This window comes from Corylus avellana, chromosome ca5 (genome assembly GCF_901000735.1).
Source record: "Corylus avellana chromosome ca5, CavTom2PMs-1.0".
In the NCBI taxonomy this organism is placed as follows: Eukaryota; Viridiplantae; Streptophyta; class Magnoliopsida; order Fagales; family Betulaceae; genus Corylus; species Corylus avellana.
The window spans coordinates 34,928,989-35,065,086 of NC_081545.1; the positions used below are offsets into that span (position 1 = coordinate 34,928,989).

The window sequence follows — 136,098 nt, forward strand, 5'->3', positions numbered from 1 at the left end:
AAAAGGTGGACGATAAGGCAATGATTTCCTGCACATAGTCTCAACACTGCAACTTTCTCAGTGTAACTTCCATCAATATTATACCTGAATGACCTCTCTATACCTAAACCAACCACTCTATTAAACTTCCCCATAGTTTCAATAGCAGAAAACAGCAATTGAAGTTCCTGTTTCAGCTCTGACTCATCGGTTACAACAGTTGTTTTGAGAATGAGCTCACGTAACCCTACGCTAAAACTTAAAGATTTTGACATCTTTTTTTCAAATGAAGAACAACACTACAAGAGGAAGTATTCATTCAAAGAAAGAAGAAAACTAGAAACGAGATTTTGTTGTTGTCGCAAAGACATGAGGGGCTAGCTATTTACATGCACCAAGCCAATATGTAGAATTTACAATTATCTCTGCCCCTTACTTTAATTTCTAGCTACGTTATCCGACCCAGAGAATTTGCTCTCTACTTTAGTTAAAAATAATCACGTTTTTTTTTTTAATAAAATAATAATAATATTAATTATATTAATTCCTCGTTCATCTAAAACTCTCTGTTTTAGCCCTATTTATTTTTATGATTTCAAAATAGCAATTTTAAAACATGCAATTTTTAAAATTGAAGTTAAACCTTTAAAATTATACAATTTAAAAAACACTCCCTTGCCTACAATTTGAAAAACTTGAATTTTTGTACATTTTCGATTTGCAATTTTTTAAAAATACCCTTCCAAACAATACACTTGCTGCAATTATATTCAAAATCACACTTTTGGTCTACAAAATTACGTGCCAAATGCACTCTAATTACAGAAAAAAAAAAAGAAAAAAAAAGAAAGAGAAGGTAAATCTACAATTTCTTTACGATTCTTTTATTGTCCCCCTGTTCATTGTTTGCTTAAAGAGAGGTTAGCCCCAGGAATAAAGCTAATTAAGGATACCTCACTTGCTCACAATGCCAAAGCACCAAATACCCACCTTTTGCTTTCCCCCATAGTCCCATACGCAACAAGGATTCATGCTCTTCCTGCGGATTCTCAATGAGATTGTAAAACCAATGAGAAAACAAAAGCAAAAAAGGACTCGTGCTTCAATTTATTCCACCATATAACCCATAAAGCAACCATCATGCCACTATCCTTTGAGGAACCACTGCCACAGCCACCTTTGCCAGTACCACCACCTCCTCCGCCCGTTCTCAATATATGTAGCTACTTAAATTGTACCAAATGATAAAGATGTCAGTCTAAGAGTGTTGATTCAACGAAGATATGGCTGATTATTTATAGGGAGGTAGCTATGGTCAACTAACTTTTAATGCCCACCTGAAAATGAGTAATGGGATTCTCGGAAAATTGGCAATGCATGGATAGCTCCCATGCATGTATCATTTAGTGTTAAGTAGTGGATAAAAGTGGACCATTTGTAAGCCACCACAGATGTCAGTACTGCACATATATACGATTCTGCTTATTTTTCTTTAATTACTCACTTAATACAAAACTCAAATTTCACATATAAACAAAACTCAAATTTCACATATAACCTACTCATGATATACTTTGGTTCATTGTGTCTCTAGTTGGAGCCATGTCAAGCAATTCCCACACAGGATACACGAATGAATAAATCTAGTTAAATCGAGGTTAAAACTAACCTATCTGTAGGTCTATGTAACAATTCCAGATTAATTTTACATTAAATTTAATAACGAAAAATCATATTCCCAATAAATACAAAAATAATGAACTCATGCATGTATGCTTCTACTTGTCATGAAGCCCTAGCTGTGTCTTGTATGCTTGCACATTCCGCAGGATTGTATCTCTATAAGCTGTAGTCCCATTTTTTACCACAGTATCCTTGTCCCAAATAGCGACTGAAGGAAGCTTCCAGGGTCTTGGCACCCCCATAGTTTCTTTTCCACGGTAGCTTTTAGAGACTCCCAAAAGTGCAGCTCGCATGCCTTATAAAAGAAAAGAACTTCTTAGCAAGTAAGAGCATTCCCAATGGAAGAGCCAAATGTTACTTTTATCTAGAATAGCTCTTCAAATGTTCAAAAAACCTCCCACATTAGATGAGCCAAAAATATATGTAAAATAGATATTTGATTAGAAGAACTAAAAAAAAAGTTAAATGTAGCAGCACTTTTTAAGGGAGCCATTTTACTTTTTAGTGTTTCTCTCTCCTGCTTTATCTTTTTCCCAAATCTTTTCCCACCTCTTTTTTAGAAATACAGCTAATCGGATGTGGAGACACTTAAAAATGGCTTAACTAAATTAGATAAAAGTGAGTTTTGAAAAGCCATTTTACATAAAAATATGGCTCTTCCATTGGAAATGCTCTAACAGAGTGCCTGAATAAAAATTTCCAACAAAACAGGTTAAATTATTTTCTACCGTAGTTCACTAATCCAAAGTTGACCAATTTTAGAGGATAACACAGGAAGTTAAAATTCACCATACATCATCTTCCATGCAATGTTTCATGATCTGACTGCTCAAAAATGAAAACTTGTTATCAAATTATTCGTCAGAATATCCTACCATGTCTAAATTCTTAGTCCATCCCAATCAATTGATGTATACAAGTAATGCAAATGAATTGGCATACAAATTTCACATGAATACCAAAAGGTATGACCACGAGTCTTGGGCATTATGACCTAACAACTGTCATGTCCTTTAAGAAAAAATATGTAGAGCACATACCTGACCACAGAAGCAGATTCACATTGTCGTAATCCCCTCATCCCCCAACTTCTTTCTTGCAATCAAAACTCTTTCTTCAGTTGAGGCGAGAGCATCAATCCTCGGCTCCACTTCTGATACCCAACCATCCCAGCTTAATGTAGTCAAAAACTTCCTAATATAGTTTATGACAGAGGGTTTGTCCCTAATGATGACAAACCCATCAGGCCGTAGTATTCGATCCATTTCAATGAGTAGATCCTCTGCACCACATCCATGCTCCGCAATCTCTGAGAACACTGTCCAGGCATGCAGAAGATCATATGTACGTGGATATGTAGAAAATGCTTCACACCTGTAAAAAGAGAATGCATGAAACTGACAGTCAAATCTGAAAAATAGGAAAAGTTGCTGCAACTAAGAAATACAATGTTATACTACTTGTACATATTATGATGGCTGGTTTAATGGGTACAAAGATAGTCTCAAGCATGAAGGGAGACTAAATACATACCAGTCATGAACAGTTCCAATTAAGCCTCGATCATATATAATCTTCAATCTGGCAGATGTGCTGACAGGAGCAACATTCATCACCCAGACATCTTTATCACTAAGGGCAGCAGCAAACCCCCCGAGATTTGAGTTCATATCCATGACATTTCTGATGGAATCTTTCTGTACAACAGATTTCATTTGCTTCCAGTATTCAACCACTCTAAAATGCCAAATGCTCTGCAAAATATAATTTTTTATTTCTATAAGGAAGAATATAACTTGTACAGATGCTAAACAGAAACACTGCAAGAAGAAGGAAGGGAGGGGGATACAACAGCAGCATGCACATAATCTTCAAAATTCTAGAAACATACAGTGTCCTCTTGGAATTCCTCAGGGCTCACACCAATTTCTTCCAGGCGAGGAGGTGCGGCAGTGAGCCTCTGTGGCCAAGGAACTAGTCCGCTCCCCTTTTCCTTGTGCATCTCTGTTTTATATAAAAGGTAGAAAGTATAAGAAAAAAGAAGAAATGAAAATTCAAAATCACTGCCACAAGAAAAATAAACTGTTAAAGCAGAACGACTGGGTAAAACAGTGTATCAACCAGCCTGCCTTAAAAAAAAAATTAAAACAATCAGCATGTTCAGCAAATGTAATTAAGTAAAAACCTGAGCATTCAGTCCTAAGTGATACGCTATTGATAAGCATGTGTGCATCTTGCTCAGTTTCGAATGGAAGGATCTCAACTATTGTGAATGCTATTGCAGGCACTCATGTAAAATTAAAACTAACATCTTTAAGGGAGAGTTGTTGTGTATCAAAAGAATGTCTCCCACGCAGTGACAGGGAGCTTTCTGGGTCACCAACCTCCAAAAGCTGCAATTTTTTTTTTTCTTTTTTCCTTTTTTTTTTCTTTTTTTCATATTTTCAACGCAAGATTGAGAACCTATCATATCACCGCCCTTTTGTGCAATCAATCAAGAACCAGATGGAAAAGGATTAAATCATGGCTGGTAACTGATATAAATCTCAACCTTTTTAGGATCCATTAAACTAAAGACTGCCACAGTCATTGCTCCTCTAGTCCTCACTTCAACAATGGAAATATGTTGTAATTACTGGGCCTCTCACTAATCCCCACACACACACACACCAAAAAAAAAAGAAAGAAAAAAATTATCCCAACTCCAAAAAATGGTCTGTAAACTGACAACCCTATAGTGTCTACTAAGTAAATTATCAGCATTTATTAGAAATTTCATATATATTCTCAGACGGAATTCAGGTGTAACGACAAGTAACTCTCATCAATGTAATCCTGTTTCTTAGAGTGGTGACGGAAATCCTTCAGGTCCTAATTTCTAATTCACAAAGTTAGGAACTACTTTCACTACATTGACCAAAGCAACAAGTGACTGAGCATTAAAATGTGATGCTTGCGTATACAAATGCCAGAATATGAGAATAAAAGACATCAATTCCACCAAACACCACAAAAATCAGTGCATTGGAAAGTTATCTGCTACATTCATTCTGAACATATGTATATATCAATGCTACTTACTTGCAGAGTACGGGGAGATGCACGCCTTCATGGGCACATTCCAAGTTGCATCTGGTTCATCCTCAGAACTGCACAAACGGGGCAATGTCCCAGGTTCTCTCTTTGAATAACAGCTATTTGTCAATGGCTTTGCCCATATAACAGTCTGGTCATGTTTTGCAACAACTTTCCAGCACATTCTTCTTAGAAGATTGGACATAGCATTCCAGATCCTTCGATTTTCTGGATCCTGTGCATATGCTTCAGGAGAAGAATACACAAAATACCCTCCTGGTCTTAGTAATCTGTCAAGTTCTAATAAGAGAATTCCATCTCTTTGAAGCCAATCAATTCGACATCGCGAACAATGAGCCAGTTCAAATGATCTGCTTGGATAAGGAAGTCTTTTTGTAGCCAAGACACCAAGGGTTGCTGGAACCCCCCTCTCCAGGGCAAATTGTATTTGATTCTCATGTACATCATTAGGTGCAAGAGACATGGCTATAATGCTATGGGAAAGAAGATAGGCTCCAAAACTTGCAACACCACAACCCACATCAAGAACATTTCGGATATTGCCACCATTGTAGAGTTTATCGCCAGGAGACTTAAGCATCTGTATCAATATATTGATAAAATTAACATAATAGTAGACTTAGAAAAACATGTTACTAATGTTACATAATGCTCCATTAACTTCTAACTTGAAAGAAAATGAAATTAGGATTTTGAGACAAGTTCGCTAATGGGACCCAATTAAGCAACCTCAAGAAGATCATATACCTTAGCAAGAGCAATGATGTACTTGTCAGCTCCGTCGTGGAAATGGGTACCCCCACCAGGAAAATTTATCTTCTCCCCATTAACAACCATCCAATTCTGATCTGATTTCTCTTGTGCAAGATGCGTGTGGGGTATATTCGCCTTCCACACTTCGTCCCTACTTGCAGGCCATCTTATAGGAATCTGAAATTCTAATACCAATTTTGTTAGAATCAAAACTAAATGAACCCAAATAAAGCAATTTTTTGCATGTGTAATGCCAGTCACCAACCTTATAACCAATTGGGGGCGGAATGAGGCAGTTATAACGGCGCTCCGGAGGTGGGCAGTGCCGTTCATAGTGCTCCATTAACACCAAATTGGGTTTCAATTTCAGTTGGTAGATAAGGTTCCTATCTAAACAAGGTATCAACTCCGAAAATCTCAAATCACAGATCTGTAAAAATCACCATTTTGACAAATATCAAAAACACAAGACAAAGAACAAAAAAGCTCAAAAACCACGTTTTATCAGTACCCTTTCAGCGTTTCAATTAATATAATTTGTTACTTGTACCTATTTCAAAAACATTACTACAAATCATTCACAGCGAGTTCAATTACTACAATTCGCTACAAAGACGCACGATTTTCCTCAACCAAACAAAGACGATATTATTTGCGAAAGCTACGATATTAACTAATTGAAAAAACAAAAACACAAATAATTAATTAACACAAATGCGTTACTCACAGGAATGCTCTTGGGGACCTCGGGATTGTGCTCTGGGTCCTCAAGAAAATCCTCGGGATCGAAGTTCGGGATGAACCCGCCGAATACCGCGTCGGTTCCGTCCTCGTCATCGGATCTACGGGAGCCAGGGGCGAAGTACGACCCGCAGTACAAACAGGCCAACCCGAGCAGCACAATGAGTCCGACCAGGACGTACTTGACCAGCGAGGTGGTGGAGCTGGGGTCGCTCCTGTGCCTCATTTTCCCAAACCGGACTCTGCTATATCCGACCCGGTTTCAACTCAGGCAGTGTAGAACCCTAGAGCTCCAGCGGCATATCCAGTTATAGACAGAATTATCTAAAAAGTATCCAGTTAATAGACACAGACTGAAAGCTGCGTTGGATTTTCGCGGGAGAGAGAGTGAGAGAGAAGGGGGGATTCGGTGTGTGCGTGTGTACGGACAGGTTTTGAAGGGACCACTGATTTGCCTTTGCGGTCACGGCGTCAAACACGGTCCCCCGGGTTGACCTTTGAACTTTTTACACCGGAGCGTCGATTTAGCGTGAGTAATAGAACTGCTAACTGACCCGCTAACGATTATAACCGCTAATTGTTTTGGTAGTCGGTTATTAAAAATTGTTAATCATTTAGGGTGGTTGCAGTTAGCGATTTTAGGGGTCAGGACAAGGTGGTTATAACCATTAACCGCCTTCATTTATATATATATATATATATATATATATTAATAAAAATTATAATAAAACATCCAAAACTTGTGACGGGGGATTTTGGTTGTATCCAGACTTGTTTTGTGCAGGAGGGATTGTCTTTTTTATTTTTTTTTATTTATATTTGGATTAATGGATTTGAGCTATTTATGACTGTATGTGAAATGTATTTTTTGATAGTTTGGGCCAATGTACAGCATGTTTGTTTTCATATTTTTTGGAACATTTTGGCCTTAAACTCTTAAAATAAGCTCAAAAATAGCCTATTAAAGGCCCAAAACACTTAAAAAGCCCAAAAATCTATTTAAAGAAAAGCAGTTATAACCGGCCGATTATTTAATAGAATAACCGCTAACCGCCGATTATAAAATAACTGCTAACTGCCTAGGCGGTTGCAATTGCGGTTATTAAAATCAATAATCGCCCAAGGCGGTTAGCAATTGCGGTTATAACTAATAACTACCGCTTATAACCGTTTGAACACCCCTAATGAGTATTGGCTTTTTTCCTGTCCAGTCTTCTTCTAGGTCCCCATTTGGCAAGAGTGTAAATTGATTCATGAGAGGCATTTTTAGGAAAATGGAAGTCATGGTTAATGCTTGTTGAGCTGGTACTTATTAACAATTCTATACGAGTGTAATATGAAATTATCGGATTATAATTGAAATATTTGATCAGTTTAATTATATTATTTAAATTATATTTGACTTATATAGTTATATATTCATCGTTCAACACGATTTGACATGCAATATTAGGATTGTCAATTTTTTACATAATTTGTGAATCCAACACAAAGTTAGCGAGTTAAGGTTTAAGGGGTATATTTGTTTAATTAAATAAGACAAATTCCTTACATCCATACTTTGACATTACTTGAATACGAATGGTTACCCCTCTTTGTTAATGTTTTTTAGCAAGCTTTTTCCTTTAAATTTTTTTTTTTTTTAAATGTTTTGAAGTAACCTGAAGGTGGAAATTGTTTTTATAGTTACGTTTGTGTTTTGAGTTATTTATTAATGTATTTGTGTTGAAAACAAAAAAAAAAAAACATTAACAAATGATCGAGATAAGATATTACGGAGAGTGCAATAGATTATTATTAAGGCAGATGGAGAATTATGATTCTCTCTAGCTCATTTGAATTTGATAACATATAGTCAATTATATTTTATGAGCATTTTTGTCCTCTAAAAAATGCTTATAAAAAATAAATAATTGAATGTTCTCTGGTTCAAATCAACTACAAAAATTCTAGATTCATAGATGATATGGTATTTTGTGGATATTTTAAGTCATAATGATCACTCCTACCTTGTAATATTCTGCCTAGTTACAGCCTTCTATTTTCCCATTAAATAATGCAAAGACAAAATTACTAAGATAGATCTTTATGCATCCTCGGATACCCACTCACCAAGAGTTGAATATTGGAAGGCAACTTTATGCGACAAATTTCCCAACTAGATGCTAGCTAGGTTGCCATCTCTACTCCATAGGGAGGAAAAACTTTGACATTCATATCACCTATAATCAATTAGTCAACCAAGGTGCTCAATGCTTCATGAAGTTGTTGGTTATTGGGGAATTCGGCATCATTCTTATTTCTTCATAAATAAATTAACATCGTGGTTGTTAGGGCATTAATTTCTGTACCTAATTTAAATTTAATTGCCCTAACATTTGTGTTAACTCTCAAAAAAAAAAAAAAAATCATCTTCATTTAAAATTCTTTCCATTTTCTCCCGTTAGTACATTTAAAAGGGCAAAATTGTCCAATTTTTTTGGAGGTTAAAATTTTTGTGGCGGAGGGGAGGGTTGTGGACATCTGAACTTTAAAATCCTTAAAATTTTTATCACATGATGTCCCTTCTAAATGCACTAACTAGAGGAAATAGAAGAGATTTGAAACGGAGATGATCATTTTCCAAAAAATAAAAAGAAAGTCAAATTATATATATATTTTGTGAGTATAGTTACAATTGAAGTATTTTATAATAATTTATAAAGTTCAGTTTCACCTAATAATTTATAAAGTATTTATGAGCTCATTTATAATCCACCCATTTAATTTAGATAATCTACTCATCCAAAGTAAAACTGACCAACTTTTTGGGATTCGGATGGATTCTTTAAATTTTTTTAAAATATGAGATTCTAAAAATTTAAAATCTAATAACTTCATTACATCTACGGTCCAAACAAATATACAGGTTTGTGCATTACTGAGGCAAGTGAGTTTGGCATGTTGAAAACTGAAATTACTTATCTCCATAACACACAAACCTCTAAATTTATTGGACCGTTAGATTTTAAAATTTGAGAATCTTATATTTTTTTTAAAAAAAATGAGGGAATCCCAATCTAACTAGTTGGGATATTGTAATAAGCTCAAGCTTGAAAGGAGTTTCATAAATTTGAGAGGAAAATATGATTGATCTTAAGCCTCAAACTTGGAGTGATTTTGGCAGCAACTTTGAGATGGCAGTCCCTCAAACTTTTAGCCGACATTAATATCATGGTGGGTTTATGAAGGGACTATTGCAAAAGTTTTGAGGCCATTACCCATCTTTAGGTTGTAGCTCAACTCAAGCTTGGAATATAATTGGTCCATTAAAAAGGAGAGGAAAGAAGAGAAAGGGACCCCCGACCCTTAGTGGCTATCCTATTGGGAACATGCAGAAGGTTCGTGGCTCATGGGCCAAAAGTGGGACAGAAAAGGGTTCTCTCTTTAGGATCTTCAACATGGGAAATCTGAATAAACAATCACATTAATTTGATGCAGTCGTGGGAATCAAGTAAAGAAATTTTCATGTTCTTGATAATTTATATTTAAGCATAAGATTCGCGATTTTAAGAGTAAAGTAATATTTTGGAGAAATTTTACTTTAGCCCCTTCAACTTGCATTCGATTTGACAAATTCTCCTAAATTTTTAAATCTCTCAATTTAAACCTCTGAATTTTCAATTGCTCTTAATGTGGACATCTTCGTCAATTTTAGTCGTTAAAAATACCAAACAAATCAAAATATTCCTAATTTTCATTTTTTTTTAAATAAAAAAAGGTTTTAGAATTAAGGGTAAAGTTGAAATTTTAAATTTTATACAAAAGTCAGGGGTATAAACGTCATGTAACATTTAAAATCTGACGGAAAGGTCTACATTGAGAGCAATTGAAGTTCAGAGGTCCAAAGTGAGAAATTTAAAAATTTAAAAATTTATCAAATCACGTGAAAGTTTAGGAATTAAACTGAAGTTTTCACTAATATTTTTACCATAGTCTAAGAAATTTCCTCTCTTTGTGCATAGAACATTTCAAACAAAGTTACCTTTCACTCAAAGCAAGAGTAAAATAATAGTGCTATTATGATTGTTTACTCCTCTGCATCTTCAAAGAAATAATATATCAGTGTACCTTGGCATGAAATTGTACTATTTAACGTGAAGGAGGCCGTAATGGCCGGCACATGTTTAAGGAAAAGTATTAGGTTTTTTTTTTTTTTTTTTTTTTTTTAGTATTGTTATTCAATACGTGAAGAAAAAAAAATTACAACATAATAAAATACAAAATAAGTGAACAACCCACAAATAACAGTTCTTAAACAACTCTAAAACAGTAGCGAACTAATCCGTGATAATTGGTCGAATAAATGATTTGGCTTATAAAAACATTAATTAAATATACACTGTCATTTCAAAAGAACTAGTTAAGTTATAATTGAAATTCTCTATAATTACTTATAAAAGTATTGTCACCTATGAATGTTATATACATTTCGAATGTGGGATTAGGGTGTTAAATCCTTCCCTAAATTTTTGACATTATCATACAATGCTCTAGTATTACATAGCGTTATTATGTTACTTTAATACAATTTGTAACGATATAGAAAAATGATTTATCGCTTTAAAATGATTAGTCAAATTTAATTTTGAGTTTATTTGGGTTTATGATTTGAAAACATGATTTCTTAAAACGCAGTTAAGCGCTTAGCAAAATCACGGTTTCACCTTAAAATCGTAGTTTGATAGTTAAATTTGTTGAAAAACCATCACTTTACCTGCAATTTGAAAAGTTTTCAAATAGTTATTTTTTTTTAAAAAAAAAAAGAAGAAGAAGAAAAATTCAGTCTCATTGAAGAAGGATCACGAGTATAACGCCCTTACATCATAGAGTAAAAAGCTTTGAAAAATCATAGTCAAAGCTACGAGGTTACAAATTATAAATGCTTACATAAAAATCAAACATTCAAGACATATCTATGACATCAATATCCGTTAACTTATAACTACTTTTCAGTTGTAACACCATATTTGTTCCAAATAGACAAAACTCAATCCATAGGTAGCTCATCTTCCTCGCTCTAAAAACAGATCACATCCACAATCTAAAGGTTTGGACAATCTTTGTTCAAACAAAAATAAGGACAACAAAAAATAGAGAAAACCCAACCTCAATAGAAAAACAGCCATAAAAGCACAAATCTGCTCACGAGAAAACTAGATCTACTCCTTATCGACCCAAAACTGTCGGAAAACTACATCATTTTCCTCGTAGATCGCTCACGAGAGCAGATCGAAAGAGAAAATTATTATTTAAGGCAAACAAAACAATCAACATAACCAGCAAATCAATAGTGACAGGAGTGGGGAAGATGATGAGCACTGGCCAGCGTTGGTACATGGTGGAGAGAATGAAGGAGAAGAGAGGCGCAGCACCATGGAGGGTGGGTGGTAGAGGCTGGAGTTGCTGATTTCTGGCCGAAAAACACTTAATTTTTATTAGCCTACATCCGTAATTTTTTAAAAACATAATTTCAAACAATCAATTTTTTACATGTTAATGTAAAATCACATTTTTTTATTTATAAAATTGCAGTGCCAAAATTACTTTTAGAGAATATCTATGGCCGTCGTAAATTTCAAATTACAATTACCCAAATAAAACTCCCGGAATCTAAATCGTAAATCCGTGAACAATGTCACGGACCGGGACGCATATCCACTTGTCACTCACTTCAGCGGGAACCACAAACAGCGGAAAAGAAGATAAAAAAACAATATCCAACAGCTATAATTGGAATATCGCGAAATTTCCATGTGCCATCATTTCTTGAGAGAATCGAGTGCGATTCAAAAGCGATTCAACTTTTCCAGGCTTGTTCAATTACTTTATTGAAATTCTCAGAAGAAGAAAAAAAAAAAAAAAGCATCAGATCGACTGTCGAACCTCTGTAACGTACAAGTTAACGTTGGGACTCTGCAACACTCTTTCCAGGACAATGCTTCAGGGGCTCTCTTCCTCTTCGCATTCAGGTAATTGTAAGAATTGCACCGAGAATGCTCGTTGATTTATGGTAACAGTGAATTTGGGGAAGCTAGGGTTTGTGGTAGATTTGGAGAGTCGTATTCATGTTTGGTACGAGTTTAGATCTCTAAACTATGTGGTTTAGTTCTTTCTCCCCACGCTAAGTCACCGGTAAATTCGGCAAAGAAGCGCCGGTAAATTTGGCGATTTCTTTTCTGTGTTTGGATGAAAGTGCTTTGCTAAGCTATGTGATCTCGTCGAAATACAGAGTCTCTAAGAGATTGTTATTGATTAAAATTGGTCAATTTTGTAGCATTTAATTAATTTTGAAGTAGAATTAAGTTTCATTTTTGGTAAAGTATAGGAAAGGGTAATAGTTGAAAAGTATATAAACTAACGTGCCGTGTTTTGATTGTTTCTCAAGCCATTTGGCAGTCAGCATTGTCTGCCAACTTGGGAGTTTTGCTCATTAAACTTAACGAAGAGGTTTATCTTATTGTCGGTGAAAAGGCGGTTACGTGAACAAGTTGTATGTTCAGGCTAAGAAGCCGCCATTTTTTGTTTGGTCGCTAAGAAAACTACGAATTCGCTTGGGAACTTCACGTGAGAAACAGTCACCGATTACGTGCCTGGTCCAGTCTATATTTTTCAAGGGGGTTTAAAGAAGGATTTCTTTGCTGGGTCTTCACGGTGGTTGCTTTTTACGTTTGAGTTTAGCCTCTTGCATTGTTAAGAATTTCGGGGTCTTGTTTTGTTTTATTTTTAGGTTTTGGTTTCGATTGGTTTGGTTGTTTTTGTGTCTTGCGTTGTTAAGATTTTTCGGGGAATTTCTTGTAGAGACTTGAGTAAATGGGAGGTAGGAATTCAAAGGAGGGGAGTTCGAGGCAGACTTCTGCTGTTCGTTCGAATTCTTCTTCGTTGAGTAGGTATCAACCACCATATGTTCAAGAAAATTACAACTATCCACCCGAAGAGTCATATTTTTCGCCGCAGTATTATCCTTCTTCCCAAGAGTATGTTTCACAAGAGGTTTCACAAGATTATGGCCGTGGGCAGACCTCTGATAGCAGAGTGAAGCTGGAGAGGAGGTATTCAAGAATCGCCGATGATTACAATTCCTTGGAGCAGGTACTATCACCATGAATTATGTAGTTCTTTTTTGGGAGTTGAGAGATTTGTTTTGGTGTAGTTATGCTATTCCATTTTATTTTATCCATGAATCTCTCTTTGTTTTTCAGGTCTGTTGTTCTTCTGTACTTTGCACCTCCAAAACAATATTATTGTTTGGTCCCATTAAAATTGATTTTATGGGTATTCGAGGCCATTACAATATACGCAATGGCAAAGAATGTGAATCTCTGTTTAAGTTGGTTTTAACATTTTGAAGTCGTGATATGTTGCCAAATGCCATTTTTAAGGAAGATATTGTTATACTTTTGACTGCACTGGGCAATTTACTTGAGAAAGCGTCTATTCACATATAGTTGGTCTTAGTGATTTTGGTATTTTACAAGCTTTTTTTATCTTTAAGATTTATATGGGTATTCGATGCTCATCCATTATGCATGAGACAACATAATGATGGTAGTCATATATGTCTTTGTAAGAATTACCTTTAAATGATGCCTCTTCAAATGATATTGACCCAGGAGAAATAAAATGTTTGTTCCTTGCAGGTGACACAAGCTCTTGCGCGTGCTGGCCTTGAATCCTCCAATCTTATTGTTGGTATTGATTTCACAAAGAGCAATGAGTGGACAGGTTAAGTCTTATTTCTAATCTTCTAATCTATCTATACACAGTGTCTTATGGTGGAACATGCTGAACTTTGTTTCTTGAATAGGCGCAAGGTCATTTAACAGAAGAAGTTTGCATCACATTGGAGATGGTCTAAATCCTTATCAACAAGCAATATCCATTATTGGGAAAACTATGATTGCATTTGATGAGGATAACTTGATACCCTGTTTTGGATTTGGAGATGGTATTTTCTTATGATTTAGTTAGTTAATTTGAATTATTATTATTTTTATTGTTGTTGTTATCGTCATCATTGAAATGTGGGAGTGATAGACATTACTTTCATGCCTTGGCAGCATCAACACATGATCAAGATGTCTTCAGTTTCTATCCGGATGAGAGATTTTGTAATGGATTTGAGGAAGTGTTGAGTCGCTACAGGGAAATTGTCCCACATTTACGACTTGCAGGTTTGAATTCTACTTTGCCATTGCCTCGTTCTCGTTTGAGATACTTTGTATATTTACATAGTTGGTTTTTTGTAGTTCATGCGATTGCTATTTTGTTGCAGGACCAACTTCATTTGCGCCTATAATTGAGATGGCCATTACCATTGTGGAGCAGAGTGCTGGGCAGTACCATGTTTTAGTAATAATTGCTGATGGACAGGTATTTTGCCTCCAGTATGGAATAATTCTAGTTGAGTAAGCTATAAGGGGTAGACATGTTACGAAAAGAAAATTGAATTATTTTGACATCAAAATTTATAACTTTTAAGTTGTCACCAAGCAAAAATACACGAGCTTAGAGCATCCCAACGGCTTATCTACATTTCTATGCAAAATGTCTAACTAAAATATACTTTTTCTAGTTTAGCTAACCATTTTTCAAAACCAGCATCCAACCGTTTATCTAAATTTCTCTCAATTTTATTAAAATAATCATTTTATTTATTATTATTATTATTATTTTGGTTAAAATCCCATCTCCACCAATCTGAGGTCTTCTTCGATAGAATTGGTTACATGAATTGGTTTCTCCCATCTTCGGCAACTTCAAATCCACAAATCAAAGCAAAAACAACTACCCAATCCACAAAAAGAATAACATTTCTATTAACAACAAACACAAAATCCAACCCTTCAGCAACACAACTAAACCACGGTGATACTACAAACCAGTATGAACCAAACTAAAAACCACTTAGGGTAACAACTAACAATAGTTACAATATGCAGAAACATTTTCTATAGAAGCACTACAGAAACTTAAAACCACTGAACAAAGCAAACTACAAACAATTTACGCAGAGGCACGACATAAACTTAAACAAACAACAAATCAAAGTCCCGACAAATAATCTACTCCCACAATTCAGAGTCTCAGCTCAAGAGTCAAACCTCAAAATCAAAATCACTAGAATTTAACAACTCAACACCAATCGTGACTCAATCACCACAAAGGGCCAAGCCAGCCCAAATGGAGGCTCTGTCACCCCGTCCTCCCTTTGTCTCTCGTCGAAAGCGCTGGCCCGTTAATGGGTTTAACAGCGGTGGTTCCTCTGTGGGGCGTGAGGCAAAGCATGAGAGTGGGAGATTGGTTCTCTCTCTCTAACATTGAATGCTACCTACGAAATACCTCATTCTACATGTCATCATTCTCACAATGCAAAAAGGATTTATTCGAGTATCTTTCTTTAATGCATTATTTCTGGAGGGTCATCTCACTTAAATTGATGGTTGCCTCAGGTAACTAGGAGTGTAGATACTGAAGGTGGCAAGCTTAGTCCGCAGGAGCAGAAAACTGTTGATGCCATTGTTGAAGCAAGGTGAATATTGGGTAATTATTTTACTCCAATAATTTTTGTTTTTCCTACTTTTTAATTTTTTTGTCTTATATGCTTATTTTGTTGCAGCAAGTTCCCTCTGTCAATTATATTAGTTGGTGTCGGAGATGGACCTTGGGACATGATGAAGGAATTTGATGACAATATCCCTCATAGGGACTTTGACAATTTTCAAGTAAGTTTTGGCAGGCATTTGAAGTTTTTCAATTTTTTAGTGTTTTTGCCTTTTTGTATGTTGTTATTGAGAAATGCTTGATTGAAAAGATTATTACCCCTTTTCTTTTCTTTTTTTCCTTGTTTAGTTCGTGAATTTTACAGAACTTATGTCAAAGAGTGTGCCTCCATCCCGAAAGGAGGCAGAATTTGCTCTTGCAGCCTTGATGGAAATTCCTTCTCAGTACAAGGCAACTATAGAGCTTAATTTGCTGGGGTAAATCAATGATTCTCTCTATATGTTAAGTTTTTGAGGCTTTTGAATTCCTTTTTTTTTTTTTTTGACATTCTGCCTTCCTTCTTGCTTGTGCAGTAGTGGTCGGAAAGGCAATTCTCCCCAAAGGGTTCCCCTCCCCCCGCCTATCTTTGTTGCAGCATCTACCAGCAGCTTGAAACCTTCTCGTCCTTCCAGTTTTGAACCAAGTGTTCCTCCTTATTATGGAGACAGCATGCCTGTCAGCACTGAACCAAGTGTTCCTCCTTACAGCAGGCCTGTCAGCACGGCTCCACCTGCTACTAGTTCCACTTATGATAACCAGGTATTTAGGCTTTTGAGCAGTATGATCTCTGTTTTATTCATCATAATTTTCCTATGACAAACTTATGTTGCTTGATAGTCTTGAGAGGTTATGAAAAGTGGGAGGAAGAATGCCATATCCTAAAGTGAAATAGGAATTGAGAAATCTCGGTGCCTTTTTCTTAAAAGGTTAATTTTGTTTAGCATATAGAAAATTACTGAAATTTTTTCCAAACTGAGTTAGAATTTTCTCCAACCCACTTTATAAAATTGCCGTGTGCTCATTCAAAATGTAAGAATCACATAGTTTTTTCACATGCTAATTAAACAATCATGTGCTTCTCACATGCTAATTAAAAAAACCTTGTGCTTTAAAAAAGAATTACGATTGACATTTTACATGGTTTTGGACAGCTTTGCGCCATTTGCTTCAGTAACCCCAAGGACATGGCCTTTGGTTGTGGGCATCAGGTAGATTTTCTTCTTTTTCTCAATTTCTTTTGAGGAGATGTGCGATGGAAAGTTATTCACTTTTTAAGAATTTTCCTCTCATAATGTCTTTATATGGCAGACGTGTTGTGCCTGTGGAGAAGACCTTGAGTTATGCCCAATATGTCGAAGAGCAATCCTGACCAGAATAAGACTCTACTAGCTCATTCTATCTCGTCTAAAATTTTCCGTTCTTTTCACCAAAATTCTTTGTTCTTTTCACCAAAATTCTTTGTAGTTCTACATGGAAGGTTATCCTCTGTAATTATTTTAATTGGATTTTACCATTTTTAATTTTTTAAGGATGCCTGTAAAAAATGTTTTGCGTATGCCAAAAACTATATTCTTCCTATGATCATGTGAAACGGAGAGTTAGTATATGAGGTTTTGGTGGTGAGACCTATAGTTTTGTTTGGGTATGAAGTTCCTTGGGTTCTCATCCAGTTGCCGTTTATTTATTCTTTTTTCCCCTCTCCATCCCAACAAATTTATTGAAATATGTTTGGATGCGGGCTTGGAATCATTGAACAAACGTCTCATGTATTTTTTTTATTCTTTATCTTGAAATTATCAGTGTTTAATGCGAAATAATATTTGGAGTAGTTCTTTACTTCAATTTTCTTATAAAATGACATTTATGTCACATCCATTATATTAAAATTTAATTATTTAATATTTGACTTGATAAATATCTCGTCAATTATCATGTCAATTGGTTAAAAATTATAGGGTAAAATTTACTTAATCATTCTCAAACTGTCACTCTAATGACAATTTACCTCTTAAATTATCAATTATGATAATTTATTTATCAAATTATCAAAACAATGACAATGTACCCTCTAATACTAGTAAAATGACGAAATTATTTTTTTAAAATTTTTAATAAGACAAAAATACTTTTAAAATTTGAAAATGAATAAATAAATTTTAGTATATTTGCTTTTATTTTAATAAGAATAATTTTGTTATTTTATTAAAATTTAGAGTATATTATCATTGTTTTAATAGTTTAAAGGATAAATTGAATTGAAAATATTAAATAAACTTTATCCAAAATTGTAATAGAAGTTACAGAAGCTGTGTCATTCATTTTAATTGCTGTCAGATTGGGACCCATGATAAAGGTGTCCACATATGTCTGCAATTTTAAGTCAGCAAATGGGGACAATCATAAATATGATAAATTTCCGTGGGTGCCTTGGTGGGGACGCTGAAATTCTCTCATGCCGTCGCCCATTTTCTTAATAAGATCGGTTTTGGGGTCACACGTGTATAGTAAGGTCCTTCTCGAACTACATAGCTTAAACAGGTGTTTTCATTTACCCCTTAAACAGATGTTCATTCCTGTATAGTCACTAAGCGGCTTGCCTTGTCACCACCACTTTCTAGAAATTGTGGATGGTGGGATCCCGAAAATTAGGGACTCTTTTTATTATTATTATTTTAATTAAAAAAATGTAAATCAATCCATATGATTATACCGATTCTCAACAGTAAATATAAATGAAAAAAAAAAAATTTATTATTATAAACTTACGTTGCCAATTTGGGGCGGACAAACCACCACTTTTTTTTTTTTTTTTTTTTCCAAAAAAAAAATTATTTTATAAAAAACACGAGTTGTATTGTTATTATTGTTAGTAGAGCATTTTGATGGTTTTCGGTTAAAATTTTAGATAGAAATTCAAAATAGATGGTTGGACCACTCTAAATTAGGCTGAGGGGATAGTTGATCCATCCCTAAGGATGTAGGACGAAAGTTCATAATGAAAAGTTATTTGTCGTAATAAGGACTGATTTTTTTTTTTTAATTTTTTAAACACAAGGGTATGTGACTCGATTAGGGGCTTCTTAACCTTCAAATCATTTTTGTTTGCCCCTCTTCTTTAGGCAAAAGAATGGAGGGAATCCAGATTGTATTCCCAATTTGCCACTAAATGATAGAAGTTGGCCGTGTGCTACATGTCTCAATTTGTAATGTCTAAGTAGTAAAGCAGGGGAATCAAACTTTTGCAGAAAAATGTAAAGGTCTGCAGACTGTGGGAAAAATTCAATGATCCGTAGAGAGGGTCTGCAGGTGTTTGGGTTCTTGGAACCTTGACCCTTATCAATTAATTATGATTCTGTTCACTGGTGAAGACTTGTCTAATTAAATTCTGTCTCTATTGACTTTATCTATCTAATCCAGCTTTACATATCTTTTTCTGCTTATCCCTTTAGCAAAACTATATACTAAATAATATAATGTTGGCCATTCATTTAACACTTTTATTTGTTAGCATATTTGATTGAATTCAGTTGAATTTTATAAGAATCAAAACTTAGGGGCATCCTTCCTTTACAGAGGACAGTGGACTACCCCTCAATGGTGGAAGCCGGGAGTGGTTAATCAACCCTCACTTCGTGAGAAGCATCCTCCCCTCATTAAGGGGTGATCGACGATTGATTGTGACATGAATTCACGTGCGCATGTGTGCATCTAACTCTTAGCTCATGATAAGTTTGGTATTTCTAATATCTCCTTTGATGCATTGAACTCCATGGCTTAGGTGCTCTTACAAAAGATGAGTCATTCATGAGCACCTTAAAAAGATTGGTGAAAGAGTAAATCAGTTGTTAGCTATAGCCTATTGACATAAGAGCATCTATGGGGAGTGTGGTGGCTTGTCAATTTACACTTTCCTTGTCGTTGAATAAAAAGTAGATAAAAGAATTTAATAACCACCAGTGCTCAACAGCTTCCTTGCTCGCATTTAATGCACTCAACAGTTCCTGCAAACCAACCACTTTCTTCCACAAAAATCAACCACAAGAAGTATTAGCTGCTCAGATTAATCCACATGCAGGCATATATTTGTATGTGTATATATATCTGGGTTGTCTTTATTTTTTGTTTTTCAAAACAGCCATGTCTGTGACTGAGATGGCCTCAATCCCCAAGTTTTCTTACCAAAGGCTTGGACATGAAGGTGGGTTTGATGATTACGATGAAGAAAGAGACGACAGAGATGGGGTTGTGAGATCGAGGAACAACTGGTACAGCAGGTCCAAAAGGGCGCCTTCTAGGAGGAGATTCAGGCTTAAGGTCCCAAGCTTGAGGAGATTCTTGAGGAGGAAAGTTAGGCTGCTCTCTGCAGTCAAAGTTTCATGGGGTAGGGTGTTGAAGAGATTGAAGGAGGGTCAGGCTCACTTCGGTGATCTTTTCGCTGGAAACTATCTGCTCATTCAGGTCAACCCTATCCCATTGAAGTCCCTCAAGAAGGATTATGACCTCAAGGCTCTGTCCTCAAGGCACTCTCTTCCAAGACTTGCTGCTTAATGGGTGCTCTCTCTATATATATGTGTGTGCTCCTGTAATGCAATTGTAAGAGTACTTTGGGTGTAATTCTTCTAAGAATACTTTCTCTGGCTTTTTTGGTTAATTACCTGTTTTCTTTTCCATGAACTTTGTTGGTAGAAGGGTTAGGGGATATGAACCTTCTTCAAGATTTGGAACAAAAAATAAATTTTATTAAGGAATGAATTTGTTAGGAAATTAACAAACCAAATGGAGAAACTTCTCGCAACTCACTTGAGCGATCACAAACAGAAACTTCGCTCGAGTATGCGCTACACTAGCTCGATTATGATGCGACGATAGTTCGAACAAACACGGAACATAAACTTTGCTTGAACCTCGCGCAATGGTGGCCGGAACAAGCCGACGACAATTACATTTGATTTAAATTCAGATCATCTACTTCTCAGCTCATATCCCCTAGATTCAAGTCTGCTCTAGTGCTCTGCATTTACAATTTCTATGAGATTTATTTTTTGTAACATATTCATTAATCTCTCCTTTTTAAATTCAAAATTCACTCGTAAATCTCACTAACTCTCTCAACAACTCTCTGTTTAGTTGTTTATAGCTATAGAAAGAAAGAAGTAATATGTCTACGTAGAGAAAGGATCTCATCGTTCATGTACTCGAACCGTATGTTATAACTCACATGGGTTTCATATGGGCCATGACATGATCAGTCCGTATGTGTGAACTACTCACATGGGTTTCATATGGATCAAACATGATAAATGGAGTGGATCTTGGAAAAGGACCGACAAACTTGGAGCATGTGATTCTTATATCAACTTTGCATACGTAAATTCTAAATATTCAACTTTTATATATCCAGCTTCCATACAACATTTTTTCAGAATCTTCTTAGTAGTACTCCACTCCCATTGATATATATGGACCTCCTTGCATAGGGTCATGACCAGGCAAGTTTCCACTTCCCAATGTTTTGATCTTGTCAGGGTATTATTATCACTTAACGCTTGTGCTAAGGTACACTTATTCAATATAAAATAAAATATACACGTAGGTAAATAATAAATATCCTATGGTACCTTTTTACAATAAATATGGCTAGGTAACTTAAGTAAGTAGGAAGGGGCTCTAGATTTGAGCTAATGTGGCAGTACCTATTATTTTTTATATATTTTTCTTTTTAATAGAATTTGTTCAAATAGTTTGTAAGCACTAACACATCAGCCAATTGTATAAGAGTAAGATTAGAGTTGAATATGTAACATTACTCATTTTGAATACATATCGGCTTAAAAGATTGAGTTAGAAGTTGTATGAATTTTAGTAAAAAGAATGAACAAAGTTTTTCTTTAAACTGGGTTGAATTTTTATTTTTATTTTTTAAAATTTTTTTTACTTTTACAATATAGTCTATTGAACATACATGTACATGCATTTTAAATACAAGTTTAATAAATTGAGCTGCAAATTTAACCCAATTTAAAAGAAAATTTTGGCAAAAAATAACCCAAGAAGTTGCACACACTACAAAATAATCATGTTTTAAGGACTTTTTTAATGGGGTCATTTAACAAAATGACCCCACTTAAAAAGGGAAACGGATCCTCTCCATTTCAAAATCCTTCAATTTTCTTTATTTAGTGCATTTTGAAAGGTAGTGTTGTCCAAAAAATTTTAATGATGATAGTGCATTAAATGCAATACCCTTCAAAATGCACTAAATAGAGGAAATGAAGGGATTTTGAAATGGAGATGATCATTTTCCCTTAAAAAGATGGGGCATTTTAAATAGTAACCATTTTACTGTAGCAATGTCCCTTCTTGATCTGCGAACCCACCCCCTCTCCATCAATCTCTCGCCCTCTCTCAGCTAGGGGTGACAAAATGGGTTGGCGGGTCAACACGATTACGACCCGTAATGACCCACCACCCGATTAACCAAAATACGAACATGACCCGTTTAGATAAACGGGTTGAATTTTCAAATACGAACACGACATGAAAAATAACCGGGTAACCCGACATGACTAGTTTAACCCATTTAAAATAATGGGTCGTATCAAGTTAAAACGATTCGACACAACTTGTTTACTTAAACGATAACATGATCCGACACGTTTGAATGAAAAATAGGAAAAATAATGTAATAATAATATCAATGTCATTGAGATTCAATAGAATTCACAAATTATAACATGATAAAAACATTATAATTGAAATTTTTTGAGTGGGTCTTGGTTTCTGGTGAAATGTGGGTTCGAGTTTCTTGCTTTGAATTCGAAAACTGAAGAAATAGGAGATGGATGCAAATCGCACATTTCATTGTTGTTTTTTGTTTTAAGTCTCTGGGTTTGTTCTGCGTTTTTTTTTTTCCCTGGATTTACACTTTACATGGTTAATTGTGTATTTTTGTTAAAAAAAAAAAAAAAAAAATTATAATTTTTTTTTAAAAGGGGACGATTCTACAGTGCACTTCTCTTCTAAAAAGGGACGTGCATGGTTCACATGTCCACTTTTAAAAAGCGATGTTTACTTCAAAATGTCCTTTTTTAGGGACATTTTTTTACTATTTAAACGTTCATAATTTTAATTCTAATCACTTTTGTTGAGACATTTGCAAAATGTCTTTATTTGGAGAAGTGTTAGGGAGTTAAACAAATAAACACAGAAAAAATTTCAAATTGATGTGACAAGGATTTTTAAATTAAAAAAATGTAATTCCCTCTCTCTTGTCTGCCACTTACGGTCTGTCATGTTAGTTTGAAATTTTTTTTAGGTTCATTTGTTTGGTTCCCTAGCATTTTCCTCTTATTTGAGTGTCCCAAATAGGAACCTTTTTTTTGGACATTCAAATGTCCCTAAACCATAGTTTTTTTAGTGACATAAGTGGTAAGCCCATCCATCCATTGGGCCTAATATGACGGGCCGAAACGGTGCTCTTAAGTCTTAACAACCGAAAGACCCAAAGCAAAGTGACGACTCACTGAGCAACAGTTGCGGAGCGCAAGGTTTTGCTGGGAGAGAAACCCCATAGACAAACATAGAGTGATCCAATGAAGCTTTTGCTCCAATCCCTCACTGGTTCATCCTCCTCCATTTCCCATTCCCAAGCTTCCCATTTTTTCAATTTTTCAATTTTTTTTATATTTAAATTATATATGTATATTTTTCAGGGCACTACAGGTCAGTGGCTCGAGTTCTGGGACGCCGGTACTTCGCGGCGTCCACCGAAGAATACGCCAAGCGAAACTACGCCAACAATGCCTCCGAGTACAACACTGTCGTCGGCGCCCTCACTGCCCAGAGAAGGTCACCGTTTTTTTTTTTGTTAACATCTTTTGCTGGGAACAAAAAGCTTCAATTGTTATAGTATATGACTCTGTGTGTGCGTGCCCCTCCTCTCTGTTTTTTTGTGTTGGGGTGTGTGTGTGTGATAGGCATTTCTTGTTGAGGGATGTGTACGATGACATGATGCTGGACGGGGTGCAGCCCACGAGGGACGTGTTCCACTCGCTGATAGTGGGGACATTGAAAGGCGCGCGCTTGGAGGATGGTTTCTACTTCAGGGACCAAATGAAAGCCATGGGTTTGCTTCCTGATGTATGTTTCTTTGTTCTTTACGATGGGTCGTGTGGTTTGTATGAATGATATTTACTTGAATTGGATGATTGAGGGTGTGTGGGATTTAGGTGGTGATAAAAAAAAATATGGTATTTGTAGATAACAAGTTGCTTAATTGTGATCCTTATTGAGGGATTGAAGAAACCCATTTGGTTTTTTTATGCGAATGTCGTGTTTGACTACTGATGTGAATGAGAAAATGAATTTGTAAGAGATTCGGAACCTTTTCTTTTTCTGTTTAGAATCTTGGAAGAAGGAGAACTTGCCAATTTGATGTTTGTTTTGTACTATAGTTTCTCCTATATGACCCAAAGAATACGGGTTTTGGTTTATTAACTTTTGAATAGTAGCGTGAATTAGGTTGTTCATATTTGTGCTTTATTGGATCTGCTAGACTTTTGAGGGCATTGTGTTTGAAAATGATGTAGTGAATTACAAATGAGCTTATATAGTCAGTGTTAGGGTTTTGCCTGTGCTTGTTCTCTCTCTCTCTCTCTCTCTGAATGTGTGTGGAAGCAGGTCCCTGCATTCGCTTGTGCCAAATCATAAATCCTGTCATTTTTCAAGTTTCTTTTTCATGCAGGTGGGAAGACTTATGTTTGTAATGTTGTATTTATGGTATGCTTAAATTTTAATTTTTTTCCAAGAACATATAATTTGTTTTAACTGCATGAAATCCCCCATTAATCCAGTAAATAAGTTGACCCATACTTTGTCTATGTGCTTTGTTTTCTCTCTCTTCGTGTCGCGGTTTCATATATGTGAGTCACACGTTATTAATCAATTTTTAATTTTAACAACTGTGAATGCATGTTCATTTACGTTACAGGTTAATTTATACAACATTTTGATATCATTATGCGGGAAATGCAAAAACTCGGACCATGCAATCCAGGTATGTTGCAGCATCAACTTGTACTGAAGGCCTTATTTCATTTTCTTTCCATTAGAAGTTTAATTAGGCCAATTTATTAATGAAGTTTGCTACTTGAATAATAGATGTTGGAGGAAATGAAGAAATCTGAAGTAAAGCCAAATGCGCAGACTTTTATCTGTTTACTCAATGCATGTGCAGCAGCAGGCCGATTAGATCGAGTGTATGCTACTTCTTGCTATGAGTTGTCTTATTAACCTATCTAGGTGCATTTTGACACAAAAATATTCTTAATTATAGTCTGCACTTTGGTGTGACAGGTATGCAATTGTCCGTGATATGACTGCTGCTGGTGTTGGGTTGAACAAGTTCTGCTATGCCGGACTTATAGCTGCACACAAGAACAAGACACCTGTAGCAGATGATTTCGCCACCAAAGTAGTTATCAAATATGTTTCTCTGCTCTAATTAGTTTATATTGTTCCATTTTTAGAGCTTCCTTAATAGTAAGCTTTTGTAGGTCATTGAGTTTGTTGAGCGGTCTAAGGCGTTTTTAGCAGTTGATAATACAAGCGTCACTGCTGAAAATTTGATGATGGGCATTTCAGAAGAGGAGTTGTATAATTTACCCACTGCTGAATTTGTTCATAGGCGTGGGAATTTTTTAGTTAGACAACTAACGGTTTATCATGTTGCACTTCATGCTTGTGCAGACCTCAGGAATGTAGAGGTACTAGCTCACATCTCTGATTATGTCTTGATTGCACATGTTAAGAAAGACGGAAACCTTCTAGCTCCTATATGTGTGTGTCTGTTCTTGCATATTTGGATACTGACAATCTGAATTTCGTTTGACAAGGTAGGTTCCATTGTTTGTGATGATGAACCAATGCAAGGTCATTGATTTCTAGTGAGAGTTGTTGCTTTACTTATGGTTATACAGAATCTTTACTTGGGAAAGTCCAGTTGTGGAATTAGCTGAAACTTCACAGTGACATGTTACTTACCTAGACCTAGTTCAAACATTTATTACCATCATCAGCTTAGTTGACATTCTTGATGCTCTAGTATATGTTGAGCTTCTCCCCCCACCCCCCGCTTTTCACATATATCTTTTATTAATCCATAAAACAAAAAAGAAGATTTTTACATCATTTTGATAGGTGTAGTCATCATGGCTGCAAATGAGTTGGCTTAATCCTTCCTTTTTACTGAACAATATATTTTCACGACTTTCTGTTGCATGTTGTGTTCTATAGTTTGTATCTATAATTATATACAGTGACAAACAGAAACCCAGACAAACATTGTAGAATTTTTTTTAATGATGAATAAACTTTGTAGATTTGAAATGCTAGCATGGAATTCCTTGCTTATCAATAATTAAATTTTCTGTATAATTCTGGGCTTTGTGATTTATGATAACATGAAACTATAATTTCTTAATTTCATTTTTTTCTGTTTTGTTGCTTTGGTATTGAAGTTTTTTAGATTTTTTTCTTTTCGTTGAATGCTATATAAAGTAATTTTCTGATCATACATGTGTGTAATGATCGTGGCAGGTGATGGAGACTCTGTTGGAAATGCTAAAGAATGATGGAAAAACTCCTGATGTCTTCATCGTGATGCAAGTTATGAGGTAATAAAGTAATTATTGCTAAAATGAGCTGTGGACTTCCATAGATGCTGAAATACTTGTGGTTAATACTTGCATGTTTAAGTGAGGAAAAAGCTTTCTCTCAGAGTCTCAGTTTAGTTGATCTGTTCATTTTTATGCATGCGCCTTTTCTATATTGTTGTATTATTACTTCTGTGCAACCCTGGCATAAAAGTGGAAAATATTTTTTTTGATAAGTAAGTCGCTGATTTTATTGAGTAAAAGTGAAAAATATAAGAGAAGAAAAACTTTGCATGTGAACTATTAGGAGATTCAGCTGTCCTAGATGCACAAACTCCAGCTAAAATGGTTTAGAATCTTAATTTGATCTGCTCAATATGGGTATCCTTGCCATGGAATATTTGGTGCAGAGCATTCTTCAATCTCTAACCCAATTCTGAGTTTACTGATATGATATTCTCTTGTTGGGTGCATTGGATGAATTTTGAAAAATGCAACAGTTCATATTCCTAAACTAGTCAATACATATAATGTGTGTGTGTGTGTGTGTGTGTGTCTTATTTGATTGTGTTAGGGTGTCCCTGATTCTTTTGAGTTAATTCAAATTGCTCAACATCTATGCTATGCTTCTAGGATGACAAAACTGGAGGAATATTAATTTTGGTCATTAATGTTAAAGAGTGGGTGGCTAGCTGCATACAGGTTGGTGGTTGCAGAAACTATGTGCTTTGGTCATCTTACCGCTTGCAACCAGCTATCTATACTACCCTTTATAGTTACGCTGTACTCCTAAAGTGACCAGTACATATAGTGTTAGTGTGTGTGTGTGTGAGCACATGTCACATTAAGCTAGGGTATCCTTTAATCCATCTGAGCTTGAGTTGATCTAGATTGGACAATATTTATGCTATGCTCCATGGTAACAAGACTGAGAAATTTAATTTTGGTTATCAATGTGAAAGTGGACTTACCTGTAAGCTAACTGCCCTTCTGATAGTCTGGTGAAATTGGCCTCGCCCCCCAGTATGGTCTGCATACCTGATGGGCTTAGAGCATTTCTTTGAATGTATATGTTTGGTTCTCAAGAGGCCACTTGCACAGGCCAATTCTAACTTGATGAGGTTCCTCAAGACCTGCAGCACAGCCAAGAAAAAGCTGCTCATGGCTAATCATTTGCAAATTTTTTTTTGATAAGTAAAAAAAAAAAAAAAAAAAAAAAAAAAATTTATCTATCGCTTTATAGGTCCTTTGGTGTGTAGCCAAAATCTTAGTTCAGGTTCTTGCGTAGCTAATCATTTGCAAATTAGCTATCGCTTTATAGGTCCTTTGGTGTGTAGCCAAAATCTTAGTTCAGGTTCTTGTGTATCTGTACTGGAATATTATCTCTATTATAGGACTTTGCTTTTGGTGTTATGCTCTATCCACTTTGTTATCTTTGTATTTTGTGCTTGTCTATGTGTTCTAGTGCTAGAATTTGTGTGGATGGTTTTTTTTTTTTTGGTGAGGGGAGTTGTGGGTTTCCCTGTGTGGGTGGTTGGGTCTAAGCACCAGAGGGTGCTCTTGATGTTGCTTTTATCATATGCTACTGTTCCTTTATTTTTGGCCATCTCATGGCAAATACATCTATATTGTCTTCAACTACCATTTATATGCAGGTGTTATCTACATTCTGGAGACATTGATCGTGGTCTTAAAACTTTTGAAGACTACATGAATTCAGGGAATCCTCCTTCGATAGAACTATATGTGGTAAGTTTTTTAACAAATTCAATTTCTGCTCTGTGCTATGACATATTCTTCTTTACATTTTTAAATGTTCTTGACAAAGATGAGGACACTGCTTGGTTTTAGACAACCTAACATCTAACATTTGATTGTTGATACTGCATTAAGTTGTCAGAGTTATTTGTGTGAAGACCACTTTTGTTTTCTAGATATAGAACACTACTTTTTAGAACATTGTCACCCTTTTGTAAATTTCCCCCATCCCCTGATTATTGGGTACAATGCGGAATTGTCTAGATGCCACAATGAATCTGCAATTGACCATTTCCTGGAGTAAATATATAATTTAGTAACTTAATATTTTAATCTACATTGCATTTTCCCCGTCTGTTGCGATAATTTGGTTACTTGCATGTGAAAAGCTGATTTTTTATATTTTATGTATTGTGCAAACAATTAGAGATGATCGTATGGAAGTTAAATCACTGTAACTTTTGTGGCTGTAGATACTTATCGAGGGAGCCATGGTTGGGTATACTCCCAAGGGACTGCAACTTGCTCAAGACACACTGGTTGGTTGAGTTAATGTTGCCTCTTAATTGAGTCCTGATTATGATCATTATCTTGGTCTTTATTATTCAATGTGTGTTTCCGTGCTCTGATGCAGGTAAATATGAATTCCAGGGGATTCTTCTTGAGCCAAAAAATGGGGAGTGATCTCCTCCTTGCAGCTTCTGGAGAAAAGGTTTGGAAATACTTTGTTAAATTATTTGATTAGATCCCGCGGTTGGTTGTTAGGGAGAAGGAGGGATTGCATTCTTTGTCCTGGTTCTACGTATTCTCTATCATTCTTCCTAGCGTATATAGTTTGGTTTATACTGTATATTCTCCACTTAAACTAGTAATATTTCCCTGCAGACTGGTGGATATACGATTGCCAACTATATATGGGATATGATGCAAGCTCACAAGATTCCCCTCTTATTTCCTGCTGTGGAAGCATATTACAAGGGCTTAAGAGTGAGTTTCTTGCATAACAAATTTTAGTTTCTCGTCAGTGGTTTTTTCTGAGAACAGCCTTTTTACCCCCAAGTTTCAAAGAAATCAGAATAAGCCAAAAGAAGGCATAGACATCATTTCCTGTCATGTGTGTCGAGTAACACAATACGGACATAGATTGTTTTCAGCACAGCATGATTAGAAGTTGAAATGCTTCATAGTAGAAAACCAAATTATGTGCCTTGGTCTTCTGAAGGCATCATCATATAAACTATGTACGATTTGAGTTATGTGCATATTAATAATTGTTTCCCATTCTTTGCTTTTGGAATTCAGGACCGTGAGATACCCGAAGACGATCCACGACTGATACTTGTTTCTCGGACTTACGACAACCTTCGCCCAAGAGCCGGACGGCCTTAGTTGGATGATAAGAAAAGATGTCTTTAGGATTATTTCAGATGGAATGCAAGGAAACATTTGTGCTGACCCAACCTCTGCTGTATTAAGGATCATGTTGAATACGTTGAAATGTGGCTCTTTGAAATTGTTCTTTAGCTTCATACACCGATTTGTTCAAATTTTTGTTAGAAGAGAGAGATGTTTCAATGACATGATCTCGATTTCTAATCTCTTATATTTAATAAGAAAACGTGTGCATAGAGCCCATATAAAGTTTTACTATGACCAGATTGTATTCATTGGCCAAATATGGGTTCCATTACCTTTTTTTTTTTTATTTGTAATTTTTTAATATATTTTTTAATCTAGTGCTCAATAGCTCTTAGAAGTTAGATCAACCCTTGTTAAGAAAATAAAAAAGGCTATGCTAAATCAACTTTGTAAGATATTTGTGGAATGTTTATGTGATATCATTCTTCTCTTAAGTTAGGTCTTTTAAAAAGGGAGTATTACTATTTACACTTATTTATCACTCTCATTTCATACTTACGAGTGTTTTAAGTGTTATCTCATGCTAGCTACTTATAAAAAATAAAAAATAGTAAAACGTTTGACAAGCTTGGTTGGGCTACTAGGAGTTGTGAAAGTTAGAAGTTACACAACATCAACATATGTGGAATGAGATAAATAGTTGTGAAAGTACTATTACTCATTAAAAAAATGTTGCTAAGGTACTATAACTTTAACTACAAGTTCCTCACAAAGTGATATGAGGTGACTTTTAGCACATTAACATGTCAATTGGACAATTAAATTTACCTGTCAAATTTTATTATTTAATTGCGCTATTTGTTTCATATTCTCTTATAAATTTAATAAGTTTTACATATTTGACCCATATTCTCTTATAAATTTAATAGCTCAATCATTAGATTTGTGAGATCTACCATTGACTTATATAGAGTCCACATAAGTCCACAAATTTTATGGTTGATTGTAAGAGAATATGGGTCAAATATTAAAAAAAATATTAACTACATGCAACTCATATGGAAGCCATGTAAATATGTAACGAGGATGTTGGGAAGCCACCTTTTTTTAAAAGAGATATTATGGGGCGTTTGTTAAACGGGTTTGTTCCAATATTACTTATTTCACTATTTCATTTTTTAAACATTTTTTTACTTTTTACATCACATCAATCACTTTTTATTACTATTTTTTTTTTAAAAAATCACTATAAAATAAAATTTTTTCTTTTTTTCATACCAAAAATTGCCTACTTTTGAATTTTTTTTTTTAAAAAAAAACATTTATTATTATTTTTTATATCAATTAATTTTTGCTATGGACGAAAACCCTTTAACAAACTCACCCAAGATAGTTCTACAACATTTGCCCTGTCCTTCGGGACATCCGATACAACATTTGCCCTACCTCTGCCCAATTTCACTCCTACGTGGCATTAAAAAAAAAAAAAAAAAAAACAGAAACCTAATTCTCTCTCCCTCTCCCGCTGCTCTCCCTCCCTCGCTCCTGTCTCTATCACTCCGGCGCAAGCCTTCGGGCCACCGGCGAAGAAGAAGGCTCTCTCTCCTCCACCGGCGAAGAAGAAGGCTTTTCATCCGAATCATTTGAGGTTTTCTTTTTATCTAATTTTGCTTTGCAAAATCTTGGGGTGTTCGAAGGATTTGGGTACTTCTTTAGTCTGCTAGCCTTGGTTTGTCTTTTGATTTGGGTATTTTATCCAAAAAGAAAATCACAAATCCCAGAACACAAAAACAGAGAGAGATTCTTTCAAGAGCAACTGAATCACATACTTGAACTCGGCATCAAAAGCTTGACACCCAGTTCGAATTTTGCTTTGCAAGTTATATAATGCTGCTTTTCAAAATCTAGGGCTGTTTAAGTACATCTCTTTCTATCCATTAATGTAATCTAGAGTTTCTTTTATGGTATTTCTCCATATGAATGTTTCCCAGTACATGCTTTCCTCGTTCTCAGTAACATATGAATGTCAACATGGTTTTTTTTTTTTTTGTCTTTTTCTCATAGGTCGGTCAGATAAAAAATCCCCAGTTTAGGGATCGATGGATGGGTGATTTGGGTTTTTTATTTTAGGGATCTTATTAGTTTAGTTTTGAAGGGAGATAAGATTGGTATTTTTGATTGGTTCATTTTTAGATTAATCCACAATATGTTCCACGTAATGTAGATGCCAATGATTCTGATGTGGAAGTAAAAAGTGATGATGAGAGGTTATTACTCTTGGCCGATACATCTAACTATAGTCTACTTTTGATCACTGAGTTGTTTCAAGTAATTAAGTTTGGATGTGCTAAGAAGGGAGGGGGAATGACATTGCAAAATTATTGGTTCCTACTTTCTTTGAGCAATACGTATAGTTTGAGAAAGTTCTTTTTAAAATTGTATTCATATGTTTTACTTCAATCGCAACCCGTTTTCCTATTGACTGAATTGCTCATTTGTGTTTTTAGCATATGCAATGATATACCCTTCGGATTCATCACTATTTTTTAATGTGTTTTATATGTGTTAGTGATGAAAGCGATGATGATGAGGATGACGAAGTAGCTCTGATACTTGAGCTTGAGCAAATAAGGAAGGAAAGAGCTGAGGAGAAGCTATGAATGGTGAGTTTCAGGGGTTTCTCTATTCTCGTTTGGGCTCTGCTTGTTGGAGCCCATGAACTAACCATGTATAATATGGTTGTGAGGATGTTATTTGCTGGCCGGTTAAAAGTCATTGCTGTTTTCTGGTGTCATACTCAAACTCCTTACATCACTAAGAGTATGGGAGTTATTTTGTTTAGAAAGGGATGAGTACACGTTGCAGTGGATTTCTTCTAAATTTTAAGGAAGCAGAGCTTCTTTGGGGAAACCCACTGATCAATAATCCAACATCTTTTAATGTGAAAAGAAGGTCAGTGGCTGGAAGATCGAATTTTGTGATCTAATGTAGGAACTTTCAGATTGGCTCATTTGGGATGTTGTTTTTACTTCCAAGCCTTCCTCTTTTCCCATCGTAACTTTTAGATAGAATAAACAAAGCCGACAAACCCAATTTTGCTTTGCTTGCCACCTGCTCGATCAATCGCCCCATTGTAAAAAAGAAGTTCCTTTGGACCTAGCTTATAAGCAAACACTTCAAGCTCAATTTGTTTGGTAGCACTAAGATCCTTTGTTGAAAACTGTTAGTATTGATTAATTTTTGGGGAAAATTACTCTAGGGTTGGCTTACTAGTCCTTATTTGTGGTGGGGGTGACCAAGATGCCTCACTTAATTGTCAAAGTAGAACAACCTCCCACAGAGCCTTCCTCTCTCTATCTTGTTGGGACCGCTCTTATCATTTTGATTAGACCATAGAGGGGACAGAGGTTTAGGAAGTAGCAATTCTCAACTCAAACTTCTCCTGTTTTCTTATAGAATCAATACTATTTTCTCTTGGATAATCTAAATTAAAGTATTTTCTTACTATGTTGTTTTCTAGAGCTGCACTTGGCATATGATGTTAGTAGCTTATATATTTTGTAGGCATAAAATGTGATGTACACTGTTCATTTTTCTCAGATTGATTTGAGTTGTGTTTTTTCTCTTCCTTTATAGGGTGGAGAAGTTGTGGGTTGAAATGAGAATTGGGGTTTTAAGCTTGTATTATTATTTTTTTCCCAAGGCAATTATTTCATGGTACTTAAATACATAAATACACACACAAACACATGTATAATATGTTCGTGTGTGTGTGTTTTCTGGTTGTGTTTTCATGTTACCTCTTTGAACAGTGATCATTTTATTCTGATTGTTTGTTTTGATTTTTTAGCTAGAATGGTTGAGGAAGAACATGAATTTAATAGTCCAAAATCCAACAAGAAAAGGCCAACGGAGCATAAAAAGGAAAAGAAGCGATTATTAGATGAAAAAGAAGAGGTTTTCAAAGAGGGGTCCCCAGTGGATGGGAATCCAAAATCCAATGATGCAAGCACAATAAAAGAAAAAAAGAAAAAGAAAAAATGTTTATTGGTAGAAGCTAGGAAGGTTGTGGATGCACAAGAAGTTAGCAGAGAGAGTCCTCATGAGGAAGAAGAACAAGAGGTTAATAGAATAGGAGTGGCGGTTGAGGAGAATTTAGAACTGAATGGTGAAATTGCAGATATTAGGAAAAATAAAAGGAAGAATAAGTTATCGAAGGAAGCCGTGGAGGCTGACAGGCGCGGCATTTGCTACTTGAGTCAGATTCCTCCTCACATGGATCCTTTGAAGCTTCGACAGATTCTCTCTCAGCATGGAGAAATACAACGGATTTATCTCACTCCTAAAAGTAAGCAATCAGTTGAATTTTTCAGATGGTTTATGTTTGTTTTTTAGTTTCCTTCAATGTTTTTTTATACATGTTTGATTTTTTATTTATATAACAGATTCTGCTACTCAAGTACATCGTAAGCGAGCCGGTAAGTTTCAACAGCAACTATATACAGAAGGGTATGTGTGATTGATATCTCTTCAATATCTCTCATTTTGGTTTAATAAAGTTTTTTTTTTGGATTGTTATTAGAAGCATCCAAATTTGTTAATTTTTTTTTGCACTGTGTAGGTGGGTTGAATTTAAAGATAAAAGGGTTGCTAAGATGGTCGCTAAAATGTTAAATGGTGAACAAATTGGTAGGTATTTCAACAGGAATGTTCCACTGCCCTTTCCTCTTCTTTCTGTTAAATTCTTTATATTTAAAGATTAGTTGTCCCTATTTTTCTCCATATATTTTGAACAGCGGATAAGCATTAGTTCTATTTTGAGAGCAACCTTCAAAGTGGGTTATAGAACACAAACCATCTTTCTGTGTGCCTTATAGAACACAGTTTAGAGAGTCTGTTTGTATGAGTTTGCTCGTGTATATTATTTAAACTTTATAGTAAGAGCATTTTCTCTTGTATTTGAAGATCAACTTTTTAATTGTTTTGATCTGTTTAGGCGGGAGGAAGAGATCATCCTTCTATTATGACCTTTGGAATATCAAGTATTTAAGTAAATTCAAGTGGGATGATCTTACTTCAGAGACTGGTACTCACCTCTATGAATTATGTTTTGATATGTATCATAGTGCTTAAGCAATTTATCTAACTTGAGATGTTCTTATTGCAGCTTACAAGAGTTCCATTCGGGAGCAGAAACTAGCTCTAGAGATTTCTGCTGCCAAAAAGGAACGGGATTTCTATCTCTCTAAAGTTGATCAAGCCCGTGCTTTGAGTGCTATAGAAGAACGATTAGAGAAGGTATAATTTCTTTTGTCCAAACTAATACGATCGCTTGATCATAATATTATCGATATGTTCACTTCCAAATTATTTTAACGGCCTAAAGTTCATGCTTTGGAAGCATCTGACCAGACTTTATTTGTTGATTGACATGGTTATTGTGAATATTCAGCTTTGGATGCTTTTTTTTGTTTCTGGATTTTATTTTTAAGTCTTCTACACTTGTTGTGCAGTATTACTTTTTTGTTTTTTTTTTTTCTTTCTAAAAAACTTGAATATAAAATAGAATATCCACAATGCGAAATTTGCTAGCAGGCATGGTCTTTGAATAGCTTTTGGCAGAATTTTGCATGTTTTAATAAACAAGGGGCGGAGAGTGAGGTCTCTAGTTCATATAAGAATTCTTATATGGAATTGCTCAATTATTTTGACTTGTACATTGTGCTTATTAATCACAGTATTTTTAGACATAAATTCAGCTTAAACTTGGGACATTCAGTTTATGCATTTTCTTGGTTTAAGAAATATTGGTTAAGCTCCACATGATCTTTGTTATCTGCTGCTATTCACAGAAGCGAAAGGTCCAACAGGAGTCGGGAATGAACTCTGAGCTCCCTGTTAGCCAGCAGCAGGTTCGGAAGGTGATTAGGCAATTTCCACAAAAACAACCAGTTGCAGATAATGCAGGACAAGCCAAACCTCGACTTTCTATGGACGTCCTTGCTGGGGTGAGTGTCTGTCTATTAACAATTTCATTTTTTTTTTTTTTTTTATATAAGCATATGATGCATCCTCTCGTTTATGTTTGCCCATTATTCTCTTTGCAGGCATTTGGTGGTTTTTAGTCTTATGTTCAAAAATCAAGTTAATGCAAGTCGAATGCCAAGTAGATGAATGTTATGACATTCTAGTGAATTATAAAGTCATTTTTGGTTTTTTAATGATGTTGGGCTTCAAATGATCGAGTTTAAATTGTAATTTTTTGAGCTTTTGAACTATTTTGAATACTAGGAGAACCCAACACCTTCCAAGAATTTAGGTCACCTGAAATTTCTTGCTTGAATTCTTCTCTGAGAGGAGGCGTGGGTCCCAGGATGCCCGAGTATGGCCTCCCTGACTAATGTTCCCAAGCCTATTGGAGGCTGATGTTGCTCTGAGATTAATTTCTAATCACGACACTAGATGATGCATAAAGAGCTCAATGTTCACAACATGGCAAGGAAGACGAGGAGAAACACCACCTTCGCTTACCGGTTAGGAACATTATTTAGCTCTAATCGATGGGAGGAATGTAGGCAAGAATAATCTCCAACCACCGTTTAATTATTGAGAAATTAAAAATTCAATTATGGGAATATCAAATAAGCATACTTTTTTTTCTCATATTTCCAAAATTCAAATATGAAAAAAATATTATAAAAAAAAAGTACATATAGCCCTTTAAATTAACACTCAATTTGTAATGTTTTCTTCAAACCGTCAAAAATTAGCAGTCTTAAAAAAAAATATATATATATATATATAACTTTATTTTAAACGCTTGAATTATCGCTCAATTTGAGAAGACTCCAAAATTTAAAAACTCTCAATTTATCTTTTTTAAGCTGTTAATTTCTAACATAAATGTCAAAAAGACCAAATTACCCTTTGATTTTTTGTTTTTATTTTTTATTTTAATTTTTAATTTGAAATTAAGGGTAAATTTTAAATTTTTTAAAAAGTCAGAGAATAAACATTATTTTATCACTTTTAATATTTTAAATCTGATAGAGGGAGTCAATTGAATCAAATTAAAAGTTCATAGAATTAAGTTGAGAGTTTTTGAAATTTATGGAGGTCTTCTCAAAACACGCAATAGTTCAGGGGTCTAAAATAAAGTTTTTCAAAAAAAATAAAATAAAATAAAATGGTTAATTTTTTATTTTTATTAAAAAAAAGTTGTGACAAATCCACCGTTACTGTGGGTCGATGCATCTTTTTCTTTTTGACTAAAAAATTTAAGGACATTTTGTCTTTCTTCGGAGAATAAAAAGTTTCTGATAGTTTGGAAGAGGCATCAATGCAATCTTTAGTTTGGGAAATATTGCAAATTTAGTGTTTCCAAATTGAGTGTTAGAGAGGGGTAGGTCTACTTTTCGCAAAATAATAACCAGATAGCAAACTTAAAAAAAAAAAAAAAAAAAAAACACACACACACACACATAGCATTGACCAATTTTGTAATGGTGCACTGAAAAGGAGTTGATTTACTAACAGAACCAAATCTGTCCCAAGAACAGTTGCAACCAAATCTATACATCTTAATTTTGTCCATAGTCGCATGACAGTTGCAAGTGTGTTTGTAACAGGAATGAAGAAACGAAGAAATTAATTGCACAGAAGGTCAAATAAAGAAGCAATCTCTTTCAATTAGCCACAACATCCACCTCTCTGAGCAACTGCTCCATCTCTCGCACCTGATGGACCTTGGGGGCGCCCATACCCAACCTTGATGCCAGATGACTGCAGTTATTAACAAAAGGATATCAATAACTTAGTCCACACAATCCAAATATGGGGAGGTTGTAAACTCTATTTTTTCTTTTTTATTTTTCCACTCAAACAATTAACCCGAACAGACAGCCCCAACCATCTAATCATATGTTTACAATTCTTAAAGTGCCTCTACCAACACAAAACCACTAGAGTACAAACATAAACAGCCTAGTTATCTTCGAAGTCAAATCTCCAACATTCATCATCTTTTCCATTATTTCTTTCAACAAGTGAAAGAACATTAATACTGTTATGGAAAATTCGAGCAAGAAGAAAAAGGATTCATAAATGTCCCAAATCCCAATTGCCTATCATTTCCCTCCAGCAAAAGGACATAAGAATTACCTCATTGGATACATCAAATACACCTTCCTGAATATTCTGAAGGATTTTTGCAGCAGTCCTTATGAAAGCCTGAAAGATATGCGCTATATTAGATTAAAGCTATTGAAAAAAGATGACAATTTAACTTGTCATGCTATAAACCATAGTATAACACCATGAAATAGACCCTTTTTTTTAAATATATATATATATATGGCCGAGTTATATCACCTCTTCAACATTTTGAGCTGTTCTTGCAGATGCCTCCAAGAATAGAAGTCCATTTTCCTTTGCAAATTGTTCCCCTTCCTCTTTGCTGACAGCCCTCCGATGGGCAAGATCACTCTTGTTCCCTATGAGCATGATTGTCATGTTGGGGTTTGCATGTTGCCGAGCATCCTCTAGCCAGCTTGCAAGATGATTAAATGTCTCTCTCCTGGGCAAGAGAACAAAAATATGGTTTTAGTTGAAGGTAATCAAAATTGCCAGAGAACAGGGGATTGGAGGCAGAGCAAATATAACCTCATGAGTTAACCCTCAGAACATTTGGCATGAGTGATTTCATATCTGGGGCATAGGATTAAATGCCAGGGGACAGAACCAAAAACTAAAGGTTGGTTCTGCCACTCTTCCCAATAAAGCTTTCCAAAGGAAATATCTAGTTTGAATCCGGAAAAATTTGAACTATTTGGACTTTGGACCCAGAGATTATACGCTGCAGCAGTTGCTATAGAAACTCAAAAGGCATAAAACTACAACAGCATGGATACCAAATATATCTCCAAGCCATCACTGTAACTCCAACAGCTTCCAAATAAATGCCACATTATTCTATGGCAACCCATTTCTTTTTTTTATTTTTTATTTTAAACAAATTTCCCAAAGCTTTTCACTGCTCACCAAAGACTATAATAGCAAGCATGCAGATGCTACAGTGCATTTCCTACTAAGGAAGCATATATGAATATAATTACCAAAAAAGTATACGTAATCTAAATTCTTCTTTTTTTTTTTTTTCAAAAATGTTTATGTCCTTGCTCTCACACACACCTGGTTATGTCATATACCAGAAGTGCTCCAGCTGCTCCTCTGTAGTAAGATCTAGTGATGGACCGGAAAGATTCTTGCCCAGCCTGAAAGAAAAACCACAAGTTCCTTGGTTTATGACAACAAACAGCATGCTACTAAAGCACAGTAATTAATTAAAAGAAATTATGTCCTTGATTAAATATACGGGCTTAAAACTTAACAATCTCATATACAAAATGGTGAAAAAGACATTCCACCAACAGACAACATACAGAAAAAAAAAAAAAAAAAAAAAAAATCTGCTAGAGTGTCTTAAATGTCCAAAAGGACAGCAATCTGGCCCTGATTCCTTTCATGATTACAATACCTTCAAGGCCACTACATACGGGCCAAGTAACATAATTCTCAAATCAAACCCACATAAAGTATCAATAAATTCCGAGATATTGCATTAAACTCATCTCCTTTTCAATCAAATGCTTGTTTAAATGTTTTTTTTTTAATCTCCCTAATTTGGGGTCTCTCTTCTATACTTTTTCGGTACTTGGTTGCCCCTCTGCACTTTTAACGAGGCTGATTTACTTATAAAACAAATGATTGTTTAAGATCCAACCAATTGAACCAATTAGGACGGAAAATAATGAAAGCAACACAATTTTGTGGAGAACACTTGCTCGGTGGTTAAGGAATGCAAAATAGAGACCAAATTAAACTCTAAAAATACTCTTTCCAATCAAATAACCACATGACTTCAACTTGATCGTAACAATTCAACAAAAACCCAAAAACCCACCTCGCAAAACAGAAACCCACAAAGCTTTACTTGCCCCTATTGTATGCCAAACCTTGTAAGATTTTCTAATTGCTGCTAAGTTAATTTCTCCTAGTATATTTTTTTCAACTTAAGAAATAAAATAAAAACTGAAAATTGAACTCTCTTTTTTTGGCACACAAAAAAAAAAAGAAAAAAAAAGCTTAAAACAAAGCTTAAAACAAAGGCTTACTGTGTCCCAAATCTGGAGCTTGATGGGACGGCCGTCGATGGTGACCATGCGAGCGCCGAATTCGACACCAATGGTGAGATCATGCACCGGCTGGAACCTCTTGTCGGTGAATTGCAAGAGCAGGCACGATTTCCCAACGCCTGCACCACACCCAATCACAGCCCTTATCACCCCCACCCAAAAAGAGAAAAAACATAAAGAGTTAGGTTTTGTAAGGAGTAGACCTCAGACCTGTATCGCCGATGATGATGTACTTGAAGAGGTAGTCGTAAGACATGGCTGCCGTCTGCCGAACTACTACACGACGTCGTGGCGATGAAGAGCTTGGCTTGGAGCTTTGGTTGAGAGAGAGCCCTGATTCCTGAAGAAGAAGAAGAAGAAGAGAGTTTGGAACGGAACGTAAAGGCTTGCGTTGCGTTGTGCTTGTAATTAATAAAGAGAGCTGCGGAAGACACGGTGGCGTTTTGGTTACATTGTTCGACACGCTAAGGTTTGCTTCAGGCTTCTGGAAAGGCGCATATGATAATGAGAGGGGAATTATTCGGCTATCGCTGGCCTTTATGTTTTCACGATTTTAAAAAGCGTGATTAAAAGATTAATTACAGATTTTTAAAAACACATTAATTTTTTTTTTACTTTACATTTAAAATTGTAATTTGATTATTAAAATTTCTCATTCTTGCTTGAATTACATGTAATTTGGACTAAATTTCAAGAAATTTCGATTTATCATGTGGCACTCCTCAATTAAGCTACTCGTAAGTCTTAATTTATTTTTTATTTTATCCATTGAATGTTCATGATAATTACTTTTTTTTAAAATTTTTTTTTTTTTTAAAATCAATGTTCATGATAAATACTTGGTGTTGAAGATTTGCGTCTTTTTATTTCTTATTAATTATCAATTGATATAAACTCTCTCTCGAGCAATCTGCTCTTGTTGTTTAGAGTTTTATGCTTTTAGTGATAACTCTCAGATTTATTTGAATAAGATCAGTCTTTATTAAAAAAAGTAAAGAAAAGAAAAAACAAGAGTCTCCTATTCTAAGTTGAGACAACCATTATATTTTATGAAATAACATTTTTTCTCATTTGATTAATAGAATGATTAACATAATAGATCTCTTGTAAACTCATTTAATTAATAGAATGATTATCATAATAGATCTCTTGTTTACTCATTTCATTAATAGAATGATTATCATAATAGATATCTATCTTGTTTACTCATTTAATTAGTAGTATCAGATCATGTACATACATGAGAAGGATTAGGATTCTCATTTCAAAAGCACATTGTCACCATGACCCTTTTTTTTCTTTATGTTTTTCTCTTTCTGCTTGCTTCAAACAGAGGCCTCGCATCGCTTTAAACCTTTTAGGACTCTGAATAAGACTTTAGGAGGTCAATATGTTATGGATACGCATACGTACGTTGATAGGGCTTCTTGAAGTTTGAGTGACTCAAAAGTTATCTTATCTTTATCTTTATCAGCACACTATGCTAGCTTTGGCAGCAAAAAGATATTCACACAAGGTCGTGAGATTTGAAACGATTAATTAAATTCATCATGTTCGTGTCCAGCCCATATAGTCATATCTTCATGACTCAGACACGAATCCGTCCTATGAACCTGAATTGCCACCCATAAGAACTCTAGTAATGCAGAAAATAATCATGTTGAAAGGTTATCATAGGAATCAGCCTGCACCATGTGCCCTAGACCTTCATAGTTGAATCTGCTTAACGCTGTTAATCAACAAAAATCATATTACCTTAAAAGGCACAATTTAAGTGACCAAGATCCAAGAACAAATCAGCTAAACACATCTCTGGCCAGGCTGCACGTGAGTTTGGAAAATTGAAATCCATGAGAAGTTCTAATGTCTGGACCTATTGAGATTTTGAAACTGGAAACTGATAACAATATCATTGTTCCACTTAATAAAAAGATTATAATGTGAGTTGGAAAAACAACTCAACCCCGTACTGCCGACTGTTTGATGATTTTCACTCTTCCATTGCATCTCCTCCTCCTTCAATCACTCCCACCTTCTCCTTCAATGGAGTAATCTTCGTTAAGAGAACTTCTGTAACAACACAGTAAACACAACATGACCAAATAATCAAAAGAGTAAGCATCATCTTTCTTAAAAAGGGGTAAATAAACATAATTTTGAAAAACTGTTACTTATATGCCATTACAAGTCAAATTATGCTAGTTTAATCATTCAATTTTAGCTGTCTGATAAGCAAGACCAATCAGTCATTAAATAGAGCAAATGATTTGTAAGCTAGGGATGTTGCCAAGTATTTGTATAACAAATAAAATTTTGGGAGTATGTCACTGACCAATCTTCTTAGGAAAAGTAAAGCCTTTAGGATTGACAAAGGTACGCGGATTTGGCAACAGATGGTTTCTAAGGTACTCCTTGTGCCCCTGTGCCAGAAGTTCATGATTAGGAGAAACTTACACCAAAATTAAATTAAAATACTTTTCCCAAGAAACAAAAAGAGTGGAGTAAACTTGTAAGGAACAAACCTTGGTTATCACACAGACATCAACATTGCTTCCACTTCCCAAATCATTAAATATACCAGAGCATATAGCTTCAACAACAATAGTTATTCCTTCATCCCTCTGTAAAAAAAAAAAAAAAAAAGGATTGTGAGAAAATGTACGCATTTTAGATTCAATGAAGAAGGTTGAAGCAGAAAGCAGGTCTTGATAAAACCATGTCTAACGGCTTCTTTTTGATGAGTAAAACCATGTCTAACTTCGATGAGTTATTAGTTGTTTGATATCCTTATTAACTATCTTGACAATTGTAATGGACACTCGACCATCTAAGTACATAAATCAAATTTGAAGATGGAAAGGTAACCACTCATTGTAATAGATGTACCGAAGTTGTCTATATCTTTATACTACTGCATTATACTGCTAGTCAACTTGTAACAAACTTTACACAGCAAAACACTTACAGTCAGGCCTTCTCTGTACTTGGACTCGAACACAGACATAGCAGCAAGTGAACCAGAGCCCATCGTTGCAAATGGCAGTGTGTCAGTTGATCCATGGGGGTATATCTGCAAATTTGAATGGTTGCAATCGTAAGAAATCAACAAATGATGCAAGCAAAATAAAGTTGATGCCAAATCTAAAGGCTTGAAACCATACTCACAGTATGTAGATGAGGTCCAGTAACATCGACTCCACCAAGAACCAAAGCAGCTTGGACATGGCCTTGGTAGCTGGAAAACATATTGAGCAGTTAGAATTGAACAATGATTGTTTAGAGAAAACTTTGAGAAGTTTTAGAAACAGATGAAACTTAACTTGAAAAGGTGTTTCTTAAGAAGGGTCAGAGCCGTAACAACCCTTGATTCTCGACCAGTATGGTAACGATGCAGTTGCAGCTGTGAGCTGACCATGTCTAAAGCAAACACCAAAGCAGCACATTAGCCATAGTCATACAAAGATGGTAAAACAATATTATTCTTCATGTTTCGAGCAGCCATGAGGTGATCAAGAACAAGAGCGCAACAATGTCACCACATTGAACTTCGGCCTAACAAATACCTGTTACTGCCTCTGTATCAGCAGCAGTTCCTGCTCCACAACAATATATGTTTGGTGCCATATAGTGAATCTTTTCACAGTTCTTATCACAAACTATGGGTCCTTCAGTGGCTCTTGTATCTGCTCCAAGAATGACGCCATCCTGAACAAATTGTTGAAAAAGAGCAAAATATAAGTATATAAATCCCAGGAAGAGTTTCTGCCAGAATACAATAGCTAAAACAAACAATTAACCATATGGTTCAGGCAAACTTGGAACACATTAACATGGATGATGTGTATCTACTAATTCCAAAAAATGACGCAATGGTCAAGAAGATCATACACATCCATAACAAAGTCTTCCAATACTTCTAATTTTTTTATTTTTTTTCTTTCTATTTTACCAGTTCCACCTAATGCCCTGCGATTGAAGAAAATAAACAAGCACAATCAACATCCAAATGGTTATAAGAAATGAATGTGTTCAAATGTACCAAAATTCCTATATGTCATATACATGCATTTGAATTTGTTCTCAATAATCTGACAAACAAAAAGTTATAAAAAAAAAATAAAAAAAAAAAAGTCTGACAAACAAAAAGATCTTTTCAATAGCAAATATTTCAAATTCTAGAACAAGATTACTGTAATTCTATATTCATTGTGAAACGCAAATTAGATAAAGTAAATTGTGAATGATGAAATATGCACTTAAATCCTTCCAGAAGCAAGATTCATTCTAGATCACTGCACACTATAGAAATCCATATCTTTGCATATTCTTATGATCAATATATTTGAAAATATAAACTTTATCTGCATTATCCACTTCTGCTTTTGTTCCTTGATCTACCTGCCAACTCACCAACCAATTAGTATCTATTCATAAACTTTTACTCTGTGAATCTAACATCAATATGGTTAGCTTGAAAGTCTGGAAATATTTTCCAGTGAATAATATGACTCAATCCCCCACCTCCCCCATCAGCACCCCTAAAAAAAAAAAACCCTCAATTGGCAAACCATTAACTAATTTTCAGCATCAATATTTCAATATTTAAATAAAAAATAGCTGATCAATTGTACATCAAACAGTCCTACCTGGAAAATTAAACCAACAATTGTAGTTCCCGTCTTCCGAAAAGAAGACGGTGGCTGAACTCCCTTCTTAGCAAGCATATCATTTCTTCTGCATAGGTCAAAACTAAATCCACCTTTGGGAGGAACATCTATACTGGAGTTAGACATGTTAAAACTTTGAACTTAACCTGCACATAGACAGCGAAAAGACTTATCACACTCTACAACACCATAAAAAGCTGATTACTACAACAAAAACAAATAAACAAAGAGAAAAGTTTACATCTTCTAAAAAAAACTCGGCCCAACTACAAAATAGTTGCATTTAGTTCCAACGAGTAAGATTCACCGGTCCAAAATAACTAAAACCCTAAAATCTACCTCAAAATCTCCTAAGCAACCAAATGGGTCATATCAGATTCTGATTTTCAGAAACCCCTATGCGCTTTAACAGACCCAAATCAACAACTTTCTATCAAGCTCACGCCTTCCGGCTTACCAGATCAAAACCCACGATTTTTTCTCCCCAGTCAGCTATAATTTCAAGTGCAAACTAAGTAATTAGCAGTTTCTATAAGTTCATAATCTAGAAGGAACAGGATCTGGGTTAACGATTTATAAGATTAATCTAATCGTAAATCAAACAAAAAGGGCAAAACTCACAGTAGAATTGGAAAAGATCGAAATTTCGAAGCCTAGGCTAACGAATAACAAGGGTGTTGAAGAAGAAGAATCGTATTACCTGCGGGTGAGATTTCCACGGAAATCCAATTTTACAGAGCAAAAGCTACGCCACTGAACAGAAGAAGAGAAGGAATGCCTTCAGCGTTTTGCCTTTACAGCTTTGCCTCCCTATTTTTATTTTTATTTTTTTTAATGCTCTCCGTGTCCCAAAAAATAAAAAATAAAACAAAATAAAACAAAATAAATAAATAAATAAATAAAATTTAACTTAACCTCCGGTATCTGATCATTTTTGCGATCATACCCTTAAAGTTTCAAAACGTCAAAATGTCATATTTTCATATTTCAAAATTTTGCAATGTCACATATTTGTTGAGTTTTTTTCTGTTAAATTCTAACGGAGGACACCAAAATACTCATTTCTTTTTTTATTAAAAAAAAAGTACTTCTCGACTATTCCACCACCGGTCGTGACTCAAGTTGTTCGGTGTTTTTTTTTTTTTAATTGCTTAATGAAGATAATTTTTATTTTTATAAGTTTTACAAGAAATAATATAAGAGACATTTTACTTATTAGTCATTTAATTTAATCCTAAATGCTCATAATATGGTGATACTGCAAACTTTTAAAATATAAAAACCTAATATTGCAACTTTTAAAACTTTAAAGAAATGATTGAAAAAGTGTGAAAATATCATCAGGCAAGTGAAGTTATATATATATATATATATATATATATATATATATAGAGAGAGAGAGAGAGAGAGAGAGATTTTCTTATTGTTGTCTCTTTCCACTGCTAAATAAAATATAAAAATAAGATTTTTTATTTATTATTTTTAAATGTTTATATCATATATTTCTCATAATTAATGAACTTTTGAAATTGTTTTTGACCCTGAAGTTTTTACTTTAAATTTTCTACAAATTGACACGATAATTTACAATTTATAAAAAATAATTGTCACATGAATTATTATACAATAATTTATATTATAGTGGCCAATATAATAAATATCATGTAAATCGTCATATTGTTTATAAAGATTATAAGTCTTATGTTGGTTTAGATTTGTATTTTTTATTTTCCAATAAGTTTAGAATATTCAAATATTTAGATAACTGCAGCCCGGTTGTTTAGATAACTTCTGCAACGCCTTTCTTAATTAGCATCGAAATCAAAAGGCGCCGTTGCAACTTCATGATACCGCCTGTTTAATTTTGTAAGGTCATCTAAAAAGGCGATAATGAAGCGCCGTAATAACTTTAACAAACGACTTTATGGATTTCTTGGATATTCACTTATTTTTCCTGCTTCTTTCCGATCCAAGAGTTAATTAGAGCTTCATTTGAATAAGGGAAGAGGAAAAGCACAAGCAGTGTTGTACGTTGGTTTCTTTTATTGCGTCATGGCTCATCAGGCTTTGCTTTCCAAAATGAAATATTCAAATCATATATATATATATATTCATCTATTATATTTTCATGTAAATAAGGGAAAAAAACTTTATAAAAAGAGAAATGCTATTTAGTAGATGGTTATATGATTACTATACAATTATGATAATGTGTCAATGAAAATCAACCCTTCTTTATTTTGTTTTACAAAAAGGCTATTTTTTACTGTAACGTCATTCCAATTATATGACAGTTGTATAGTAGTCTACTAAATAATATTACTCTTATTAAAAAAAAAAAAAAAAGGTTCAATTCAATATTGCCCAAAAGAATGTTAGAATACGAGTATAGATGCTAAGTAAATCAATAGATAATCTTGGTTATATTGAAAAAACCAGCGTAAGTGAAGACCCAATTAGTTTACAAATGATATAGATAAAAACATTCTTAGTTGAATCGACAATAAGAATTCTCAATGTGCTAGTCACTTAGATCAACAACAGAACTTGGCTCTCCTCGAGGCAGCTTTCATCTCTAGTGTGTGTCCACCCTAATGTTTATATAAAAGATTATGTACGTATGAGAATATTGAAACCGTCATTTCCAACAGTATTGTTGCTTTTGTTTTTGTGCTACTCTTGTTGTCGTTATTTATTAACCAAACATTCTTCTTAGAAAAATATTATATACTGCACTTTAACTCACTTTGTTGATGTGATACAATTAATTGGTCGTATGAGATAAAAAGTGTAGTGTATAGCATTAATCGTTTTCTTATGGCTATTTACATTATCTTTATCCTTACCGAAAGGAAAGAGACTTGAGATTATATATGCAGAGTTATACACTGGCATTGACATTTAGCTATATATATATATATATATATATATATATATATAAAAGATGATAATGATTTTTTTTTTTTGTTTTTTTCTAATACATGTGTTTTCGATCACCTAAAATAGAAGACTCTGGAAAGGCCAAAAGTTAGAAAATGTGGTACCACGTTTTCGTTCTTTTTGTTTCTCATGCCAAGCTGCCTAAACACTACTAAATAAATTAAAAAAATTTGGTCCAATCTCTGCAAGACAAGGTTCCTTTTGACAAGCCCACTTGTTTGGTGCCTGATGCTTATACGCTAAACCTTTGGTGTGAGTGCATTAAGGCCGTTGAAATCCAATTGCCAGGATCAATATCCGTGTAGGGCAGTCATCTCCAGTTGCAAGCCTCTCCGGAACAACACATAAGGGTGAGCAAGTGGGCAGTCATCTGCTTTTATTTTCCACCTGTTGCAACATTAACACATAAGATGATAAATATATATATATATATATATATATATACCAAAAAAAGTATCAAATCACACATAAAGTTTGAGTCCTAAAGAGCTGCTTTAATAATTAATTTTAGGATAAAGTTTTTATCCAACTTTGTTTAATAAAATGACATGTACACGTATTATAATGTATGTGATACTCACATGTATTTTCTAAACACATGTCGGTTTAATAGACCGAGAGTTGAAGGAAATTCTTCTAACATAATTTAATTAAAGAGATATGCTATAGTGTAATAAAAAAATTATTTTTTGCCCATAAAAATCTTAGGTGGCAAGAGGTCATAGATCTATCAGTGGGTGGGGTTACAGCAACTATGGATGAGCCTATGGTTTCTTGCCACATAAGACTTTTATGGACAAAAAATAATATTTTTATTGCAATATATCACTTATCTAATTTAAAAGAAAACTTTAAATTCTTTTAACCATGCTGGCAATCAACTCTTATATATATATAACAAGGATTGATTAACATTATAATTTTGAATGCCAAACTATGATTTTACCGAACATTTAACTGCTAAAATTTTGAAACCGGAAAATCAAACAGATCCTACATGATGTGATTGGAGTGCCATCTATATCCACAATCCATGCATATATGCCATCATTTGAGTGGGGCTGGTTAGTGAAATGTTACCTATAATTAAGGACAAAATGATGAAGAAAGTATGCAATCTCTACTTTTGCAAGTTCAGCACCAGGACAAAGCCTTGGTCCACCGCCAAAAGGTGCCAATTTCTTGCTCGTCGTTTCATCCTGCAAATGGGGACAAATATTGAAGAAAGGCCCATGTCTGTATATATATATATATATATATTAATGTCTTTTCAATTTAATTTTATCCTAATTATCTTATCCATCTACACCTTAGTTTATTAATCATGATTGTCTATATGAAATGCTTGTCTATATGTATATATATATATTGGGTGAGGAGCATGCATGTGAATTTATAAATAAAATAATCGATACTTGGCAAAAGATTGGGAAAGAATTAGAAAAACGTGGTTTCTGATTATTACCTTAATTAGGGAGCTAGGTGCATGGTTACCAAAAATGTAAAACATTTTAGTTTAAATTGATCAATTAATTGCTATAATGATCTCGGAGCTAGCTTTTATTATTCTATTCAAAGCTTAGTTGTTAAAGATTGGGAAAGAAGAAATTAATTAATTGTTGATTTTTACCATAAATTAAAGAGGTGGTTAATTACCAAAATTGTAAAACTTTTTAGTTTAATTATATTCTTAAATAATTACTAAAGGGAATGTTTGTTACCTTTTTCAAAGATTAGTATGAATTTTTGTCTATAAGTTATGCTATGAATGTTTAAAAAAAAAAAATAATAGTAAAGGTAAATGTTAGGGACTGGATTCCTTATTATTAGGCTGTTCGAGAGTGGAATTGTGGGCCCACCTACTCCGAACAATTGGATCCTACATCTTAGGTTGTCTAAGATAAGTAGCTCCATATATATCCCTCTCTTTTAAGCTTTTCAAATTTTACAGCAACATTGATGCTGAGCAATTGAGGTGGTTAGATTAATTTGGGTAGGTAGAGGGAAGAATTGATACGTACAAACCATCTCCAAGGATTAAATTCGAAGGGATTTTCATGAAGGGTTGCATCAAAATTTGGTGCACTAATGATGGGGAAAACCTTCCATCCTGCGGGTATGAGAAAACCTGCAACAGTGTGTAAATAATGATATCCATTAAGTATGTAAGAAGATGTCATCATGGGAGGCTGGCTATTAATTATATGCCAAAACAGTGAAGTAAATTAAGAACCTTTAAATTGAACATCTTGAAGAGCTTTCCGGTGCACAAATTTGACAACATTCCCACATCTGGAAGCTTCGGATATAACCTGCAGGGACAAGCACATTAATTAATGGTTAAATATATATTAGTTTAATTTAGAGTTTGTTTGAGATTACGTTTGAATGGCCTAAAAATACTTTTAATACTCAAAAAGCCCGTTTGAAAAAAAAAAAAAATTACTCGTTTAGTAAAAAAAATAAAAGCGCTTTTAAGGGTCCAAAAAGTTTAAAAATAGCCAAAACGCATTTTGGGCAAAAGCTTAAAAATGGAACTTTTGCTCAAAAGCTCTTTTTCACTTAAAAGCTCTATTTCTCAAACGTAATCCTAAACATGCTCTTAATAATTATTAATTAATATTACAAAGAGATTGTGTGTAAAAATTAGCTATATACGTACATGGGAAGTGAACTCCATTTTCTTGTAATCGTCCCAGTTCAAAGGCTCCCCAGCCTCTTTGCTTTTCCTTATCCCTCGGTGTTCCTCCTGCATATACATGTTACTATGTTAGGAAATGCTATATATTTAGAAGATTGTCGTGTTTTATTGTGCTGATGTGGGGGTGTTCCTTAATTAGCTCTTAAACGAGAGAGAGAGAGAACCTTGAGTTTTTGTAAAGCATTTGGTGAATGGGGAAGAAAGTAGACAATCAAGGACATAAGAGTTGCGGTTGTCTCGTAGCCTCCTAACATGAGGTCCACAACAAGGCTCACAATCTCGTCACGGTTTAATAGGCACTGCTTTGACAAAATCACATCCAAGAAATCTCCGGCTCCTTTATCATCTACATTAACCCCCTGGCCCTGGCCCTGGCTCACCTTCCTTTTTTCCCTCTCTTGTATGATTTCTTCAACGGTGGACGTAAGCCTTGCTCTAGCCTAAAAATAAGCCAAATAATTAATTAATTAAAGCAGAAAAATTAAAGATATAGATTTGACATATATGGATCATCAATATGATCAATATATATTATTATACCTTCACAGCGTTGGCGTATCCGGTCCCAGGGATATTTACTGGCAAAGAAACAAACCCTCTCATGAAGGTTTCGAAGTTTTGTAACATCTTTGAGGCTAGTGGCTCGTCTGGTTTAATGCTCAACAGCTGCTTCATCATAGTATTGAGTGCAAACTATATATATATATATATATATATATATATATGTGAATCACACACACAAAATTAAAATTAAAATTAATTAAAGATGGATGAAATATATATTATTAAAAGTAGAGCTAGCTAGCGCTAGACCAATTTTGATTTTGCAAGTACGTAGTAGTAGTACCGCTTTAGCTTCTTTGTAAAACGAAACTTGTTTGGAGTTTCTCCATGAACCAATCATGGAGAGTGAGAGCTTCTCGACAAAGTGAAGGAATTCCGGGGACGACTTTGAGGTGCCGATGAAGCTGACGGCAAAGCTTCTGAGCTTCTTGTGAAGGTCTCCGGACACCATAAGCAAATTATACTTGCCAAGAATGCCAAGCATGGCCTTGGGGTAACTGGCCTGGAATAGCTTCTCCTCGTTCTGAAGAACAAACATGTTGAACTCATGATCGCAGGAAACTATGGTTGGTGAACCCAATAGATGGGATTTGAATATCTTCCCATACCTGCATCCATCCAAATATATATCCATTAATAGAAAAAAAAAAGTCATATTATAGTTAAAAAGATTATTATTATATATATTATACGTACGTACCTAGAGCAATGTTCTTGCAGGAAGCTCCCTGTGCAGTTTGATTTATGGGGTTTGAGGAAGGCAATCGTCTCTCCGAAAGGAAACCATCCCATGTTCCCAGGAGGCAAATTTGGAGGCTCTCTTTTCGCAAACAAGTGCTGCAGGAGAAGAAAAGCCAAGCCGAGTACTCCTCCTAACCAGAGAGCTAACAAAATAGGCCAAAACACAACCATTTTTTTGTCTCGATCTCTCAAGTGCTGGCTTGTTTCTGTATGCATATATTCTTTGCTTGCACATTTAAATGGGCACTCGACCCCTATCGGCCCGTACGCAGTATTCTATATTTTGCCTTTACTTTTTTTTTTTTTCTTCCTAAAAACATAAAATACCTTTGTCAACGCGCGTTTTCCAGAAGGGTTATCTTGATTATTTCGTTTGAAAATGTATTTTAAGGTAATATTGAAACTGTATTGAGCTCGTGTTTTATATTTTTAGTTAATTTGTTAGCTAGCTCCTAGCTAGAGTATTGCTGTCTTGAAAAGATGAAACAAAGACAATAAGAAATAGTTTAAGTTATTTGTCAATGTTATTGTTTTAGAAACACAAAACAGAAATGAGATATTAAACTTATTTGACCGGACAAATATTTCGCTAGCTGTTGATCAGTGACAATTTAAGTGCTCGGAATTAACAATAAGAAATAGTTTAAGTTATTTGTCAATGCTTTTGTTTTATAAACACAACAGAAATGAAATATTAAACCTATTTGACCGGACAAATATTTCGCTAGCTGTTGATCATTGATAATTTAAGTGCTCGGAATTAACAATAAAAAATAGTTTAAGCTATTTGTCAATGTTTCTGTTTTAGAAACACAAAACAGAAATGAGATATTAAACCTATTTGACCGGACAAATATTTCGCTAGCTGTTGATCAGGGACAATTCAAGTGTTCGGAATTTACCTATGTGTTAACATAGTGCGTATAACCATGAGCTATATATACATATACATACATACATGTGTGTATGTATTTGAACCTCTAATGATTGGATATTTTTTAGTTTGGATGTACTGGGGCTGGCAAAACGGGTAATCGGGTAGACCCGATTAGGACCCGTTAAGACCAGCGACCCGATTACCCGAAACACAAAGACGACCCGTTTAGCAAAAAATATTCGGGTAACCCGGCACGACCCGCTTAGCATAACCAGGTCATAACGGGTAGACCCGACCCGACTCGTGCGCTAAATAGGTAACACGACCCGACCCGTTTTTTTTTTAAAAAAAAAATAAAAAAAATAAAAAAATAAAAAAACCTTAATCAAAATTGGAAAAAATAATTTAATAAAGGGATCTCTTAGGCCAAAGGACTAGTCAAATTTATCCTAACCATCCAAGAAGAATAAAAAGTTTTAAAAGATAATGTTTTAATATATAAATAATGATTTAAAAGATAATGTTTTAATATATAGACTCACATAGAAAAAGTAACGGAAAAACAAGGAATAGGCCAGTGAAGTGAAGACTGTGAAGTCGTGAAGTGAAGAGTGAAATGAAGCCGTGAGTGAGTCGATAAGTGTTAGGGTTAACTTAGTTAGAATTTAGACATAGGTTTTTTTTTTTTTTTTTAAAAAAAAAGGGTATGGCGGGTCACCCGAGACCCGCCAGACCCGATTGACCTACCAGATCCGATTGACCCGCCAGATTCGCCAGACCCATTTATTAAACGTATTTGGCGGGTCGACCCGTGGACCCGATTAAGACCTGAACCCGATAAGCCCAAACCCAATACCTGTTAACTTCGTGTCGTGTTCGTGTCGGGTTCGCAGGTCGTGTCAAAATTGTCAGCCCTAGATGTACATGTGCATGCCCTAGCTCTAGTTTATAACATCTAACTTCTAATTATATATGTATGCATGATACGTATTAATGTTGTTTAAAGTATGTATGGTATAAATGGAGTTAATAAATATCAAAAGTCCATAAAGGTGCAATCATAATCATCATAGTCTCCCCCAAAAATATTAATTAAATAGAAGAGCTAGAAGAGAACAATTGGAAGAAGGAGGCTCACCTAACCCTCCCAAGACCAAAAAGCCTTACTAATTTGCTTTCAATGTCAAACATTATTCTAGTGTGCCCTACCTTGACAACAAAAGCCCCCCCTTGATGCTGCCCTCCATCTCAAATATTTTTCAATGTTTATGTGCTCTTATTACAAACACTAGAGGAAGTTGTAGTGAGAGGCTTGAACACGTATAAGATAATGATAATATGTTCCCTAAAGGATAGCAAATAGGGAACATTACTCCGTGAAATTCAACCACCTTTGAAACCCATAAAGAACAAATTAATGTTTGAAAACCTTTGATAATTAGTTGCTGTCCCTTTGTGTGTGGTTTTGATTTAATTTGCAATATGTTTTGGACAAATTTTTTCTTCAAACTAGTTCATCAGTCTCTTTATAAACTGACATAAATACAAAACACTCGTAAAATTATTAAAATCATTTTCAGAAAAAAAAAGGTTAAATTAAATTAATTAAATGTCGGTCTAATTAGAACCAAGAGAAACATTTTCCATCAATTTTGCATGATGAAAGAGAGTATTTGGGCTTTATGTGAGATCTAAGAGAACAAAAAGCGAGGAGGCAAGGAAAGGGAAATTGGTTCACTTTGTCTGTTCTTTTAACACTGCATGGTGCACGTGCAATGGGGTTGGGACCCGGCCCCCATTGCCATTGGAGGCTAGCTTGCTTGGTATCTAGAAGTTTTAATTAGCTGGATATCAATTCATATTGCAATTATGACTTCCATGCCTTTCCAATATTCAATATTTTCTCACCTTGAGGGTGTATGAACAATGTTTTTTCTTTTTGGACTGAATGAACATGCACCTAGCTAGAAAAATCAAGTCAAACAAATTAATTGTATAAATAACATACATGATCAATCATAGTAGGAGTGCGTTTGGTCTCACAATTTTGTATGCCAAATACGTGTAGAAAAGTGTTCCGTTTAAGCGTGCTTTTGAAAAAATGACGATTTAAAAACACGTGAAAATTATGGTTTTATTTGTTAAAGCTCTTTCCTTCTCTATTTTGTTTTCTTTCTTCAAAGAAAAAAAAATATATTAACAAACAACCTTAACATTTTGAAAACTACTTTAAAAACTATAAGATTAGTGCCCTGCAAAACTAAAAAAATTAACATTCAATACTGTTTCTACCTTTATGTCACGTTATAATAATACTTAAAAAAAAAAAAATCACTATATATACAAAAACCATTAACAAACAAACATTTTCAAATTGTAGGCAATAAAATGTTTTTTTTTTTACATGTTCACACAAGAGGGGGGAGGAAGATTCGAACTAGTGACCTCCGCTTCAGTAGGCGTGATCTCAGTCGATTGAGCTACCTCTTGGAGATGGCAATAAAGTGTTTTTAAATACACATATTTATCAAACCCTTTAAAAATGCCTTGATCACCTTCTCAATTCCAACAACATCATCTTTGAAATTTATTCTTCTTTTAATAAAATGCAACATTGTCACCTATAATAGATAGATAGTCATATATATATTATCCTTGGCAAAGCTCCTTTTACATGCTTTAATATGCACGAACATGACATGATGTAGACATGCATGTACAAGTTTGTCGACCAAGATTTCGATCTGTACCACTCTCTCTCTTTCTCTTTCACACACATAATAATAATTAAAGACATCCTCTCAAAACTAAAACCCTTTCTTGAGAGTTTTCTATCCGACCACGTTGCACGTTTGAGCAGACAAATCATGATTAGTGTTGTCTTTTAGTTGGGGATTTGGTGTAATTAATTGAGCTACAATTCTATCCCTAGAGGGACAAAATGACTAATTGCCTTTGGTTAAAAGAAAAACCTATACATAGTGATCAAGCCATGGATTGATTTTGTCTTACCAAAGCCGAAAGAATGGCGGAGTGGGACTATTTAATTATATATATATTAAAAATCACAAAACAATATGTGCGGAAAGAAGGGCGGCTAAATATAATTAGGAAAACACTTGGAGCTGGAGTGTTACAACTTTTATTATAAACCGATGATTTGGTGGTTCACATGGCATTTATTATTCTCTGAAGAATATCCAATTAGTTATTTTTTATGAGTATTTTTGTCTCTTAAAAAAGTAAAAGAACAAAAATATCTTTCAAATTAATATAATTAGCTAGATAATTTTCAGTTTATTTTGAAACCTTGTTAACTTTAACGACTCCCAAAGTCAATGGGGGTGGACAAAACCTAATTAAGTGTAGGTTATTGCAATTCCTAGTTTTGCTTCTTTGTCATGATTTTCTAAAACAAAGGATCCTCGGCCTCAAGAGAACATGCATCTCCTTCACGTTTTCACTGTTTCTCCTTTGATTTCTCTCTTTTTCGTTTCGGCAAGCTTCAGACTTTCTTTTCTAAAAGGACAAATTTTCCTCTTTTTTTTTTTTTTGATAGAGCAAATTTTATCCTCTCGAGGCCTCACGTTTTCTGCAGGGTCTTTCAACTCTTTGTTTCTCTTACTTTCCCTGTTCTTGTTCATTATCTCCTGCACATGACACAGACAAAAGAGCAGCTCCTCTTGTTTTCTCTGCAACTGTTCAGGCGTTCACCACATGAAAAACCACTTCCTCAGTTTATAAAAAACTTATTAATACCCTAACAATCTTCATACAATTAAAGTGACCCATTAATGCTAGTTGGCCAAAGGGATATATGATTCTCTTCATTTCAACTATTTTATGGGCTATATCAAACATATCACATTATTTAAAAATTTTAAATAACGTGATAATGTAAGCAACGTATTCACCATTAAATGCCGTGAAGTTTAATCATAATTATAAAGTAGTTCCACTAGCTAAGAAGATCTTATCCCATCCTCTTGCCACTTTGAGGGACCTCTAGCTATAATTGAGCCCATGTATACATTGGATGAAACATGACAAGACCCACCAATGAACTCCTGTGGGTCAGAAGCCTAAGCCCAAGTACATACAGCCCAACAAGTAACTCCACCAACATATGATCCAACGAATTTAAGCATTAGGCTGCCAATAGGAAGCTACAATTTCTCACAACCATTAACAAGTTATCTCCTACAATACAATCATCTTCCAAACACACACACACACACACACTAAAGTCAATTTGATAAACTTTAAACATGCTCACCTTTCATCCAAACCCCAAGCCATGGCACCCATATGCTCCAACCAACAACACACAGACCTTCTCTTCTATGCCCAAAATTCTTCCATCCAAAATAGAGAACACTTTGAATGAAGAAGGCAAGCAAACTAAACAGTTCTCCTCAGCTGCAGGAAAAATCAAACGCCTTGTTCTCACCCAGGAAGGCAGAACAAAACTAAACACCTACCCTGACAGAGAATTCTATGCTTATCCGCGCTTTGTGACCCATGTTGATGATGGCTTTATATCCACATTGACTAATCTCTACAGAGAAAAGCTAAGCCCTGAGTGGGAAATTCTTGACCTCATGAGCTCATGGGTTAGCCACTTACCTGAGGAAGTAACATACAAAAGAGTGGTGGGACATGGTCTAAATGCACAAGAGCTTGCAAAGAACCCCCGGCTGGACTATTTCTTTGTGAAAGATCTGAATCAGGATCAACAGCTTGAATTGGAGAGCTGTAGCTTGGATGCAGTGATATGTACAGTGAGTGTTCAGTATCTTCAACACCCAGAGAAGGTCTGATTCTTTGATGGAGTCTTTTTCTCTAACAATTAGTTTAGCTTTTTAGTTACTATTATAATAGAGTTCCGAATCCAACAGATTAATCAACTTTTAGAATGAAATATTGGGTAATTATTTAAATTTTCGGTTTCTTGGTGTTTGAAACTGGTTTTCAAGTAGCTCAATCAACATCTTAAGCTACGTCCCGGCCTTTGGAAGCATTGCCTTCCTTTGAAAACTAATTGACTAACATCACATATATTACAGGTATTTGCAGAGGTGTTTCGGGTGCTAAGGCCAGGAGGGATGTTGATTGTGAGCTTTAGCAATCGATTGTTCTATGAGAAAGCCATAAGCACATGGAGAGAAGGAACTGCTTACAGCAGAGTGCAACTGGTAGTGCAATACTTCCAATGTGTGGAAGGATTCACACAACCAGAAACCATTAGAAAGTTACCAGCTCCTGCTGGTGCTCGAGAAGACAAATCACCACTCAGTTGGATCATGAGGCTGCTGGGATTGTTGTCTGGATCAGATCCCTTCTATGCAGTGATAGCTTACAAGAACTTCAAACCAACATATGAATGAATATGAGATTACCCTCTTTCTATGGAAGAACATGGAACTTAATTTGTGCCTTTATTCCCATTTACTTTCCATTTTTTATTTTTATTTTTTTGGCTCTTGGTTAACATATATATTGAGATTTCTTCTGCAATAAAAACATAAGAAATAGCTTTTATAATTCTAGATTAATTAAGTTTAAAAAACAATTACATAGAAATTGAGAAATCTATTTGAGATTTTTTTTTCTCGTATAAAACTTCTCAAGATCTAACCATAAGAAAGTAGAAATAAATGTTAAAAGTTAGAACAGTAGGAGTAGGAAGTAAAGTATATTAAGAACGTTCCAATATCTTGAAAGATCAATCTTTTATGTTCGATTGTTTTGTTTAAATTATTTTTCAAGACATTTTAAATCTGCGAAGATATAATTGTTGAATGTGACATTGGATCATCCTAAACTGACATTTCACCAATTTTTACCAAATGGGTCGGCCACATTAAATCCATGGGGATGGGAATAAGTAAGTTGTAATAAAAATTGTAATATCTTGAGATTTCAATATCGGATGAAGACAATGTTGGTAGTGATGGAAAGCTTATTCAAAGGGGTAACTTCATATTTTATGAATATTTTCTAATTTCAAAGCTTACTTGGTCAAAACGGGCTGTCCAAAGAAATACAAAAACTATTTCTGAGAGCCTTGGTTGGAGTCCCAATTGGCCTGCGTTCGAACGAGTGTTGTAGCGTCTTCAATACTTCTCTATGAGGCGTCTAGTCAAAGGCTCGATTGGAACTTGTCTGAACAAGAGTATTTGTAGGGTTCTAACTATATCGTATTTTTTATCGAATCAATAAAAAGAAGTAACACAAAATTGTGTTATTTTTTTGACTAATTGGTTAAGTTATTTTCAATAATAAATTTCTTGTCCTCTTCTCCCTTTGCTCGTAGTAACACTGTAGTTTGTAATACATTCACGTGTTTTATTTTGTTAAAGTATTAATTAAATAATTCAATTTATCTTTTTCTTGCAGTTTAAGCTTTTAAATGCTAATTTCTTTAAAGATTTTATTATTCACTTGAGCAAATTTGCTTTTATTTTAGCTAAAAAATTATTATTATTATTATTTTTATTTTAGCTAATAATTTTTTCAAAATACCTACCTCTCACTCTCTATTTTAACTATTCAATTTAAATATTATTTCTCAAAAATTACTTTATTCTTTATTAAGAGGAGAATGTTAGAGAATAATATATATATATATATATATATATACTAACATTTGATAAATGAATTTGGTGTAGTGACTCATCGAATATTTCTCTAAATTGTTAAACCCAATGCAACTTATTTTGTCTCATATTTTAACATTTGGCTAGCATAATAGAGAGAGAAAGAGAGAGAGAAAAAAAAGAAAAAAAAAAAAGAGAGTCATTTCTCTCTAATATGACGTAGGGCACTGATACAGGGCACGCGGCCTGCGTGGCACACCCGGGCAAAAATTTTTTTTTGCACGCGGCATGCCTCTTTTGTTTTACCCTATGACGTGATAAAAATGGTTTGTGGTCATGTTTGTTTGAGTTTTTGTTTTCTATTAGCAAAACAAATACATTAAAAACTCAAATCACTCTTGTGGAAGAGATTTTTATTCTTGGCGATCATCTTTCAATAGCTTTGACTCTGTTATCTGCAGTGTCTTCTTCGCAACAATCACTTAACGGTGGTTGTTGCGTCTACCGCATGGAACTTTTCACTGAATTCTTTTGCTGTTTGTCATCGCCTTGTGCGACCCTTAAAAAAGCTCGGCTTGTTTATAATTTTTTTGGGGTCATGAACGAAACCATTACCTATTGTCTGATTCTTTATCTATTTTTATACTACATGTTTTGCTTGGGTTTTATTGTTGGAGTCCCTACCCCTATATTGTTGTTTGATTTCTTATAACTCGCTGCGCTTATTTGACTAGAAGAAAAAAAAAAAAAAATCACTCTTATTCTTAAAATTACAAAAACAATTTCCATTTCTATTTCACATAGATAAAATAATAACAAATAATTACCTATGGACCGACCCATTTGCTACGACCGTACTAGTTTTTATAGTCCATCGATTGCATGTGATTGGCAACGAGTGTCCCCCTTTGCATTATCTAAACCCTAAATTCCGGAATTTGGAAAAAATTATCTCCATCTGCAAATCCTAAGCCAGACTTTGGACCATTCCAAGCTGTATGTGACATTGTCACCGAACAACCTCTTACCTTTTCTTTCCCACAACTCCTTATCTTCTCTCTCTCACTCTCCAGCCACCCCTCTCCTTAAGCCATTATCAATGGCTGAAAGCTGTTTAATCTCTGCACCAGCTCTCTTCACCACCAAAAAACAATACCCATTTCTTTCACTTCCCTCAAAATCCATCAAGCTCCCACACATCTCGCTCTTATCCTCACCATCTTTCTATTCATTGGTCTCCCTTAAATACAAGTCTTCACCTTTCCAGGTTGTCCCACTTGTGGCTCAGACCTCAGACTGGGCTCAACAAGAGGAAGAAGAAGGGGGGCAGAAACAAGTTGTAGAGGACGGAGAAGAGGGTTCGAGTTGGGAGACCAAAGGGTTGGGGGAGACAGTAGCTAGCGTTGCTACTGATGATGGCGGTGATGGTTGGGGAGGTGGAGAAGAGAGTTCTGGAAAAGGGGTTTTGGGTGGGACTGAAGAATTTTATCCTGAGCCACCTGAAGAGGCCAAACTCTTTGCGGGTAATTTGCCTTATGATATGGATAGTGAGAAATTAGCTGAGGTCTTTAATGAAGCTGGAGTTGTTGAGATTGCTGAGGTAAAGTATGCATTTTTGTTGGTTTTTGTGTGTGTGTGTGAGAGAGAGAGAGAGAGTAAAATTGGAAGATGGGGAATTTTCTGATATAGAATTATATTAATTTACTGATTTTGTTGTAGGTGATTTACAATAGGGAAACAGATCGGAGTAGAGGGTTTGGGTTTGTCACTATGAGTACTGTTGAAGAAGCTGAGAAGGCTGTGGAGATGTTCAACGGTTATGTGAGTTGCTCTTCTTTTGATGTTGAAAACTTAGTTTATTGCATGAACTTTGTCATCTTTGAACAATCAAATTCTAAGCTAGTAAATAGCAAATACTGGCATTTTGTTCTTCATTAGAATTCGCAAGCATGACCTTTATGAGTTCAAGGCACCTGGTCTAGCTTGATTTGATGTCTGTCACATTTCATGGGTTTCCTTCTGTGTCTTTGTGCCACCATTTCATTTATTAATCCTTCGCATTTATAGCCTCGATAGTATTATTACTATGCAAATCTTATTGAGGACGCTTGTTTAAATGGCTTATTCTGCGACTTTACATGCTCTTGCACGCTTGCTTTGGGGAGTGAGATACAATCAAGGGCAAAGTACATACCTGTGTCCCTAGTGGTGTAACCGCAATCTAATAGCACACCAGCACATCAAGAATAATATAAAACAGTGCTACTCTTTTCACTCAAATGGTCTAAATTAGTGTGTTGCTACCTGCTGAGATGCGTCTCCTAAAAGACGTCTGTGAGAGCCGTGTAATGGGTGCATGGAACGAATAGGAGAGTGGAAATGTGTCAGATTTCTCAAAATTGGAGGCTTATATTCTGAAACTGATATAGTTCTGTGAGTAGCCTGCAGATTTAGACGAGCTTCTCATTATGGCCATGCTTGCTGAATATCAAATGTTATAATTGTAATATCCAAGTACCTGAATTCTGCATGCATTGCTAAACAGGATATAAACGGAAGGATTTTAACTGTAAACAAGGCTGCTCCTAGAGGATCACGGCCAGAACGAGCTCGAGTGAATGAACCTTCTTTCAGAATCTATGTTGGTAATCTACCATGGCAAGTGGATGATGCTCGTCTGGAGCAGGTTTTTAGTGAACATGGAAAGGTGGTTAATGCCAGGGTAGTTAGCGACCAGGAAACAGGCCGTTCACGTGGGTTTGGCTTTGTTACAATGTCTAGTGAGACAGAATTGCAAGATGCCATTGCTGCTCTTGATGGACAGGTTACTTCTATACCCTGTTTCATTCTAAAGTTGAATTATATTTTCTGGTTGCAGCAAAATGAGAGCCACCAAGATTTGAGGTCAATAGTCATATGCTTGTTTCAAAATCTTTGTTTGTTATCCTAAAGCTATTATTTAGGTGATCGATCTAATGCTGCATTATTTTCATTTTTATGCACCATCTGAGCATCTTTGAGTAGTCATGGATAGTTATAGTCTACTTGAGTATAATTTTATTTGAGACATAGCTCTTGGTAATTTAACAATTTTGTGGACATTAATTTCAAATGGTAGGGAGATCTATCTATGGATGAGTTGTTTCTTTTTTTTTTTTTTTCTTTCTTTCTTGGGTAAGAGATGGATATTAGTATGTTCAAATTCAAGTGCATGGTACACACTGGCAGCATTTCTCTCTTTGAGTCAACAAAATATGTCTCTAAAAACCCTCTTTTAATTTAGAACTGTATGTTCCCACGCAAAGCTTTTGGTTTGTTTTGTTTGTTTTTTTAACCTAAAGCATGCCTTTTTCGCATCTGTGGCAAAAAGTTAGCTTCTTGCTAAAGGTTTTTCTTGATGACAAACAACCTGTGATATGTTTCATTGGGGGTGCAGACTTTGGATGGCAGAGCAATCAGGGTAAATGTTGCTGAAGAACGACCAAGGCGTCGATCATTTTCGATTTGAAAGGATTGCAAGTCAAGACTTCACCTTAACTCTTCAAGCTTAGTATAATACTTTTGGAAGATGGAATTCCATCATTTTTTTTTAGTTGTTTCCTTTTCAAGGAGAGTGAGGAAAGTTTTGTGTTAGAAGTTTGAAGTTTCTCCAGTCTGATTTCGTTTCCATTTGTCTGTTTGTTTTGTCTCTGAATTGATCTCCATATTCTCTTGGTAATTACATCTTATCAGTCCAGTAAGTATAATTGTCACTTTATCCTCATCTGGTCATTTTTCACTTGAGAAAATCGTAGTATTCCCGATCTAATGGGAACTGTGATAAGCTCTCTCATATGGGCTGTTCTGAAGCCGTGTGAAGAACAAAATAACTTCACTTTCATATCTTTTTCTCTGCTAGTATTTCGGATCATAGTTCCAAATGTTTGACACTGTTGCACAATCAATAAGGCAATGAAAAGACATCCCCAGAATGAAATGTGTTTATTTTATTTTTTTGCTGGCAAGGCAAACAGTAATATGCAAACAATGGTCACATTTGGACAAACTGCGCAGTCCAATGGTTATATTTTGGGTCGTGCTGAAGAGGATTACATTTTTTTTTTGTGACATGATAGCTAATTCATCATCATTGCATTTGTTGGGCTTGAATACGGATTTCGTGCAATAGAGGTATATAGAAATAAAGGTATATAGAGATCTCGTGCAATAAAGGCATTTTATAGCGCATGTGAGAGCCTGCCTGAGCCTCACCTGCCCGGATAGGCTCTTACATGGGCTGCCCTATTGCAATGCAACGAGATCAAAAGAGCGTCAATTTGTGTTCTCCTCTCCTCTATTCATCCAACTTTCTAAAAAAATCAGCCAGTTAGATCGAAAGAGAGTCGACGTTAATAATCAATGACAAAAAGCGTTACTTGAAAGGAGAGAGGGGCAGGAGAGGCAAAAATCGTTGGAGGGAAAGGAGAAAATATAAAAGAACGAGAGAGGGAGAGAGAAATAGTAAATAAATTACATGGATATGTGAACTCTAAAATGCAAAATGTATTTTAAATGGTTAATTTGATGTGGGGACACTTTCTCATTTACTTAGCCATTTTACATAAAAGTACAATATGACTAATCCAATTAGAATTTAAAGGGCTCTTAGCCCTTCACTAAAAGTCTCTACAAAAATAATTGTGATGAGTCATTATGACTGTAATACCTTTACACCTTTTTTCGGGGTAAGAAGAAAATCTGATCCTCTATTGACTAAGATTTTACAAACAGAATGTGGCCCTCACTGGGCCATTTCATCTCATAAAGGTACGACACCGCTTCATTGAGATTAAGCTACACTGTGCTGTGATCACATGGCAGACTTCCGAGACTATTGACACTAATGAGAAAGATTGAGCTACAACGCGAGCACTCTGGCCTTTTCAACTGCTTCAACGTAGTAGTACAGTCTCCAAAGTGTTCTATTATCCTGTACAACATTCTTTGAAGGATTAGAGATTCTAAATAAAATCCATATAAAATGTTCACGCATTTTATTTACCTCTTTTTCGAGGTCGACTAAAATTTCTTCACACGACTGTGCTTCTGTTGGCTTGCCACGTCGGATGATTTCTGCTATGCGGTCAAGATTTTTTGGTGGTAGCTTCTGGACCAGTTTACGGAGCTGCTGCTTCTCAGTAAGAGTCATAGGCCTGTAAATTCAAGTTGAAAGTTTGAGACAAGTATTACATATTGAAGTTACAACATTTGAATTGCATTTCATGGCAGCGCCCTTTGTTTATTCATTTCATAAGGTTATGCATTAGGTGGGGTTCGTTTGGGGGAGGATTCACATTCTGCAATTTCTTTCTTTCTTGAGAGAGGGAGAGAGAGAGAGAGAGAGTGCACATATGGCCTAAGCTGCAAAAAGCATTCACCCACAAAATACTTGGTGATATAAAGATAAAGGATAAAACTGTTAAAGCCCCAAAGCTATAATGTACAAACAATAGCATTTCTTTTTTCTGTTTTTCTTTTCAAACATAAGCCAGAAATAACAGAAGTTAACACTTCAGCTTATATAAGCATATATTTTGTAACATCTACTAGCATTATAACCAGCAAGAGATATTTCTACATTATTCTAGATCCCATCTATTACATTGTGAATGAAGAGAAAATTACAGTTATGTTTATAAAAGTGCATGGCTTTCAAGGTTGGAGGGAGACAGAAATCACCTCTAATCTATCAACTATCTTTTTTAGGATAAAAATATGGTCTTAATGCTTAACAGAAAGAAGGGAATTGAACATATACTTACTATTAAGCACCCACACACACACAACCATATGGGGTAAAGCTAGTGACTTAACCAGTCCGTGTAGGGAAACTTCTGAGGGTGCGGTGTACGGGACCGGGGTTTACTATACATGGGTGAGTCTGAAGGGCCCTGCCTTGGAGAGGTTCCCCGACATCATTAAAAAAAAAAAAAAAGTTAGTTCTACTGAATTCAACATTCCTCTAACATGAGGATTAGAGTGTGTTTTTACAAAACCATCCACAACCCAAAACAGTTCCCTAGTCTAATTGTCAACAATCAAAAATACATCATAACCCTTAGAGGCCTAACATTTTCAAAGAGTATTTAAGATGCAATCAAATGCGGCAGTAGCTGAGAGAGAGGAAAAAAAAAAGAGCAATAATTAACCAACCTTTTTTTCCTTAACCCATTAAATGGAGCACAACATACCTGCAACTGGACAGTACAGTATCAAGAAGCTCCTCAAGCTGCTGCTCCATGTGCCTTAACTAAAAAAAACACAACAACCTAAACTCAGCTATTATTGAACATAATTTGAATTCAATGCCACATCCCAATATAAAAGTGCTGGTTACATAACCATAGATGATTTCAAGAATATGCCATGCTTTGTACTCTAGAGAAGGATTTCAGAAAAATACTGTTTCAGATAGTTCATCAGAATATTTCTTCACTATCTCCTCAAACTCCAAGCTATCATTTTCTAGAAAGGACTGCAAAACATTATCCACCTGCAAAAATATGCATAAAAACTTAATAAAACATGAGACCATTTAATCAAGTTGCTGATGAACCTAAGACTATCCCCACCCCCACCCCTTACCATGTAAGCAAATCTTTTACTGTCTCTTATTCTTTCTTTTTTCTTAATATAAGTAAACTCTTGTTGCATTTTTACTTAAATACCTTAAAAATGATCTTTTTTAAGCAAAGAAGTCCAAGAAAAGAGTGAAAGTCAAATTTCACAAGATCCAATGATGTGTACCAACACGAAATAGAAGCATATTTTAAATTGCACAAAATAAGTTTGAACTAAGCAAGTAAACAAACATCAAGTTGAACTTAAAGTGTGTAAATGTTTATGCATGTGTATGAGTGCAGCGTCTGTGTGTGTTGTGGGGGGCAGAGAAAAGGGAGGAAGACATTGTGCAATTCCTATCCAATTCTCTTCTCAACCAGATGTAATATATCACTTTAATAGAACATAACAATACACAGCCAAGAAATTTCTCTAAAACTGGATATCAAAGTAAGTGTAGCCACCTCTCCATTGTCATCCTCAAAGCCTATGTTTGATTCCAAATGAGACTCCTTTCCCTGTTTATAAATGATGGTAAAGTCTTACACAGAGCACTAAAATTAATGTATATGGGTGTGAATGTCCGACTGTATAGAAGATAAAAGACTTAAAATGAGAATAATAGTCACCTTAGGCACCTCCAGACAAGCACTCTCCCTAGGGCTTTCTGTAACCTGGAAACGCCAATCAAGAATAAGCAATCTATATAACTAATTTTTCATGGGAAACAAAAATTATTAGAACATAGTAAAAAGAACAAGAAAAAATATTCCTAAAATAAAAGAAAGCATAGGCAACAAAAAAAGAAATCATGGATAAGTTTGTGATGAGGCATTATTTCCACAAACAACTCTTTTTATCTTAACTAATTTGAGTATTCAGCCTCTTTGATACTCTTGAAATACAGTGATTGACAGGACCAACATGCACAGAGATGCTGATCAAAGAGGAAGAAGAGAAAACCTTGAGTTTCTTATGCGGAACCTGCCCTGCATCACCATCATATGCTGCACCTGTATGACTCGATGGATACTTTCTCCCTCTTACTTGGGCATGTAACTGAACAAGAGATAGAATAGGATCCAGCATCTGCGTTTGCATTGCATAGTTATTACAAAGTTCTACAAAACAACATCTCTACTTGACAGGGCTTGGTGGTATCAAGGGTAGATTGATCCAGTGTGAGAAACAAATGGAATAAAAATAAATAAATAAATAAATAAAACTTTCAACATTCCAAGTACTACAGTATTACATGATCCACAGGAAATACAGAGCTCAATAGTTTTTATAAATACGTTGATGTCTCTTACATCTTAAGGAATGAAATCTTGCATGATAGGGGCCGTTATCATCTCAATGAATAATTGGAAGTTTGGACCTTCAAATACATAACACATTCTATCTTTCATTCAGATGCTTCCACTTAACTTTCTTTCAAATGAACAACAATAAAACTAAATTAGGATAATCATTAAGATTGATGGGGTCCTAACTCATTATCACAAAATAAAGTGAGACCTTTATGAAGCCAAACCATTAAATAAGCATACAAATTATAAAGGTGAACGTCTTCCCAATACTGCTTGAATAAGTGGAGTACAATGATTTATATGTTTACTTCTATGTGAATAGGTTTTGCATCAATGATCTAGAAAACAATGATCATTTCTTCTTTTCTTCCTCTTCTCCCTCTATCTTCTTTCTTTCTTTTTCTTTTTCTTTTTTTTTAATGAAAAGAAGCACTCAATTATACTTTTGACCTCATTATCTCTCCTACAAGAGGCCCAATCTATTAAAAAGCCTACATTGTTATAAATCCCCACCACTGTAATTTATGATGAGTGAGACTATCAATCTTAATAAGGTGCCACCCATCATAGGTTATCCCAACTAAATTATAACAACTTAAGAACCCAAGCAACACGACTTGGTGATTGTTCTCAGACATCATTGTACAAACTACAAAGTCCAAGTTTTTACATAATCATTTAGTTTGAAGTAGCTGGTCCGTTTCCATCTTCCATTTACACAAAATGGAGTAGGAAACCTAACATACCTCATCAACTTGTGGTGACAGAACAATCACCCCCTGCCGCAGCAATACCTTCAATCTTTCTTTTTTTAAGTCTGAAAGTCCAGTTCCTATGCTGTTACTAAATAAAGAACCAGAAACATTCTTGCTGGGCTCAGTTGTATCGTTCCCTATGACCTCCCCACTTTTTTTTGCAGATAAGTCGAATGATTGGGAAGCAAAAGGCAGAAAATCATCATCCTGTGATAAGAGCTCCACTACTTTACCTATATAGTAACCAAAGTAATCTGGTCCTACATTAGTGTGTTCAGCTCCAGTGAGCATCCCCCTTGAAGCTTCTGACATAACAAGAAAAGCCACTGCAGCACAAGACAACTAGAGTTTAAAGGAAAACTAAATGATGATTGGTCCGGGAAAGAGCTCAATGAAAGTCCCTTATACTTATGGGAAAAATAAAAATACATGAATATAAAAAATTTAAAGGAAAATTGCAACACCTTACAATTTATGTCACAGTAACACTCCTACTCAGAAAATCTTTTTCTCTACCAATAACAAACACATACGCATTTCTTACACCCTTTTACAGCACAGAATCTTATGTGTAATGATGCTCTGTCGAGCACCTGATATCTGCTTCAAAAATAACCATTGCTATTTAGTGACCTCATCACTGGTTAGTGCCAAAATTAATGACACACTAGAAGTAAACGGTTCACTAGTGATGCAGGAGGCAAAAATAGAAAATGAAACTCACACGCAACTTGTATGAGTCATTTCTATTGCCAAAAACATTCTTTTATATATATTTTTAAAATAAAAAACATTGTTTTTTTAATATATAATTCAATCTTATTAAAAGTGCAGAGAAGGGGAGTACACAATCTTATTGAAGGAGCCTTAACTTCCAGATGCTCTTCCAAGGAAGTGAGGAACCAACATGATAAGACAACACATGATAGAACGACCTTACTTCAAACTTTCACCTTTTGTATGGGATCCAACATATTATATCCTCACCACCCGGTCTTAACATTTCTTCAAAACATTTACAAATAGCAAGCCGAAATCACAATTCTCAACTCTAGACAGGCTATTTTGTGCAGAGAACTCCAGCCCCCCTCCGAGTTAGCTACAACCAATATTCTCAAATCTCACTTGCCCACACTCAAATCACCGAATCACTAGTACTCAAAAATCTAGCTCTGAAAATTCACATAACCCCCCATTACATCCATGTTCTTCTTGACCCTGTACTGTCATAGTAGAGTTCATACTTCAATTCTTCTCTAACAACAGCCGCTCCACACGCACAAAAAAAATAATCCAACAAATTGAGAAGAAAATGCAAAGATCGATAGAGCAAGCCCATATAACAAAACATTGCATGAAGTTAAACTCCAAATTAACTAGCGTTTCTAGGATTTGATAGTGCTCAAAAGACGCAAGCGAGCAAGAGATCAACCCGAAATTAGGGTTTATTGGATAACATATTTAATGCACTAATATACATAAATAATACGCTTCATAACCCCGTGAGCCCTAACTATCCGTTTGGTTGCTTAGAAAATGTAGGAAATATAATAGCCTAACAATTTGTTCAACGTGAGAAAATCAATTGCAAAAGTAAAAAAAAAATAATAATAATAAATAAAAAAAAGGAACCAGAAAGAAAACTGTTCTAAATTTTAGTACACTAGAAGCCAGTTCTCGTGTCCCGCACTTTCTCGGCAACACAGCAGAACTTAAACTGAGAAAAACAAAAAATCACCCAATCCAAACCAAAACATATAATTGAGAGACATAGAGAGAGAGAGAGAGAGAGAGAGTTTACGTGACCGGAAATGTAAACGGAGAGTTTGGCCAAAGGAGACACGAGCGAAGCTCTGGGTTAACGAAACGGGACGGAGTTCAGGTGCTTCTGTTCTGTCCCACAAAAGCGTACGGGATTTCAAATTTTCCCAGAAGGGAAATGAATTTAACTCGGTATGTATCATAGGACGACAGGCTGTATTGTATAAGTAGGAAATTAACCGACGTAACCGCTGCTCAGGGCAAAACTTTAAAAAACGACACTAACCACCGCAAAAAGATAAAATTTGAAAAGAAAAAGAAAAAGAAAAAGAAAACCTTTAAAAGTCCAAAAGAGATGGATGAAGAAATCCTTTTTTATTGGGATTATTAAATTTAAATGTATGGACTCTTATTAACCATTCATTCCAATGTGGAGACGTGTGTTTTAGTCCAAATTCCATCCATTCTACTGTTGACACGTACCCCTTTCACTGCCCTTGTGTTGCTCTTTAACCCTGGTCCCTGACACCAGCGCATGCATGTGATTGTGTGCAGTAGTAGGAACTGTAGGATATGATCCATGGAAAAACAGATCTCCCAAGATTCTCAGTTCAAATCTTTCAAACGATGGCTCCAAATCTCGATCCTTATCATCATAGTGAGTCTGCTGAGTTTGTTGGTCATTTTGTCTCTTCGACGCGACAAAATGAACACTTGAAAATGTTTAGTAAACCTTTGCTCCGTTGTCGACTCAATCAATACGATAAAAACAAGAGTCACGTGAAATCCGTATCTTTGCCAGGTACCTTACTGAGAGTATTTGTTTTAGAAACAAATTTTTATAAATTAACGTGACATAATATGATTAAATTTTTTAAAATTTAAACTTATCTTATATTAAATTATGTTGTGTCACATTAATTTATAAATAAATTTTACAAAAATTTATTTATAAGCTTAGCATGTCTTATTTTTAAGAGTCACATTATTTATAAGTCTAATATTCCTCAATCTGGGTATTATAGATCGCACCAAAATCTTGTCATGGTTCGAGTTTGCTAGATTGCTGAGGCCGCATGGATTAGTGTGATGTAGAAAGACATGGGCTGGGTTTTAGTTCGATAGGAATGGGCTAGTCGGGCTTTAGTTAGTTAATTCTGTTGTTACCCAATAAAATTATGTTTGTTCAATTGTAATTCATTGTATGTAATCTATATAAACCAATGGCTTCAAATGAAATTTTTTTTTTTTTTTTTCTTGGGGTGGCCGACCACGCCTAGGATGTACTTTACTTTATATATATATATATATATATATATATATGATGTGGAAGGTATTTTTGGTTATCGGGTAACATTAACAAATTTTAGAAGTTTGAAAGAATATTAACTCGAGAAATGCTACTCAGCTTTGGATGCAATAAGCATTAAGCATGCTTTAACGATGAAATATGTTGAATCCTAAAAGAGAAATGCCATCTCTGTCTAGTCTCTAGGCCACCTCTGATGCGGTGTATTTTTTGCACAATAATTTTTATTTTGAATTTGTTGTTAGAGAGTTCATACTTTTTTTTACGGTGTTTTAATTTTATGTTAAATTATTATTTTTTTCTATTTGGTTTTAAAAAATTAACATTTCTCCCGAATTCCAACAAATAAAATTTTAGTAGTTTCTAAAAGTGTGAAAATAAATAAAAGGAAAAACTCTACGTACTCATGAATTATAATAATGCCTTCTTCAATGTTATCCTTGCATATCTTCCGTAATAATTTTTTATTAAATCATAACATAATGAGCTAAAAAAACCAAAATAGTAAAAAAAATAAAAAAATAATAAAAAAACAGAACCCACGATGACACCGTGGGTCTTACAGCAAAATGGCCGGGAGCAAGATGGGCTGGACATGAAAGTTGAGCCCCTTCAGCTTTCTAATTGCTCTGTATCACCTGTTGATGCGATTTGTTTTTGTTTTTTTTTTCCTTCTTCTTCCAAGGATTTGCTAGGCACCACTTTTTCTTTCGTGGTTGAGCTATGAGAGGACTTTATGTATGGCAAAGATGTTCTTACAAAACAAGGTGTTTTCAGTTGAGGCCAAAAACTCTATAATGCTTAAGTTGACATTTTATATGTGGATAAAACATATAATAGTAATTTGCCTATAATGTCTATGAATGGGTGTATTGAGTGAGGTCCTCAAGAAATGAGGAGAGAGGGTTGTCAAAGTGAGATAGAGAGAGAGAGAGAGAGAGAGAGATATGAGTCTCTGGGAGGGATAGAGACGTGAGTGATATGTAGAGAATCAAGTCGATGGGAAGAAAGAAGGATCAAAAAAACAAAGTCCCTCTTTCTCCTTTTATTCCTAGGTGCAAAAAATGGTATGCACACGTGTCACATGGTGAGTAGATGATAGCATATTATAAATAAGTGTAAAAAAACGGAGCCCACGGGAAAAATTTCTTCCAAACCACCGATCTCTACTAGAAGCAATAGAGGCCTATTAAGGATTGGGGGAACTAAAAGAAAATTTCCAGTAAATTCATAATTTGAATCATTAAATCAACACATTATTTTTTAGTTTTTCTTTTCTTTTTTTAGACTTTTTAAATTTTAATTTTTTAATTAAGAGTATATTTGTATTTTTATAAAATTTGACATGAATATAAGAGACATTTTACTTTTTAGTAAATATCCCTAACAATTGGAGGAAAAGGATATATATATATATATACTCGAACATTTACGTATATATTAAAAGGAATAAAGAGAAAAAAAAAATTATGAAGAAAAAGAAAAAGGAAAAAATAAATCTGTACTACTGGACTAAATTTGCTTTAACATACGTAAGAAACAAAAATCATGGAATCAAATCCTTCTTTCGCTTTCACGTTGTGTCTCTCTCTCACGCGACAAAAATTCTCAGCTACCACTACAAGCAAAAGAAAGTATCAAGTAAGGAAGCAAAACACTTACTGACTTACAGCATCAGGCATCAACATGTTTCTCACTGGTTCCGATTGACGGCCGTGATGATCTGAACCCAGTGATACTGTATATTCTACCGAGCTTTAGGGACCCATAACATGGAAAACAAATGGGCCAAACCCGACCCACTTCAGACAACCCGCATCATAAAGTGACCGAGGAATTGAAGACGCAAACGGCAGATCGTACTACTACTACTACTACTAGTCTACCAGTGCTTCAGGATCCAGGACAAAGAGGATGCCTTGAGACAGGAGGCCCACAAAAAGCCAGCGAGGCTTCCCGTTAACGTTCAATGGGTTTAACACTTTAACTACGTACAACTGAAGCAAGGAAGTTGATGCAGCTGGCAATGCCGACTTTATTCCCTTTCTCTTTCTCAATTCTCATGGTTATCTATAAATAGGCTACCCACATTGAAGACCATGCAACCCATCTTCTCCTCAACCTCGAGTACTGCTTTCTTTCTAGTTAACCTTCATTTCCTACTCCATGGATACCAAGTTGGGAGCCTCAGCCGCCGGAAATTTGCAGCAACCCAATGTTACCAGCTCTGCTCAGCAACCCTCCCGTGGCACCAATGCTTTGCAGCAACCAACAGGCCAGGTAGGTGCTCTGCAGCAAGCTTCCCAACTGGGCCAACTGGGTGCTCTGCCGCAACCATCGAGCCAGCTGGGTTCTAATTACCAGCCATCGAGCCAGCTGGGTGCGAATTACCAGCCATCGAGCCAACTGGGTTCTAATTACCAGCCATCGAGCCAACTGGGTTCTTACCAGCAATCAAGCCAGCCGGTCTCCCTGCAGCAACAACCCACCCAGCTGGGTTCTTACCAGCCATCGAGCCAGCTGGGTTCTCTGCAGCAACCCACCGGCCAACTGGTTTCTTACCAGCAACCAATTAGCCAGCAGCTGGGTGCTTTGCAGATGGGTTCTTTCCAGCAACCCGGAAAAATGTCTCCGTTTTCTATGCAGCAACTGATCAAAAGTGACCGGGGAAACATGCTAACATTGTCCGACGACAACTGGATGGTGAAGCAAATTCAGGCCGCCCACACTCCAGATGGCCGAGTAGTTGAGATCGGACCCCTTCTCTCTCTTGTTGAGGACATTCTTAATCGTGCCACTCTTCCTGCTGCCCTCATTACAACGGTATTAATTAATTAACACTAATCCTTGTAATATTAATAAATATAATTTTGTATCGTCGTTGTTTTCATTCTAATTATTACTGCTTAATTGTGTTTTACAGCAGGGTGCCCAATCACAAATTGATAGCTTGGAGCAAAAGACCTACCAAACTAACTTCCTTGCCTTGCTGGATGCACTCTCATTTACAATTGACCGAATTTCCCGCGAGGTTATGATTAATGATGATTACAAAATCTTCATACCGCATATGATATATAACTCATAATATTCTTCTAAAAAATATATAATATTCTCATTTATGATATATACCACTCATGCTATATATATACCACACTTTTGTCACTCCTTTTATCTCACTTGGTCAATATAACATGCATTACCAATTGGTACTTGATTCTGTTGTTCAGTAATGTAGTAATGTTATGTTTTACATTTTTATTCCACAATCAACTCATAAAATTATTATTATTATTATAATAAAGACTGATGTAAGAGTTAGTTTGACGGGTATGTTGAATACAACCGATATGATATAGATATGATAAATGGGTAACATAAATGTGATTTCTTGCATTCCTCTTTTGATACATGACCTAGCTAGATAATACTTTCCCACATATTATTAGTACATTAACGCATTCAAATAATGTACGAATTGCAGATATCATACAGGACCATGGGTGGCACGGATGCACATCAAACAACACTTTCAATATTTCAACAGCTATCACTTTATGATTGGGATGCTAAGTTGGTGTTGACCTTAGCTGCTTTTGCTTTGCATTATGGAGAATTTTGGCTCCTTGCCCAGATTTACACAACAAACCAGCTTGCCAAATCAATGGCGCTCTTGAGGCAGGTGCCTGGCCTAATTGAGCGCGCAAACTCTCTGAAACCTCGCTTCGATGCACTTAACGATCTAATCAAGGCGATATTGGAAGTGACCCACTGTGTTGTTAAGTTTAAAGAACTACCATCCATGTATATCACACCTGATGTTCCTGCACTAGCCACCGGCATAGCCCATATTCCAACAGCTGTTTATTGGACTATCAGGAGCATCGTCGCTTGCGCAACTCAGATTACTAGCTTCACTAGCATGGGTTACGAGTAAGTTTTTCTCTCTATCCCAATACGCTATCTTGAATTAAATATTTTATGTGTTAGCATAAATAATCATTTAATATGGTATTAAAATAATTGAGACAGTTTAGTCCCATTCCAATTAAATATTTTATATGTTGGCATAATTTTAACAGCTTTTGCGGTTTTGCCATTGGTGGTTCCTGCAGGTTTGCGATATCCGCCACAGAAGCACATTGGGAGTTATCCACCCTGGCTCACAATCTCAGAAACATGCGTGACCATCTTAATACGCAGCTGGAAAAGTGCCACCAACACATAAGTAAGTGATTTTTATGCTCTATATGTGTTACAAACCATGCAGTGCCATACATAAGAAGCCTTCATTGAACATATATATGCCTTTTGAGCAGATGAGAAGCTGGACGGTGAATCTTATGACATGCTTGTGAAACTCTTCGAGATGATTCACCTTGACAATATGAAGGTTCTCAAGGCCCTGATTTGCCCTAGGGATGATGTGCAGCCACTGGTTGATGGTTCCACCAAGAGAAGGGTTGGTTTTTCGGAGCATATGATCATCACTATCTTTACTTTTGCTTGAACATATACAAAGTTTCTAATTTTCTATAATTTTTTTTTTTTTTGTACAAACCAGGTTAACATAGACGTTCTAAGGAGGAAGAACGTGTTATTGCTCATTTCAGGCCTGAACATCTCCCAAGACGAGCTTTCAATTCTGGAACAGATTTACAACGAGTCCAGGCTCCACCCAACGAGGCTAGAAAGTCAATATGAGCTTGTGTGGATACCGATTGTGGACCCTTCGAGCCAGTTGACTGACCCCATACAAAACAAATTTGAGAGCCTGCAATCTTCAATGCCATGGTACACGGTGCAACACCCTTCCTTGATAGGAAAGGCAGCGGTCAGATTCATCAAGGAGAAGTGGCACTTGAGGAATAAGCCTATCCTTGTGGTGCTAGACCCTCTAGGAAAGGTGGTGTCCCCCAATGCAATTCACATGATGTGGATTTGGGTCAGCAATGCCTTTCCTTTCACTAGCACCAGAGAAGAAGCGCTCTGGAGGGAGGAGACTTGGAGGCTTGAGCTGCTGGTGGATAGCCTTGACCAGACAATACTGAATTGGGTAAGTAGTATGCATATATATAAACTTGCACTTAATTGTAGACAAACGCTCAAAGCTATTAATCAAACATTAATTGGGGATTTGTGTGTTGTTTTGGTAATTAACAGATTAGAGAAGGAAAATACATTTTCTTGTATGGAGGGGACGACATTGAGTGGATTCGGAAATTTACAAACTCAGTACGCACAGTTGCAACGGCTGCAAACATACCCTTAGAGATGTTCTATGTGGGAAAGGGCAGCAAAAAGGAGCAAGTCCAGCGAGTTATAAGGACCATCGCTTTGGAGAAGCTGAGCTCCTACTGGCAAGACCCAACCCTCATATGGTTCTTCTGGACCCGCCTTGAGAGCATGCTCTTCTCAAAGATTCAACTAGACAAGGCTGACGACCATATGGACCCTGTGATGCAAGGGATCAAGAGGCTGCTTAGCTACGACAGAGAGGGTGGATGGGCTGTGCTGAGCAAAGGGTCTAGCATTGTGGTTAATGGGCATGGGAACACGGTTGCGACCACCTTGGTGGAGTATGAAATGTGGAAGGCGAATGTGCCGTTGCAGGGTTTTGATGTGGCTTTCAAGAACCACCATGACCTGCGTCATGGTGAGAAATACCCCTGCTGCCGCTTCGAGTTCTCACACAATGCCGGAAGGATCCCTTTGAGCATGAGGTGCCCTCAGTGTCACCACAACATGGAGGAATTTACCACTTTCCTTTGCTGCCATGAGGAAGACGTTCCAGCCATAATGTACTAAACCACGTCCTACATTTCCTTCTAGCTATAGCTTAGCTAGCAGCCATTTGAATGGGTACGATGCTAGCTAATTCAAAATAAAAGTTGTGTGTATTTTTCTTTTTCTTTTTCTTCTTTTTTATGTAATGAGAGGCTCGAGTGTGAGATGTGAGCTGATGATCAGCTGCCACTTTATGGCCGCTTATGTTTGCCATTTGATGATGCTATAAATAAAAGTAATATTATATATATGATATGATGTATAATCGATCATCCCTTGATAATATATATATATATATCAATGGAATTTTACTATATATGAATGATATTATGATTATATAAAAGGCTGTTCAACACCATTCGATCGATATTTAACTTGGAACGTTGCTCGTAGTGCCTATATACTACTTAATTGATAATTAGTTGGATTGATTAATTACTACTTCAAATACTAACTATAGAGTAATAATACAACGGGAATCATAAAAGAATGATCTCAGACAAAGAAATAAAATATCTTCCAATATCTTTATTAATTTGTCATCAAACGTAAACTCACAGCTTCCAAATGAATATTAGTACTGCAAAATCACAACTGTTATTTATATGTACGAATTTGACAATGCGAGTCATTCGCTTAATTGGTATCTTTCCAACAAAAATACTCGCTCCAAATCTTGACAACCTGCTAATTTATAATTAGTAAAGTAATCAAGTAATGTAAAAAGTTTCAAAAAAGCCCATGCCTGGAATTAATACGCTCATAGAGCAAGGGAAATCACAAATGACGTCGCCTTGGAATCTCACCCTCATTTCCACGAAGAAAGGTAAGAAAGAGAGAGAAGCAAAGTTAGAAGATAACTAACAAGCTTAAGCTTGAACTTGGAAAAATCACGCCAAGTCTTAGGCAAAAAGAGTCGTAAATACTAAATCCAACATATATATATACTCTAGTCTCTATAGATGCATTTCAAAAAGGAAGACTTTTCATTTATATACACATTACATTTTACAAAATGGGCAAAAAGATACACATACAAAAGGCGCGCAGCTAGCCTATATACAGTTGAAAAATGATATCCTTACAAAATATTTTACTACAAGCAACATATATATACTCAATAGCCCATTCCCTTTCTTATATATATTAAAATAAAAAATCTAAAAAAAAAAAAAAAAAAACCACAAAAAATATCATGTAATAGGTTTTCTAATGCTTCCCAAAGCATTGGGAATACTACCATGCGTGCTTCCTTATAGCGTTTTTATGAGATGTGTTGTACATCCTCGATCCATCGGTTCTTCTCCTATTCTACCACTTTTTAGAATTACCATTAGATCTTTTAGGGTCCATATGTGGAACCCATATGGCCCGCAGATCCGATGATAATTTTAAATTGTGGGAGGATGTGAGAAGAACTAGGGGAGGAAATGCAGCATATTCCCTTTTTTTTAAAAAAAAAAAATTTCAACACAAATATGTTTCTCTCATTCCTCATCTTTTTGCCTTTTACTAGAATTTTGTTAAAAAAAAAATTAAGGTAGATAAGGAATTTGTATTTTATAAAGAATAATATTTTAATAGTATACGCAAAAAATAAGGTCCTTTAGCATACAAATTGATTAAATTGGTTAATAATGAGTGCATTTTGTGAGTTGGAATATTGGAGCAGAGTGCTCTCCTTATGTTTTCTACTCTTAATTTGTTGTCATTGCAACCAACTCTATGTTGGGGTTCGGCGGAGGAGCAGCATCAGTGGGGTTTAGTTGCCGGTGTGGGGTGCGCGGCAGTGGTGGTAGGTTCAGCCAGCGGCAGTAAAATTTGAAAGAGAATCATCTAAGAATAAGAGAAAAAAGAGAGGGAAGGAAACATGCGTGAGGTGAGATTTTAATTTTTCAGTGGATTTGGGTGTTATTGGGTGTTTTTGTTTTATTTTCTTAAGGTGCAGTAGGCTGAGGTGTCGATGTTTAAATGGAGGGCACAAAAAATGAGTTTTGTGTCACAACCTCATTGAAATTCAATTCACTGTATGTAATCTGGATGTATGAGAATGTGCCACGTAGATAAGAATGTTAAGAGATAAATAGTTGAGAATGCTAAGCGTCATTTTTCTTGACTTAACCAATAGTTAAGGGGATGAGACATTAGGATAACACCTTGTGGGTAAGATGATTTAAAGGTTTGGAATATGTAAAGTCTGGTTATGGGTAGTTGGGTCGTTGTAGACCATTCTGCTGTAATTGTAGTTCACTTTCTTGTCTATTTCTTTTGTAAATTTACCATTAAATCGGTAAGATCGAACCACACATGGATCCCACATATTTAATAATGGATTTGTCAATCTCATTTCTTGTACGGAGATGGACAAAAAAATGAAAGCCAAAAATTTCTCATTGTTTGGTTAGTTTGAGTAGTTATACCCATTTTAATAGTTAAGTAGTTAAGCCCATTGGACTTTGAATTGTATACATCTCAAGAAGTGTATGGTATGAGCTATCACGAGAGAATAATGTTAAATCACAACTTTTACAATGGAATAGTCAAATGGTACTTTTATTTAAAATGACTAATTAGATTAGTAAAAAACTTTCAACATTAGAATAGCCATAAAAAAAAAAAAAAAAAAAAAATGCAAAATGGATATTTGATTGGATTAGCCAAAAAAAAAAAAAAAATGCTACATGTAGCAGCATTTTTCAATGGAGTCATTTTATTTTTTATTGTTTCTCTTCTTTGTTTTTTCTTTTTTCCAAAACTTTTACCACTTTTCAAGGGATCGTTATAAAAATATTCTTTCACAATTTTGAATAAAAAAATATTTCATAAATATGATTGACATTATTATGAGAATATGGTTTTCATACTTAACGCTGGCAAATACGATAACCGTTGAAAAATATAATTATTATAAAATACAACGGTTTCAAAAATATTATAGTTACAAAAATGATTATTTGAAAAATAATAATCGTTGAAAAATTATTGTGCTAAACGAATTACCATTGAAAAAATAAAGAGTGAAATACGAATTTGAGAAAAGAAATAAAGATAGAATCAATAAAGAGTATATATATATATATATATATAGATAAAAATATAACTAATCGGATGTAAAAGATCTTTAAAAATTTGTTAGCTAAACTAGATAAAGTGATTTTTGAGGAGCTATTTTGTATAAAAATTTGGCTACTCCATTGTAAATGCCCTTATCCTAAAAGGTTAAGTTAATAGGAAAAATTAATATAAATTTAATAAATTAATTAACGCTTAAACAAATAATACAAAGTTTGTCTTCTTTCTTTATCTTTCTTCTTCTTAAAGAGTGACTCTATATATTGAATCAGTCAATTACATTCCCAACAAAGCCATTATCACAATTCCAAAGTCGAACTACAGAGTACAATCACAGATTCACAAATCAGACAGGTTTTATTGCAGGGTACGACCAAAAAAGCGTAGGACTATCCATAATCCTGGCCGGGGGACCAGGTAGTGTACGTTAAAGGGTCAATTAATCTCTGTAATCTTGCTTTATTGCTAAACTAAATCTCCATTTGTACACGCACAAGACAGAAGCAAGGAATCAAATCCTTCTTTTCCACCCTTTTTTCACGTTTTGGCTTAATTAGGGACAAAAATTCTCAACTGGCATTACAAGCAAAAGTAGGAATCAAGCAAGGAAGCCAATTAACCCACAGCATTGGCCTTCAACATGTTTCTCATTGGTTAAAAATGACGGCCATGATCATTTGAATCTATTGATACTATATATTCGTTTCCTAATTTGATAAATACATTAATTAATCCTCCAAGAAAATAAAATCCAAAGCAACTTTATTCTTTATTAATTTTCTAATTCAATTTATAGACCGATGGTAACATGCATCATGCTGAATAGAGGATCCTGCAGCAAGTTACTCTACTGCTTCAGGATGCTGGACAAAGAAGCCATGAGGCATGAGACAGGCTTCTACTTAACGTTCAATGGTTTTACACTGCAATTGAAGCAAGGAATTAAGTTGATGCCCGCACTTTATTCCCTTTCTGATGATTATATAAATACTCCACCCAAATCGCAATCAAAAACCACAACTCATCTTCTTCTCCTCTATACCCTCTCAACCTTGACTACTTTCTAGCCTTCAACTCCAATGGATACCAAGTTGGGAGCCACCGGTACTTTGCAGCAACCCAATGTTACCAGCTCTGCTCAGCAACCCTCCCGGGGCACCAATGCGTTGCAGCCACCAACAGGCCAGGTAGGTGCTCTGCAGCAAGCTTCCCAACTGGGTGCTCTGCAGCAACCCACCCAAATGGGTTCTTTGCAATCAAGCCAGCTGGGTTCTTACCAGCCATCAAGCCAGCTGGGTTCTAATTACCAGCCATCGAGCCAACTGGGTTCTTACCAGCAATCAAGCCAGCCGGGTTCCCTGCAGCAACCCACCCAGCTGGGTTCTTACCAGCAACCTGGCCAGCTGGGTTCTCTGCAGCAACCGACCCAACCGGGTTCTCTGCAGCAACCGACTCAACTGGGTTCTTACCAGCAACCGAGCCAGCTGGGTTCTCTGCAGCAACCGACCCAATTGGGTTCTTACCAGCAACCGAGCCAGCTGGGTTCTCTGCAGCAACCCACCCAACTGGTTTCTTACCAGCAACCCAGCAACGTATTACAGCAGCCAAGCCAGCAGTTGGGTCCTTTGCAGATGGGTTCTTTCCAGCAACCCGGAAAAGTGGCTCCGTTTTCTATGCAGCAACTGCTCAAAAGTGACCGAGGCAACATGCTAACATTGTCCGATGACAACTGGATGGTGAAGCAAATTCAGGCCACCCACGCTCCAGATGGTCGAGTAGTTGATACCAAACCCGTTCTCTATCTTGTTGAGGACATTCTTAAACGTGCCACTCTGAATCCTAGTACCCTCATTACAACGGTATAATACTAATCCTTTTTTAAATGATATACATATATCTTGCGTAGCTACCATTTTGTATTAATTATTTCTATTTACCATAGTTTCAATTCTCTATAAATAGTAAATCCTCACCCGTAAAATCTAAAATGTGTCAATTTATGATCAGTTTTCTTTCCTAGGTGGTGTTTCCTAATTAATTATTACTGTTGGTGTTGTTTTACTGCAGGGTACCGAAGCACAAATTGAAAGCTTTGAAGAAAGGACCCACCAAGCTGGTTTCCTTGCCATGCTTGATGCACTGTCATTTACAATTGATCGAATTTCCTGCGAGGTTAAAACAAATTAATGATGATTATAAAATTTTCAAGGCGCATGTGCTAATTAAAGAACGTACATTAATTAACGCTTTCAAATAATGTATATATATGAATTGCAGATATCATACAAGGCTCTGAGTGGCGCGGATGCACATCAAACAACACTGTCAATATTTCACCAGCTATCACTCTTTGATTGGGATGCTAAGTTGGTGTTGACCTTAGCTGCTTTTGCTTTGCATTATGGAGAATTTTTTCTCCTTGCCCAGATTTACTCAACAAACCAGCTTGCTAAAGCAATGGCGCTCCTGAGGCAGGTGCCTGGCCTAATTGAACGCGCAAGTGCGTTGAAACCCCGGTTCGATGCACTTAACAATCTAATCGATGCCATATTGGAAGTGACCCGTTGTATTGTTCAGTTTAAAGAACTACCCTCCGCGTATATCGCGCCAGAGGTATCTGCATTAACCACAGCCATAGCCCTTATTCCAACAGCTGTCTATTGGACTGTCAGGAGCATTGTGGCCTGCGCAACTCAGATTACTAGCTTCAATAGCATGGGTTACGAGTATGTTTTTCCCTCCATCCTCAAATCCTAAAAATTACATACAAGAATTTTAACAGCTTTCTTTTACCGTTGCTACGCGATTCCTGCAGGTTTGCGATGTCCACCACAGAAGCACATTGGGAGTTATCCACCCTGGCTCACAAGCTCAAAAACATGCGTGACCATCTTCAGGAGCAGCTGGAAAAGTGCTACCAATACATAGGTACGTAAGTGATTTTTATAAACCATGAATGCAATGCAATGCCATAATTCCAAATGCTTGTCAATCTCTTTTGATGCAGAGGGGAAGAGGGACGATGAATATTTTCAAATGCTTGTCAATCTCTTTGACATAATTCACATTGATAACTTGAGGGTTCTCAGGGCCTTGATTAACCCTAGGGATGATCCGCAGCCACTTGTTGATGGCCCCACCAAGAAAAGGGTCGGCTCTTCTGAACACATGACCACTGTTGGTTGAAGTTTTAATTTATACTTATAAGTTTGTAATTAATTAATTTTCTGTAATTGTTTGGAAAAACCAGGTTAACATAGATGTTCTTAGGAGGAAGAACGTGTTATTGCTCATTTCAGGGCTGAACATCTCTCAAGATGAGCTTTCTATTCTTGAACAAATTTATAATGAGTCCAGGCTCCACCCAACGAGGCTAGAGAGTCAGTATGAGCTTGTGTGGATACCGGTTGTGGACAGTTCGACCACAGGGGTTGACTCCATTGAAAAACAATTTCAGAACATGCAGTCTACAATGCCATGGTACACTGTGCACCCCTCCTTGATAGGAAAGCCAGTGGTCAAGTTCATCAAGGAGAAGTGGCACTTGAAGAAGAAGCCTATCCTTGTGGTATTGGACCCTCAAGGAAAGGTGGTTTCCCCCAATGCAATTCACATGATGTGGATTTGGGTAAGCAATGCCTTTCCTTTCACTAGCTCAAGAGAAGAAGCGCTGTGGAGGGAAGAGACTTGGAGGCTTGAGCTGCTGGTGGATGGCATTGACCAGACAATACTGAATTGGGTAAGTATATATGCAAAATTAACTTAATTGCACTTAATTAATGTAGACAAATGCTCAAATAATAATTAACATTTGGGATTTTGGTAATTATAACAGATTAAAGATGGAAAATACATTTTCATGTATGGAGGGGACGACATTGAGTGGATTCGGAAGTTTACAAGCTCAGCACGCTCAGTTGCATCGGCGGAACGCCTACCCTTAGAGATGTTCTATGTGGGAAAGGGGAGCAAAAGGGAGCAAGTGAAGCGAATCATAAAGACCATCACATTGGAGAAGCTGAGTTCCTGCTGGCAAGACCCAGCCATGGTGTGGTTCTTTTGGACCCGACTTGAGAGCATGCTGTTCTCCAAGATTCAGCTAGACAAGGCTGACGACCACTTGGACCCGGTGATGCACGGGATAAAGAGGCTGCTTAGCTACGACAGAGAGGGTGGATGGGCTGTGCTGAGCAAAGGGTCTAGCATTGTGGTGAATGGGCATGGGAACACAGTTTTGACCACCTTGGTAGATTATGAAACGTGGAAGGCGAATGTGGCGTTGCAGGGTTTTGATGTGGCTTTCAAGAACCACCATGACCTGCGTCATGGTGAGAAATACCCCTGCAGCCGCTTCGAGTTCTCCCGCAACGCTGGAAGGATTCCGGTGAGCATGAAGTGCCCTCAGTGTCACCACAACATGGAGGAGTATACCACTTTCCTCTGCTGCCACGAGGAAGACATTCCGGCCATACTATACTAAACCCCGGCCACTTGCAAAAAATCCTTCTAGCTAATTAAGTTGGCAGCTAGCATTTGCTTGAGTACAATGCTAGCTAGCTTGTTCTAAATAAAAATTGTGTGTATTTTTCTTTTTCTTCTTTTTTTTTTTTATGTAACGAGATTCGAGTGAGAGATGTGATCTGATTAGCAGCCACTTCCTGGCTGCTAATGTTTGCCATTCAATGTCGACGTTATAAATAAAAGTAATATTGTACGTATTGATGATGATTATATCAAAGGCATTTTACTATATATATATATATATATATATATGAAGATATATATTATGATTATATAAAAGGTTGTATACTTTGAATGTTACAGCATGAACACCTTTCGATAGCTATTGGTACCGATCAAGGCAAAAGCTCTCTACAAATGTTCTTAGCAAATAGCAAGTCGCCGGTTTGATTAATTTTGGATTTTTGTTTGTTGAAATAGGTTGAAGGCTCATTGGACATTTAATTGACTTCACTATTACGCGTCTTGACTCTTGATATTGCTTTCTATTCATATTCTAAGTCAATATATGGATCAACTTCACTAGGCACACCTTCGCGCAACCTATCAGGTTCTTCATGACCTCAAATCTGCTCCTGGTCAATGACTTTTTTATCCTCCTATTTCTGATTTTTAGCTCAAAGCATTTTGTGATAGTGAATGGGCATGATGTGCGGATACACACTACTAGTTTTTTGTGTTTTTATTGGAGACTCTCTCATTTCTTAGAAGTACTCTAAGAAGCGGCAGCTCGATCCTTTGCTGAGGCTGAATATTGCTCCATGGGAAATATTTGAATCCCCTCAAATTTCTTCTAAATTTGAGATTCTCTTATTATTAAATCCTAACCATGCATTACATCTAACATTCACAATGTGCCAGCTATTACACAAAATAAATGCTAGAGTTAATGAAAATTTATTTTGTCTATCTCTCTCTCTTCTCTTCTACAACCGTAAAGCAAAACTTTATCTTATTGTCAATCATGTGTTTGACAAACACACCAAACACTGAAAAATCAAGTGTACGCTTTTATAATTGTAGGGACCTTTTTTTTTTTTAAAAAAAAAAGAAAATTATTAATTGTTTGGAAAAAATTTACTTTAAACCTTTGAACTACTGTACGTTTTAAGAAAACCTCTCAAATTTAAAAAACTCTCAATTTAACCCTCTGAACTTTCAATTTGATTCAATTGACCCACTCCGTCAGATTTTAAAGGTTAAAAGTGATAAAATGACCTTATACCCTTGAATTTTTTTTTTTTTTTTTTATAAAATTTTAAATTTACTCTTAATTTCAAATTAAAAATTAAAAAATTAAAAATTAAGGGTTTCTAATAGTACCTTATAGCTTCCGTATAGGAAATCTGATACCTTGCTTTGGGTAGCTAGGACTTGAAATTGAAAGCTTTTAGTAAAGGAGAGAAGGAGCTTTAATTATGGAAATCTGATACCTTCCGTACGCGTGCTATATATTATTGCTTTGCTAGGACTTGAATTTGAAGGTATTAACTAATATTCTCCCAACAATATATCCACCCTGAAATTTCATTGGGTGGATTGATCATGAGCATCACACGTTAAGTATTCGGGAAGAAATGCAAAATTGCATTTCTCAGGGTATTTATAAGACTTGATCAACTCCCAGATGACCAACATTTGGGAGTTAAGATTTACTTAACAAATCAACTAATTGCCAAACCAATGCCGCATGTGCCTAAGTGAGCATATATATATATATGCAAGCGCATTGAAACCCTGCTTCGATGCACTTAATGATCGATCTAATCAAAACGATATTGGAAGTGACCCACTGTGCTGTTATTACACCTGAGTTTCCTGCACTATCCACTGCCATATAGCCCATATTACAACAGCTGCTTATTTGACAATAAGAAGCATCGTGGCCTGCACGTACAACTCAAATTACTAGCTTCACTGCTAGCACGGGTTACAAGTAAGTTTTTCCCTCTGTCCCAATACGCCATCTTGAATTAAATATTTGATACTAATACACTAATACGAAAGGGTTTCTAATAGTAGCTTCCGTATACGGAATCGATCTGATACCTTGCTTTGGGTACGTAGCTAGGACTTGAAATTTATTTTCTCTCTCTCTTCTCTTCTACAACACTAAAGCAACACTTTATATTATTGCCAATCATACGTTCGAAAAACACACCAAATACCGAGAAACGGAGTGTACGCTTTTATAACTGTGGGGACATTTTTTTTTTTTTTTTTTTTTTAATTATTAATTGTTTGGAGAAAATTTACTTTAGACCCTTGAACTACCGCGCATTTTAAGAAGACTCCCCAAATTTCAAAAACTCTAAATTTAACCCCTTAAACTTTCAATTTGATTCAATTGACCTCTCCATCGGATTTTAAAGTTTAAAAGTTATATCCCTTATTTATTTATTTATTATTATTATTATTATTATTATTATAAAATTTCAAATTTACACTTAATTTCAAATTAAAAATTAAAAATTTGACCCACGCTGGGTCATCAGGCGGGTCTCTGGCCGAGACCCAACGCAAGTCACGGTGTGGGTCTGACTTGACCCAACGTGGGTCACGGCCTAACCCACGAGTCACAAGGTGACCCACGTTAGGGTTACCTTGGACCCATTTTTTTTTTAATGAAAATTGAAGGGTAATTTGATTTTTTTAGTAATTTCTGTTAGGGATTAACGGCTGAATACGAAGGAGGAGGGTCAATTGAATGAAATTGAAAGTTTATGAGGTTAAATTGAGAGTTTTTAAAATTTGTGAGTCTTCTCAAAAGACGCGGTAGTTCAGGGGTCTAAAGTGAAGTTTCTCCTAATTGTTTTCAAAATACAAATAAAAATGAAAAATAAAAAAAATTAATATGAAAAACAAGAATTACTTTTGGTTGCATTTACCAATTAAAATTTGATATATACTAATACGAAAGGGTTTCTAATACCTTCCGTATTAGTATTGCCTTCGAAAGAAGAGATCGACTTGCAATTGTTCAAAAAAAAGAAAAGAAAAGAAAAGAAGAAGAGACTTACAAAATCTGATACCTTGCTATGGGTAGCTAGGACTTGAAATTGAAGGCTTTTATTAATTAAAGGAGGGAATTAAGGAGCTTCAATTATGGAAATCTGATACCTTCCGTGCTATATATTATTGCTTTGCTAGCTAGGACTTGAATTTGAAGGCACTAACTAATATTCTCCCAACAATATTCCACCCTGAAACTTCATCTGGTGGATGGAGCATGACACGTTAGGTACTCGACTATTTGGGAAGAAATGTTGAAGAAATGCAAAATAGCATTTCTCATGGTATTTATAAGACTTGATCAACTCCCAGTTGAGACCATAATGATCAATTGCTCTCTCGTTCTCTCTCTCCCTGACTCGCAGTTTATATATTCGTCAGAGTTGTTGATTTCCTCTCCCTAGGGTTATCAATTCCCTTTTCTCGATGCAGATTTGCTGCATGTTGTTATAAACCCATTGGTGGTATGGTGGATATATAAGTGGGTACGTAAGTTCTCGACACAAGTACTTATCTTTCTTCTTTCTTTGATCTTTTTAATATGTATATTATATATAGTTATAACGTCTAACTTATATATATATAATGCTCATCTTTTTCAGCCTACAATAGAATATCGAGAAAAATGTCGATCACAACTTACGAAAAACGTGCAAACCAACCGGTGGGGCAACTGCAAACCTACCGGATGCAATTCCTTCACCAACACCCTCTAACCCTAGAGCCAAACCACGACTTTGGATGTTATGTTTGTGATTCAAAGCAACAGCGACGCGAGGGGTTTGTCTTCCGCTGCCACGAGTGCGGCTTCAACATTCATCTTGAATGCACTTTTATAAGCAAGGACGAGCAACTTCTCACGGTTTGTACCCACCAGCATCCATTGATGCGCTTCATTAACGTGCCTAAAGATTGCATTCTCTGCCACTTTTGTGGAAAATACTGCTCGGCACCAACCTACGCTTGCTTCCCATGCAACTTTTTTCTGCATCCATGGTGTAATAACCCAGGGTTTCCGCAAGAGATCAAACAGTACATCTATCATACATGCCCTCTCTCCTTGTACACTTATAACCCAGATAAATATTATCGTTGTATTTGCAGAGCTTGTTACCAACCCTTGCAACCGAGAACCTTTTACTATGGCTGTGTTCGGTGCGGTTTTGAGATGCATCTTGATTGTACTTTGTTGGCCACTACCACCGACAAATCATCTACAGAAGAAGAGATTCAGCATTTCCTCCACAGACATTCATTGTCACAGATCAAGGATGTTATCGTTGGTGAGTCCAGTTGCTATGCATGTAGGAAACGATTTACAAATAATAGTCCTACCTATACATGTTTCCATCCTTCCTGCCGCAACAAGGTTTACATTTGCACAACATGTAAAGAGTTGCCGAAACAGATCTGCCATCCCTTTCATCCCTACCACCCTCTCACTCTGCTTCAGCAGTTCCACCCTGATCTCCAACAGATAGACTGGACAGCTCCTCTTCCTGGGATCATATGCAATGTCTGTCGCAAACATTCCAACATTGACGTCTACATTTGTCAGAGTGAAAAATGCAATTTCCGGTTGCACGTTGGATGCAGTGAGATAAGGGCTTCTATACAATACGAGGGTCGCAATCACCTTCTACGCGTCAAGCAGATTATAGATGCTCAAGTATTCAATTGCAGCGCTTGCAAGTCCACCACCCGCGATTCACATGCCTTCACTTGTCTCCATCTTAATTGTGATTTCAATCTCCATCTTATGTGTGGTCCATTACCGTGTACCATTAAACACAAATGCCACGTAGATCACCTTATGCTGACGCAACATTCTCTTGCTAAATTTGAAAACGAGGCAGACGATGAATTCTATTGTGATGCATGTGAGGAAGAAAGAGACCCGCTATTACCCATTTATCAGTGCACCGAATGTAAGTTCGCTGCTGAAGTTAAATGCGTCATCTCTGAGGTAATTATTAGCTGATCATCCATCGATATGTAGATTAATATTCTTGTATTTTAAAGATATATAACGTAGCTTGCTACTAACACCTTTTAATTTATTTCAGAATTTCAATCATCCATGCATCCTTATTTCATATTGCTTTACTCTTTTTGACTAAGACAAATAAACAAGGAAATAATAATAATACTGAATGTCATGTCGAAACAACTTAATATTGTAACTAACCTTAATTTTTGATTCAATCCACATGCAGCTAGCTAGCTTTGAATAAACAAACGCGCGCTTGTTGTCGTGTGTAGCGCTCATCTTTGGGAAAAGTTGCATATAACCATGCATATATCTATGTACTTCAACATAAGAAATTGTGTGTCTAGCTAGGTGGTGGAAATTAGTAATCTTTACAAAATATTATCGCGTGCATGTTCCATCAAGGTAGAACTCCAGAAACTACTAATTTTCAACTAGATTATATATATATGGCTTCTTGAATGAAGGTTCATTCATTTATTTCCTGTAAAGCATCGTACTATTTGTTGAAAAACATTGGGTAAACCAAAGTAGTCATTCTTATGGTCTAATGAATTAATTGGTCTTTTTTTTTTCTTTTTTTTTTTTTAAAGATTTGTATGGACGTTCATTTATATGAATAACAATTTTATTTTGAATAAATACATGTTAGTGCCATTTAAGTACATCGATCTGGGTTTGTTCAATAATTTATACCATGACTTTCGATTCACTCACGAAAATTATACAATTGGCTCGCAGTACTCTTGACTCATTAATCTTTGGTTGGTTTCTAGGTAATATTGTCCCTACAGGGAGAGTATGGAGATGTAGAGTTGAGAAATCCTAATGGACAGCTTGTTAGGATGGTTACCAAATTAGAGGCAGCGAAACAGATGGTGCAAGTGAAAGAAGAGCAACTCGAACTTGATTTGAATTTGTATGGAATTTTAAAATCTTTGAGTGAAGATGAGAAAAATGAGTTGGGTACTGTTTTAGAGGCTATAGAAAGGGAAAGAGATACTGTTAAAGAGATATTATCTTGTGACCCTGATGAAGTTGTACTATTTTCTGACAAGGCGTACAAACAATTTATCCAGTTTCTTGATGATCATGACAGAGAGATTCCTATAGATCAAATTCATCAGGGCAGTTTTCTGGATTTGATTGAACGGTTTTCCTCTAAGTTGGGTCCTTATAAAGAAGAAGAGGCTATTAAAGTTAGCGGTTACACAGCTACTCAGAAGTTAGCCTCTATCCTCAAGCATTTGCTTTCTAAACACGGGGATATTAGCGACAAGTCCTTGTTAAGTCCAAGGGTAAAGGGGTTTCTCTTTCACATGTTATGCGAGTACATATACAACATGAAAAACATCAAGGTTGTGGAGATCACCCATGATTTGCTTCTCAACTGGTGGGCAATTTTGAAAACCTTGCAAAGAGCAGGGTTTAGAATTCAATTTGCCGTTGATCATTTCAAGAGGGTCTCATGTGCTCACTTCGGCCTTTATGTTAGCGATCAAGTAGACAATGCTCTTAAGCAAATTAATAGAGATATTTCCAAGCTTTCTAAAGATATTGAGGCACTCAAAGTGAAACACAAATGCATAATATCTGCACAATCTACAAAATCCACTTTTATTGAGAAATGCTTGAGAGAGGGATGGTCACTAAAGCCATGGAGAGCGGGTGGACTCCCATAAATTAATGTACGCGTGAAGATTCAAACGTACATCTATCAACCAGCACCCAATGTGTATATATATACATTCCTTTCTTTCCTAGCTACTTATTTGTTTGCCTCGTTTATGTATGGGAATTTGAGTGTGTAATCACTGAAAAAAGTTTGTAACATTCTGATCCCATTTTGAAAAAAATAGTTGCTCACACAGAGGGAAGATGATAATCTCCAGTTCATTTGAACTGGATAGTATTCAATTAGTTATATTTGATGGGTATTTTTGTCTTTTCACATTTTAGGGGACAAAAATACCCTTCAAATATAACTAAATGCATATTCTTCAATTTAAATGAATTGGAGAATATCCCAATTTCACATAGAGTTGGTGGTTTATAGAAAGATACTTATGGGTACTAAGTACCATATTGCTTATTTACTAGGTGAAACTGAGCTTTATAAGTGATCTAAGGAAATTTCAAATTGACTAATCTTTTTCGGATGATAACGCAGATGTAGCTAGCATTTTTTCTTGGGCCATTACAAATGGTATCAAACTCACTTAGTAATGCGTCATGTGGTAGTACTGTTAGCACCAATGACAGGGCCCTGAACATATAGACTAGTGGGTAGTTTATAGAAGAGATACTCATAGGTGCTAAATCTCACATTTCTTATTTATTACTCGAAACTAAGCTTTATAAGTGATTCCAAATTAATTGTGCCCTACATAAGAAAAAAAAACCACTTTAACCATGTTATATTATGACAAGATGAATGAAAGTTCAAGCAAAAGAAAAAGAAAGGAAGGAGCATATGCTAAGGTAGGACAGTTTTAAGATGTACACCTAAGAGATAAGACATATATATATATATAGCACGATATAGGATGGAGTGCAACCACATAGAGGGTGGTCCATCACCACAGTTTGCCACGATGAGTGCACTTAGAGTTAATCAAATGACCTAGAATGAATGGCACACCTGCAACCACGGGTGGCACTAGTCCTTTAGGATTATGCACAACCCCATGCATATGGGGCGTACTTGTATGTGAGACCATATATTTAACAAGTGAGAAGAGAAATTTTATGAGTTTAGAAATATTAAATTGATTTCAAGTCTTAAAGGAGGAAAATTACTTTATGAAACTTCTTTTTTCCGAACTTATATTTTCAATTATAATTTTTTTTTTTTTTTTTTTTTTTTTTTAACTCAATCATTTTAAAACGGTTGGGTGTATTGCTTAATTTCTGAGTTATCTCTCACTTTTGTTTTCCCCTCTCAGATTTCAGAGCGACTGGATTAGGCGGCCGGGGTGCACGAGTTTGGGAGCGGTGTTGAGTTATTGATTTATGTTTCTTTATGGTTTTGAAATAAGTGCCTTAGGGCACAATGAAGAATGTTATGGCGTTATTATGATAATGTTTTAATTTAGACCTAAAATTTTATTTATGTCAAACTTAATTACGTTTTTTTTAATCAGAATTGTTGGTTTGTCATTATTATCATGTGCTCGATCTGAGCTTGTAATTCCTTTTCGCCTATAAGGATAATTATTTTTTTTTTTTTTTTTTTTGACATGTCCTCACAAGAAGGGGGAGGGGGATTCAAACTAGTGACCTCCGCTTTATTATGCGTGATCCCAGCCGATTGAGTTACTTCTTGAGGACAAGGATAATTAATTAGTTCACGAAACTAGCTCTAACAGGTTGGGAGAATTACACCAAGGGTCAGACACAGCAGATAGTATGATTTCTTTGGTCAATAAATCTATGTAAATGTGAAGAAATTACATCTTGAATGGGGCATTTTTTGCCCCATCCCCTCTCGACCCCACCTTTTTTTTTTCTTAAAAAAAATATATATATATATATATATATATATAACTTGTCGAAATTTCATTATATCAATAAAAAAGAGAGAGTATGTTGCTCCCTCAAAATAATATCACAAATACAATTGGGGGTATCACCCACCCATGTCCTATCTATGAAAGTTTTGGTTGCCATTTTAGCTAACGTATGAGGCTATGAGCTACTTTGTTCAACCGTTGGCCCGAAGCTTTCTCATAGGTCTGTATCGGCCGAGTCATCTTAATCCAATGTTGTGGGCTTGCCTATGATCATCTGCCGAAAAAAGATGGTTAATGCGAGGGCATCTCTTTGATGTGGGGACACCTGTAAGGATAGCTCTACTCTTCGTCCTAACCAACATAGAACTAAGGGCCTCCACACATATGAGAAAAAGGCAGGGGGAGATGGGATCACCTTGGCGAATACTTTTAGTTGAAATAATTTTTCCCATTGGAATGCCATTCACTAAAACTGCATAATTGGCCGTACATACACATATCATAATTAGCTTGATCCATCTATTGTCAAAACCAAACCTTCTCATCACAGCCTCCAAAAAACTCTATTCCACCCTATCGTAGGCCTTACTCATGTCAAGCTTAATGCTCATATATTCATATTTTCCCCACATCCTCAAATGCACAGTGTGTAGCGTCTCATATGCTGCCAAGATGTTATCTGTTATCAATCTACTTGGGATAAAAGCGCTTTGATTCTTGGAGATGATGCAAGGCAGAACTACCCTTAGCCTATTCGCTAGAACCTTTGACAAGATTTTGTAGAGCATGTTGCATAGGCTAATAGATCGGAAGTCAATCACACAAGATGCATTTTTAATCTTCGAAATAAGAACCTTGTAGGTTGAATTAATATTGTTGAGGTTGTCCCTAAGAGGTAGCTCAATCAGCTGAGACCATGCCTAATGAATGCCTAATGAAGCAGATATCACTAGTTCGAATCCCCTTCCCCCTCTTGTGTGGACATGTCAAAAAATATATATATATATATATATTGTTGAGGTTCAATAATGCCATTGTTTTGTTCACTTTGACGGCTCTTAGAACATGCATTGCGGGGTGCGATTTTGAATACCATCAAAAGATTTGGCTTTCTTTACTAGACACTAATTGATTTTTAGATGAGATGGTCAAAAGCCTACGGGGCTTGCTTGAGGCCATATGGCTGGAAACTCAATTGATCAAACAAATTGTATCAGAGGTAAGGTTATAGGTTCGAGTTGAGGAAGCGTCATGTTGAGAGAGGGATTGTTGAGGTTCAATAATGCCACTACTTTGCTTACTTGGACAACTCTTAGAACATGCCTTGAGGGATGCAATTTCGAGTGCCATAAAAGGATTTGGCTTCTCTCAATTAACACTAGTTGGTTTTTAGATGAGATGATCAAAGGTTCGATCCAGCAAATATCATTAGTCAAATAACCAGAATTGAGCAAATCAATCACAAGCCTACTAACCTCTGGACCCATGGTAGCCCAATGCTTTTGGAAGAAGCTCACTGAGAAACCATCCGGCCCCGATGCTTTGAGTGGAGACATTTGGTTAAGCGCCACATTAACCTCTTCAATAGTGAATTCTTGCAATAGAGTAGCATGGACAAAGTTTTCCTCCAAATTGGGTTTGAGGAATTTCCTTCAACCTAATCTATAAAAGTGATATGTGTCCATTTTTTTAATAACATGTGAGATGCATATGAGTTTTTAATTAAATTTATTCTAACTTTGTCCCTACTATTAAAAAAACATGTGCATCTCATATGTTTAAGAGGCACATGTTACTTTTATAGATTAAGTTGAAGGAAATTCCTCCAATCCAGTTTGGAGAAAAACTTTGTCCGAGTAGCACTCATCTCAGATGTAATACGACCCTCTAGTCCTCTTGGGCATTGATGTGGTCATTTTGTGTGTAAAAATATTAATAATAAAATTACCACTCGCAATAGAACGAATCATGCTTTCGTGAGATGTACGATTGCATTTAGCATACGCAATAAGCCTTTTAAACCTATAAGCATCCTAAGATGACGAGTGAAGACAAATAAAGCACTAACAGAAGCTAAATTGGCCCAAAATAATCAACAGAACCACCCATTGGTTGATTCGGTAAACACAGATTTATCCTCCTACAAATTTTGGAGTTGATCGAGGAAGGATCGTTTGACCCTTCTCAACCCTTGCTGGCACTGCACACTAGACAGAAGCAAGGAATTGAATATATCCTTCTAGCTTTTTCTATTTTTTCAAGTTTTGTCTAATTAGCTAGAGACAAAAATTCTCAACTAGGATTACAAGCAAAAATAGGAATCAAGTAAGGAAGCGAACCATCATCATACGTACGTACCTATATATTCGTTTCCTTTGATAAAAACATTAATCCCTAAAGAAAATAAATAGGTTTCCATTAGCCAAAGCAAGTTTATTCGTCATTAATTTTCGAATTCAATTGTTTACGAGTTAGAAAAAAAAAAAAAAAGAGAAACTTTTGCCATATATATCCGTACACACATTAAACTAAACTTGGAGTGTTATTTATTAAAATATTAATTAAATGATTAAATTTAATTTTTTTTATCGGGTTAATTAAGTTTGTAAGATAATTAATGAATTAATATGGTATCATAATAGAGTCATGAGTTTAAACATTCTCTCAGTACGTAATTTGCCCCTATATATACATATATATATTCTTTATATGATATTTGTTAAAACATAACTTATTTCAAAACTTTAAACAATACGCAACGGTAATTAATGAATTAATATGGTATCAAAATAAAATCATGAATTTAAACCTTCTCTTGGTAATCTAATTACCACTATATATATAATCATGATTTAATTAATATTATAAGTTTCTAAAGCACTCCCCTACACTACTACACATTGGGTTCAAACACTCTCTTAATAAGTGAAACTTAACAGATATAATATTTAATTAAAATGAAAAGTGAATGATAGAGACAAAATTGAAATCATTTTACCTATTTGTTCAAAGAACAATACTATAAATCACATTTTTATCCTACGATTATTTTACTTAACTATATAAATCACATTTTACGTACCTATTTGTCGCGCGTGAGACATGCAGGGACGTCCAAAGCCAGGCTTCCACTTAACGTCCAATGGTTTGAACTGCATTGGAAGCAAGGAATTAAGTGCGATGCTGGAAGTTGGCCGGGCTCTTTCTGATATTGGTTATATATATACATACATCTTCTCCTCCTCTACCCTAAATTAAACCTCGAGTTGAGTTCCTAATTAACCTTCATTTGCTTTGTCTTGAACGACATGGAAAGAAAGCAAGGTGGGGGGAGCAGCAACGTGGGTCCTTTGCAGCAACCCGGCATGGACAGCATGGTAACATTGTCCAATGACGAGAATGTTTTGGTGAAGCAAATTCAGGCCACCCATTCTCCAGATGGCCGAGTAATTGATAGCGGACCCCTTCTCTATTATGTTGAGGACATTCTTAATCGTGCCACTCTGAATCCAGATGCCCTGATCATTACAACGGTATAATTAACAAATGAAATCATCAATCATGTAGATATAAAACTAACTTACTTTGTATCGATCCTCATCCTAGGCCCTAGCTCGTTGTTTTCTTAATTTTCTAATTAATATTACTGCTCTTGTTTTACTGCAGGGTACGCAAGAAAGCCTATTCCTAGATGCCTTTCTTCATGCCCTGTCGTCACTTATAATCGATCGAATTTCCAGCGAGGTTTATATATAGCAAACGATCGATGATTTATATATATATATAATTAGCGATATCAAATCTCAATGTGTTTGTCTTCAAGAGGTAGATCAATCGGCTGGGACCACGCTTAATGAAGCGGAGGTCACTAGTTCGAATCCCCTTCCCCCTCTCTTGTGCGGACATGTCAAAAAAAAAAAATCTCAATGTGTTTTAATTAACATGCATTAACGTACGCTTCCAAATAATTAATGTATGATTTGAATTGCAGATATCATACAAGGCTTTGAGCGACAAGGATGCACACGAAACGTCGACGCTCTCAATATTTCACCAGCTATCAAATTATGGTTGGGATACTAAGATGTTGCTGGTCGTAGCTGCTTTTGCTTTGCGCTATGGAGAATTCTGGCTCCTTGTCCAGATCATTTACTCAACAAATCAACCAATTGGCCTAAGTGATCACGCAAGCGCATTGAAACCCCGCTTCGATGCACTTAATGATCTAATCAAAACGATATTGGAAGTGACCCACTGTGCTGTTACGATTAAAGAACTACCATCCATGTATATCACACCTGAGTTTCCTGCACTATCCACTTGCATAGCCCATTTTCCAACAGCTGCCTATTGGACAATCAGGAGCATTGTGGCCTGCGCAACTCTTATTACTAGCATCACTAGCAAAGGTTACGAGTAAGTTTTTCCCTCTATCCCAATACGCCATCTTGAATTAAATATTTTACGTATTGGTGATCTCACTTAAAAAAAATATAAGCCCACACCACACTTAGAGGAGATTGGTAGAATATTAATTAAATAATTCTTTATCGGTTTAAGCTTGTGGCATAAGCAATCATTTAATATGGTATTAAAAGTCTTGAGACAGTTTATTAATTCCGGATCCGGCTTCTATGCAGTAGTGAAAACTACCACATAGAAGCTGTAGTTCAAAACTGCACCGTTTGGATAATCCATGCAGTTTTGTGAAGTGAAAAAGTAGGACTTTATTTTTTTTTTTTAAAAAAAAAACTATTTAGAAATTAAAACAATTAATTAATTTTTTTTTTTTTTTTAAAAGGGGCAAAGAGGTTGCCCCTGGCCAAAATGGGGTGGCTGGAGCCACCTCCCATGGCTGTTATGGGGTGGACGGTCCACCCCAAAAGGCAAAAAGAAAAAAAAAAAATATATATATATATATATAGGGTTTGGTTTTAGAAATTTGGCGAAGACCACTAAAAAGGTCATGAATTGGTGAGATCTGACCGGTATAGAATTGTTGAAACCACCCCAATAGCAGTCACCCAAGGCCTATGGGAGTGGTTTGACCACTCCCAAGCTCCAGCCCTGGGGGTGGCCAGCCACCATACAAGCCGAAGAGGGGTGCGTGAAACCATCCCGGCCCCATGACCCTTAGGGTGGTTTGGCCATACTGAAAAACCAAATCCCTATTTGTTTTTTTTTTTGGCCTTGGTGGTTTAGCCACCCCATACAAACCATGGAATTGGCTTCCAACCACCTTAGCCTTTTATTTTATTTTTTTTATTTTAGCTTTTTTAAGTTTTTAAATTGTTTTAATTATTAGTTTTTTTCTATATTTTTTAATTTCTAAATAGTTTTTTATTATTTTTTTAAAAAAATCATATTTGTTCACTTTCCAAAACTGCGCCGTTTTAATCCAAACGGTGCGTTTTTGGAACTGCCGCTTCTATGTGGTAGAAGCCGGATCCTATTAATTCTCATTTAAATTAAAGGGACAAATACAAAATTAGTTGTTGTGGTAGGCTTAAATTACAAATCACTTCCTTAGATATAAAAAATAATTTATAGGTCCATATAGTTGGCCTAAATCACAAATCACTCACTGTGGTATAAAAAATAATTTATATGTTCTTAGGGTAGGCCAAAATAACACTTTACTCCCTGAAATTAATTTACATACTCTAAAGACAAATGTTAGTTTAATAAAAGGAGTAACCCAATTTTCTCTTACTTAATTTAAATGAAAATTTTGTCACAATTTATTAACTTGAATGTTATTTTTATTTATTTTTCAATGGTTAGAAGATGCGACTGTCAAATTCTCGCAAAATGCTCCCAAATCATAACGAGAAATATGAAAATGAGATAGGGTTACGCATAGAGTAAAATTTTGGGGATAGAAGAGATTAGGTTAATTTACTGTAGCAATATGACTTAGAGTGAGGGCGGATGTGTAATCTTAGTTGGTGTCCTAAAATGATGTGAAAATTCTTAACTATCATTTCTTAAGGTCATAAATTAATAATAACATGTGTCTGACACAATTACGAATTCTGTTAAGTTACTTAACGAAAATTGATTTTAGTGAGTAAACTGCTATTTTGGCTTACCTTAAAGACCAATCTCATGACTAATTTTACATTTATCTCTAAATTAAATATTTTATATATTGCATAACTGGTAATTTTAACAGCTTTTACCATTGGTGGATACTGCAGGTTTAGGATATCCGCCACAGAAGCACAATGGGATCAGTTATCCACCCTGGCTCACAAGCTCAAAAACGTGCATGACCATCTTAATAAACAGCTGGAAAAGTGCCACCAACACATAAGTAAGTGATTTTTATTCCATATGCTACAAACCATGCAATGCCATAGCAGTAACCGCATAATTAAGAAACATTAATTGAACATATATATGCCTTTTGAGCAGATGAGAAGATAGAGGATGAATATTTTGACATGCTTGGGAAACTCTTCGAGATGGTTCACCTTGACAATATGAAGGTTCTCAAGGCCCTGATTTGCCTTAAGGATGATGTGCAGCCGCTTGTTGATGGTTCCACCAAGAGAAGGGTTGGCTTTTCTGAACATTTGATCATCACTATCATTATTGTTGCTTGAACAAATATATACAAGTTTCTGATTTTCTATAATTAATTGTTTGGAAAAACCAGGTTAACATAGACGTTCTAAGGAGGATGAACGTGTTATTGCTCATTTCAGGCCTGAATATCTCCCAAGATGAGCTTTCAATTCTGGAACTGATTTATAACGAGTCCAGACTCCACCTTACGAGGCTAAAAAGTCAATATGAGCTTGTCTGGATACCGATTGTGGACAGTTCAGGCAAATGGACTGACTCCATGCAAATACAATTTGAGAATTTACAGTCTACAATGCCATGGTACACGGTGCACCCTCCTTCCTTGATAGATAAGGCAGTGGTTAGGTTCATTAAGGAGAAGTGGCACTTCAAGAATAAGCCTATTATTGTGGTGTTGGACCCTCAAGCAAAGGTGGTGTCCCCCAATGCAATTCACATGATGTGGATTTGGGGAAGCAATGCCTTTCCTTTCAGTAGCTCCAGAGAAGAAGCGCTATGGAGGGAAGAGACTTGGAGGCTTGAGCTGCTGGTGGATGGCATTGACCACACAGTACTGAATTGGGTATATATATATAAACTTGCACTTAATTAATGTAGACAAATGCTCAAATAGTAATTTACATTTGGGATTTTGGTAATTATAACAGATTAAAGACGGAAAATACATTTTCATGTATGGAGGGGACGACATTGAGTGGATTCGGAAATTTACAAGGTCAGCACGCTTAGTTGCATTGGCGGGACGCATACCCTTAGAGATATTCTATGTGGGAAAGGGCAGCAAAATGGAGCAAGTCCAGCGAGTTGTAAGGACCATCGCAACGGAGCAGCTGAGCTCCTACTGGCAAGACCCAACAATGATATGGTTCTTCTGGTCCCGCATTGAGAGCATGCTCTTCTCAAAGATTCAACTAGACAAGGCTGACGACCACTTGGACCCTGTGATGCAAGGGATCAAGAGGCTACTCAGCTACGACAGAGAGGGAGGATGGGCGGTGCTGAGCAAAGGGTCTAGCATTGTGGTGAATGGGCATGGGAACATAGTTTTGGCAACCTTGTTCGAGTATGACATGTGGAAGGACAACGTGGCTGTGCAGGGTTTTGATGTGGCTTTCAAGACCCATCATGACCTGCTTCATGGTGAGAAATACCCCTGATGCCGCTTCGAGTTCTCGCCCACTGTCAGAAGGGTTCCGGTGCACATGTCGTGCCCTGAGTGTTACGACGACATGGAGGAATATATCACTTTCCTCTGCTGCCACGAGAAAGCTCACGTTCGAACACGTCTCCAACCACGCGCCAGCATTTCCTTCTAGCTAGTTGCTTCTTATTCACTAAAAAATAAAATAAAAATAAATAAATAAATTGCTAGCTGGGTTCAAAATAACGATTTATTCGAGTGATCGGACGCGTGGTTTGTGATTTTTTTTTTGATATATCCGCACAAGAGGGGGAGGGAGATTCAAACTAGTGATCTCCACTTCATTAAATGTGATCCCAGCCGATTGAGCTACCTCTTGGAACGCGTGGTTTGTGATTTGATACAATATAAATAAAAGTACGTGTAAATCTGCAATGCATGCATTGTGTACAAATTATAATCCTCCTTGATAATCAAACGCATTTGCTAATATATATGAATGATACTATGATCGCATGATTAAAGGCTGTTTACAGCATCGATCAACGCCTTTTCTATTCCTTTCCAATCTATGTACATGAATGTATAAAAAAAGGTTGAGTCGAGTTGGCACCATTGGCCCCCATAGCTCAGTGGTAGAGCGTCAGTCTTGTAAACTGAAGGTCTGTAGTTCGATCCTGCATGGGGGCATTTGCGTCAAATATTTATTTTTATTTTTTGTTTGTTCCGAATTGCGTAAAAGGTAACCCTTACCCTGGTTAAGGGTTTTAGTGACCGAGAAAAGAATAGTCAAATCCCCATTGACAAACACTTCCTTCGCCCTAATCAGAAAACAAACGTCGTCGCCGTAGCCCCGTAGGTTACTGGTTCGACTTTCGATGGCTTCGGCGCTCCGCAGGCTTCTCAGAAAATCGCCACCCACGAGACTCATCGCCGCTCTACAGAATCCACAAGCCCCAAATCTAACAGTACCTCTTGTTTTCCACCAAACCCATCTCATCGAACCCACCAATGCTAGCACGTGTCTGGGTTCAGTCAAAGCGGAGAACTTGATCCATTCCCAGTTCTCACACATTTACCCGAGCTTTCCATTTGGGTTTTACTTGAACCCGATTTGCTCAACTGGGTCGGTCCCGTCCGAGGCGGAGGATGCGGCGTTGCATGATTGGCGGACGGTGTGGGCGGACAGTGTGAAGAAGAAGAGGAAGAGAAAGATGAACAAGCACAAATACAAGAAGCTGAGGAAGCGTCTCAGGAGGCAGACTTAGGTGGGTTTTTTTAGGTGAGAGTTGATGATGTTTTGGGAATGTATCAGATTTGGTAATTGTTTAATTTGAAAGTTAGCTGTTTTGAAATGAAAAGTTCCCACCTTAATTATTCTTTTGGCAATGATGGCGGAAGAGATTGTTTAAATCCTAAATGGGGTTATTTTGTATTGTCACTTTTCCTTTTGGCAATAAGAAGAATTCTTGGAGTTCATTTTACTGATAACTTTGGTTTATGTGTATTTCTTGGTTGTGGAATAGGACGCGTGTAATGGGTTTATGCTCTTGAATGTCTGCATGTATATGCAAAACTATGTATTTTGGTGTGGATTGTAGCATATGTTTGTGTAGCAATTCTAGCATGTTTTGCTTATGGTTAACTGTTAATGCAAGCTTCGGTCCTTTTGCTACTTTGATTATGGGAGTAATGCTATGAGGACCAGAGTCCTCCCTTTTAAAAGTATCATTGAATTTGATATTATCGTTATTGAATTTGATATGATCATTATTGAATTTTGATCTATTAATATTTGTGATTTTAAAGGTCACATTACATTTGTGAGTACTCAAGAGGACTCTAGTCCTCCTTATAGCATTACTCGAAACCCTGCTTTCTGTGATAAAGTCGTCTCCTTGAGTTGTTACACTTCTCTTTTTGGGCCTTTTGTTGTGGACTATGGATTATTTTATGAGACTCTAAGATGTCTGCTTCTTTTTGTTCTTTGGCGTCTCTTCCATCATTAGTTATTGAAATTGTACTTATTATATATATAAGTTATTGAAATTGTGGGTTCTCCATTCTCCAAATGAGAAATTTATAGTTTATGAACTCAAAGGTATATTTGAAGAGGGTATAGGAAACATATCATACACATATGTGTGCGCGTGTGTGGAGGTAATGATAATGCATATGCATTTGTCTGTTGATGACCTAAATCATTTGTTGTGATCCAAGATCAGCTTAAAACAATAATAAGTTCGTAGTCTTGAAATTTATTAAAATGATGATTTTAGCAAATAAATTGGATTCTAGATCTGCAGCTGCACTCCCTACTCTCTTGAAGCACCTTGGACCTGTGTGTTCAACTTCATAAAAGCAGCATAGGTGTAAGATTTGTTTTCATTTTACCAATTTGAAGAATACAATTGGCAGTTTAAAAGGATATAGTTGCTTCATTTAGTAAGGCTTGGACAAAGATGTTGAATCATGACATATTGTCAAGTGGGTTACTCGGAAGAATTATCATACATGCCTAGTTAGGAAGAGGATCAAACTGGCTGTGATACAATAAATTTAAGAAATGTCAGTAAGCCAGGTCGTTGAGCAGGATGTTGGCGATGTTAGTTTAGATTTGGAATCCTTGGATTTTAGTCTATGATATAAAGGTATTACAATAGATCTTAGTTATATGGGAAATATGTCGACATATGGCTGCAAGTTTTGAGGTTATTTAGTGGGTTACGTTGGGGAAAGGGAAGGTTTCAAATCTTTTGGATATCAATGTTACTTTAAGAAAAACTGCCCTTTGTAGATGAATTAATATTTGTTTGTGCTTTTTTGGTTGGAATTGGCCAGTTTATTCACAACTTTGAAATTTATTGAGCGGCAGAACTGTACTTTGGTGTTTGCGAACTCTAGTTTATAGTTCTGTTATTTGGGTAGTGTCTTGCAAGCTCTAGGTTTAGGATATAGAAGACTACTTATCTATGGATTGCATCTTTGGTAAAATTAGGAGTGGAAATGATAAAGTTGTAAATTTATTAAGAACTGACATCTTGTGGAATCACAAATGAAATTCCAGTATGGTGGTTGGCGGCAGGGATTGAGAGGACTTTGCCTAAACAAAGTCAGAAGTTCTTCTGGTCTATCGATGAATACATGGAAAATTTGCATCAAAATTTATAAGATGGCTTTGTGGGGGATGCTACTACATGAGTGTTGTGTAACAGAAGACCTAGAAATGTCTCGCTTCCTAGATCTTTTAATTTGGTACTAAGCAAAACATTTGTCAATAGATTGGTGTTGTAGGTGTTCTTTGCACATATAATAACTGGGAGCTATGTCAATTTCTTTGCACATATAATAAATGGGAGCTATGTCAATAAACTCTACCGGCATTCATTGCCACCTTTGCCCTTGATGTGAGTTTCTAATCACTCAAGGTTTTTTGTCATGTTTACTGTCTTAGTGAATGTATTCCCACTATGCTGCTTACAAACATTTCTCATTTTGTGACTTATCAAAAAAACAAAAAACATTTCTCATTTTGTGTGGCAGCCTGTTATTTCTTTTTCCTCTGCTTCATTTTCTTTTACACGTGCTTTTTCCAATAACAAGCAGAGCTTGAGTTTGATGATTTTCTTCTGATAAATAGATGCTCGATCAACATCAATGTATATCATTTCTGCAAGGATTTCAAGTATGACCCCAATACATTAAGGTCATTCTTCGTGATTATAACTTTTTTTCTTTTTTCTTTTGGCTTTTCTTTTGGTATATTAATCAATCTCACACCATGTCATAACAACTGGAAGATACTTTGTTCAGGATGTGTGAGGCAATTGTGGTTGAAATTATCCAAATGTTTCTTGTAACCTCATCCAAAGTTTGTCTTTGTGCGCTAGGCCGCTCATGTTTTCTACTGTTGTGGCACCCACCGATCTTGAAGGAACGGACAACCCCTCTTGTCATTGACCAAGTCAAATTAGATGTGCTTAGTGCTCATGTTGCATCATACATGTTTTTGGGAACAAAACCACTCGGTGCAGGTTTCTGAATTGTTAATCTGGTGCTGATTCCTGACGAATAGTAAAGGACAATGTTTTTCTCTAAATTGAGTTGGAATAATTTCTTTCGATTTAGTGCTTACATGCATTTTTGACGTGTCAATTTAATAGATTGGGTTAGAAAAAATTTCTCTAATTTAATTTGAAGGAAAACTTTATTTGCTAGCAAAACCTTGTAATGGTTTTCCTTTCCTGCAGTAAGATTAAGTTCTGTCATTTGTTTTGTAAGATGAGAACCATAGGAACCAGCCAAAAAAATTTTAACATAAATCCTGGGAGGCATTTTCAACAGTTCTGCTTCAGGCAAGGGACATGTCTCGTCATCCAAACACGACGACAAGAAGATAGAGTTAAGGTGAGTGAGACCCACCACTCCTTTCTTTTGATTAATATGATGGACCCCATGACAACACAGGCATGAGACATCCCCTTTTTCAGCCACTGGCTTCCTTCCTAGGCATCCTTCAATTATATTAGTTGTTATTAAGTCATTTTTCACCCATAAGATTAGTGCTTGTCTTGTGGCATTGATTCCAAGCACAGTCCTGAAATTAGGGTCCCTGAGGTGTGGCTATTATCATGATTTGTTGCATATTGGTAGGCCAGAAGATCAACGAGATTAGTTTTGACTAAATGACAATATCATATGTGCAAATCTTATTTTTTAGATCCCTTGTGAACTTTTCCTTGGGTGCTGCATGTCTTGGGATACGAAGTATGAGAAAGGTCGATGTGATTTTCTTTGGAGCGATCTTGGTTGGGTTGGGAAATCATCCAATAGGGTCCCAATTATGTTGTGAATGGCAAATTTCATTTGTTAAAATTTTTGTTTTTTTATCGTTTGCTTTCTCTGCTAAAAATAAATAAATAAATAACAATTAACTCAAATACAAAACACTCATAAACACATAAAACAGTTTAACTTTTATGTCACATCTTAATACTTTCCAATAAAAAACAGAAAACACTCCCTATAACACATTAATCTTTATATCACATAATACCGCTTTTATTAAGAATGTGATTCTCCATTTGAATTCTATCTAATTAGTTGGCTAAAAATGGTCAATTCGCCTGTACATAACCTTGCTAAGTAAGCCGCTTCCTCTTCGGTTATGGAAGCATTTCCATCTCTCTCCTCCCTCGACAATGGTTGTCCCTCTGAGTGACTTGAAGTCCCATATGGAAATATCCGTATACTCCAACTTCTCATATGTTGTTCAAGAACATATTCAAACGAAAATACAGAGCTAAAAGTAAGAACAACAAATAGGAAATGGCCACAAATTGGCCCAATCCTTTGTATCTTGGGCTAAAAAGCTAAGAAATGAGCTGCATAAAGTGGTTTTTGAAACAGGCGAGAGTCTGGTCTGCTTGAAACCTACTGCATTGTTGACTTCCAAACAAGAGCTGTTGAAAAGGAGGTTTGATCTTCGGTTGAAGAAGTCTCCACAGCAAGAGAAATCCACTGAGAAATAAGGAGACTAAAACCACATAATAAAACACAACACCGTAAAGGAAAAACAAGCAACATAAACAAAACATAAAATTAAAAAAAATAGCAGCTTCGCGCAAAGAGTGGCAGTGGTGGGGTGGCGTGTGAGGCTCATGCGCGGGTGCAAACTGCAAAGGAGTGTGCGGAGCAGTTGTGAGGCCATAGATGTTTAGGTGGTGGCGCATCAAATGAGGAGGTTGATGGTGGAAGAGATGTCCTTGCTGATTTGGTAGAGAAACCAACTTAAAGACTAGGAGAAAAAGACTGAGCAAAATAGAGAGGAATTAAGGAGGGGACTAAGTTCATCCCTCATCCCCCGGAATAGATGCAAGAGGTGGTGGAAGACCTCACAAGGAGAAGGAAAATCTAAGAGACAGATTAGAGCTTCTCTCACTAAAAAAAAATAGAGAGAAAATTTTAATATGTTCTAAAATGAAGTCAATCCATGCACAAATCGCTTCTCTCTCTATTTTTTAGTGAGAGAATGTCTAATCCCTCTCTTAAATTTAAAACACTAATATACTAGTATTAGAACACTACTATAGCAATATTTGGCATGGAAATTGAGTGATATTAGAACACTAATACAGCAATATTTATCATTACGAATAACAATATCCCCATGTCACTTTCATCGGCTATGGATGTAAGTTCTCTTAGGCTATCAATTTTATTACATTTTCTTACAAATTGATGTGGCAATGCTACGTGGTACTGTCACGTTAGTTACATAGTCCTAGCGTAGCTAGCCCTCTTTTTTACATTAGCGTTTTTGTCCATTCCACCGCCTTGACCTACCATCTCCGCGCCAACACCGACAATACCAACCACCATGTCTCCTAATGAACTATCACATCAATTTATAGAAAGAATGTAGTAAAAGTAGTCATACCCCCAGGGTCCAAATCTCATGATGTTTGACCACCCAAATTTTACAAAAAAATAAAATAAAACTAATAGAGGGAGGGTGCGGGTCCACCTGCCCTTTGAATCCCAATCCCAAAATGGCACCCCAGATATGCCTCACCAAAATCCACAACATTGATTTGAGGCTACTAGAAATTAGAGAAACGCCAAAAGGATTAAAGCTAAGGAAATCTCAAAGCTTGATGATGGTTGCTTGAAATGGGGGGTGCATCCGTGCAAAGCTGTCCTCGGTTCCATGTATACCAGCTGGCTGGGCTTAAAAAACCTCGTCTACCTTAGTAAAATCTCCAAGTGGCCGTAAAAAAATACACATAGTCCACATGAAACCACGCAAGTGGGCCTTCCTTAGCTATCGAATAGGGCTTGTTATTATCCTTTGAAGTTTTTCATGCCACGGAATATGCATGCAGGCAAGTAGTAAACATTTCATGAAGATGACCATTTCATGGACTAAAGGCTAAAGCTTCCTTTTTCTTATTCCAAAATAGCTGCCGTATCAAGACATGGGCAAAGGAATTGTTAAGTTTAATATGGATAAAGTGTTATTTTTATTATTATTATTATTATTATTATTATTATTTTTTATCGCTCTAAGTTATTTTTTACGCTCATTTATCGCTCTTATTTCATATCGACTTTATTTATCTTTAAGTTAAAACCCACATCACGTGTTTATCGATGTGAAATGAGTGTGAAGAATAGCATTACTCTTTTTAATTATAAAATGCATTTTGAACAAATATCGTAGACTCTGAATTCAAATCAACATCTAAGCAAGTCCAAAATGACAACTTACTTTATGGAGATGTGGGGTTTAAGGGTAGGGATTAGCATTTAGACACTAGTTAGCAAGCTTGTTGGTGTCCTAATCTCCCTGACCCTACCACCATGGTTTAAATGATGCAAAGTTACCAATGGTCCAAGCTTAGTGACCCCAAGTAAAAGCAGAGTAAAAGCAAGCAAGCAATACCCCTCTCTCTCTCTCTCTCTGTGTCTGTGTGAATAGTCACCATAGAAAGAAGCTCTCATTCTTTTTTTCTCTTTCTTCAACTTTTTTCTAATTCCAAAAAGTTTAATCTTCTGGAAAAAAGAACAGAAAAAAGAAGAGAAATAAAGAATGGAATGTCGATCTGAGCCTATTCAGTCTTGACGAATAAAAAAAGAAAAAAGAAGCAGAAACTCAGAGAGACAGAGACAGAGACACAAGCAGGGAGAGTGAAACAGAGAGAGAGCAGAGAGAGATGGGTGGGGTGACGTCGTCTATGGCGGCCAAGTTCGCCTTCTTCCCGCCGAACCCACCGTCGTACAAGCTGGTCAAGGACGATCTCACGGGTCTCTTGCTTCTCAGCCCCTTTCCTCACCGCGAAAACGTCGAGGTTCTCAAACTGCCGACTCGCCGGGGCACCGAGATCGTCGCCATCTACATTCGGCACCCCATGGCCACCTCTACTCTGCTCTACTCTCACGGAAACGCCGCCGATCTGGGCCAGATGTACGAGCTCTTCATTGAACTAAGCATCCACCTCCGCGTCAATCTCATGGGGTACTCTGAATTTAGCTACTGTCCCTTCTTGCCAACTTTGAAACTTTTTGGTGCTTTGCTCTCGTGGTTCGGTCAGTTTTGGCATCTGGGTGTTCGAAAATTTGAGCTTTTTATGCTTTGTTCTTGCTGGTTTTTGAGTTTTGGTAGTTCTAGCGTTTAAGATGTAGTTTGCATTTGGTTGATAGAAGTGGGAATTCTGTGTGACAAGCTCGGATTATTGACAATTAGCTGAAAATGGAGATTTGGTTGGTGTATTTGTAATTCTAGCATGACTTAATTTAGCATCTAGATTTAATTGGAAATGAAAATTGTATAACTTGAGTTGTTTTGTAGATATATAGATTAGAGGTTTTGTCCTTTTATCTACGTTTTCCACAATCTGAAGTGATTTCTGCACCTTTTGCATTGTAGCTTGATCAGTTGATCTCCCACTCAAAAAAAAAAAAAAAAAAAACAAGTTGATCTCCACCGGAATTGGGGAGTTGGTTCTGGCTCTTCTTGATTAACTTACAGCTTACGACGAAAAAAATAAATAAATAAAGGGGGTGGGCGCCTTGGAGGTGTAGCTTTGTGAATGTAATGCAGAATAACTTGATTATTCTGTGTCATTACTGATTACTAACTTTTGCCTATTTCTAATGCGGGTAGTACAGTATGGTGTAATTGGTCCACAAGGCTCTGAGCGTGGGTGTCTTACTAGATTTATTTATGATATTCTTTTTGACGAGTCAAAACTTCATAATCATATCTTATCTGTTGATATTCATAAAAAAGAAACTGATCTGTTGATGCATCTGCAGAATAAACAACATATTCTCAATTACAAAGTGACTAATAAAGCATGAAATGGCAGTTTTCTCATACAAAAGTTGGTAATTTTGTGCAGGTATGACTATTCTGGATATGGGCAATCATCGGGAAAGGTTTGTTGGAAATTCGAAATTTTTTGTCAGCAAAACTATCTTGTTCTGTAACCTGTGTGGTGCAGTAGAAATCTGAAAGCGTCATCTTAAAGCACTTTTCTTTTCTGCCTTGCAGCCTAGTGAGCAGAATACATATGCTGATATTGAGGCTGCATACAAGTGTCTTGAAGAAAGCTATGGTACTAAGCAGGAAGATATCGTCCTTTATGGGCAATCTGTTGGAAGTGGTCCCACTTTGGACCTTGCAGCTCGATTGCCTCAGTTAAGAGCTGTTGTTCTGCATAGTCCCATACTTTCTGGCTTAAGAGTCATGTATCCTGTAAAGCGTTCATACTGGTTTGACATTTATAAGGTAATATAGTTCTGTTCTGTTTGCTTTTCATATTTATTCAGGTTAATTGATACATCTATGAATTATTTAATCTAATAGGATGCTGTTTTCTGTTGTTTGTGTGCAGAATATTGACAAAATCCCACTGGTTAATTGTCCTGTTCTTATAATTCATGTAAGTATGCTATTCTAAATGTTTTCTGTTTTATAATAACACATGCTGTAAAAATCATTACCCATATGGATTTTAGATTTATGAGGAACAATTTCATTTTTTTTATGAGTAAATCAATCTCATTAAAAAGCACAAAGGGCATGCAACCCAAGTAGATAGAAAGTATATGAGAGAGGCCTCCAATTAGGGAGAGGGGGGAGAACACAAGGGACAATTTCATAAATATGACCTAGTAGGCATTTTATATGCTGCATATTGTCCTGTTCAAAATATAATTTGATATGGTGGAAGTTAACATCCTTTTTATTTAGTTTGAAGACCTTTAACCTTTGAATTAATAGAGTGAGGAGGTGCTAACTAACCTAATGTTTCTGGTACTGTGGTACATATATCATTTATCTTTAATCATTGACGCTTCTTAATTCTTATGCTTGTGGCTATTTTCATAAGATCTTAACTTTTGTTTTTTCTGTAGGATATATCAAGTGTGGGAATACATGTTTGCTTGGACTTGTGGCATTTTGAAAATTTTTCCTTTTCTAACTTTTGTATGTTAGGTTGCATGTAAACAATCTTATTTTATCACCTATTTCAACTATCATGTTTTCCCATGTTGGTTAGGTTCTAATCCAATTCTTATGAATCAAGTCTGATATGATTAGCTCTGCATTTGTATTGTTGCCAATGAATGGGTTCAAATTCAAAGTTCAAAGAAGAAGATAGTTGTCGTGGTAGTAAGTACTAATTGCCAGTTTTGGAGGATTGGCAATTTATACATATTTTGTTAACTATGGTTCATAAAAAATAAATATTTCTGCCATTGAAGCGCTCTATATCGCGTCAGTGAGAGAACTATGGGATGGGTTCTCTTATGAGCGGGGCCATAGTTGACCTTTTTCTAGATATTGATTTTGTTGTGTTTCTGTACGACATTACTCTTTGGATGTTTAATGCAATGTCTAGCTTTCATATTTCAGAGGATTTTACTCTTGATATTATTAGATACCAAACTCCATTGGTGTCTTCATTCTAATTAATATGTCCCTTTTGAACAAAATTTAAGATGGATCAATATATTTTGAACTGTGCATTCTATTTAGTGGGAATCAAATCCACATTTCAATTTATTTTGTTCATCTAATTGTCTATATAGTGCTACGTTATTTAAAATTTTAAATAGCGTGGCAACATATTCACCATTAAATCTAATATGGACCTTGAAATAGATCCTCTTCACTTATCCATTTTTAACTTGGAAGGCTAGGATTCTAGCTGAAGCTGATTCATCATTTTTAACATCTCTAATATAAGAACAATGTTAATGACTAGTTTGTTTTTTGAAGTCTTCTAATGTTAAAGATGTTATGATTTTTCCTCTCTTAGGGCACTCATTTGTAAACAAGCATTTACAATCACAAGTAGATTGCTTCCCACAGAGAGAGAAAGGGACTGTTTGGTGGATGCTTCAAAGAAAAATAAGTGAAAACGATACCGCATTTAATCTGGGTCTTTAATATCCTTTTGTAGGGGACGTCGGATGAAGTTGTTGATTGCTCTCATGGTAAGCAACTCTGGGAACTGTGCAAAGAGAAGTATGAACCACTATGGCTCAAAGGAGGAAACCACTGTGATTTGGAGCTCTATCCTGAGTATATAAGGCATCTCAAGAAATTTATATCAACAGTCGAGAAGTCTCCTTCCCAAAGATACAGCTCCAGGAGGAGCACGGACCAGTTTGAACAGCCTCGGAAGAGCACTGATTTTTTTGAAGTTTCAAGAAAGAGCACTGATAGGAGAGAAAAACCAAGGCAGAGCACTGACAGACCTGAAAAACTGAAAAACCTGTCTACCAATGTTGATAAGCTAGAAAAGTTAAGAATCTCCTTTGATCACCTGGAAAGGTCTCGGAGGAGTGTGGATTGCCATGAGAAGTCTCGAAAAAGCATTGACCACCAGTTGGAAAGAGCACGCAAGAGTGTTGACCGGCTGGATAGAATACGAACTGGGTAATTTTTCTTATAACCAGTTGTATAATTCATCCACGGGTTTGGTATTGTGGGAAATTTATTTGGGGCTTTTTTTCTTCTTCTTTTCTTTTCTTTTTTTAAATTTATGGTTTTCCAGCTGTGTAGTTTGGCTTATTGCAGTTCTAAATAACTATGGTATGAAATGAGAAAGGGTCTGGTGTTACAATGGGTTCCTTCTTTCATTCCCCACTACATTGTGGCTTCATTTTCTTTATATAGTTTTTATTTTTTATTTTTTCAGTCTCCAATCATTTTATCGATTATTAAATCTAGATTTACCTCCAATCCCATTGTGCCTATAAATAGAAAGTATCATCACTTAAATGCAGGATCCTCTCTATTGATGTGTGCATGGCATCTCATTAGGGTATGGTGAAAGATATAGGATTGGTCTCTTTACTGTTGCATACTTATCCGTGTGTCTCGATGTAATGATCCAAGTAATGCCATTAAGGAACTTTGAGAAAGAAGTTTGAGAAATTTCTTTAAATACCATTAAGGAATTCACACATTTGGTGATTATTATCATTCTGCTTGACACATAATCAAGTTTGTCTGTTGCCGAACAAGAGAACAATTCAAATATTACAAAGTGAAAAATAAAATAAGTAAAAAACAGGAACTTTGAGAAAGAGTTAACTTCCATCCTTCGTCAATGGAAACAACCTGAAGTTTGCTGACAGGCCGCATCTCAACCCTGCAACCTAGTGTTATATATTTAGGCCTAGCCCTCTCTTTCGTGGTAGATGCATAACTGAAGATAGCTAGTCATAAATTCTGTTTGTGAAATATTTGGTTGTATCCGAGGAACAGTCAGTGGTATTGGGCAGAGCCATCTACCAGAGACGGTCTGGGTGTGCGCTCACTATGTTCAACAATGGCTGATGGTGGAAGATGACCAATGCAGATCTCATGCACCGACGCAAAAAGTGGAAACAACTCTAGCCATCCACGGTGGCTTAGAACCTCATAAACTTCTCTAGCCGTTGAGACGCCCTTCAAGACAGACGAAAACTAGATAAGTAGAAGAAACTAGGAAGTATTCAGAGTCCTTGATAACTGCAATTAATAATTTAATATATTGGTTTTCTGGGACTCTTTTTTCTTCTAATTTTTGGCTAGGTGTTTGTTTTCTGGTATTTTGCATATATGAACAGGGAAATTGATATGGCATTTTGGAATTTCTTTTTCTTTATTTCCCAGTCAGAGTTATTCAAGGTGACAAATATAAACCTGTAATTTCTGGCCCTGCAGCATCTCTGCTTCAAGCTCATCAAATGACCTGCAGCCAAGGAATAAGCAGGGTCACAGGTAAACTTCATCATTTATGAGATGAAAACTGTGCACCAGATAGACAAGACCAACCTTTTCCCTTCATTCTTTGCAAAAGCCTCTGCAACTTTTCTGTTTCTTCCTCCCACTGCCATACACGATATAGTTATTATAGTATAAGCAAAATTATGCTGCAAAGGAGAATTAAAGGAATCTATCTACATCCTTACAGCATGTTGTAATCAGATCGGCAACGCCACAGCTCTCAAAGAAGGTGGTATCCTTAACAGTGGAAAACAACAACTTGGAAAATGCCTTCATCTCTCTCAGACCAATTCTCATGATTGCAGCCTAAGCATGCATAAACAGCCAAGATGAATAGCAAAGCAAAGGAGACACTGCTTAAATACCTTCTAGCTGAGACAAGTATTGTTTACTCACTTTTGTGTTATTCCCCATCTCCAAGCCATCCACAAAACCTGTCCCATTAGTTATTAATTTCTTCCATAACTTATTAAATTTATTTAAAGGAGAAGAGAAAGAGCTAAGTTGTACTAATAACCTGCTGCTAAGGCCACGACATTTTTCAGAGTCCCACATAATTCAACTCCTTCCACATCTTGGACCTATTTACAAAAAATTACAAACAAGCATGCCTTAGATATTGATTTGAGGTGCACTTAATCATACCCAATTTATAAGATGGCACTTCTAAAGGCTATCAATCTGACAAAATAATCTTAAGTCAATTCTTCTATTCAAATTAGGGCCGACAATTTTTGACACAATTTGCAAACCTAATACAAACCCATACGAAATTAGCGAGTTAGAGTTGAGGGTTCTGACCCATTTAATGAAAAGAGTCGCGTTATGGTTGACCTATATAGTCTTAAACTCATGTCTCGATACAAGGCAAACCCGACACACGAACACGAATTGCCGCCCCTAATTCAAATTAAGGTTTTTGTGAATGATTGGAATCATAGTTCTTCATATTACTTGCTAAGTAATTCACAAAATTGATGTTTATCAACTGAACAATGTGTGTACTGTACTCACAGCTGTGACAATGAAATAGGGAGTACTAAACAGTTGAACCCATTTCTCTGCAATCTGTCTGTTCCCTCTATATCCAACCGTTGCTTCACTAAACTTCTCCACAGCAATCTGCGTAGTTAGGAAAAGCAAATGACCAATGAGCTGGGACGTGAATCACGAAGAACTATTGAAAATTGTATTAATTACCTCGTTAGCGATATTGGCCCCCATTAGGACACAACAATTAGTCCCCAATTGCTGGGAGATGAGAGTAGAGATCATGCATGGGCCTTCCATCTTCACCTCCATCCCTTTGATGAGGGAAATGGCCTCCACATCTCCCTTAATTTTCCCAACAAGACTCTTGCATATTCCCTCCATAAATTGATGTGGGGTCACAAAAACCAACATGTTTGCATCCTTTACTGCATTTTAAATTGTAGATGTTAATTGTAAGACAGGACACTCAGAGAAAAGCAAGAAACCATTACCTGCATTTTCAAGGTCTGGGTCTGCAACAACATTGTTTCCAAGTTTAATGCCAGGGAGGTATTTAACATTTTCCTGTTAAAGAAACTAACAAAGATTAATTCTTGGAACAAAGATGATAATGATGTAATGTAAGTCATAAGGTGTTTACATTGTCACGGTTGATGACATCTGTGAGCTTCTCGCCGCTTGGTAATGTTTCCTCATACACCCACATCCTCACTTCGTCTGAATTTCACAGGAGAAGTTCAAATTCAAAATGGGTTTTCAATTTTCATCCTACAAATAGAAAGTGCAAGGCATAGATACCGTGGAAAGAGCCGAGCCTAAGCGTGTTGGAGGCAAGGAGCCTGGCAGCCACACTGCCCCAGTTTCCGCTACCCACAACGGTGACTTTGGACTTGTGAGCAGCTTCATCGTTTGAGAAGTCGTTGCTGTGGGGCGCGGCTGCTTCATCTTGCGCTCGTTCTTGGGCTTCCATTGCTGGAGCCATGAAGGGGGAGAGATTTGTGAATGATCTGCGGAAGCGAGGAAACTTAGGAGGAGCTGGGAGTGAAAGGCGAAGGCGAAGAGTGAGTATAAGAGGAGGAGGGAGAGTCATGGGGGCGGAGAAGCCATACACGTTTCGTGAGAAACTATGTGTATCGTGTTAAATCTTGGCGATCTCATCCATGTTTGTTTGTGCTATTTGTGTGTCTTGTGTGAGAGGTGTGCCTTTGTCGACACGACGACAACCATCCTCCCCATTTCATATCAAATAAAATCAATGGAAATGGAAGGTATTTTGTGGTTAATAATTTATTTTAATGCATTTAATTTAACGGTGTAGATAATTTAATTTTATTTAAAATTTTTAAATAATGTGATAATATATTCAAGATATGACATCATCTACATGATTGAATGTATTAAAATAAAATTTGGATTATGAAATAACTCCTCTTTATTTCACTTGAAATAGATAAAATGTTATTATGTATAAAGAGCGACGGAGATCATAGTTTAATACGTCCCATTTAGTTCATTTTCTTAACCAATATAATAGGGCAAATGATTGGAATATTACAACAATTTTCTTACAAATTATGTAACATTGTTACATCAACAACAATCCAACTTAATTATTAAGTGGGGCTAAGGATATATCCTACAAGTTTTAATACAAAGTCTTTTATAAGTTAAGGTGACAGTCTATAATTGGTGAAATAATTATAGTGGCTCGCTTATCAATCATACACTTTTAATTATTTTATCAACTATGAGTTAATACATCAGTTGTAAATGACTTTGTAGTAAATTTCTTAAACATTTTCTCAAATTGTTTAGTGGATGGAGCAGTAGGTGACAAGCTAGTTTGTAAAAACTTATAATAAAAGTTATTAGTGTTATGCTTTTTTACACAATAAACAAAGATTCTTCCTAAAAAGAAACCCAAGATTCTTAAAGAAGCAAGTTCAGAAAAGCCGTTTTTCTTGCAACTTCCTGGAAACATACCAAATGCAAACGCAAGGGAGTGAGGAGCAAAACCCAATTGCCAATCTTGGTCTAAGTTTACTTTAAATTTAAGAAAATACTTGGGATATTATAGCTTTTACTACGATTGTCGGTCCACATTTTATGGAAGAAAAATGCTTTATAGAAATGAATGTCACATGCACTACTACGTGGCAAGCAACATTTTAGTTACTAATGTGATAAGTGCTACATAAATTGTCACATCAATTTGTAGACGTAGTAAGTATTATGTAGACTGTCATTTGCTACTCCACGTTTTAGTAGAATTGCCACATTGGTTTGTAAGAGATTTGTAATAAAATTTGTATACCCCTAACAACGCTCTTTAATTTAGCCAGAAGATTATTTAAACATATATTAATGGACAACATAGGTAAGAGAGCAGTAAAATATTATGAAAGACGGTCCAAAGCAGATGTTAGTTAGGATAATTGAGCAACGCATATGATACTACTTCAAAAGTAACGCAAACAGATTCTGCGGTGTGCCTTTTGGAACATGGGCAACAAGAACTGTTTATGCATGCGCAGCCAACTATTGTGCCTAGGAGCAGGAGAAGAGACCACTTTCATTCCCATTGCTTTGTTTAATCAAGCAAATCCCATAATGTTGCCCCTAAAGAAGCATAAAGTAGTACACTTCTCTTCTTTCGGCCATTGTCGGTCAAATTAGTTAGCGGACTAAGTAATAAAGAATATAATAGTGAGAGACTGCTGGCCTCTAGCCTCTAGCCTCTACCTCAGTCAATTTGAATAATGCAAGATTTGAAGACTAAAAGATGAAGTGGTTGCATATTGAAACTGGAGGGGGGGGAGCTTGGCTGCTTCAATCTTCCTGAGTCATGTTCTGGAGGTTGGCAATCAAGCAGCACAAATTCAGAAAACAAAAGATTTCATGCACAAGCTCTAGCATACTGAAAAGTAAAGTGACATTCTTATGAAACTTCTTGAATGTGTTCAATTGCACGGAACAGAGACCATTTGAAACTGGTGGAATTATGTGGAATTTTCATCGATTGCTTTACTCATAGTAGTGCTAACAGAAGCTAGTACAAAAAGATCTAAAACACTAACAGCTAAATAACTAGTCACTACAAGTACAAACAGAACGCTCGGCAGAGGAAACATGAGGGAAGCTGCCTCACTCAGGGGTCCAGCTTATTGTGCACAGGCCGCTGCCTGTGAGGTAGAGAATAATCCTCCGACCACCACTGAGGCACCGGCTCTTGCACATTTACTTGTTTTACTCCCATTTGCTGATGATGATCGTGTAACCTCTCCACACCTGCAAACTAACCAATGTAGTGCTAAGCTTAATGCATATAGGAAAACCAATGCATAAGAGCAATCTATTTCTACCTGAGATATGTGGCCTAGCAGCAACTGTGTGGTATTGACCGAGAAAGAGGAGGACAATAATCATCCTAAGCACCAAACCTACCTTCATGTTAATTCTTCTCCATACTCTCCCCTCCTTCCAACTTTCTATATGCTATAAAACACTTCTTACTCTGCTACATCCGTACCAACTATCCCTTTATGAAGGGGATAAGACTACGAAAGGACCCACTAATGAAAATAAAATAAAGAAAAGAACAAAAATGCACTTAAATAATGAAAAATGGATCTTAGGTGAATCTAGTTAACGTGGTATTCTAAAAAGAACAACTCTTTGGGCTTATGGGTCTAACATGTCGAGTGTTTCCTTTTGTTCTTTCTACGAGTATCAACTATTAAAAAGAATAAAGTTATGTGGATATCACCACATGGTTCACAATCTTGAAATAAACTGGAGCCATTTACATTGTAGACTGAAGACTAGGATCAGTAGCCAGTCAGCCAGCCAATCAGCTAGATGGTTCGAATGGCAACCACACAAATGAAAGCAAGCACACATGAAGAAAAGTTCATTTCAAATCTGCAGCTATCATGTCTATTGAAATTTCTATGTATCTCTGCCCGAAAATTTTTCTTTGGCATCTCAATGGTACAGCACAATCATCTCTGTGAAATTGGCAGACTTTGTTCCACCCAACATTTTATCAGCTAAATTTGCCTTCTCATGCCCAAGTATAAGCTATTCTTTTATGAATAATGACTTCCCCCCAGCAACAACAACTGAGGCAGTTGTTACTTCAAAATGCACAGACACATAGAAACTATCTCCTGAATCAGGTCAATAATGCAATTCAGGAGATGGTTTCAAACAAGAGCAGAATTGTAAATAACTGAAAGTTACTTGTTTAATTTCGCAAGGAGGAGAAAGCAGATTTTCTTATGGAGTCAATATCAGCAAAACATGCTCAGTATGCACATCCCAATCATTATAACATGCATTGCTTGAATGACAGAAGCATTCCATCAGCATTATAACAAAAATGCAATCATTATAACATGTTGTCTGATTGAAAAATGCAACAGTAATAAAAATGAATTCTTATTTCTTAAATTTTTCTTCGAGAATAACATCAATCAGCATCACATTCAAAAATTGTAAAATTGTCTTTATGCAGTTATATCTCAGAGACAATGGGAAAAAAATTAAATAAGATGAACTTTCTGATTGACTTATGTCATATCAACTTAAAAAATAAAGGCATATTACTCTCTTCGAAGCCAGTATCTGCAGCAACACCCTTCCTATAAGAAAAATGGAAGGGGACAGCTGGTTTGGTATTGGCAAGTAGTGATTATCATGTTTCAGGGAGCTCTGTCAAAGGGCTGCGTATCATTGTAACAAACATCCCAGACAGCTTCCATGGCATCCTTTGCAGCTGCTTCTGAGCAGTAAGGGTTAGCAATCACCGATTTCAAGACTCTTCTTCTCACACACTCCTGTCAAAATGAAAACCCACAACTGGATTAATTACATGTAAAAGAGTGTCTAAATTACACTATGAGTATAAGAGTATTGCATATGCTGTGAACATGGATAAAAAATCAATTTTGCGTGACATATGCCTAGACAGTTTTACACTTTTAGTTCACCATTATGAAAGACCTGCTTCTTTTCCATACCTAAATGACAATAGAATGCTCCAATTGGTGAAGCATGTTTGGGCATTTCAAAAGCAGTAATCACTGATAACAATACAACTTAGCATACACACATCTGCACAGAGACAACACAAACACACACACACACAATAGAGAGGGGAGAGAGAGAGAGATGAATTATGAGGAATGTACTTCTATGATCCTCATCAGTATACTGAGAACAAAATTAAGACGCTTTACCCTTCTAAAGGTGGAGAATGAAGATCTTTGCTTACACAATAGTGGAGGGAAATGAATGACAGATGTTTTGAGGACCGCAAGAAGACTTTGGACAAGATTAAGTCATTTTTCTTCAAAACTTTGTTATCTTAGGACAATTACTTATGTTTCTCATTTAACAATTAAGTATAGTGATTCCCTGTTTTTTTTTGGCTTCTTCGAGTTAGGTGCCTCCTCTTTATATACTTAATGTGTACATAGGGGTGCCTTTATACTTTTAATGGTATTTGTCGATCACTTATAAAATAAAAAAACCAATAACATTAGAAAGATTCAAAAGACTTTATTTTTGCTGAAACACTTTACTCCCCACAAACACAAACGTTTTGGCCTTTGCAGACATCAAAATAGAGAAGATTGCTAAAATGATGAAAAAAGAATAATCAATGTTACGATCTAGTAAAGATGGAAGAAGAGTAGAGAAAGAAGATTTTATCTCTAAGATCTTATTTAAAACGAAAACAAAAAACCGCACTTGTTCATGGCCTCGTATCTTCATAAAACCCCGCAGCAATTCCCGTTTGTAGTGGCAATCACCACTCAGATGACCAGCCCGAATCTGTTTCACATGGATAAAAGAATATTACTAATTTTATGAAAAGAAAAATGAATCTAAGGACTAAAAAATTTCCATCACAACTGACACAAACCTCACTACAAGCATGGTGAGCACAATTAGCCCAATCCAGGTTTGCAGCACGACAGTCATCATAAGCATGAATTAGCTCATGTATCACCACTTGGTTGACCTCATCTTGAATGCTCATGTGATTACTACACACCATAATCTAAAAACACGTGCACACGAACAGCAATTTAGCAATTAATGACCATGTTGGGTGTACAAAATTCAAACTTTTGTACCTAAAACACTATGCCCGCATAGAATGAACATTCGAAAACCCAATACGGCAATACCATCATTTAAGACTGCTAAAACGATAAAAACCCCAACTACACTGGAGCACAAAAATTTCGATCTTAGTTGCATAATCTCAATTATAAACCAGAACGTATTTCAATTGAACAAACAATAGTACCCCTTCACCGCGAACGTAACCGCCGCTGATCAGCTTTTTGCAATGGACGGCCTTGATGAAGTTGTCCCCAACCACGCACCCAGCCTTCTCCAAGTGCTCCCTCAGAAACTTCACCATTGGACCTGTCACAGCAAAACCCAAGAAATGAATTAAGTTCAAGGAACAGATATTCCCCGGGGTTGGCTGCCCGGAAAATCAATGGGAAAAGAAATTGAAAAATGATAATAAAATCCTAAAACCCTAAACCCTTATTAGTTAAAGAGGTTTTGAAGTACTTCGCAGGCTCCGTCGGATCATGTCTTGGCATTCCTCTATGGACTTGCCACCGTTGACGGCGGAGGAGAAGCTTCCGGAACCGGATCCGGGTTCCGGGGCGGGCTCCTCTGCCATTTTCTGTGAGCGTGTGAGCTTGGTATGTGTAACTGTGCTTTTTGGTGCCTTTCCTCGCAAAGTGATGGCGGGTCAACCGTCGGTTCGGGTTTTAAAACGCTGGCTTAGTGTTGGTTAAACGGCACAAACTTAATTTGCCGTTTTCATGAAGGCAAAACACATGCTCTAAAACTTTTACTAAGGATTTGGCTTACATGCTCTTATTTTAATAACAACATGTATGCTGTAGTGTAAGCAACCGTTAAGATTGAATATTAAAGTTGATTTACTTTGAGAAGCTTTTAATATGAGAGAAAAAATAAAAAAATATTTTGAGAGATTCAATATTGATCGTTGCTTAAAGTACAAAATACATGTTATTAAAATAACAGCATGTAAGCCGGCTTCACTACGTAATATGAAGCAAAAATCATGTCCAACAACTTATTTTCTCTTTATTTAAAACAAATGATAAGAATCATTTCTCTCTTTTTTTTTTTTTCCTTTTTTTTTTTTTTGTCTGTGTTATAAATTAAATCATTGTTCTCTCTTCTTTCTTGGTGGTTTAAGAAAATAATAAAAAATATTGGGCCATAATATTTAAAGAAAATAGAAAAATAAAATAGAAAATTTGTATTTAAAAAATAGTAGGTAAAGTAAAAAAATAGTACATTTTAATTAGCTAAAATGCATAGCATTTCTAGAGATGCTCTTAATTAAGAGTAACAGACTTGAGTTGCAAAATGGATGTTATGACAATCTTCTATCATTATTCTTTTTTTGAAGGATATATATATGTAGGGATAATATACTTCAAAGGGTATATATATTCAGTGAACTTCCAAATATATAAGACTTGATATAGGTTGAATCATTTGTCTTAGTGCTTAACTCGATCGTGTAGGTCAAATCAGAGCCTAATGAGTCCAAAAACAAATTCACCATTTGTGCCTCAAATCAATCCTTAGAGGCTCGTTTGGTGTTATTGAAGATTTGATAAGGACCCATAACGGATGTGCGATGGTCGATGCAACTTCATTGCACCTGATCAATCTCCATTCGTTCAATGAGGTAGAGAGTTGTGGCTCAATTTGTCTCGAAAGTGTCATTTTGACTGATTTCCTAATAGGTATAGACTACTAGAATTGTTAATTCGTATTCGCATGTTAAGTTCAAATCGTATTAAAGCATTGGTACAAGATTATATAAATCAACCTTAATACAATTCTTTTAATTAAACGGATCAGATCTTTCAATTCCAACTTGCTAATTTCATGTTGTTTACAAGTTAAGTTTGGATTGTGTTAGACCCCTTAACCCTAACACGTTAATTTCATGTCAAAAATTGACAACCTTATACTATATTAATGTCTATGGACAAATGTTATGCATATATTAGCTTTATGATATGAAAAATTTTCCTAAGGTAAAGTTGGGCACAATAGGCCATTTTGTCTGTTAATTTTTATTAATTATGTTTGTGGAGCAAAATGAATAAAATTAACAACCTGGTGGTATCTAATTTGGACCATAGAGATCCAAGTTTGGCAGTGTCACAAGCACTTTCTAACAAAAGACCCGGGCCAATCGTCCTCCAAAGCCACCAAAAACCCTCCTCCCTCTCCTATCCTTTGTCCTATAACCGGAAAAAACACCAACTAACTTAACGGAAAACCACAACCAAAACAATCCCTCTGTCTTCCTTCTCCTCCATATATTTCCCTAGCTTCCCTCCCACCCCTCCCACTATATATTCCCTTCCCATCTCCATCCTCTTCCTCATTCTACGGTGCAGTGTTTCTCTATATATCTTAGAGAAGTACTGTAATCTTTAGAATCCACAGCAATCATATATATACACAGAGAACTCAACACAGAAGAAAAAAAAAAAATACTAGTTTGAAATGGCACATCAAGTTGTTGTTTTGGCTCTCATCTTTGTTGCCATTGCTGGGGTGGCTGCCGCCGAAGCTCAAGCTCCTACAAGTACCCCCACCGCCTCACCAACACCAAAATCCTCACCCACCCCGCCATCGTCATCATCACCGGCCTCGGCTCCGCAGTCATCTGCCTCATCCCCACAAGCCTCAGCCGCCACTCCTCAGGCCTCAGCCTCCAGCCCCTCTGCATCTCCACCTGAGAGTTCAGCTACCTCTCCCACCGCCTCTCCTACCACGCCGGCCGCCTCACCCACCGATGACTCCGCTTCCGCCCCCGGCAGCGAGGCCTCATCTCCACCCTCCCCCGGGAGCGAGTCCACTCCTGCAGATGGACCTGCCTCTGGGCCTGCTGTTGATGATGCCCCTGCCGCCTCACCCACACAGAGTGGAGCCACCGCTCTCAAGGTCTCTGCCGCAGCTGGTGCTGCCTTCATCGCTGGCTTCTTCGTCCTCTAAGCGAAAGACGATAGCTTGAGATGTTGTTTATATCCAGTAATTCTTTGCGTCTGCATGTGCTTGTTACGTATCTCCATATTAAATTTATTGATTAAATTCGTGTATTAGTTTTTTTAATACGGGGGAAGGCATTTGATTCTTAGGGGATTATATATGTCTGTTTGTTCCTTGAATAATTTTTTTGAATTTTATATGTATGTGCTTTTTTGGGGTTAAAAGCATTTTGTGAGAGGAGCAGGATAATCCATTTGCTGACATACATTCTTAATAATCTTATTAATTTATTTCTTTGTAATTTACATCTCCAACCCAATAATTAACTTTTCCTACTATATGATCATCATATATGTAAGAGTATTAATACTATATATATACTTACAATTCTCTCACAATAAACTACTAGAAACGAGACATATTGATCATTAAATTAATGCATGGAACAAAATAAGCAAAATGATTGTTTAATTTGGATAATTCAATTTCCTTCAAATCTATTTTGGGTGGGTCCATCATCTTCAAAATAATTAATAAAACGATATATTTACAAGGTCTTAAAAGAGTCAAATTAGCCACCTTTAAATTAACATATTTTGAGGAGATTAATTAACCTCACCCTCAAACCCCTCTTATCAACTATTTTAATGATGATTTACTACCCAAAACGCTCTAGGGTACCAAAAACAAGCTTTAAGGTGGTTCAACTACTCCACCATAAACCACCCCCACATCAAACTTGGGTGGTCAAGCCACCGCAAAACATCACTTCGCCCTTTCTTTTTTCTACGCGTACTTACTATCAACACTTCTTTTCATGGGTGGAAATGATCGTACGGCGATCCGGGAATCTAAGCAGGGTGGCTTTTTTGCCTCTGTTTTGACCATGCATATATGGCCGAAGCAATGTCACCAACCGACCTTTTGTTTACTTTATATTAGTTATATATACGACCAATTCTCTGGAATGCACAAAGAGTAGATGAGAAAGAGAGAAAATGGTGCAGGTAAATTATGGATAGAAATCTCTGGCTTAATTAGTAATTTTGTTGCTCAATTTATTACTAATTTAGACATTGAATAAGATAAAGTTTTTAAAGATTTATTTGTTAAAACATGTTTAAAGCAGTTCGCTTCCTGTATTAACAAGCTAGTGAGCCCCATGCATAAAAATGTTCTTATATTTATTATTTAAACTATTAGCAATTTGAAACAAGAGATTTAATTAATCCAATAAATTAGTCAATCATGGGTAGTAAGCACAATGAGTATGTTTTCCTACTAGCTAAGGGAATGTTAGCCCCACCGTACCAAATTAGTCAAATATATAGATGTGATACTCGTGTGGTTATAAAGGTAAATTAGATTCTCTTTTGGCGATTGCAGATTGACAGGGAAAAAGGAAGCACTTGGGGTTGCAGTTTTTCCTTTGTCGGTTAAAACCCTCGATTCTTACAATTATCTCTAATTACTTGCTTTTCTTACTAGCAACGCACTTACCAAAAATTCGGTTGATTTAATTTTCATTATAACATTTTTTTTTTTTTTTTTTCAGACCTGGAAGGCTGGAAGCCTTTAGCCACACAAAATATAAATAAGATTAGATCCCAGGCCTCTTATATGATTTTAAGAATTTTTATCAATACTCATTCTTATACTATACTCATCTCATTGGGTTGTTGATCTGACCATGTCTATCAGTCGATCTTTGGACTTTTTTATTTTTTATTTTTACAACCGCTGATTTAAGTGCCATATCAGCTTTGTCAGGGACGGAGGTAGAGTTTATTAGGGGCAGGGGCCAAGAGCCAATAAATTGTGTTGCTAAGGGCTAATATGCCACAAAAAAAAAAAAAATTACCTTATAATTTATTTTTTTTTACCATAATTTTTTTTTTTCCTTATGAGTTGGGGGTGGCCACCTCCGTCCCGGCCATGTGGGATAAATGTGTAATATATAACATTTCTCTTTTGTTTACTTATACACCACATCTTTATCTTACTTTTATTTCACTATACTGACGAGAAAAGTCTAGTAGTGATTAGATTTTTTTTTTATTTTTTTATTATTCTAACAAAAGTTGATTCAATGTTAATACACCCTACCACATTAGCATAATAAGATAAAAATGTGATATATAAAATTTTGACATTTCACCAAAAAGCGAGGGGGTTAGTAAGAGATGAATTGCCCAATAACGACCTTGCAATTGGCTGCTAGAATTGTAGGCCCGGTAGTTTGAGGTGTGGGATCAACCCGTTTCAAATGGATGGACTTTGCAGTCTCTTCTCTATGAAACTGTTAAAATTACGTGCAATTCGGACAGCCAATTATAATAAATTGCACAGCCAATTATAATAAATCCCCATGCACATGCAGAAGATGTAATTAAGATCTTAATTACTTCTTAAGTGGTTAAATAAGTGACTGGAAAACTACAAATATATAGTAAACTGCTGGCAACAAAGGATTAATAGTCTTCTCACATCCTTTCTTCTTGCCTAATTCCCACAGTAGTACTATTTCCAGCTAATATTAAATTAGCAGCGGGAACCCTTCCTACAACTAAGTGCACCAGCGGTGGTAGTCATTGAACCCACCAGAGACGATGGTCTTGCACTCAGGCTATATGCCCTGGCATAGCTGGAAGATGCACCTGCGCCCGACTGCAGGAAGTATGCTCCGTTCAGCATCAAATCCCCGTCCGACCGCCAGTTCCAATGCCTCCATTCACTCTCCGGCGCATCCTCATGCTTCGTCACCTCTTTCTTGAACCTCTCATTGGGTGCAAGAAATCTATTGCCTTGGCTGTAGATTGTCGGCGAAGCACTCCCTCCAATTGCATACATTTCCCAGTGAGTGTAGTCATTGTTCACCACATGAAAATAACCATGCCTACACCTGCATTAACATATTATAATTAAATTGTTAGTTTTAAAGCACCATTTATCTCAAAAAAAAAAAAAAAAATTAAAATTATTTAAATTGACCTCGGCATCCTCTGTACTAGCCCTTCTCCAAAATGATTAAAGGCAACAGTGATTTGCATGTCCTTGTCTTGTGTATACGAGTCACTGTGGCCTAAAAGCATGACTTTGTCATGATGGGTCATGTAGTTGTTGGAGATGGTGATGGCCGTGGATCCATGGATGGCATCAATGAGACCATCATGGCAGTTAGACAACGAGCAATGGTCCACCCATACATGCCTCCCTCCAAAGATGGACACCCCATCGCCGTCCGACACGGTCCACCAGCCGGAGTGTTGAGGGGAGTCTCTTATAATGGCGCGTCCTCCTTGCTTACAATCATGAATGTTGATGCCATGGATGATGATGTTTGTCACATAATGTATGGTGATGCATGGCCCTCCTGCAATGTGGACGCTCGCACCCCTTCCATCAATGGTCTTGAAAGAGTTCATCACTAGCTCTTCCTTCAGCTTGATAACCATGTCTCTTTGGAAAATAATCCACAACGGCTCATCTTGTATCACGGCATGCCGTAGAGTCCCCGGCCTGGGGTTCACTGGGTCATCGTCACCGGAGTCAGTCACCATGTAGATGGCACCATTTCTTCCTCCGATTGCATGCTTTCCAAACCCAATGGCACAATCTGCTAACCTCTGCCGGTTCTTGGCCCAGTTCGGGTCGCACCGCCAGCAATCGTCAATTGGGTTGCCGGTTCCACAGGATAAATACCCCAAGTTCCTCCTCGACGCATTGATGCTCCTAGGAAAAATAAAATGTACGTGACACATAATTAATTATATAAGCATGCATATATCATTTTTTACCTATATATAAAATGTGCACATAAAATTTTCAATAAATCTTTGAATGTAGCTTAATTACCTGTGTACTTCTTGTACAACAAGATCAGGGTCTTGTACTGGTGAGGAGAAAGCAAGAGTTGAAGATAGAATAAAGATGGAAATGATCAGAAGCAAAAGAGAAAGAGGAGCCATTTTTTTTTTTCTTCTAGCCTTTGGAACAAGTGGAGAGGGAATTGTGAGAGAGATAGTGGCAGACTTTGTGGGTTATAAAGGAACAAAAAGCCGGGAGGAGAGGCGTGATTAAGCTTAGCATGTGGGGTCCCCATTATCGTAATTTCAGGGTTTTCTTATAATCTTTTTTTTTTTGGTTTAAATTTTCCTTTTAAATCTGGCAGTTTAAAACCGTTAATCAAAGTCCTCTTCTCCAAGTCAAATTTGTTGACTCTTGGTTTTGATCCGCCCGTAAAGTGTTTCCTTATCCTCTTTCTCCTTCCACACTGCCACACTCCCCATTATTTAAGCACTTTGGGCTTTGCTGGCTCCAAATATGATAACATTAATTAATTAATATTGTTGTAGAAAAAAAAAGAATCTTACTTAATTAACAAAACAAATAAAGTAAGTAAGCACCCATGAACATTTAATTAATTAATTATTTTATTTCAATAAATAAATCTATCTAATCATTACGAGTTCATGGCATTATTGATCCAAATCATCCTCATCAAACTACATGCACTAAGCAATCAGATTAAGATTCGTGAATCTATATTTGAGAAAACTGCACTACTCATTCCCTTAAATTACTATCAAATTTGCACTGTACGTGAATCCCATATTTATAGTGAGATTTAGTGGAGATATATAAACGTTAAAGCTATGGTCATTGGTTCTTGACTTTGCAAAATGAAAGTAAATTTTCTTCTCGACAACATGATGTGTTTTTAGGCAGAACCATATTGACCTTAACCCATAATATGTACGTATACATATATTCCGTAATCTTCTACTTTTTTCCCCCCTGACTGCGGAACAAAAATTGACTTATACAACATGTTACAAAAAAAAAAATAAGACTAATACATGATCAAAGTTCCCTTAGTCCTTATTATATATTGTCCCTAGTTACTTTTACGTACTCTTGCACATGATCCCAGTATTAAATTGTCAAAGACATGGCTATCAAGTAGGTTGATATAGATTGATAAGTGAGACTAAACAATACTGCAAGGATGAAATCAGAATTTTTACAAAACTAAGATGTTTTATCCAAAATAGAGTCAAAAGCATGAATAAGAGGTTAAACCTAGTTGTTCATGGTCTCAGACTCTCAGTCCCCCTTTGTCCGCTTGGGACTCAAACATGTGGAATCACTAGAAGGCATTGTTTTGGAAATTCTGACATGGACACTAAGTACATTAATTATGTAATGATATGATATGATGGGAAAATGGAAGAAGAGCCTATGAACCCTAATCTGGCAAAGAAAGAGGGCCGTGCCCAGTGGGATCAATTATATCAAAGATGTGTTTGCTCAGACAGAAAGAAGGAAAAAGAAAAAAATAGAAAGAAGAAGAGTGCAAAGCAAATGCAATGATCAAAATAAGGCTTTAAACGTTTTGCGCACGACTCATGCTTTGTTTCTGCTTTTTTCTTGGATGCCAAACATACCGTGAAACTTACTCCACAACTTTATGACTTGCTGTAATATCTTGCCCAATCACCAACCAAACACAAATTAAATAAACTTATCCCAACCCAAATAATATAAGTTAATGTTTATTTTACTGTTGGTAAGTTGGGATGATGAAGACCATTAATTATTTGAATAAATATAGGTCAATCTTTGTTTTTCTCTCTAGTTAAAAATTGTGTATATATATATATATATATATATAATTTTGTAACTTTTAAATATTTACCATGCAATTATGCACTTCTTAGTTCTTGACAAAACAAAATGGGGCTATTAGATTTATAATTTTTAAGATCATATGTAGTTTTCAGAGCTAGAGACTTGATCGGAACTCACCTAGGATTCGCCCGAGACTTGACTGGGACCTAATCAGAACCCGCCCGGGGACCAACCTGGGAATTGACCAAAACTCGCTCGGGATCCCGTCGGGACCTAATCGAGACATGCTCGGCTGCCGGAACCCGACTGGACCCACCTAGGACCTGTCTAGGACCCGCCCAGGACTTGATCGGGACTCGCCCGAGACTTAACCGGGACTTGACCGGACCTATCTAGGACCCCACCAGGATCCGCCTGGGACTTGACCGGGACTCACCCTAGACCCGTCCAAGACCCCGTCAAGACTTGCCCGGGACTTGACCAAGACTCGCCCATCGCCCATCGCCCAGGACCCGCTCGAGATTCGTCGGAAAACATTTTCCTTGAAAATGATTTCTTAGAAAACATTTTCCAGTATTTGGCATGTACGGAAAATTAGGCGAGTCTCGATTGGGTTCCCGAATGAAAACATTTTCCGGTATTTGGTGTGTATGTAAAATCATATTAAAGACTAAATTATTGTTAGTTAATTTGTATATTTTAATTAAACATAATTTTTAGTTTTATTTTTTAAATTATTGAATATTAGTATTTTATGTTGTGAATAAAAATTACATTTTATAGATTAATATGATTAAATAAAAATATAAAAAAATATTTGTGATTTTCCGTGTGCGCACCAAACGCTAGAAAATATTTTCATTGTAATACATTTTTCTATAAAATAACTTTCCTAAAAATATTTTAGGTCAAAACAAATGGAGCCTCACACTATATATATATTTTCTCGTTAATTTATTTGGAGGCCCTTTAACGCCCTGGTGGTCAGGTTAGTGTCTCTCACGGAAATGTTTGTGGATCGGAGTTAAAGCCCAAGCCTTATATTATTAAAAAGAAAAGGAAACCCAAGTTTAAAGCTGTGGCCCAACAGCCAGACCACTTGACAAATTTTCAGTACTCACTCAGTAGCCTCGCTTAACTAATAAAAGATTATAATAAAATAAAATGAATTTATTTCCTTTTTCTTAGTAGATACACCATTTGTATTTCGTCTCCCAGGGCATTTGGTCTAGTGGTATGATTCTCGCTTAGGGTGCGAGAGGTCCCGAGTTCAATTCTCGGAATGCCCCCTCAACAATGCTTTTTTGATTGGGGGATATTTTGTTTTGATTTGCCCCAACTAGACGTGGGCTTCCAGCAGCACGAAAAGGTTAACGAACACTTCTAGCACAGCATTGCCTTCGCCTCTCTCAGTCTCTCTCTCTCTTTCGCTGTCTGCTTCATTCTGTTCCACTTTCAGATTCTGAATAAAATAGTAGATTTTATCATCTAGTATCTTCTACTATAATTCAAATCAATTTCTAATTTTTTTCATCTGGGTCTTCTCCAAAAATTCATTTTGGATTTGATCCAACGAAATCAAATTGCTTATTTCTTAGATTGCTTCCGAATCTCTCTCTCTCTCCTTCTTCTTAATCTCAAAATCCTCGGAGTTTTCATCGTATGATAATATTGTCTTTCACAGTTGTTCCTTTACGTTTATTATATATTGTTGGGGGTTGTTTGGAGGATTATTAATGATGTCTTATAGCCATTCAGATCCACCTTGTAGTTCCTTATCAAGAGCTTCAAATGCACAGAGGATGTACCAAGCTTTGATTATCTCTATTCCTGTCTCCTCTGCTTTTATCATCCTCCTCTTCTTCTACTTGTGCTATCTTCGCCGTCAGAGGGCCTATTGGTCGTCTATTCGAATGCGAGCGTCTTATGCTGACAACAACAATGGCATCTCCAGGGTAAGATCATTCCCCTTTCTTGGTTTTCACCAATTTGTGTTATTTACATGCTTACTTTTGTGTGTGTATGTGTAAACTGTGTCTTTTTATGGTTATGGTTGTGCAGTCTGAATTGGGCATGAAGAAAGAACTAAGAGAGATGCTACCCATAATTGTGTACAGGGAGAGCTTCTCTATCAGAGATACACAGTGAGTGGACTTCCTTTTTTGGTTGACTTTACTTGTGTGACTGTGTCTCAGACTCTCATAGTTATCGAAGTCGGTATGCTTATTTAGTATTTAGCATTGTCTTATTGCTATATTTGACAAAATGACTTCCTTTGTGTTCTTCTATATTTCGATTACTTATAAAAATAAAATAAAATAAAAAGATTCTTATATTCTATATCTCCTTAACCTCTATATATTGAACCCTTCCTCATTAGGATTTCTGTTATTTGACGATAACGGTCCAACTGTTAAGCTTTCCTAGTTGATTCAATTTAATACTGATGATTCTTAACTTTCTACTTATACTTTATTGGTTATTAGAGTTTAGTCCAATTTGTTCTAGAAATATATAGATATCTGTTTAATGTTGCTATAATAAAAAGAGGAAAAATAATTCGACGGAAAGTGCACCTTTTCAGATTATTGAACTGGACTGATTGTTTCAGATTATTCAGTTTTCTTTTGAACGAGCCCAGTATAGAGGTTTTGATTGAATTGGGCAAAGCCCTATCATAATTGTATCTAGTGGTGAGCGAGTTGAGTTGATTATAGAGGTGGAAAAGGTAAATCCAAGCGTTTGGATACTTGGTATCTTTGTCAAAAGTATATGAAGTTGTTTGGGGAGAAAGGTTTTAGTTTGGAGGTTGGATACCCATACACAAGAAGATTCAAAGCCGGTCAAACATAACTAAAGAAGTCAATGAGTAACTTCATTTGAATGCCGTAGAAATGAATATGGAACCTACCTTGGTCGTAAAGCCTCATCAGCATGGTTCCAGAGGCCTAGGTTTAAAACCTGTCAGCGTGTTGACTATTGTCTAACTTGTAGTATGATAAAATATCATACTATGCAGTAAGCTTTGTTGACGATGGGGGGAGCAGCTGGGAATTTAATTATGTTTCGGCTTTAAATTACCACTTGTCATGACCAGAGAATGAATTCTTTCTTCAAAAGCTTCAGAAATCGTTATTACAAAAATTGTAGTAAGCTTATTATTATTATTATTATTATTATTATTTTCCTTCTCCCTTTAGAGGAGGGGGGGAGGGGTGTGAATCTCTGGAAAAGGAAATATAGATGAGTGGTTGAAAAATGAAATGTAATTACCCCATGAAATATTAAATTTGATATGATGTACATTCAATAAACTAAAATGAGGTAACATCTGTATTCTTGCAGATGCTCAGTGTGCCTTGCGGACTACCAGGCAGAGGACAGGCTTCAACAGATACCTGCCTGTGGCCATACGTTTCACATGGACTGCATTGATCACTGGCTCACTACCCATACCACCTGCCCACTCTGCCGCCTCTCTCTCCTTGCCACCAAATCTTCAACTGAACTACCGCATGTACATGATGCATCGATTCAACAGAGGCCCCATACTTGGGAAGAAACACAAGCCGTACAAATATCTGAATCAAGCCTTGGAGATGCGAGACTTCCCCAAAACAATTCTAAAGAAGATGCAAGAAACTCTGATTCTCTTGATCATGAGAGAGAATTTACGGGTTCAAGATATGACACTGAGCGACATGAGCCTATTGATGGATTTTCTGGTAATTTCTGGTTTGTTGCACACGAGCTTAATCTTTGTCACACCTTTTAAATTTTAATTTTATTCTTTTTCCCCTCTTTTTCAAGCATTGCATATTGAATTAATTCTTCTCATGTAGTTAATTTCATTTGATTCATATACATTTCTACTGTGCACATCATTATGATTCTGTGAAGTAGTACTTTGTTGCCCGGGTTATGCCCTTGTTCCCCATTTTGATGCTTGATGTGCCTTTAACGACATCATTCAATACCATTCAATGATGTTGATGTATGAAACAGATGCTGAATATTCTCTCTTTCTGGTGAAAAGATTACATAGCTAATAGTTGTCTGTGTCCATCAAGGGTGATACTGTTTCTGCCTTCATTTATACTTATTTAAAGAAGCAAGGGCGACAACTGCATATTGTTTGTCTGCAAAAGACATTGATAGAGAGAATCTGGTTCATAACAAACAATTTCATTTGCATTTCTCATAAATTACTAAGCTCTTTCTATTGCATGTCTAAATATATGTATGCTAAAATGTTATGGTATGGTTTGTTTCAATTGATGATGTCCCTTTTGGTTGTTTTTGAACAGCTTGACCTATCTCAAGAACTGAGCCAGTATAGCTGCAAATGCCATCATGAATCAGACGCTGTCTCTTGAGTCCTGCTCTCCAAGTGGGATGTTAAAGAGCAAGAACCAAGTCTCATGAATTGGCCAGTTTTCCTCTAGAAGGTGAGAAAAAACTAAATAAAATGATTGCTAATTGATTAGGATCTAAGAGAAGTTTAGAACTTTTTGGAAAAAAAAATCTTGGATCTTTTGAGATTAGTCAAATGCACGGAACTATTCAGGGTACACAGCAATCTTGTCTGATTGAAAATGATACCATGAACGGGAACCAATTTTACTTGGGATCGTGATTCTCATGTTTATGTATGGAGAGCAGCTCTAATTAGATCAATGTGATGGGCGAACGGTCAAAGGAGTTGTAACTACATTAGCATTGATAAGAGCTACAATGTCTTGTAAATGGGAAACCATGGTTTCAAGAAGAACTTTTGAGCTCTAATGCAGCTGCTTCTTGTTTGAACGTAAGTATTGTCTAGAAGGTGCATCAATCAACATCGTCTTGGGTGTAAAGAGAGAGACAGATGGTATTAAGGGTACATTTTGCCACCTAGTGGGCTGTAGTGGTGAATGAGTATGGTGAAGCTGTGATAAGTCTTGGCTCCCTTCCACCACAAAAGATTATTGATTTATTGCTCATATCCCTTCCTCAAGAACATGGGTCTCCCCAATGAGGTTTTCACTTGAGACCTAAGGTTAGAGTTTATGTTTTATAAAGCTGGTCATTGTGGCTTAAGGTCAAAGTATAGATCTTTATACTTAATTTCTAAACAAAGCTTCATGTGCTATTTAGGACAAGCATGTTATGTTGAATTGTATGCATGTGCCCTCTGATATAAGTCAAAGTAAGTACATTTGCACATGATGATGTTTTATTTCAACAATTTGAACCATAACCTATCTTGAATTAAAGGTTTAATTTATAAAGTTTCAGTTCCGAGTCAAGGAAATAAAGTTATTGAGGTTGGTGCAATTATGTGAAATATCTTTTTGCAGATATGAACCTCTTGATGACTAGAACTACAGTTCATGGAAAATGGCAAAATGCCTCTTGAGGTGATGCAAGTATGCACAAACTTCGATTTTATGCTTTTGGAGCCTACCCTTTTGCACCCAAATGATCGTCATCAGCTGCAGAAACTCCTATTATGCTAAGTGAGAAAAGGCTATTAGGCTTATCTAGGAAAGGAAATAATGCTAGAAACCAACTTTTTTTTTTTTTTTCCTATTGCTAAATAACTTATTTTCTTTTCTTTTCTTTTCTTTTTTTCACAAAAAATTCAAATATCATTTCATTTTTATATTACATCAATAACTTTTTATTATTATTCAAATAAAAAACTTTTTACCAAATAGGCCCGTTATTCACTTGTTACATGACAAGAAGCATTTATCTCGGGTTTTGATATGAAATACTTGGGTAATGTAACACCTCCAATTTGTTAGGGTTAGGTTTATTAATTAAAAAGCTTATGAGGTGCAAATGTCATAAATATGAATAAAAAAGAGTACTTAATAGCACATTAATAGCACATCACATGCATGGATTTTAAAAACCTTTATTAAACATAAATGTGAAAACCTAAAATCTAGGTGATGGATTAATTTCTAGATGCACTCATGTACTTATAAAGTAAACCACCTCTACATATGCCCAAAACTTTATCTTTATTTATTTTTAATATAATAAAAGATATATATATTTTTAACATGTGGCATATGACATGTTAAAACTGTTTACGCGGCATTAACGAGGGTATTACCACCTAATTAATTTTAGATGGGAGTGAAGTGAAAAAAAAAAAAAAAAAAAAAAGACCTTTAGAATTAAAATGTGATTTTAAAATCTCAAAGGGAAAATTGAAATCATGCAAAAACCTACAGAGTTATCATTCATATATATATATATATATATATATAAATTCACTTTACCCCTGAAATTACATGAATTTTTCAATTCGAATCCCAATGTTTAAAAATTGGCAATATATCTCCTTAATGTTTCAAAAAATTTTAATTCAGACCCTCCGTTACTAATTTTCGTCTAATTGGACGAAAATCATCTCACGTGCGTCTCACATAGAATTTTGATGTCCTTTATTCTAATTTTGGCCTCATCAAAACCTATGAAATTACGTAATTACCTCTAATTTCATAGGTTTTAATGAAGGTAATTATATAATTTTATAAGTTTTAATGATGACAAAATTAGAATAGAGGGCATCAAAATTTCGCATAAGACACACATGGGATGATTTCCATTTAATTAGACAGAAATTAGTAACGGGTCTAAATTGAAAATTTTTGAAACATTAAGAGAGTACATTGCTAATTTTTAAACAATAAGGTTCGAATTAAAAAACTTCTAAAAATTCAATGAGTAAAGCGAATTTTTCCCAATTTTTTTAATAATTCGTAACAATATTTGACGTGGTTCAACGATTTTGAGTGGTTTCCAGTTGTACTAAGAAATCAAATTGCAAAAGCTATTTTTTTTTTAATATTATTCTCAAGCTTTCAACCAAATAATAAAAAATAAATTAATTTTTTCAAACATATTTTCCAAGTCTCGTGTAAAAAGAAAAAAATAAGGTTTCTTGCCAAATTAGAAATGACGGGGTCTCTGGGGACTGGAAGTGGAAGTCGAAGACAAAAACGAAAGCAACGAGGTCAAAAAGTCAAACAGTTAATACCACTACCACCCCTCTGTAAACGCCTATTTCATTATCTCCAATTATTTCTCTCACGGGCTTCTGAAGCTACATCTTTTGAAGGATTCTTTAGAGCTTGACTTTACAAGGTAAATGCTTGACGATGATCTACTTGGTAGCCCAGATGATTTTTCATTAACATTTTTCAAATTGGGCTTGTTTGAAATTTTTTAGATTGTACCTCTGATCATCTGTACGTTTTTGGTTCGTTGGTTACAGAGGGCGTGCCATGGCAAAGTTGTGTTTTTGTTGTTTATGTGGGTGTTTGTGATTTGTGAAGATCGCTAGGCAGGTATGAGACTT

At 36.1% G+C, this 136,098-nt stretch overlaps 22 protein-coding genes and 2 non-coding genes across 44 annotated transcripts in view; 16 read left to right on the forward strand and 8 right to left on the reverse strand.

Moving 5' to 3' along the window:
• Positions 1-1,487: 1,487 nt before the first annotated feature.
• Positions 1,488-6,665, reverse strand: LOC132182440 (probable methyltransferase PMT9). Its single transcript, XM_059595682.1, has 8 exons — positions 6,239-6,665; positions 5,777-5,941; positions 5,506-5,688; positions 4,744-5,338; positions 3,554-3,666; positions 3,196-3,416; positions 2,703-3,036; positions 1,488-1,957 (listed from the first exon to the last, which is right to left on the reverse strand). The coding sequence occupies exons 1-7, from the start codon at positions 6,476-6,478 to the stop codon at positions 2,721-2,723; spliced, it is 1,833 nt and encodes a 610-aa protein (XP_059451665.1). The 5' UTR covers positions 6,479-6,665; the 3' UTR covers positions 1,488-1,957; positions 2,703-2,720.
• Positions 6,666-11,933: 5,268 nt separating this feature from the next.
• Positions 11,934-17,461, forward strand: LOC132180937 (E3 ubiquitin-protein ligase RGLG2). Of its 3 annotated transcripts, none has more exons than XM_059593948.1 (12): positions 11,934-12,263; positions 13,093-13,383; positions 13,932-14,016; positions 14,099-14,239; positions 14,352-14,465; positions 14,567-14,664; positions 15,744-15,823; positions 15,911-16,016; positions 16,144-16,271; positions 16,371-16,593; positions 16,986-17,042; positions 17,143-17,461. In XM_059593948.1, exons 2-12 carry the CDS (start codon positions 13,105-13,107, stop codon positions 17,221-17,223), a joined length of 1,392 nt encoding a protein of 463 aa, XP_059449931.1. In that variant the 5' UTR covers positions 11,934-12,263; positions 13,093-13,104; the 3' UTR covers positions 17,224-17,461. The 3 variants fall into 3 exon arrangements, with proteins under 3 accessions (XP_059449931.1, XP_059449928.1, XP_059449930.1); XM_059593945.1 differs by having other exon boundaries at positions 11,936-12,263; positions 16,368-16,593; XM_059593947.1 differs by lacking the exon at positions 11,934-12,263 and having other exon boundaries at positions 12,291-13,383; positions 16,368-16,593.
• Positions 17,462-19,855: 2,394 nt separating this feature from the next.
• LOC132182756 (uncharacterized) lies at positions 19,856-20,485 on the forward strand. Its single transcript, XM_059596088.1, has one exon. The coding sequence runs from the start codon at positions 19,972-19,974 to the stop codon at positions 20,380-20,382; it is 411 nt and encodes a 136-aa protein (XP_059452071.1). The 5' UTR covers positions 19,856-19,971; the 3' UTR covers positions 20,383-20,485.
• A 2,873-nt stretch (positions 20,486-23,358) lies between these two features.
• On the forward strand, positions 23,359-29,894 carry LOC132182672 (pentatricopeptide repeat-containing protein At4g35850, mitochondrial). Its single transcript, XM_059595980.1, has 13 exons — positions 23,359-23,454; positions 23,547-23,682; positions 23,811-23,973; positions 24,824-24,889; positions 24,994-25,091; positions 25,189-25,306; positions 25,389-25,598; positions 26,431-26,507; positions 28,142-28,235; positions 28,718-28,783; positions 28,879-28,956; positions 29,130-29,231; positions 29,547-29,894. Exons 1-13 carry the CDS (start codon positions 23,427-23,429, stop codon positions 29,631-29,633), a joined length of 1,323 nt encoding a protein of 440 aa, XP_059451963.1. The 5' UTR covers positions 23,359-23,426; the 3' UTR covers positions 29,634-29,894.
• Positions 29,895-31,057: 1,163 nt separating this feature from the next.
• LOC132180642 (pre-rRNA-processing protein ESF2) lies at positions 31,058-35,946 on the forward strand. 2 transcript variants are annotated; one of them, XM_059593534.1, is made up of 9 exons: positions 31,058-31,251; positions 32,173-32,266; positions 33,454-33,951; positions 34,049-34,112; positions 34,225-34,292; positions 34,600-34,689; positions 34,771-34,901; positions 35,456-35,611; positions 35,711-35,946. In XM_059593534.1, exons 2-9 carry the CDS (start codon positions 32,260-32,262, stop codon positions 35,726-35,728), a joined length of 1,032 nt encoding a protein of 343 aa, XP_059449517.1. In that variant the 5' UTR covers positions 31,058-31,251; positions 32,173-32,259; the 3' UTR covers positions 35,729-35,946. The 2 variants fall into 2 exon arrangements, with proteins under 2 accessions (XP_059449517.1, XP_059449518.1); XM_059593535.1 differs by having other exon boundaries at positions 32,182-32,266.
• Positions 35,947-37,106: 1,160 nt separating this feature from the next.
• LOC132180643 (ras-related protein RABB1b) lies at positions 37,107-40,245 on the reverse strand. The gene is made up of 6 exons (XM_059593536.1): positions 40,007-40,245; positions 39,776-39,915; positions 38,793-38,875; positions 37,974-38,178; positions 37,764-37,832; positions 37,107-37,385 (listed from the first exon to the last, which is right to left on the reverse strand). The coding sequence occupies exons 1-6, from the start codon at positions 40,050-40,052 to the stop codon at positions 37,293-37,295; spliced, it is 636 nt and encodes a 211-aa protein (XP_059449519.1). The 5' UTR covers positions 40,053-40,245; the 3' UTR covers positions 37,107-37,292.
• Positions 40,246-41,506: 1,261 nt separating this feature from the next.
• On the reverse strand, positions 41,507-45,272 carry LOC132183109 (proteasome subunit beta type-7-B). Its single transcript, XM_059596508.1, has 9 exons — positions 45,164-45,272; positions 44,443-44,609; positions 43,360-43,501; positions 43,117-43,213; positions 42,962-43,031; positions 42,762-42,866; positions 42,319-42,417; positions 42,129-42,216; positions 41,507-41,866 (listed from the first exon to the last, which is right to left on the reverse strand). The coding sequence occupies exons 2-9, from the start codon at positions 44,587-44,589 to the stop codon at positions 41,787-41,789; spliced, it is 828 nt and encodes a 275-aa protein (XP_059452491.1). The 5' UTR covers positions 44,590-44,609; positions 45,164-45,272; the 3' UTR covers positions 41,507-41,786.
• A 2,333-nt stretch (positions 45,273-47,605) lies between these two features.
• On the reverse strand, positions 47,606-51,580 carry LOC132183139 (cytochrome P450 724B1). Its single transcript, XM_059596539.1, has 9 exons — positions 51,369-51,580; positions 50,952-51,276; positions 50,645-50,797; positions 50,269-50,544; positions 50,066-50,152; positions 49,637-49,715; positions 49,425-49,531; positions 48,484-48,602; positions 47,606-47,790 (listed from the first exon to the last, which is right to left on the reverse strand). The coding sequence occupies exons 1-9, from the start codon at positions 51,578-51,580 to the stop codon at positions 47,694-47,696; spliced, it is 1,455 nt and encodes a 484-aa protein (XP_059452522.1). The 3' UTR covers positions 47,606-47,693.
• Positions 51,581-56,484: 4,904 nt separating this feature from the next.
• LOC132182731 (uncharacterized) lies at positions 56,485-57,758 on the forward strand. 2 transcript variants are annotated; one of them, XM_059596060.1, is made up of 2 exons: positions 56,485-57,100; positions 57,353-57,758. In XM_059596060.1, the coding sequence occupies exons 1-2, from the start codon at positions 56,555-56,557 to the stop codon at positions 57,671-57,673; spliced, it is 867 nt and encodes a 288-aa protein (XP_059452043.1). In that variant the 5' UTR covers positions 56,485-56,554; the 3' UTR covers positions 57,674-57,758. The 2 variants fall into 2 exon arrangements, with proteins under 2 accessions (XP_059452043.1, XP_059452044.1); XM_059596061.1 differs by having other exon boundaries at positions 56,485-57,067.
• A 2,059-nt stretch (positions 57,759-59,817) lies between these two features.
• On the forward strand, positions 59,818-62,648 carry LOC132182783 (28 kDa ribonucleoprotein, chloroplastic-like). Its single transcript, XM_059596124.1, has 4 exons — positions 59,818-60,485; positions 60,605-60,706; positions 61,431-61,709; positions 62,322-62,648. Exons 1-4 carry the CDS (start codon positions 59,985-59,987, stop codon positions 62,391-62,393), a joined length of 954 nt encoding a protein of 317 aa, XP_059452107.1. The 5' UTR covers positions 59,818-59,984; the 3' UTR covers positions 62,394-62,648.
• An 831-nt stretch (positions 62,649-63,479) lies between these two features.
• On the reverse strand, positions 63,480-69,600 carry LOC132181083 (uncharacterized). Of its 7 annotated transcripts, XM_059594143.1 has the most exons (10): positions 69,355-69,594; positions 67,545-67,879; positions 66,449-66,574; positions 66,115-66,159; positions 65,950-66,003; positions 65,328-65,417; positions 65,116-65,174; positions 64,739-64,819; positions 63,927-64,077; positions 63,480-63,854 (listed from the first exon to the last, which is right to left on the reverse strand). In XM_059594143.1, the coding sequence occupies exons 1-10, from the start codon at positions 69,515-69,517 to the stop codon at positions 63,783-63,785; spliced, it is 1,176 nt and encodes a 391-aa protein (XP_059450126.1). In that variant the 5' UTR covers positions 69,518-69,594; the 3' UTR covers positions 63,480-63,782. The 7 variants fall into 7 exon arrangements, with proteins under 7 accessions (XP_059450126.1, XP_059450125.1, XP_059450129.1 ...); XM_059594142.1 differs by having other exon boundaries at positions 63,480-64,077; positions 69,355-69,597; XM_059594146.1 differs by lacking the exon at positions 64,739-64,819 and having other exon boundaries at positions 69,355-69,592.
• Positions 69,601-72,740: 3,140 nt separating this feature from the next.
• Positions 72,741-76,660, forward strand: LOC132183378 (protein SIEVE ELEMENT OCCLUSION B-like). 2 transcript variants are annotated; one of them, XM_059596808.1, is made up of 7 exons: positions 72,741-73,446; positions 73,547-73,654; positions 74,108-74,556; positions 74,739-74,851; positions 74,943-75,085; positions 75,188-75,679; positions 75,787-76,660. In XM_059596808.1, exons 1-7 carry the CDS (start codon positions 72,790-72,792, stop codon positions 76,429-76,431), a joined length of 2,607 nt encoding a protein of 868 aa, XP_059452791.1. In that variant the 5' UTR covers positions 72,741-72,789; the 3' UTR covers positions 76,432-76,660. The 2 variants fall into 2 exon arrangements, with proteins under 2 accessions (XP_059452791.1, XP_059452792.1); XM_059596809.1 differs by having other exon boundaries at positions 73,550-73,654.
• A 3,845-nt stretch (positions 76,661-80,505) lies between these two features.
• Positions 80,506-84,181, forward strand: LOC132181237 (protein SIEVE ELEMENT OCCLUSION B-like). Its single transcript, XM_059594361.1, has 7 exons — positions 80,506-81,341; positions 81,550-81,654; positions 81,760-82,208; positions 82,298-82,410; positions 82,490-82,632; positions 82,733-83,221; positions 83,318-84,181. Exons 1-7 carry the CDS (start codon positions 80,562-80,564, stop codon positions 83,960-83,962), a joined length of 2,724 nt encoding a protein of 907 aa, XP_059450344.1. The 5' UTR covers positions 80,506-80,561; the 3' UTR covers positions 83,963-84,181.
• Positions 84,182-95,833: 11,652 nt separating this feature from the next.
• LOC132182233 (protein SIEVE ELEMENT OCCLUSION B) lies at positions 95,834-100,424 on the forward strand. The gene is given in 7 exon segments (XM_059595422.1): positions 95,834-96,050; positions 96,184-96,261; positions 96,509-96,933; positions 98,718-98,833; positions 98,935-99,077; positions 99,179-99,670; positions 99,756-100,424. Coding segments are annotated over 7 exon segments (2,091 nt in total). The 5' UTR covers positions 95,834-95,882.
• A 443-nt stretch (positions 100,425-100,867) lies between these two features.
• TRNAT-UGU (transfer RNA threonine (anticodon UGU)) lies at positions 100,868-100,939 on the forward strand. The gene has a single exon. It is a non-coding gene; the product is annotated as a tRNA-Thr (tRNA).
• Positions 100,940-101,039: 100 nt separating this feature from the next.
• Positions 101,040-101,924, forward strand: LOC132182881 (uncharacterized). Its single transcript, XM_059596246.1, has one exon. It carries the CDS (start codon positions 101,128-101,130, stop codon positions 101,515-101,517), a length of 390 nt encoding a protein of 129 aa, XP_059452229.1. The 5' UTR covers positions 101,040-101,127; the 3' UTR covers positions 101,518-101,924.
• Positions 101,925-107,695: 5,771 nt separating this feature from the next.
• On the forward strand, positions 107,696-111,904 carry LOC132180257 (uncharacterized). The gene is made up of 5 exons (XM_059593008.1): positions 107,696-108,266; positions 109,153-109,189; positions 109,305-109,541; positions 109,648-109,695; positions 111,223-111,904. The coding sequence occupies exons 1-5, from the start codon at positions 107,965-107,967 to the stop codon at positions 111,703-111,705; spliced, it is 1,107 nt and encodes a 368-aa protein (XP_059448991.1). The 5' UTR covers positions 107,696-107,964; the 3' UTR covers positions 111,706-111,904.
• Positions 111,905-112,233: 329 nt separating this feature from the next.
• Positions 112,234-115,233, reverse strand: LOC132180258 (glycerol-3-phosphate dehydrogenase [NAD(+)]). The gene is made up of 11 exons (XM_059593009.1): positions 114,831-115,233; positions 114,673-114,749; positions 114,524-114,596; positions 114,240-114,457; positions 114,054-114,161; positions 113,557-113,620; positions 113,436-113,473; positions 113,225-113,345; positions 113,088-113,142; positions 112,956-113,004; positions 112,234-112,718 (listed from the first exon to the last, which is right to left on the reverse strand). The coding sequence occupies exons 1-11, from the start codon at positions 115,120-115,122 to the stop codon at positions 112,536-112,538; spliced, it is 1,278 nt and encodes a 425-aa protein (XP_059448992.1). The 5' UTR covers positions 115,123-115,233; the 3' UTR covers positions 112,234-112,535.
• A 1,713-nt stretch (positions 115,234-116,946) lies between these two features.
• On the reverse strand, positions 116,947-120,790 carry LOC132180259 (mitochondrial inner membrane protease ATP23). Of its 4 annotated transcripts, none has more exons than XR_009440090.1 (6): positions 120,627-120,790; positions 120,352-120,473; positions 119,962-120,099; positions 119,787-119,870; positions 118,641-118,870; positions 116,947-117,320 (listed from the first exon to the last, which is right to left on the reverse strand). XR_009440090.1 is itself a non-coding variant. In XM_059593010.1 (5 exons), the coding sequence occupies exons 1-5, from the start codon at positions 120,739-120,741 to the stop codon at positions 118,736-118,738; spliced, it is 594 nt and encodes a 197-aa protein (XP_059448993.1). In that variant the 5' UTR covers positions 120,742-120,790; the 3' UTR covers positions 116,947-118,735. The 4 variants fall into 4 exon arrangements, 1 of the variants encoding a protein (XP_059448993.1); XR_009440089.1 differs by having other exon boundaries at positions 116,947-117,327; XR_009440091.1 differs by having other exon boundaries at positions 117,395-118,870.
• Positions 120,791-122,523: 1,733 nt separating this feature from the next.
• LOC132180260 (classical arabinogalactan protein 11-like) lies at positions 122,524-123,347 on the forward strand. Its single transcript, XM_059593011.1, has one exon. The coding sequence runs from the start codon at positions 122,625-122,627 to the stop codon at positions 123,114-123,116; it is 492 nt and encodes a 163-aa protein (XP_059448994.1). The 5' UTR covers positions 122,524-122,624; the 3' UTR covers positions 123,117-123,347.
• A 2,155-nt stretch (positions 123,348-125,502) lies between these two features.
• Positions 125,503-127,095, reverse strand: LOC132180261 (pectate lyase-like). The gene is made up of 3 exons (XM_059593012.1): positions 126,966-127,095; positions 126,102-126,842; positions 125,503-126,012 (listed from the first exon to the last, which is right to left on the reverse strand). The coding sequence occupies exons 1-3, from the start codon at positions 127,076-127,078 to the stop codon at positions 125,652-125,654; spliced, it is 1,215 nt and encodes a 404-aa protein (XP_059448995.1). The 5' UTR covers positions 127,079-127,095; the 3' UTR covers positions 125,503-125,651.
• Positions 127,096-129,958: 2,863 nt separating this feature from the next.
• Positions 129,959-130,030, forward strand: TRNAP-AGG (transfer RNA proline (anticodon AGG)). The gene has a single exon. It is a non-coding gene; the product is annotated as a tRNA-Pro (tRNA).
• Positions 130,031-130,035: 5 nt separating this feature from the next.
• Positions 130,036-134,859, forward strand: LOC132180263 (RING-H2 finger protein ATL58-like). 6 transcript variants are annotated; one of them, XR_009440095.1, is made up of 6 exons: positions 130,036-130,696; positions 130,803-130,885; positions 132,087-132,466; positions 133,049-133,779; positions 133,878-133,929; positions 134,081-134,856. XR_009440095.1 is itself a non-coding variant. In XM_059593013.1 (4 exons), exons 1-4 carry the CDS (start codon positions 130,478-130,480, stop codon positions 133,051-133,053), a joined length of 687 nt encoding a protein of 228 aa, XP_059448996.1. In that variant the 5' UTR covers positions 130,036-130,477; the 3' UTR covers positions 133,054-134,856. The 6 variants fall into 6 exon arrangements, 1 of the variants encoding a protein (XP_059448996.1); XR_009440096.1 differs by lacking the exon at positions 133,878-133,929 and having other exon boundaries at positions 133,049-133,189; positions 134,081-134,859; XR_009440094.1 differs by having other exon boundaries at positions 133,878-134,857.
• A 627-nt stretch (positions 134,860-135,486) lies between these two features.
• LOC132180264 (phytolongin Phyl1.1-like) overlaps positions 135,487-136,098 on the forward strand; it is a 2,274-nt gene continuing 1,662 nt past the window's right edge. For both annotated transcript variants that reach the window (XM_059593016.1, XM_059593014.1), the window contains exons 1-2: positions 135,487-135,884; positions 136,015-136,087. The gene's annotated coding sequence lies outside the window, so the exon portion shown is untranslated. The remainder of the gene's footprint in view (positions 135,885-136,014; positions 136,088-136,098) is intronic.

Bases quoted from the DNA above. Each gene is read 5' to 3' on its own strand.
- LOC132180260 (XM_059593011.1), top strand. From the start codon at position 122,625: ATGGCACATCAAGTTGTTGTTTTGGCTCTCATCTTTGTTGCCATTGCT.
- LOC132180642 (XM_059593534.1), top strand. The intron at 34,293-34,599 runs GTAGGTATTTCA...TGATCTGTTTAG, and splicing joins GTTAAATGGTGAACAAATTG to GCGGGAGGAAGAGATCATCC. The intron at 34,902-35,455 runs GTATAATTTCTT...TGCTATTCACAG, and splicing joins TAGAAGAACGATTAGAGAAG to AAGCGAAAGGTCCAACAGGA.
- LOC132180261 (XM_059593012.1), bottom strand. From the start codon at position 127,078: ATGGCTCCTCTTTCTCTTTTGCTTCTGATCATTTCCATCTTTATTCTA. The intron at 126,843-126,965 runs GTAATTAAGCTA...TATTTTTCCTAG, and splicing joins GTTGTACAAGAAGTACACAG to GAGCATCAATGCGTCGAGGA. The intron at 126,013-126,101 runs GTCAATTTAAAT...ATGTTAATGCAG, and splicing joins CTAGTACAGAGGATGCCGAG to GTGTAGGCATGGTTATTTTC.
- LOC132183139 (XM_059596539.1), bottom strand. From the start codon at position 51,580: ATGGTTGTGTTTTGGCCTATTTTGTTAGCTCTCTGGTTAGGAGGAGTA. The intron at 51,277-51,368 runs GTACGTACGTAT...GGATGGATGCAG, and splicing joins CTGCAAGAACATTGCTCTAG to GTATGGGAAGATATTCAAAT. The intron at 50,798-50,951 runs GTACTACTACTA...ATATATATATAG, and splicing joins TTTACAAAGAAGCTAAAGCG to TTTGCACTCAATACTATGAT.
- LOC132182783 (XM_059596124.1), top strand. From the start codon at position 59,985: ATGGCTGAAAGCTGTTTAATCTCTGCACCAGCTCTCTTCACCACCAAA. The intron at 60,486-60,604 runs GTAAAGTATGCA...ATTTTGTTGTAG, and splicing joins GAGTTGTTGAGATTGCTGAG to GTGATTTACAATAGGGAAAC. The intron at 60,707-61,430 runs GTGAGTTGCTCT...ATTGCTAAACAG, and splicing joins TGGAGATGTTCAACGGTTAT to GATATAAACGGAAGGATTTT.
- LOC132182881 (XM_059596246.1), top strand. From the start codon at position 101,128: ATGGCTTCGGCGCTCCGCAGGCTTCTCAGAAAATCGCCACCCACGAGA.
- LOC132180258 (XM_059593009.1), bottom strand. From the start codon at position 115,122: ATGACTCTCCCTCCTCCTCTTATACTCACTCTTCGCCTTCGCCTTTCA. The intron at 114,458-114,523 runs GTAATGGTTTCT...TTTAAAATGCAG, and splicing joins CCCAGACCTTGAAAATGCAG to TAAAGGATGCAAACATGTTG. The intron at 114,162-114,239 runs GTAATTAATACA...CTAACTACGCAG, and splicing joins GGGCCAATATCGCTAACGAG to ATTGCTGTGGAGAAGTTTAG.
- LOC132180643 (XM_059593536.1), bottom strand. From the start codon at position 40,052: ATGTCTTACGACTACCTCTTCAAGTACATCATCATCGGCGATACAG. The intron at 38,179-38,792 runs GTGTGTGTGAGA...TCTCTTGCCCAG, and splicing joins CTGGTATATGACATAACCAG to GAGAGAGACATTTAATCATC. The intron at 37,833-37,973 runs GTGATATAACTC...CATATCTTTCAG, and splicing joins CAGCTCAAAATGTTGAAGAG to GCTTTCATAAGGACTGCTGC.
- LOC132182440 (XM_059595682.1), bottom strand. From the start codon at position 6,478: ATGAGGCACAGGAGCGACCCCAGCTCCACCACCTCGCTGGTCAAGTAC. The intron at 5,942-6,238 runs GTGAGTAACGCA...TGATTTTTACAG, and splicing joins AGGTCCCCAAGAGCATTCCT to ATCTGTGATTTGAGATTTTC. The intron at 5,689-5,776 runs GTTGGTGACTGG...TTAGAATTTCAG, and splicing joins CGCCCCCAATTGGTTATAAG to ATTCCTATAAGATGGCCTGC.
- LOC132182672 (XM_059595980.1), top strand. From the start codon at position 23,427: ATGAAGCTTTTGCTCCAATCCCTCACTG. The intron at 23,974-24,823 runs GTATGTTTCTTT...TTTACGTTACAG, and splicing joins CCATGGGTTTGCTTCCTGAT to GTTAATTTATACAACATTTT. The intron at 29,232-29,546 runs GTGAGTTTCTTG...TTTGGAATTCAG, and splicing joins CATATTACAAGGGCTTAAGA to GACCGTGAGATACCCGAAGA.
- LOC132183109 (XM_059596508.1), bottom strand. From the start codon at position 44,589: ATGTCTAACTCCAGTATAGATGTTCCTCCCAAAGGTGGATTTAGTTTT. The intron at 43,502-44,442 runs GTAGGACTGTTT...CAATTTGTTCAG, and splicing joins TTGTTGGTTTAATTTTCCAG to GATGGCGTCATTCTTGGAGC. The intron at 43,032-43,116 runs GTTAAGTTTCAT...TATGTTTTCCAG, and splicing joins CTTAAGAAACACCTTTTCAA to CTACCAAGGCCATGTCCAAG.
- LOC132181083 (XM_059594142.1), bottom strand. From the start codon at position 69,517: ATGATACATACCGAGTTAAATTCATTTCCCTTCTGGGAAAATTTGAAA. The intron at 66,004-66,114 runs GTGACTATTATT...ATTTATAAACAG, and splicing joins CTTGTCTGGAGGTGCCTAAG to GGAAAGGAGTCTCATTTGGA. The intron at 65,418-65,949 runs GTGGCTACACTT...ATATTTTTGCAG, and splicing joins TTGAGGATGACAATGGAGAG to GTGGATAATGTTTTGCAGTC.
- LOC132180263 (XM_059593013.1), top strand. From the start codon at position 130,478: ATGATGTCTTATAGCCATTCAGATCCACCTTGTAGTTCCTTATCAAGA. The intron at 130,697-130,802 runs GTAAGATCATTC...ATGGTTGTGCAG, and splicing joins ACAACAATGGCATCTCCAGG to TCTGAATTGGGCATGAAGAA. The intron at 130,886-132,086 runs GTGAGTGGACTT...GTATTCTTGCAG, and splicing joins TTCTCTATCAGAGATACACA to ATGCTCAGTGTGCCTTGCGG.
- LOC132180937 (XM_059593945.1), top strand. From the start codon at position 13,105: ATGGGAGGTAGGAATTCAAAGGAGGGGAGTTCGAGGCAGACTTCTGCT. The intron at 13,384-13,931 runs GTACTATCACCA...TGTTCCTTGCAG, and splicing joins ATTACAATTCCTTGGAGCAG to GTGACACAAGCTCTTGCGCG. The intron at 14,665-15,743 runs GTATTTTGCCTC...TGGTTGCCTCAG, and splicing joins TAATAATTGCTGATGGACAG to GTAACTAGGAGTGTAGATAC.
- LOC132183378 (XM_059596808.1), top strand. From the start codon at position 72,790: ATGGATACCAAGTTGGGAGCCTCAGCCGCCGGAAATTTGCAGCAACCC. The intron at 74,557-74,738 runs GTAAGTTTTTCT...TGGTTCCTGCAG, and splicing joins TTCACTAGCATGGGTTACGA to GTTTGCGATATCCGCCACAG. The intron at 74,852-74,942 runs GTAAGTGATTTT...CCTTTTGAGCAG, and splicing joins AAAGTGCCACCAACACATAA to ATGAGAAGCTGGACGGTGAA.
- LOC132180257 (XM_059593008.1), top strand. From the start codon at position 107,965: ATGGGTGGGGTGACGTCGTCTATGGCGGCCAAGTTCGCCTTCTTCCCG. The intron at 108,267-109,152 runs GTACTCTGAATT...AATTTTGTGCAG, and splicing joins CTCCGCGTCAATCTCATGGG to GTATGACTATTCTGGATATG. The intron at 109,190-109,304 runs GTTTGTTGGAAA...TCTGCCTTGCAG, and splicing joins ATGGGCAATCATCGGGAAAG to CCTAGTGAGCAGAATACATA.
- LOC132181237 (XM_059594361.1), top strand. From the start codon at position 80,562: ATGGATACCAAGTTGGGAGCCACCGGTACTTTGCAGCAACCCAATGTT. The intron at 81,342-81,549 runs GTATAATACTAA...GTTTTACTGCAG, and splicing joins CTAGTACCCTCATTACAACG to GGTACCGAAGCACAAATTGA. The intron at 83,222-83,317 runs GTAAGTATATAT...TAATTATAACAG, and splicing joins ACCAGACAATACTGAATTGG to ATTAAAGATGGAAAATACAT.
- LOC132182731 (XM_059596060.1), top strand. From the start codon at position 56,555: ATGCTCACCTTTCATCCAAACCCCAAGCCATGGCACCCATATGCTCCA. The intron at 57,101-57,352 runs GTCTGATTCTTT...CATATATTACAG, and splicing joins ATCTTCAACACCCAGAGAAG to GTATTTGCAGAGGTGTTTCG.
- LOC132180259 (XM_059593010.1), bottom strand. From the start codon at position 120,741: ATGGCAGAGGAGCCCGCCCCGGAACCCGGATCCGGTTCCGGAAGCTTC. The intron at 120,474-120,626 runs GTACTTCAAAAC...TTGCTGTGACAG, and splicing joins GATCCGACGGAGCCTGCGAA to GTCCAATGGTGAAGTTTCTG. The intron at 120,100-120,351 runs GTACTATTGTTT...ACGTGTTTTTAG, and splicing joins GTTACGTTCGCGGTGAAGGG to ATTATGGTGTGTAGTAATCA.
- LOC132182756 (XM_059596088.1), top strand. From the start codon at position 19,972: ATGTCTGTGACTGAGATGGCCTCAATCCCCAAGTTTTCTTACCAAAGG.